We start from the raw sequence: 144179 nt of genomic DNA, 5'->3' as shown, positions 1-144179 counted from the left end.
GACAAAAACTCACACTCATTCTTATGTTTAATAAATGTATCATATAGTGTGTGTGTGGCAGGCTTACAATGATGGCAAAAAACAACATTTGAGAATGCACTGACCCTGGTGCTAGAGGAGTTACGCAGCTGGAGGTTGAATGCTTGAAGTGGTACGGGACTATAAAAAGTTTGGGAACCAACGTTCTAGGAGAAAGGGGTGTTTGATTAATCACAGGATTGGAGAAACAGTAATTTGTCAGGAACTGAACATGGAAGGGGGGCTGCATAATCAGAAACAGACCATGGTTGTATTGCTGCTATTTATGGATACACCAGATCAACAAATTGTTTCCTTTTATGGTTTTCTTAGCATTTTCACATATTCAGATTTCTGCAGAAAACATTTGGAAGTTAAAGACCCGGTGTAGCCAAAAACGTGATTTTCCTGTGTTTGAAAAGGCTGCCTGAAATTTCAGCCTGTTTTGGTGGGATGGAGTGTTGGCCTGCCTTGTGAAATAATTTGGAAGACATACCGTTGCTTCAGTTTTCCTTATGAGAACTATGAGAGGAGTGCAGCAGGTTTCCATGATTGCGTCCCAAATGGCACCCTAGTACCTATATACTGTAGCGGTAACCTATATAGAGGGCCCTATGGGCCCTGGTCAAAGTAGTGCACTATATAGGGAACAGAGGGCCATTTGGGACAGAGACAGAGAACCACTGGCTACAGATGTCAATGGGAAATGTGTTTTATTCAAGAGCCAGTCCCTTCAAATAAACATGATTGATTCTCAGTCTGCATGACACCCTAATCACTGTGATCGCAACAGGAAGTTTCCAGTTCAAAAGAGCAGTTGAGAGGCATCCTAATGAAAATGAAAACGTTAATTCCCTGGTGATAGGGCCTTGAGGATCTCATTCCAAGCTCTATGTTACACTGTGGGCTCATCTGAGACCCAACAGGACAAAATGTATGACACGATGTGAGACCCAGATGGCAATGTATTTTGCTTGTGTCACTGTTCACCATCTGATTGGCATAATGTAGTCACCAAAATGATCGAACTATATACAGTCAAAATACACACTCATTCCTAAGTCATTCAATATAAAGGTTTAGCAACTTTTTAAATATCACATAAATATCCTGGATAAGCGCTCTGTTCTGCCTCCTCTCCAATCTGAGCGACTATTCCTCATGAACCTAGAACCTATTGCTTCATTATAGCCTAAATTTGTCATTTAACTTTTTAAATGTATTACCTTTTATATGTGGCATAAACATAACCAGCCACAACGTTTTTAATCTGATTGAATCTGAATGAGTGAACAGTAGAACCTTTTTTTGTCTGTATCTCTGTAATTGTAAATGTATTTATGTAAAAAATACATACAGTGGGGAGAACAAGTATTTGATACACTGCCGATTTTGCAGGTTTTCCTACTTACAAAGCATGTAGAGGTCTGTCATTTTTATCATAGGTACACTTGAACTGTGAGAGACGGAATCTAAAACAAAAATCCAGAAAATAACATTGTATGATTTTCTAATAATTAATTAGCATTTTATTGCATGACATAAGTATTTGATCACCTACCAACCAGTAAGAATTCCGGCTCTCACAGACCTGTTAGTTTTTCTTTAAGAAGCCCTCCTGTTCTCCACTCATTACCTGTGTTAACTGCACCTGTTTGAACTCGTTACCTGTATAAAAGACACCTGTCCACACACTCAATCAAACAGACTCCAACATCTCCGCAATGGCCAAGACCAGAGAGCTGTGTAAGGACATCAGGGATAAAATTGTAGACCTGCACAAGGCTGGGATGGGCTACAGGACAATAGGCAAGCAGCTTGGTGAGAAGGCAACAACTGTTGGCGCAATTATTAGAAAATGGAAGAAGTTCAAGAGGACGGTCAATCACCCTCGGTCTGGGGCTCCATGCAAGATCTCACCTCGTGGGGCATCAATGATCATGAGGAAGGTGAGGGATCAGCCCAGAACTACACGGCAGGACCTGGTCAATGACCTGAAGAGAGCTGGGACCACAGTCTCAAAGAAAACCATTAGTAACACACTACGCCGTCATGGATTAAAATCCTGCAGTGCACGCAAGGTCCCCCTGCTCAAGCCAGCGCATGTCTAGGCCCGTCTGAAGTTTGCCAATGACCATCTGGATGATCCAAAGGAGGAATGGGAGAAGGTCATGTGGTCTGATGAGACAAAAATTGAGCTTTTTGGTCTAAACTCCACTCACCGTGTTTGGAGGAAGAAGAAGGATGAGTACAACCCCAAGAACACCATCCCAACCGTGAAGCATGGAGGTGGAAACATAATTCTTTGGGGATGCTTTTCTGCAAAGGGGACAGGACGACTGCACCGTATTGAGGGGAGGATGGATGGGGCCATGTATCGCGAGATCTTGGCCAACAACCTCCTTCCCTCAGTAAGAGCATTGAAGATGGGTCGTGGCTGGGTCTTCCAGCATGACAACGACCCAAAACACACAGCCAGGGCAACTAAGGAGTGGCTCCGTAAGAAGCATCTCAAGGTCCTGGAGTGGCCTAGCCAGTCTCCAGACCTGAACCCAATAGAAAATCTTTGGAGGGAGCTGAAAATCCGTATTGCCCAGCGACAGCCCCGAAACCTGAAGGATCTGGAGAAGGTCTGTATGGAGGAGTGGGCCAAAATCCCTGCTGCAGTGTGTGCAAACCTGGTCAAGAACTACAGGAAACGTATCATCTCTGTAATTGCAAACAAAGGTTTCTGTACCAAATATTAAGTTCTGCTTCTCTGATGTATCAAATACTTATGTCATGCAATAAAATGCAAATGAATTACTTAAAATCATACAATGTGATTTTCTGGATTTTTGTTTTAGATTCCGTCTCTCACAGTTGAAGTGTACCTATGATACAAATTACAGACCTCTACATGCTTTGTAAGTAGGAAAACCTGCAAAATCGGCAGTGTATCAAATACTTGTTCTCCCCACTGTATGTATTATTATTATTTTTACAAACAAATTAAATCAATCAATCAACCCGTGCAGCGGCCATCTGATGAATGGAAAGAGACTGTTACAAAACACAACAAAAGTTGTCAAGCCAAGCCTTCGATACTGGGTAGGCCTACGAGGTAGGGAGGGATGTATTTTCTGATTCTCGAGATTGACATAGTCTATTTATTGTGGTGTTGAAAACACAAACCATGATATTGAAGCGCCTGATGTCGGTATACTTTGTTTCTTGGTTGTGTGGTGCTTTGGCACAGAAACCTGTTGGTGGAACAGTTGTTACATATATTTTATAGAATTATAAATGTACCATCAAAATGTAGAACATCTGATTTCCCCCTAGCTGATCATTGTCTGCAGCTAACTCTGATCGCAGTGTAAATGAAACAGGCAGGGAGAAGGAGCTCGTCTGTGGTAGTTGGCGAACCCTCAACCTGCTGGCCCATTAACCACCCTGCGTGTCATCGACTGTGGCACAAAAGCATGCTGATGTCGATATCTACATTCATACACAGGTTCGTTGCAGTTATTGTTATTTGTGGTCGTAAACATTATTTTGCATTAATTTTAACAGTGTATGTGGGGGGGGACCAGCCCATGTTCGATATTTTGCTGATTTATACAACACATTTATGTGTTATCCCTTGCTATATCTAATAGCATAACCAAATGACCTGGATTACAGTGAGTTGAGATTACATTAAAAGTACATACATGGTGCAAGTGATCAATGCTGTTCGAGATTCTGCGCAGATTACAGCAATTGTAATTTTCTCCACAGACCAGCAACAACCTATGCATGCTATCTTGAACATGCACGCTTTATATGATTACGTAATAAGACTTTTATAGTTAGAGTAACCAAAAAATGTGGCCATGGATGTGTTACTCATTTTAAGGTTTTTATTGTATTTCAAAAGTGATAATGAATTGTGTTTAATTGTCAATGCAACCAAATGAATGTTCTGCTTAGATAGTTCCATCTGTGCCACGGACTTATGTCACGCCCTGACCTTAGTTATCTATGTTTTCTTTATTATTTTGGTTAGGTCAGGGTGTGACTAGGGTGGATATGCTAGTTTTGTATTGTCTAGGGGTTTTGTAAGTCTAGGGTAAGTAGGTCTAGGTGATGTGTAGGTTTATGGTGGCCTGCTATGGTTCCCAATCAGAGGCAGCTGTTTATCGTTGTCTCTGATTGGGGATCATATTTAGGTAGCCATTTTCCCTTTTGTGTTCGTGGGTTCTTGTCTATGTGTAGTTGCCTGTCAGCACTCATTTGTATAGCTTCACGGTTCGTTTTGTTATTTTGTTAGTTTTGTTCAGTGTTCATTCTTGTAATAAATTAGAATGTACGCATACCACGCTGCGCCTTGGTCTCCTCCTTTTGACGGCCGTGACAACTTAGTCTGGCTTAATTCCAGTTTGTCTACAAATTAATAATTGATATGTTGAATTCACAACTCCAGCTCAACCAAAAATCCAAGTTAAAGAATAGGACTAAATCTAGGTGTATGTATTGTCTATATATTTTTTTAATTCTGCGTTGAATTTACACAATAGCTGTTGATGACTGTCCAAATGCTATATACTGTAAGTCTAAGTAACATCATTGATGATATATGAGTGATAAAGTATGGTTACATTTAATTTGCTCTGTTAAACCCACCCTATGGAATGACTTCGATTGCAACAGTGAATCTATCTAGTTTAAGTGGAGCTCTCTCAACAATCAGTATCACGATAGCACATTGGTAATAGTCAGTGACAAATATCATAGCTAAGCAGACCTGGGCTGGGCTGGGCTTGGTTAAAACCCTTGATGGGAGACCAAAGGGTAGCTGTAGATAGATACATTCTCCAGTAGGAGGTGCTTTCCAGCTTATTTTTATATATATATATATATAGTGGATAGAACGTTAAAGATCTGACATTTGTTTTAAAGGTACAAATTCAAAATATTTTATACAAGGCTTGTATGTGTTGAAATTTGTTTACCATGATGACATAATCCTGTGTATTTTCCACATAAATTCCACTTCACAATATGTTGACAAATTACATTGAAACAACGTTGATTCAATCAGTTTGTGCGTAAAGATTGAAGTTCATTAATCAATACACAGAATCGTAAGATAAAGCCTACAGCTTAATGCCAATGCATTCAAGGAAAGTAAGACAATCAGATTGTTTACTTATTGGTCTGTGTTGACGTCTGGGATCTTCTCAGGGGCTCTGGTGCGTGTTCCAAAGTTCTTCCTACGATATAAATTCATGAAACGGTGAGGACTCGAAAGAGCTTAGCTCAAAGGTTTGTGCGCTACAGAGGTCATCCAGAAAGGAGTCCCCTTAGGGAAGTGCATAGTTTCTGAACAATTTAATAGACTAAGACTAACTGAGCCTGATTGGACAACTCAGAGCTTCTGCTCTTTTCTGTCCATATATACTCTTGGTGAGAGGAAGAGGTAAGGAAGGCAAGGATCAAGGGGGAGAACGTGGTTAAATCAAGGCACTTCTCTTGTCATTCATTCACAGTATTTTATAGTTTCAATGAGGGGTTTGACTCTCAGTCTACTTGACCTCTGATTGGCAGAGCTTCAGATCAGTCCTTCCCATTTGAGTCCAAGTGTGAAAGAAGGTGTGGCTGAGTTAGGTTCTGTTCATATCAAATTATCTCCATAAGTGGCTGTACCTTCTTGGTGCAGTCACAATACCCATTTTAATGTTTATGTCATTTCTTTGTGGTTCCGTGGATACCAAAATTGACATACAGTAGTAATAATGAAAATGAGACCCTGGTCTCAATGGGCTCTCCTGGCTAAATAAAAGTTAAATAAATACAGAAAATATATTCTGCATCACAAGCCAGCCGCCGGGGAAGTATATATTGAAAGGTCGGTTGGAGAGAGATGAAAAATAGAACAAAAACAGAATTGGACATTGTGTCTAAGTTCCCACTGAATCCATAGCCAGCCTTGTCAGAGCGTGACAACCTAGATGCTATTTCAGCAGAGAGCGAGAGAGAGAGAGAGAGAGCGAGAGAGAGAGAGAGAGAGACGTGGATAATACTCTTCACAGTCAACACAGCTGTAAAGGATGTTTTAATAGGCTAGGCCATTGGTGACAGTCTGAAATAAAAAGTATAGACCCTGATGAGCACTTGGTTTATTATTTCTCATTTGTTCGTTTACTGCTGTTTATGTTTTTATTACAGACACAGATAGAAAGTGTTGGCCTCCAGGGGTCAACTCAAACTTTGATGACACTGATTTCAAAACATGATTGACTTTGTTTAATCAAAAATGCCATAAGCGTTCTAGTTTCATGAACACTTTCATGACAGTGTTGTAGAAAGTGGAACTAGAAAAAGGCTAACCTGTCATCTGTGGTTTTTCACTGCTACTCTTTTTTGCACAAAAGCACCAATGGGGGGGAGGGGCTAAGATATTTAAACCCTCTCTACGTTCTACGCACAACTATTGGTACCTAAATTAACTACAATTTTTGTATTCTTCACCCCCCCTACAATCAACACTGAAGGACACACCTCTTCTTGGGAGAACACTCCCAGCTGAGAAGGATCCTTCTCCCACTTCTCCCCGCGCTTTCAATTTGACAGACTGCTACCAAATGGCCTCATTTATTAACAATGGAACTGGCCTCGGTGAAAATGGCCCCTATCAATGGAAATCGCTCCACTTTTGCAGGACAACAGAGATGTTGCAGAGTGTGGACCCTGAAGGACATCATGGGACCAGACTGCTACAATAATAAGACTGAACCTCACAGAAAACCTTAAATTATCTCAAATTCTCTTTCCCAAAGGACACGATGTGCCAAAGATTAATTCTGATATCCAGCCTAACAAATTAATGATTGTGTAATTATGCTATGTTTTTCACAATACTTTTTATAAATTAATTTCAGATATCTGCTTGTAATCACGAACTTGACATAATCATTTTCAGTGCCCTGAGGACAACACATTTTACAAAGAAAATGTTTTGAGAGAGTTAGAGAACAACATACATTTAGTCTTGCCAGCATTAAGTACACGTTTTAAACCAACCAGGGCTTTTTGTAAGGCAGCAAAGGCAGATTGCAGCTTTAACAATGCCTGTTCTACAGTTTTGGCAATGGCATACATAATGTCTTTCGGAGGGTCGGCATTATAATTCGTTGCAGTTAAAAAAATTCTCACTGAAAATGTCATTTCCAATTGGGTGGAGGCGGGGGGTGTTACCTGAAGGAATAAATAACCAATACAATCCTATCCTTCTCAGTCTAATAAAGTGTCTGCTTCTGTTTTACAGTACCCACTCTGGGTAATAGAAACAAGGTACATATACTGGTTATCAATATGCCCATGCACCTCAAGTGTAGCATGGTTCCCTGTATATAGACAGACTCCTCCCCCCTCGCTGGCACACCTCGTCATTTCAACTAGGATAATGGGTCATATTTGGATGATCAATGAGATTACAACCTATATTCACCCACTCAATAAGACAGCTAAAAGTTAGTTGAATTTCCCATCTGTAATCCCTATGCGTTCAACCATCTAAAAGCACAAACAAATTCCAATGGAAATTGACAATCTCCACAGAACTGTGACGACCTTGCTATCTTGAACTTCGCACTTTAGTTATATGATCACATAAGAAGAAATGTATAGTTACATTAACCTCAGAATGTGGCCAAGGATGTGTTACTCATTTTAAGGTTGAATGTTACATTAGTTAGCCTTAACTGTAAGCTATTTACTGTATTAAAAAGTAATATTGAATTGTGTTTGGTGGACAATGGAACCAAATATCAACATTTGAAGGAGATGTATCTTCTGCTTGGATAGTTCCATCTGTACCACTGACTTAGTCTGCCTTTAATTTCAGTTTGTCCTCAAATTAATAGTTGACATGTTGGATTCACATCTCCATCTCAACAAAAAAAAATAGGACAAAATCAAATCAAAACTTTATTTAAAGTGCATTTACATTTTTGGGAGATTTAGTCCTATTCTTTAACTTGGACAAATATCATAGCTAAGCAGGGCTGGGATTGGTTAAAACCCTGAATGGGACGCCAAAGTGTAGCTGTACATAGATACATTTTCCAGTAGGAGGTGCTACATAGCCTATAGTTTTTTTTCTGATTTTGGATATAACGTTGAAGATCTGACCTTGTTTTAAATGTAAAAACTCAACATATTTTAGACAAGGTTTGTCTATGTTGAAACTTGGTTAACATGATGACATAATCCTGTGGTTGATCTTTTTTCAAATCCAATGTATTTTCCATGTAGATTTCACATCACAATACGTTGACAAATTATGTTTAAACAAGGTTGATTCAACCAGTTTGTGCCCAGTGGGCCCTCTTAGATATCTGCCCTTTGAGGTCAATATCTACAGTAATTGATCATAAGACTGACAATGAGCTATCCCAAAGGCATTGTCCTTTCATCTTCTCTGGCCTATATAATCCTTAATCAATAACATTACAGTGAGGGGAAAAACATACATGTAGCAGTCTGGAAAGAAACAGATGCCTAAAGAAAAACACAGGCTAATGATACAAACTGATAATTTGACATAACATACTGTGCTGTTGAGGACTATACAATACATGGTACTTCTGAGGTGATTCATCAAAATAATTAATCCAGAAGATGTCTAGGCTGCTCTTCCTTGCCCCACTCTGCATATGTCACATAATTTACATTCAGTGTGTGCCACTGACAGGAAAACACCTAACAGATCACTCACTGGTGGGATTCAAATGAGCTAGTTTAAAGCAATATTTTAATTGGAAAAATATAGATAAGTAGCCTAATGAACAATAAGTTCAAGCAAGTTAAATTTAAAGAATATTATAGAATGTAATGTTTCATTATAACACATCAACGACATTGAAATCATGAGAAATTGACATATTGCCTTATACAAGCCTATCCGTATGTGAACCAGTTTTAGCCATAATGCACTGAACCTGTTAAAGTACCTGTATGTGCAGCTATCGTTTTGTCCAAGTGCAAAATTCGTTTATTGTGTATGCATGTTCCCTTGTTCTTACACTTGAAGGCTGCTTTGGGGTTGGCTATATAAATCTATGGAGAGCGCGTTTCGCAGCACGTGATGTGGCTTTCGAAAATGATGCTTCATAAATATGCACTCACCGAGAGAGACTTCAGACATCGCAGCAGCCGCAACTTAGGTCCACTGCGGGAGGCGCACATGAAAGAGCAGATGCCATTCTGAGCGCCCATCAATAAACCTTATAAACCAATAAATAACTAGATAGTTAGACAAATATATTTTCTATATAATTGTAAATGTTTTTACCGTTCCTTGTTTTAATGATTACATGTATAGTTCTTTTGTCAGGTATTGCGAGTCAAGGTTGGATTAATGGTTGGATACAGTTTGGGTGGAGGGACCTGTGCGAGCAATGTGAAGGTAAAGACTTTTTATTAGGTTATTATAAACTCTTTGTGTCCTAATCAGTGCCTGACTGCGGCAGGAGCCCACTGGAGCTGAGGACTGTGGCACTTCAAATGTTCTACTGCTTGAGTTCATGCACATTTTAGAATATTAGCTCAAAAGTATTTCAGAGTTCCTGCACCTACATATAAACGGTGCCGGCACTCAAAATGAGTTTTTCATTCATTTCACCGTACAAAAACGAGAGGCTATTGTAGGCTATAGCAATGGCATCGAATTGTAGATCTATAATTGAAGAAAAATAACACGTTAATTAATGTAAAAAATAAAGGCGAAACCTAATGAACACATAATACATGCTGGTCTCATAGAATAGACGTAACATAGTGAAAGTAAAACCCGAGAACCTCAAATTAGTATGATATGTTACATTTGGTATGTTTACATAAGACAGAAGGTTACTTAATTCCAAAACGAAAGGAGTGTGGTTGGTCAGGGTGGATGGGTGTCCTATAACACGAACGTCTAGTAACTTGAAGGTTGCGCGTTTGAATATCATCATGAACAACTAACATTTCAGCAACTTTTCTACTACTTACTACTTTTTAGCTACTTTGCAACTACTTAGCATGTTAGCTAACTCTTCCCATATCCTTAACCTTTTAACCTAACTCCTAACCTTAAGATAAATAAATGTTTATTCACTTTTAGATAACAGTATAACACCCCATTAGCTTCGGTATGATTGCACCTGTGCACCATCCTGTGGCTACTGCTAAACATGAGAATGACAGTAAAGGGAATGTATAACAGGAGCTGCATTTAGTGATCTCCGACAGAGTTAGCTTGGCCAAACGTGAACAAAATAGACTGTCTCTTCTTGCACATGAGTTATCTGATATGAATGGAATTGTTCTCTCTGTGTGACATGCAGGGCAACAGCTAAGTAACAGTGAACTCCCTTTGACCATTCCTAATGGTTAACCTAAAAAAAATGGAATAAAAAGCGTTGCCCCTCATGCACCCCAAAAATCTGAGGGGGACCAAGTACGTAAGGATGGCTGGAGGTGGTAGGGGAGTTGGAGAATTTCCTGAAGCAGTTTTCCTGTCATATAGAGCCATAATCATTATGCTTAATTCTATGTAAGAAATATGAACATTTGTACATTTTTTAAACAGGACAAATCTGAGGGTCCATGTGCCACTGTGCCTCTGCTGATCATCATTAGACAATTCACATTTTATAGAATTAAATATACAGGTAACTGCCAAAATAAAGGAAACACCAACATAAAGCGTCTTAATAGGGCATTGGGCTGCCACGAACCGCCAGAAGAGCTTCAATGCGCCTTGGCATAGATTCTAGTGTCTCGAACTCTATTGGAGGGATGCAACAATTCTTCCATGAGAAATTCCATCTTTTGGTGTTTTGTTCATGGTGGTGGAAAAAGCTGTCTCAAGCGTCGCCACAGAATCTCCCATAAGTGTTCATTGGGTTGAGATCTGGTAAGAGAGACACGCACACCCACACTTCTAGTCATGGTAACTAAAATAATGGGCAACTGGGCATTTTTATACATGACCCTAAGCATGATGGGATGTTAATTGCTTAATTAGCTCAGGAACTACACCTGTGTGGAAGCACCTGCTTTCAGTATACTTTGTTTCACTCATTTACTCATGTTTCCTTTATTTTGGCAGTTACCAGTTAGAAGTTTGTAATTAAAACACCTCGATGATTTTGCTCATGTGAGAAAAAGCCCAATCTAAATTATAGTTTAATTTTGGCAAAAGAATATAGGATTAAATGCCATTTTGAAACGACAGCTCTTTAACAGTTTAACTGTCATAAAAGAGCACAATTCTTGCTGTGCTTTCCAATTTCTCCTGTTCAATGTTAAGGCATAAACACAAACATTTCTCTTATCATTTCATAGGTTAATCAGAGATCATCTTAAACCCCAGTGTTCACCTCTCAGGCCCAGTCATGAAGTCTGTGCTGGATGGTGTGGCAGACACCACCTTCCGGACTATAACCTCTGGACTGCTGTACCTTGGCTCCAATGATGCCAGCTATGATGACGCCACCATCAACACTGACTTCACTAAGGGTGGATTGTCCGTCCAGAAGCCTTTACCTGCTTTCCGCAGTAACTCTTTCCCAGACAAGGTGCCTGGAGATGAAGAACTCATCCTAAAAGGCATTCCATTCTTCCCTACCAATGCCACAGACCTGTTTGGCAACAGTAGCGGCTTTGGTGATGAGGGAACCGGAATCCAGTGTGCGGAGAACTTCGTGGACATGGAATGCTTCATGATCCTGACCCCTAGCCAGCAGTTGGCTGTGACGGTGATGTCCCTCACTCTGGGAACCTTCACCGTGCTTGAGAACCTTATCGTGCTGTGTGTGATCCTCCAATCCCGCACACTGCGCTGCCGCCCCTCCTACCACTTCATAGGAAGCCTGGCTGTAGCCGACCTGCTTGGCAGCGTCATCTTCGTCTACAGCTTCCTGGACTTCCATGTGTTCCACAGAAAGGACAGCCCCAATGTGTTCCTCTTCAAGTTAGGTGGGGTCATCGCTTCGTTCACAGCCTCTGTGGGAAGCCTGTTTCTCACTGCTATAGACCGCTACATCTCCATCCACAGACCCCTGGCCTACAGGCGCATCGTCACGCGGACCAAGGCTGTCATCGCCTTCTGCGTGATGTGGACTATCTCCATTGTCTTCGCAGTGCTCCCTCTGCTGGGCTGGAACTGCAAGCAGCTCAACTCGGTCTGCTCAGACCTTTTCCCGCTAATCGATGAGAAGTATCTGATCTTCTGGATCGGGGTGACCAGCGTGCTGGTCCTCTTCATCATCTACGCTTACATGTACATCCTGTGGAAGGCCCACCACCACGCTGTGCGCATGCTGAGCCGCACCTCCCAGAAGAGCCTGGTGGTGTACTCAGCAGACGGAACGAAGGTGCAGACCATGCGCCCTGAGCAGACACGCATGGATATCCGGCTCGCCAAGACCCTGGTCCTCATCCTGGTGGTGCTGGTCATCTGCTGGGGCCCTGTGCTGGCCATCATGGTCTATGACCTGTTCTGGAAGATGGATGATGATATTAAGACAGTGTTTGCATTCGCCAGCATGCTCTGTCTGCTCAACTCAACAGTCAACCCAATCATTTACGCCCTGAGGAGCAAGGACCTGCGACACGCCTTCCTCAGCTCATGCCAGGCGTGCCGGGGCAGTACCCAGCAGCTGGACAATAGCCTGGAGTCTGACTGCCAGAGCAGGCACATCGCTGCCAACAGGGCTGCAGAGAGCTGTGTGAAGACCACTGTGAAAATAGCCAAAGTGACTATGTCTGTCTCCACTGAGACATCTGCAGAAGCTGTTTAGCTGGTCAACATCATGCCACAGCGATATTGTGCAACTCATCTGTTTCAGAGGAAACTTTCTCACAAGGTGGTGGACCTTCCACAGGATGTAATAAATTACACAAATAGCTAAACGGTTCATTACTTCATTGTTTTATGTTTATGAGGTGTGCTAGTATAATGTTCTAGTGCCTAAGTGCCAAACTGATTTTTAAAGGTGATGAAGAGAGTGGATGGACTCAAAATGTGTTTGACCTATCCAAGACTGTCGTAAGTCTACTGCTGATCATAGACTTAATGATGATCAAACTGTAGATAGTACTGATGGTGAATTCATGAAGGCTTAGTATATTTTTGTACTGTGAATTCAGGTTCTGAAACAATGATATCTTAATTCATGGGATAAGGGGCTACTGAAGTTTTAGATTAGAAGTATGTGTTATCAAGATGTCAATATGTGTACCATAAAGAAGACAAATCTTTGAGGCTTTGAGCAGCCAGAAGAGGCATTGACTTTGTCCAGGCATCATGTACAAATATACAGTATGTTTTGTGAATAGTTTACATTTATTTACATATGGGTATAACTTTAATGTGTTTATTTAAGACATGTACGATTCATAAAGCAACAGAGTTGCTCATGTATTTTCTTGTTGTACCTGTCTGAGTTTATTATTTAATACAGAAATAACCGAGGCTTAGGATAAATAAAGCCTGACCTGACTTTGTGTAGACAGCTCTATTGACTGTTGGGAGTCATCTTTCATACAGAAGCTGGATGAATCTGAAAACCACAGTGTTCAATTTAATGACATCTATTTGTCATTTGAAGCCATAATAAGCTAATCTGCAAGATGTGTTTAATAAGCCAAAAATCTACAATGGAATTCTCTGTAATGTAGGTACTGACAGACTGATACGTAACTCCTCCCAACAAAAAAAATCATATTTATTCTGCCTTTCACTTCTTCCTCTCTACTCTTGGCTATAGTAGTATTTTTTCAATAAAAATGAATGTACACCAAACAATTGTACAGTGTTACATACAATGCAGTTCCGAAAAGTGGTGGCCACACTACCATAATAATCATGCCATAGATTAAATTCAGATGACTTCTAAGTGGTTTTCATTCAATTCAGTACATTTGTGAATAACCTTACAACTTGATAAAAACAATGTCAACCTGTCAATCTTATCAAATTGTTTCAGTGTTACCGTCAAGAAATATAATTTAGCACTATTGATGCGGATTCTTTTGATATTTGAGGACACAACAGTTACCCTAGAGCAGGCCTTGAGCTCAGCTTTTGGATTAACTAAAAAATAAGATAACCTGTTAGTTTTTTGGTTTTCTGAGTACATTTTTTATCAAAAGCAAGCCTTTCATTATAACTGACAACATGTTAGAATGGAAGTTATACTGTGTATGCATTGTATGGAAATGAGCCTTTTACAAGTGTTGATGAAAATGTAATTTTCAATTAGATTATATAGGAATTTTAATATAGAACTATGACTCAGTTAGCACAATTGTTCTTTAGACATTTATCTTGGTGTTAAAATACTACTGACAGCTGTTTACCAGTGTGCTTTGCAGCCTCTTGTATTGTTGAATGTTGAAGATCAAATGTCAACTGTCAAGTGGCTTCTGTACAGTGGTGGCATCTGAGGATTGTCTGTGGAAAAAAATAATCTGCAGGATTCTTTTTCTTCCGTATTGCAATGTAATGTTTCCAAGCTTTTGAATAAAGTCACAGCTGGTTATGATGTCTGCTGACCATGTTCATTTTTATTTGATGAATAGTTGTAAGTACAGTGTGTTCAGCTTACAAAAGGCAAGAAAATCACAATAGAACAAATGTGATATACTCATAAACTGTAGTAGCGGACACCTAGGTCATGTTTGAATAACATGCTTCCTTCCTCCCTCCCTCCTTTGAAGTAATCTTTGATAACATGGTGTTAAATCTAACACAAAGAAGTGTAAGCAATACACCCATATAGCTTCTACACCAATCAAGTCAGATGTGTTATTACTCCATCTCAAAATGGCTGGAAGGAGACACCAAATCTTTTTTTTTCCAGGAATGGAAGGGAAGCAGTGATTCCTGAAGCTGATTCTCGCCCTCTTCTGGACGAAATACAACACTGCCCTCACATTCACACAGGATGGGAATTTCCCAACAATTCTTCATTGTCCACATTATAGGCCTTTTTGGAAGATGGTTTATCAGAACAATCCTGCAGGGTGAATGAATAATGATACTATGGCCAAATCCAAATACAGGGCCTGGGGTTTGTATGTATAATGCATCTCAGATTAAAAGTTCTGATCTAGGATAAGGTCCCACTGTCCATGTAATCTCATTCATTGTGATCTAAAAAGTCAAAACTGATCCTTAATCAGCACTCCTACTCTGAGACTCTTGATATATATATAGGGCCCTCTACATGGGACTTTGAACCAGTGCTATTAGCACTGCTATACCTTGTCTGTTTTTAGAACAGTTCAGACTTACAGCTGAACAGAGACATATGACAGAGGCAATGTTATGACTATGATTTAATAGGATGTCAGTTCAGTTATATCTGAACATGGACCCATGGCAAATAACATCTAAGTAGAGAAGGAAGTACACCTCAAACACAATGGGGCCAGTACTAAACTAAAAAGAAAGTATGTAGCCTACTACTGACATTCATGGGAATGTCCTACATAAGAGAGAAACATTCAAGGAATATTGAACTATTGTCCAATCATTTGAAACGGCTGTGGGATGAGCTGTTGAATGAGCTGTAATAGCCTAATATATCTCCTGGAAACTTCATGATGCTTTTTCCTGCTGGTAAATGAATCACATTGCAGGACAGGGCTTTTTCCTGCTGGTAAATGAATCACATTGCAGGACAGGGCTTTTTTTCTGCTGGTAAATGAATCACATTGCAGGACAGGGCCAGGTTTCCCAAAAGCATCTTAAGGCTGAGTTCATCGTTAGAACCTTGGTAGCAACATCGTTAAATATCTGAGCGGTTTCCAAAAACCATCGTTATTAAGGTTGCACTTGTAAACGCTCGTAATCTAACGCCTGCCTCAGACCAACAGTAGAACAGTTAAGACCGCGAATAACATCAGAACAAAAATTGACTACAAGTCAAATCAAATGTTAATAGTCACGTGCGCCGAAAACAACAGGTGTAGTAGACCTTACAGGTCCTAAACGATATCATAACCACCATCGATAAAAAACAGTACTGTGAAGCCGTCTTCATCGACCTGGCCAAAGATTGACTCTGTCAATCACTGTATTCTTATCGGCAGAGTCAACAGCCTTGGTTTCTCTAATGACTGCCTCGACTGGTTCACTAACTAATTCTCAGATAGAGTTCAGTGTGTCAAATCGGAGGGCCTGTTGTCCGGACCTCTGGCAGTTTCTATGGAGGTGCCACAGGGTTCAATTGTCGGGCCGACTCTGTTCTCTGTATATATCAATGATGTCGCTCTTGCTGCGGGTGATTCTTTGATCCACCTCTACGCAAACGACACCATTCTGTATACATCTGGCCCTTCCTTTGACACTGTGTTAACAACCCTCCAAACGAGCTTCAATGCCATACAACACTCCTTCCGTGGCCTCCAACTGGTCTTAAACACTAGTACAACTAAATGCATATTCTTCAACCGATCGGTGCACGCACCCGCCGGCCCGCCTAGCATCACTACTCTGGACGGGTCTGACTTAGAATATGTGGACAACTATAAATACCTACAGTTGAAGTCGAAAGTTTACATACACCTCAGCCAAATACATTTAAATTCAGTTTTGCACAATTCCTGACATTTAATCCTCGTAAAAATTCCCTGTTTTAGGTCAGCTGGATCACCACTTTATTTTAAGAATGTGAAATGTCAGAATAATAGTAGAGAGAATGATTATTTCAGCTTTTAATTCTTTCATCACATTCCAAGTGGGTCAGAAGTTTACATACACTCAATTAGCATTTGGTAGCATTGCCTTTAAATTGTTTAACTTGGGTCAAAGTTTCGGGTAGCCTTCCACAAGCTTCCCACAATAAGTTGGGTGGATTTTGGCCCATTCCTCCTGACAGAGCTGGTGTAACTCAGTCAGGTTTGTAGGCCTCCTTGCTCGCTCACACTTTTTTCGTTCTGCCACAAATTTTCTATGGGATTGAGGTCAGGGCTGGCCACTGTTTCATCGGACCTGTGGACATTTCTCCAAAAAGTACGATCTTTGTCCCCATGTGCAGTTGCAAACCGTAGTATGTCTTTTTTATGGCGGTTTTGGAGCAGTGGCTTCTTCCTTGCTGAGCGGCCTTTCAGGTTATGTCGATATAGGACTCCTTTTACTGTGGATATATATACTTTTGTACCTGTTTCCTCCAGCATCTTCACAAGGTTCTTTGCTGTTGTTCTGGGATTGATTTGCACTTTTCGCACCAAAGTACGTTCATCTCTAGGAGACAGAACGCGTCTCCTTCCTGAGCGGTATGACGGCTGCGCGGTCTCATGATGTTTATACTTGCGTACTATTGTTTGTACAGATGAACGTGGTACCTTCAGGCGTTTGGAAATTGCTCCCAAGGATGAACCAGACTTGTGGAGGTCTACAATTGAGTTTGAAGGTAGGCCTTGAAATACATCCACAGGTACACATCCAATTGACTCAGATGATGTCAATTAGCCTATCAGAAGCTTCTAATGCCATGACATCATTTTCTGGAATTTTCCAAGCTGTTTGAAGGCACAGTCAACTTAGTGTATGTAAACTTCTGACCCACTGGAACTGTGATACAGTAAAATATAAGTGAAATAATCTGTCTGTAAACAATTGTTGGAAAAATTACTTGTGTCATGCACAAAGTAGATGTCCTAACCGACTTGCCAAAACTATAGTTAGGTAACAAGATATTTGGGGAGTGGTTGAAAAACAAGTTTTAATGACTCCAACCTAAGTGTATGTAAACTTCCGACATCAACTGTAGGTGTCTGGCTAGACTGTAAACTCTCCATCCAGACTCATATGAAGTCTCCCCAATGCAAAATTAAATCTAGAATCGGCTTCCTATTTCGCAACAAAGCCTCATGCTGCCAAACATACCCTCGTAAAACTGACTATCCTACCGATCCTTGACTTTGGCGATGTCATTTACAAAATAATCTCCATCACCCTACTCAGCAAATTGGATGCAGTCTATCACATTGCCATCCGTTTTGTCACCAAAGCCCCATATACTACCCACCATTGCGACCTGTATGCTCTCGTTGGCTGGTCCTCGCTACATATTCGTCGCCAAACCCACTGGCTCCAGGTCATCTATAAATCTTTGCTAGGTAAAGCTCCGCCTTATCTCAGCTCACTGGTCACCATAGCAACACCCACCTGTAGCACATGCTCCAGCAGGTATATTTCACTGGTCATCCCCAAAGCCAATTCCTCTTTGGCTGCTTTTCCTTCCAGTTCTCTGCTGCCAATGACTGGAACGAATTGCAAAAATCACTGAAGTTGGAGACTTACAGTGGGGCAAAAAAGTATTTAGTCAGCCACCAATTGTGCAAGTTCTCCCACTTAAAAAGATGAGAGAGGCCTGTAATTTTCATCATAGGTACACTTCAACTATGACAGACAAAATGAGAAAATAAAATCCAGAAAATCACATTGTAGGATTTTTAATGAATTTATTTGCAAATTTTGGTGGAAAATAAGTATTTGGTCAATAACAAAAGTTTCTCAATACTTTGTTATATACCCTTTGTTGGCAATGACAGAGGTCAAACGTTTTCTGTAAGTCTTCACAAGGTTTTCACACACTGTTGCTGGTATTTTGGCCCATTCCTCCATGCAGATCTCCTCTAGAGCAGTGATGTTGTGGGGCTGTTGCTGGGCAACACGGACTTTCAACTCCCTCCAAATATTTTCTATGGGGTTGAGATCTGGAGACTGGCTAGGCCACTCCAGGACCTCTAAATGCTTCTTACGAAGCCACTCCTTCGTTGCCCGGGCGGTGTGTTTGGGATCATTGTCATGCTGAAAGACCCAGCCACGTTTCATCTTCAATGCCCTTGCTGATGGAAGGAGGTTTCCACTCAAAATCTCACGATACATGGCCCCATTCATTCTTTCCTTTACACGGATCAGTTGTCCTGGTCCCTTTGCAGAAAAACAGTCCCAAAGCATGATGTTTCCACCCCCATGCTTCACAGTAGGTATGGTGTTCTTTGGATGCAACTCAGCATTCTTTGTCCTCCAAACACGACGAGTTGAGTTTTTACCAAAAAGTTATATTTTTGGTTTCATCTAACCATATGACATTCTCCCAATCTTCTTCTGGATCATCCAAATGCTCTCTAGCAAACTTCAGACGGGCCTGGACATGTACTGGCTTAAGCAGGGGGACACGTCTGGCACTACAGGATTTGAGTCCCTGGCGGCGTAGTGTGTTACTAATGGTAGGCTTTGTTACTTTGGTCCCAGCTCTCTGCAGGTCATTCACTAGGTCTCCCCGTGTGGTTCTGGGATTTTTGCTCACCGTTCTTGTGATCATTTTGACCCCACGGGGTGAGATCTTGCGTGGAGCCCCAGATCGAGGGAGATTATCAGTGGTCTTGTATGTCTTCCATTTCCTAATAATTGCTCCCACAGTTGATTTCTTCAAACCAAGCTGCTTACCTATTGCAGATTCAGTCTTCCCAGCCTGGTGCAGGTCTACAATTTTGTTTCTGGTGTCCTTTGACAGATCTTTGGTCTTGGCCATAGTGGAGTTTGGAGTGTGACTGTTTGAGGTTGTGGACAGGTGTCTTTTATACTGATAACAAGTTCAAACAGGTGCCATTAATACAGGTAACGAGTGGAGGACAGAGCAGCCCCTTAAAGAAGAAGTTACAGGTCTGTGAGAGCCAGAAATCTTGCTTGTTTGTAGGTGACCAAATACTTATTTTCCACCATAATTTGCAAATAAATTCATTAAAAATCCTACAATGTGATTTTCTGGATTTCTTTTTCTCATTTTGTCTGTCATAGTTGAAGTGTACCTATGATGAAAATTACAGGCCTCTCTCATCTTTTTAAGTGGGAGAACTTGCACAATTGGTGGCTGACTAAATACTTTTTTGCCCCACTGTATATTATGATGACATTTTGTGATGTCTTGGTCTTCAGAAGGGAAAAAATTCGGACGTTCGTGCACACATATTTTTTTCTTGAGGCAAGCCGAAATTCGGAGCCGAAGTCCAGTCCCCTTCCTCGGTCATTGGTCAACAGTAGGGATTCTTCAACTTAGTATTTGTTGTCGTTCAAAGATAGATAAAGTAAAGAGGTCAATCGAGCCTTTATGCCCCTCAAACTCAACTCTGGACCTCGAAACCAGTTCCGCTGCATTGTTTAATTGTTCCCCTCTAATACGTGACTGATTTAGACCTGGGACACAAGGTGTATGCAATTCATTATCAGGTAAAACAGAAAACCAGCAGGCTCTGGAACTTGTAGAGTAAAGAGTTGAGTACCCCTGCTCTATGCTATGCTAAGCAGATTATACGAATGGGAGTTCTTAAAAATTAATTTGTGGAATATCTTTCCTTCTTAATGCATTTGAGCCAATCAGATGTGTTGTGACAAGGTGGGTGGGTATACAGAAGATAGCGCTATTTGGTAAAAGACCAAGTCCATATTATGGCAAGAACAGCTCAAATAAGCAAAGAGAAACGACAGTCCATCATTACTTTAAGACATGAAGGTCAGTCAAAACGGAAAATTTCAAGAACTTTTAAAGTTTCTTCAAATGCAGTTGCAAAAACCATCAAGCGCTACGATAAAACTGGCTCTCATGAGGACCGTCACAGGAATGGAAGACCCAGAGTTACCTCTGATGCAGAGGATAGGTTCATTAGAGTTACCAGCCTAAGAATTTGCAGCTCAAATAAATGCTTCACAGAGTTCAAGTAACAGACACATCTCAACATCAACTGTTGAGGAGACTGCATGAATCAAGCCTTCATGGTTGAATTGCTGCAAACAAACCACTACTAAAGGACCCAAATAAGAAAAAGAGACTTGCTTGGGCCAAGAAACACGAGCAATGGACAATAGACCGGTGGAAATTTGTCCTTTGGTCTGGAGTCCAAATTGGAGATTTTTGGTTCCAACCGCTGTGTCTTTGTGAGACGCAGGGTGGGTGAACGGATGATCTCGGGATGTGTATTTCCCACCGTAAAGCATGAGGAGGAGGTGTTACAGTGTGGGGGTGCTTTGCTGGTGACACTATCTGTGATTTATTTAGAATTCAAGGCACACTTAACCATCATGGCTACCACAGCATTCAGCAGCGATACGCCATCTGGTTTGGGCTTAGTTGGACTATCATTTGTTTTTCAATAGGACAATGACCCAACACACCTCCAGGCTGTGTAAGGGCTATTTGACCAAGAAGCCTAGTTACTTTACCCTGCCTTCATGTACATACACAATATATACTAAAGTATATGGACACCCATTCAAATTAATGGATTTGGCTATTTCAGCCACATCCATTGCCGACAGGTGTATAAAATTGAGCAGAACCATGCAATCTCCATAGACAAACATTGATAGTAGAATGGCCTGTACTGAAGAGCTCAGTGACTTTCAACGTGGCACAGTCATGGGATGCCACCCTTCCAACAAGTCAGTTTGTTAAATTTCTGCCCTGCTAGAGCTGCCCCAGTCAACTGTAAGGCCTGTAAAGTGGAAACGTCTAGGAGCAACAACGGCTGAGCCGCAAAGTGGTAGGTCACACAAGCTCACAGAACGGGACCGCTGAGTGATGAAGCACGTAATGCTTAATAATTGTCTGTACTCAGTTGCAACACTCACTACCGAGTTCCAAACTGCCTCTAGAAGCAACATCAGCACAAGAACTGTTCGTCGGGAGCTTCATGAAATAGGTTTCCATGGCCAAACAGCCGCACACAAGCCTAAGATCACCATTCGCAATGCCAAGCGTCGGCTGGAGTGGTGTAAAGGTTCTCTGGAGTGATGAATCACTCTTCACCATCTGGCAGTCCGACGTCGAATCTGGGTTTGGTGGATGCCAGGAGAACGCTACCTGCCCCAACTCATAGTGCCAAATGTAAAGTTTGGTGGAGGAGGAATAATGGTCTGGGGCTATTTTTCATGGTTTGGGCTAGGCCCCTTAGTTCCAGTGAGGATAAATCTTAACGCTACAGCATACAATGACATTCTAGATGATTCTGTGCTTCCAACTTTGTGACAAGAGTTTGGGGAAGGCCCTTTTCTGTTTCAGCATGACAATGCCCCTGTGCACAAAGTGAGATCAATACAGAAATGGTTTGTCGAGATCGGTGTGGAAGAACTTGACTGGCCTGCACAGAGTCCTGACCTCAACCCCGTCGAACACCTTTGGGATGAATTGGAACGTCGACTGCGAGCCAGGCCTAATTGCTCAACATCAGTGCCCAACCTCACTAATGTTCTTGTGGCTGAATAGAAGCATTTCCCCGCAGCAATGTTCCAAAATCTAGTGGAAAGTCTTCCCAGAAGAGTGAAGGCTGTTGTAGCTGTTTTGCTCATGAAGATGCTTTCTCAGGTGACATGCAATAGTTTCAGAAGTGAGGAGGAAGCAAGCGAGAGGGCTCACTCTCGCCAAACTGTCCAGAATAATCCCAATGCGTCTCTATGGGCATAATATGCAGACCTAAAATTGTCGCCAGCCTTCCCGCTTTTTGGACAAAGACTCCCATTATTAGGGCGGAGACATGAGTATCTCGTCATTATATACAGATCTATGGTTTCAGCCTCTTGTGAATTGGATAGGGAAGTTAGCGGGTGCACAGTGCACTGTTAGAATGCTGGACTCCCCTAAAGGAAATTGATGTTTCGCCAAAATTATATAATTACTCCTGTCTAAATAAAATCCTTCAAAATAATTCACCAGGGATCATTAGCTTTTTTTTTCATAGCTGTGGATTGTTTCAAATCCCAAGTGTGTTGGCCTATGCCTATTTGGGAGCAGTGGTGGAACTAGAGTTTTCTACATGGGGTGGCCAAGGCTACTTCAGGGGGTCCATAGACCATGACAGAAAATGAGTGTGTAACCCTAACCTGGCATCTAAGGAGCATGAATGAATCCTATGATTGCTGATTAGAGGTAGAAGTGATAATTGACTTAACCCAGAGTTCTTCAATGTGGCAGATAGTGTGGTCCAAAAAGGTTACTTCACTAGAATTCTTTAACATACTATGAATAGTCAGTGTTTGGGTCACTGTTTTCATGAATATATAATCTGGGTCTATAAGTGTTGAACATCAAAATATTTTCAGAAAATAAAGCTCAAGCACCAAGGAGATAAGATAGCATTTGTGTGTTACATAAATTCCATAGTTCATTTACAAAAAAAATGTTTAAAAAAAAACACTGCAATTTGACATACCAGGTATCCATCAGAAATGGACTTGAAAATTAAAATAATTTTGGTGCCCATCAATATTGCAAAATTACAGTATCATATTTAATGCTCATATATATTATGTTTACTAATAGCAAATAACAGTTTTGGAATTGGGCTAATCAAGACCAAATTAAATCTGTGACATGATACCCTTTGGATTTATCATTTTAGAATGTCAGTGTACTAGTTAGTACACAGTGCAGGTTTTAATCATGACCAGAGGGACAAATTATCCTAGGTAGATTTAAAACAGCATAATTCTGCGGTTCTGGTGAGAACTGGCTAAATGTTTCACAAACTTATCCATGTTGAGGGAGCATGCCCTCCTTGACTCAACACTGAGAATTCCGAGGTGACAACCTGTCATCAACCATTGTTGTCCTAAGGTAGGTTTTAATCAGTTTTAATGCTGAGAAGCTTCTCTCGCAAGAAGCACTGCTGACTGGTGTAACAACAGAAATCTTACAAAGTCGAAATAGCCCATGGAAGACCTCTTTATAAGGTTCTAGAAACACAACAAAGTCAAGGAGAGTAGACGGTCTGTCCCTTCCACTTTTCTCTCTCCTATCAAGAAGCCGCTTGGTTTGATGAACCTCATGTTTGAGGTCCTCTAAATCTGACTCAAAGGTCTGAGCAAAGGCAAACAGAAGCTCCTCATTCAAGAATGTTGTACTCTTTGGGTTGAGAGACTGGACCCCTTGCATTATCTCGCAATTATTCTTTGAAAAACATCTCTGCAGCTCAGCTGTGAGACTGTCAAGCACCTGATAAAAGAGAGCTCATTGGAAGCTCTTACCATCACTTTGGTCACTATTTTTCTGTCCTACAGTGCTCATCATCAATGAGTTGTAAAATCTTAAGCTTGTTTTAGGCTGTATTTTACACACTGCTTGTATACTTATTTTGCAGTGCTTTGCAATCTCTTCAACCTTTTTCCATAGTTCTCCAAAGTAACCCTCACTTCTGTAGTCCTGTACTGTGTCTGTAAGGGCACCTACTAGATCCACAGCCCTTGCTAGGTCAAGAGAGCTTGATTGGAGCATGTCAGAATGACATTTGGCATCATCAAGCACTTTACAAAAGGTAACCAAAAGCCCTATGAAATGTAAATCTATCTGAGAAAGAAGGCCCCTTCCCGCCACTGATCTATCACCACTATTTTCAAGTACGAGCCAGATACAAAGTTATAAAGCTTTTGCAGGAGAGCAGAAAAGTTAACTGCCTCAGACACTGATTTTACAGCATCGACAAGAACCAAAATCAAACAATGTGCATTACAGTGCACATAAAATGAAAATCTTGCACTGTTTTTAATCCGTGCAGACACACCAGAATGCTTTGCGCTCATGACGGATGCACCGTCATAGCCTTGCCCCACAAGATTATTTCTGTAGTCCAGACCATGTTTTTCAAGGCAATCAATTATCATTTTTGTGAGACCTGCTGCATCTAAGCTTTCAGCTGACTGAAAGTGAAAAAAGCTTTTGTGGATGGCCCCGTTGTAATAGTACCTCACAACTAAAGACGTTTGTTCTTTTTTCTTTAAATCTTTGGTTTCATCTGCAATTACACTAAAAACTTAACTTTCTTTTTACTTATCTTATTATTTCACTTTGTACCATCTCAGCTAAGCCCTCAAGAACTTTGTTCTGGATTTGGTGGCTTGTGTACTTAGCATTGCCACATGCATTCATCCTTTTCTCTATGAGAGGGTCATGCTTTGCTATTTCTTCTAAGATGGTCAAAAAAATGACCCTTGTTGTGAAAGTCGTCAGACTCTCGATGACCTCTCGATGACCTCTCTAGTGGCAGTTAATAGGAGCACATCTGCAATTGTTTTAATGTAAGTACAGTTTTCCTCCACTTTCTTTTTCCGGTCCTCATTTATGACATCTAACATTGATGAGTTGCTGTCAATAGCCATTTTATGCTGATTCCAAGCATACATACATAGCAACCCAGAATCTTTAAACGGCACCTTTTTCCAGTTACAAAAACCTGACTGTGAGGTGAAGGCAGATTCAGGTGTATTGGGCAGAGACAAATGCCTACAGGCAAAACAATAAGTCGAATCTTGACTTACAGAATATTCAAGCCATGAATTGTCCTTATACCAGGAGCTGTTGAAAGCCCTTTTCCTAGTACCATGCTGAGTTCTGGGAAATGTTTTCAAACACAACTGTACAGGACCCTCTTCTCTGGATCTTGAAATGTCTGAAATACACGTTAAATAATGTGTCATATCTCTATGGAAATGTATAATTAAGGGATCCACAAGATTAGATACTAACAGCTGCTAACTAAAATGTGTAGTTTAAAGTATAGGCCTGGCCTACAATTGGGTCCTTTTGGTACAGCATATCTGGTGCTTGATGCAGTTGCGAGGGGCTCGATGACATCTCCTGGCAGCTCTGGCTCACTGTCTTGCTCAGAGCCAGAGTTGTCTGTGTCATCCCTTGATACATCAATTACATTAAAATAACACAAGAACCATTAGTGTATAATAAAAATGGCACAGCCATCAAAACAAGAACACACATGAATCAACAACCATCATTTTAAAGTGAGGCTTAATCTGACAAAATCACATATTACAAACTGAAGCTAAACTTACATTCTGAACTGGGCATGTGACTGACTGTCTGGTAGATGCTCTGACCTGGTGGTGGTAGACTGGGTCCTTGTGAAGTCTGACCACACTCAGGTAGGGAGCTGCTCTGGGGTTCAGTAGTGATGCAAGGGCTGGGGTCTGTTTGCACCTGATTTGCCTGTTTGTGCTTCTTTAAAAAGAAGTCTGATATCTCTCACTTTCTTTTCATGTTTAATTGACCCTATGCAAAAATAAGACAGTCTATGGTTACATCTAAGCATCCAATTACCCACATTTTTGTCCAATCTCAATCTTAATTACAAATCACCCTTATCATAACTGGACCTTAAAATCAACTACCAGCCTAAGTTACAAGTCAGATCATAACTAACGTTAGCCCTACTCTGCAGTAAGTAACTTAGCTAGCTATAATTTCTTATACCTTTACGATAGCAAACATGCTATCTGCAAATTGTGGTAATCTTTTGAGTAACGTTAACAGATTGATAATAACAATTGTTCGTTTTGAGTTCAAGTACGAAAATCTAACTGAGTTAATGGATTTCAAATTGCTGAATGTTAACTTGCTGAACACTGACAGCTGTAGCCTAGTAGTTACCCCACATTACCTAAACATTGGTATACTGTAACTTACAACACTGCACTATATATGCGTGTATTACTAGCACAGATGTAAACATAATGTTAGGCTAAATTGGGAACCGATCTATTTTATCTGATTAACAGTCTGTTAATGGAGCCAAAGGTCTAACGTTAACTTACACATCGACTCAACTTTCGTAAAAGCTGTTCAGGAAACCCAAACCCGGTGCTAAACCTTAAAATTTACTACAAATATGATGCTTTCGCCAATCGCGAAAAAAGCTCGTGGAGCTAAGGAAATATTCTCTATTCTTCTTCTGTATGTTATTCTTATTCTTCTGTATCTCGCAACCAACTAGAGCCGGCTCTTGTAGGTGAACGTTGGGAGCCGGCTCGCATATGAGTAGAGCCAAATCTATTTATAAAAATATTTAAAAAATTATATATGAATAATCAAACGATTTAAATTAATATAATTAACTAATTCAAAGAACGAAAGAAGAAATAAAATAATATTGTAGCGACTCGCACAGACAGCTGTGTGTTATGTGTTGGGCTATTGGTTGTGTTGTACTTACCAGTACCCAGTGTTCCCGGGGTCCGACATGTCAATCAACCTGCTATCTGCCAATCACGGGAATGCCTAGAATGTTCTGATGCCGGGCATCCTGGTGGTTGGCGGAGTGGCGTGTTAGGGGGGTTGGGCAGGGGATGGAGCATTGGTTTTAAGACCAGGTTTAGCCATTGTTCTTTCTCTTACGTCTGGGCTTCACAAGAGAAGGTCACGGTTGGTTTGTGGGCTACGGCCAAACAGTAGCCTGTGTAAAGTTGGGTTAATAAACCGTCAATTCGTAAACTCAACACTCTGTCTGGACAATTGTTCCTTTATGATCTAGGCAGGTCATTACAATATAGCCCTAAATGCTCAAGCGCACACACATTCGTTCTGACTGTCTGCTCAGACTAACAGTCTCACCTGTTCCTGTCAATTAGAAACGCAATGTCAATGCGTGAGGGAGGGCCGAGCCAACTCACTCACAGTCACACACTTAGCAGCCGAGGAGAGTGAGGAAAGACAGCTGTGAAAAACAACAGCTGGAAAATTAGTCGGAAGCACAGTAGCATTTGGATGCATTTCAATAATGTAGACAATGTTAGAGCACAATGTATAATTTGCCTAAACAAAATCTCATATAAAGCCGGTTCTACGCACAACCTACACCGGCAAATGCGAACTGTGCACCCAATTTTGAAGCTAGCTGTAGCGGAGCTTCGAGAAACTAACGGGCCTGCTAGTGATAGTGGTGGAGATGTATCCACTCAGTCAAGTAGGCCTACTCCGGGACCCACAGCAACGCAGTCTTCTATGGACAAGTTTATCCCAAAGTCTATGTCTGTAGCAAACAATGCCAAATTGATATTGCATTGGCTAAAATGATTGCGTGGCAATAGGTCTAGCTGATTGAGTTGCGGCTGTCAGTGATAAGCATCTAAAATATGTGTGAAGATGTGTCAGAAGTAAAACTTAAAAGGTTGCAAAAGAAGAAGGGGAGGGATGTGTGGCGAAGTAATGGGTTTATCTCCAGAATATGTACTCAGCTCTCCAGAATGCGCTCAGATGTCTCCCGCAAATTATTGCACATTCATGGTTTCATTATGTGAATTGTTTGCCCTTTGACCGTTTCTTTTTTTAGCAATTACCCATTGCATGTCACCAGTAGGCCTAGTAAATGTACAGTTAACCCCCGTCATTTGCCAACATTCATTTCTGTTAAACGCACAGAAGTAGGCCTAACTGGCATGCTGAGTTCAAAAGTAGGAAAGTGCCAATTTGGCAATGTCTGATTTTTGATTGTCATAACTCACCACATCCATCACTAATAAGCTTAGTTTCTCAGTAGTTTATTTTTCACCTCACACAGTAAGTCAACGAAGTCTGTTTTGTTTTTACATTCATTGCGAATGATAGTTCCTCAATATTTGAAAAATCTTTCCAACACTCCCAGCCTCGATAATCACCAAACCTCTGGTGTGAAATAACAAAATATCATGATCTGATGATTCCATATATCCAGTGGAAACTTCATAAAAGCAGCAGTCTGTCCTGAGCTCACTGGTGCTGGAAACTCTGAATAGGCTAATTGATACAATGTTGCAAGTTCGCTAGGGACAGCTCAAGTCAAGACAGATAGAAAGGGGTGCAGACAGGCAGAGTAGAGATATATGGGTAGATGGTACAACGAAAGCCTCCGGGATAAAGATCAAGTGCAGCAAGTAAGACAGGACATCGCTGACGGTCTTGAGAACATCAACAAGACCCTACTGCCTGGGAAGCTCAAGCTTTGGTGCCTACAGTTTGGACTTCTCCCCCAGGTAATGTGGCCACTCACCGTCTATGAGGTCCCAATAACAACAGTGGATAAGATGGAGCGAACCATTACCTCCTACGTGAAGAAATGGCTGGGTGTCCCACGATGCCTGAGTAACATCGGCCTCTATGGCAAAGGGGTCCTTGAATTACCTCTTACAAGTCTAACGGAGGAGTACAAGTGCTCTAAAGTAAGACTTCAGATGACATTGAAGGACTCCAAACACCAGACCATTAGCAAGGCTGCACCTCCCCTACAAACTGGACGGAAATGGACATCATCCAAGGCTGTGCAGCAAGCAACATCAGCCCTGAGACACCAAGACATTGTGGGGAATATCCAGCATGGAAGAGGAGGCTTTGGCCTGGCAGCAAGCAAACCAACGTTCCATAAGGCAACAACATCTGAACGCAGGAAGCTGGTGCGCAGACAGGAGGAGACTGCAAGAAGTGCAAAGGCTGTCTCTCTTGCTAAACAAGGGCAATGGATGCGGTGGGAAGGCCTGGAGAGGAGAAAGATCAACTGGAGTGAGCTTTGGCAAATGGAGGCAAGCAACATCAGCTTCATCATAAGAGCTGTTTATGATGTGCTTCCATCACCAAAAAACCTACATCAATGGTATGGCGAGGACCCGACCTGCCCCCTCTGCCCAGCTCCAGCGACTCTCAGGCATATAGTGACAGGTTGCAAGACCAGCCTCTCACAAGGCCGCTACACCTGGAGGCACAATCAGGTCCTCTAGAGCTTGGCTGCAGCACTTGAGACCAATAGGAGTGCAACCAATTCATTACCTCCAAAAACAAGCAATCCCGTCAAAACAACAACATTCATCCGGGAGGGACAGAAAAGGCCCAAGCATCCTCCTACAAGGCCAGAAACTGGACACCTAGGCATGGCCCGGGACTGGAAGATGCTTGTCGATATTGGCCAGCAACTCATTTTTCCACCTGAGATTGCTTCTACCAACCTTAGGCCAGACATGGTACTCTGGTCCCCTTCACGAAAGGCTGTGTACATCATAAAGCTCACAGTCCCGTGGGAAAACTCTGTTGAAGAGGCCTACGAGCGTAAGAAACTGCATTACACAGAGTTGGCAGCAGACGCAACTCAGCGTGGCTGGAATGCAAAAGTCTGGCCAGTTGAAGTGGGATGCAGAGGATTTGTGGCTTCTTCCACCATCAGGTTGCTGAAAGAACTTGGAATCCATGGACAGGCTCTGCGGCAGACCGTCAGAGCAGTTTCTCAAGCAGCTGAAAGAGGCAGCCAGTGGATCTGGATCAAACGGAAGGACCCTTGCTGGGCTATAACTTCATGACCCCCCACCCTCACCTGAGAACCCAATTCAGATCCCTCCAACTTGAGGAGGGCATATGAGGTATGCGGTCAGCTGTAGGGCTGGCTCAGGGAAGAGGACGCCCCTGCCTTGCATAGTCCCGTGGGAAATCTTAATTGGGCATGGGACACAAGCTAAGGCTTGATCACCCTTTAGCTGGCCACCTTTGATGAGGGTGTTTAGTGATTAAAGGCTGAAACACCCACTGATTCGAAGGCACACTACTGAGGATGTGTCCCAAAATTGACATCTTAACCCAGTCTAAGAAATAAACCTCCCATGCCACTCTGTCAACATCACGGCAAATCTCATGTGAGTGCATACCATCTATTGGCACAATGGACAGTTTTAACATCTCGTCCTGTGTTTTATGATTCTATGTGATTGAAAGAACCATCACTTATCAGGATAAACAAAAACGTTATTATTGAAATTAAACTGTTCCACGAAAATGCGCATATAACAACAATCATAATTGACACGTAAAAATGGTAGGATAAATTGTAAGCTTCCACAAACTTGAAACTCACGAGCTGCCTATGGTCTTTAATATTAACACCCGGGGTCTCGTGAAAAAATGTGTCCACCTATGGAAATCAAAGGCCCATCCAACTGATTCGTTCTAGCGGCCCTACTTGATTGTAGTCTAATTGGGTAGCCCAGCCTAACCGAAGCCTTTAGAGACCGTTCATGGTGTTTTGGGATCTTCGGCCGTTGTAGTGAAGATGCATCTTTAAAACACTACCGTTCATGGTGTTTTGGGATCTTCGGCCGTTGTAGTGAAGATGCATCTTTAAAACACTTGTAAACCTAAACTACATCACTATCGGGAAACTGGGCCCAGAACAATCGAGAATAGGTCTACCACATAATTGTATTGTTATTGTAAATAACAGTTAAGTTGAATCCGATTTGCACATTCAGAAATGAGACCATCCTTTACAATGACCGGAGGACACCTTTTCAAACGTTCTGTTCTTGGTTAGTGATTAACTAATAGCTTTATTCAACTTCTTCAAATCGTTTGAACGTACTGGAGAATTTAAATTTGGTTGGTGCTTTTGGTATTCATGGTTTGTGGGGAATGTAGTGCAAAAGCCCAACTATTGGATATGAACGAATGAAAACTGTATGGCAAATACACTACATATACCAGCACAACAATCGTTAATTGCGCATGCCCATTGGCTCAGAATTTGACGCCATGTTGGTTGTCATCAAGGAAAGAATTTGTCAACGACACTGGCAGAAGGAAATACGTGTCCGAAATCTACTATCATCTGGTTGTATATAATAATTCACCTAAAAGGATTGACTAAATTCATTTCAACTAACACTCGGCCATTACAGGGTCTGCGATTTGGATGCTATTAAGACTCAAAGAGGCGAAACAACAACGCCATTTGTTTCTAACCTGAATTTTCCTTGAGGTAACGTTAGTCGGAGAAGAACGGCCCAGTCACTGGAACTCTGGTTGTTGTGCCCTCCGATAGCGAAAACCACAGCTTTCTCGTTTTTATAGCGAGAAGATATTGTAGACGGAATGGCTTGTGGGGCTACTTTGAAAAGGACTATGGATTTCGATCCATTGATTAACCAGGCGTCCCCCAAAAGGAGGAGATGCGCCCCAATGTCTCCAGCCGCTTACACCTCATCACCCCAGAAATATCTGCGTATGGAGCCCTCGCCATTTGGAGAAGTGTCGTCCAGACTCACAACCGGTTAGCAACATTTCATAGCTACTAGATTTGAGGCATACATGGGAATTTATTAATGAAATGTGTTAGGGTACCTTCGTGTGAAGTTAACTGACAAATCGTTAGCTGGCTTGGAAAACTCAATTGGCTTAACGTTACAACTAGTAACTTACCTACTGATAAGCTTGTAAACACTTCGTATGTGTTGTTGGCTAGCTTGTGGTAGCGACAGACATACTAACTGTCCATAACTGTTGTTTGCTAGCTAGCCACCTAGCATGGCAGCTAGGTCGGTCATAAATCTTCAACCAACAAACTAAGTTAACTACTGTAGCTAACGTTAGCCTAGTTAGATATTTTAAATGAGCATCATTTTACATTTAGCTGAAACACTTTACCAGCAACATAGGATGATGCCATGTTACCATATTTTGTCATTATAATACTTTAACATGGCTAGGATTGGCACACCCCTTGTTTCAAATGGCTGTGCACAGGAACTGCCTCGGGAGGGCTTGGGATGGGGTTCTCATTTGCTAGGGAAGTGGCTAACAAGTTTTATTGCTTCTCTTCTCAAATTAAGGTCATATTGTGGTTAGTTACTTGAAGTATAACTACACTAACAATGTATATTACTAGAGTATGTTGTGCAAATTATATTTGGAATAATTGTTTAACTTGCCCTAACCAAATCTTGCCCTTGTTCTCCAATCCAGAGCAAATCCTGCACAATATCAAACAAGAGTACAAACGGATGCAGAAGCGAAGGCACCTGGAGAACAGCATTCAGCAGACAGAGGTCTGTTGTCCCCTGGAGTCACAACCGCATAGCTCCATCCTTAGTGGATCCAGTCTGCCAGGTATGTCCAGGCTGCTTTTACTCAGGAAGGACATCAGTAAGAATGAAGACATGTCTTAGGGTCTTCATCAACTGGATACCATTGGTTGTCCCACAACAATTTCTATCCCTTTTGTTAGCTTGCAGTTGTATGCCTCTTGGCTTCATTTAATGTCAGAATTATTTTAGGGTAAGTGGTTTTGAGAACGCTCCCTGATAATATACTCTCATTCTCCATACAGGTACGTCCTCTGGTGCTGTCTCCCCACCTAGAAAAGAGCAGCCTCTGTTTACCTTGAGACAGGTTGGGATGATCTGTGAACGACTGCTTAAAGAACGAGAGGAGAAGATAAGGGAAGATTATGATGAGATATTGACAACAAAACTAGCAGGTATGTCAGAGAAACTGTTTCTGTGACTTGTTTTCTGCAGAAGAATGTATTGCACAATCCATTTGTCTGACCTTTTGCTCTTTTTGCAGAGCAATATGATGCTTTCGTTAAGTTCACTCACGATCAGCTAATGCGGCGATTTGGAGAGCAACCTGCTAGCTGTGAGTAACAAACGTATTTTATCAGCGACATGCCTCCCCCTTGATAAACACCCCTGTCAATTCTGTATCATGCTGAATGTTGACCTTTGTTTCCATTAATCTGTATTTATAGCTGCTCTCTCTCCCTCTCCAGATGTTTCCTGAGTGAAACCCCATGTTTGATGGAATACCAGTTTCCCCATTTTATTATTGCTGAAAACTCCCCAGCTGATTCTCTGCCAACTGTATTCTCAAGAGACTCAGTGGGTCTAGTTGAACTTGTAGCAGTGCCATATCTCCCCTGTGGCCACAGGCTGCCTCAAACTTCTGTCAGTGGCAACTACATTCTCTTCGTCTGGAATTTGGGATGTGTCCCAGATGGCACCCTATTTCCTGTATAGTGCACTACTTTTGATTAGTGCCCATATGGCTCTCGTCAAAATTAGTGCACTATAGAGGGAATAGGGTGCAATTTTGGATGAAGCCTTGGCCTGCTCCTGGCAACGCATATATGGACCTCTGCTACCTATTACTCTACTAGTGGCCTCTGTTGTTTTCAGTGCTGTATTGATATTTATTCAGGGTTTTTTCTGATGCCTTTGTTAGTGACCTGCCATTCCCAGCTCTGCTAGCCTTGTCAAGCACAGACAATGAATAACAAGTTGGCATTATAGCCCAAACAGACTGGCACAGGCTATGACTCTTCTGCCACAGTTTTTGTTCCATAAATATGTTTGTTGCAAAGATGCCACATTTTTTAGCAAATCAACATGCATCTTTGCAGGGGGTGGTGGTCACTACAAAATAGTGGATAAACTAAGGAAGCTTCTGGCCTAGACTCCAGAAGAGGACATCCTGGCCTTTTATCAGTTGTGGTTAGATTGTACTGGTAAATGACCTATGTACATTATGTAGTTTTGTTTGACTTTTGTTCCATTTACTTATCTTTTAATTCGCAATGTAGATTAATGGACTTGGGTTGGGAAAAGCAAAATAATAAAAGCTATACATTAAAGGGTGTTCTGGTTTGACATTGTGGTATTTTTTATAAGAAAAAATGTAGTTGACATCTGGCAATGCATAATAGTTCAGTAACATTGCCATTAACATTGAGGGTCAACAAATGTATTTTGAATGTTCATTATAGATAATGAGTTACAACAATGACTTTCAAATAACATGAGATTGTCAGCTGTCTATATACATTTAGTACTGTGACAAGTGGAATGACTGACAAAGATTCATAACTATTGTCCATGACTAACAGCAGTAACAGTCAACAAAAACAGGTATTTATTTTCTATGCCTCAGCTCCACAAAATATTGAAGTATAAGTGTATTTTTAAATCCCTTCCCTTATGCTCCAGCATTAGTGATAAATTATTAAAGTTCCTTGCCTCGGGCAGGTCCAGCTCAGTGGTCAGGCAAGGCCATAAACCTTTAAGTTCTTCCAGGCCTCAAACAGTGATCAGTTTCTGCTTGGTATCCTTGTCTGCTCTTGGAAGCTTGGTGGTGTCTTGTTTTGGGAGTCCATACAGGTATATGGAGATGCACACCAGCATTGCTCCACTGGCAAAGTTAACAGCTGAAAGAAAAGATGGTTACTGAAAACCTGCAATGGACTATAAATTCACTCACAGCCAAAATATGTTGGTCAGATTCTATTTTTATACGATATATTAACACTTGAGTGTCAAAGCCCAGTGTCTGAACAGTAACTCATGATAGTCCCTGCCCACAGAGATCTGATTGATCAACTCACTTATCTGTAGCCCAAACAGAGCGACAGATGCCACAGTAGAGAGAACGATGGCGGCTGCAGCAGAGAAGCCTTTCATGATATTGTCTGTGTACTTCACCACCACTGATGTGTACAAACCACCCACACTGGCCAGAACTGGAAGGATAAAATAACAAATGTAACTTCAATGTACAAGACAAATTCAGGTTAGGAAAATAAAAAACGATTTATAATAAACATCCCCAGGCATGGTAGAAAAGCAAGAAAACCTTAATTGCATAAAAATCTGCCTTGCTTGCTCTTTGGGGTTTTAGGATGGGTATCTATTTAGCACTTTGTGAAAACTGCTGCTGAAAAAAACAAAACATGATTGTGTTTATGTATCAAGCTTGAAATTTGACTCACAAACTACAAAGCACACCCAAGGCGTGTAACCGTAGAAGAAGCCTTTCTGTATAACCTGAGTACCCTCAGTCATGTAAACACCAGCGAGGGTGACCACGATGCCAGACAGGTACATCTGGATGTTCCGCACCCATAGAGATGTGTCTGAGCTCTTCAGGACTTTCTCAAAGTACACACCTGTTCAAACACAAAGTGACACCATTAAATATAACCTGCCATTACCGTCATAAATGATGTTATGGATTATTAAAGGTATGAAGATAAAAATGAAGATACATTACCTGCAAATCCGGAGCAGAATACAGCGACAGCAATGGCCATGAACCCCCAAAAAGGGTTCTGCTCAACCTAATAAGATTAGAACATGTGTAACATCCTTATCAAATCCTTGGATTCTAAACAAGCCATTATGAACCCTGAATGCTGATTGGCTTTTATCAAATCATATACCACAGGTATGACAAAACAAATATTTTTACTGTTCTAATTATGTTGGTAACCAGTTTATAATAGCAATAAGGCACCTCAGGGGTTTGTGGTATATGGCCAATATACTATGGCTAAGGGTTGTATCTAGGCCTTCCGCGTTGCATCGTGCATAAGAAAAGCCCTTAGCCATGGTATAACTGCCATACAGCGTATTCAGAAAGTATTCAGATCCCTTCACTCTTTCCACATTGTTAGGTTACAGCCTTATTCTAAAATATATATTTAAAACAAATTATCCACATCAATCTACACACAATACCCCATAATGACAAAGCGAAAACAGATTTTTTCAAATTCTTGCAAATGTATCTAAAATAAAAACGTATTCAGACTAGAGGTCGACCGATTAATCGGAATGGCCGATTAATCGGGGCGATTTCAAGTTTTCATAACAATCGGAAATCGGTATTTTTGGGCTCCGATTTTTTTTTACACCTTTATTTAATCTTTATTTAACTAGGCAAGTCAGTTAAGAACACATTCTTATTTTCAATGACGGCCTAGAAACGAGGCAGAACGACAGATTTTTAACCGTGTCCGCTCGGGGGATCCAATCTTGCATTGATTACATTGCACTCCGCGAGGAGCCTGCCTGTTAGCGAATGCAGTAAGCTAAGGTAAGTTGCTAGCTAGCATTAAACTTATCTTATAAAAAACAATCAATGACTGTCATTGCTCCAATGTGTACTTAACCATAAACATCAATGCCTTTCTTAAAATCAATACACAAGTATATATTTTTAAACCTGCATATTTAGCTAAAAGAAATCCAGGTTAGCAGGCAATATTAACCAGGTGAAATTGTGTCATTTCTCTTGCGTTCATTGCACGCAGAGTCAGGGTATATGCAACAGTTTGGGCTCTTTGCGAACTAATTTGCCAGAACTTTACGTAATTATGACAACATTGAAGTTTGTGCAATGTAACAGGAATATTTAGATTCATGGATGCCACCCGTTAGATAAAATACGGAACGGAATAAACGTTTTGTTTTCGAGGTGATAGTTTCCAGATTAGTCAAAGGTATATGGTTTAGAGAGAAATAGTCGACGCGTTATAATTCCTGTAATAACTTGCGGCTGAATTTGAAAGGGGTTCCTTCGTTATTTTACCGTTCATGTCTTCCATAGAGAATGTCTTGATCTACTTCAAATAAGGTCTGTTTCGTGCAGGCTTAAACCGCCTCGACGTTTTGATACCCGTGTAAATATCACTAGGATAAGGTAACGTTTGTCAACATTTTCATAAATCCACTCTACAATTTGTTTTATCTTCGTTTATATTTAGCCAATATTGATCAGAGTTACCTTGTCCTATGGATATCTACACAGTTATAAAATTGGAACGGTGATGTAAGCCTACACGAAACACAGACCTTATTTTAAGTGAATCTAAAAAATATCCTATGGAATAAATGAAGGAACCGCTTTTCAGATTTTGCTAGGTGTCATGGGAATTATGACTCGCACTTTGGTTGTCAATTCTTACCATGCCCATTATTAAAATAGGATTTCCTGCATATAGAAATTAAAGTTTGTTTTCAACATTCATCACAGGTAACTTAAACTCTATTTTTATTCAAACAGTTGAGAGTATTTGTCTCCTAAGCAGACTCTTCAGTATCATTGTCACTTCAGAGCTGTGTGTGTATTTATGTATTATATTAAGTTAAAATAAAAGTGTTCATTGTTCATTCAGTATTGTTGCAATTGTCATTATTACAAAAATGTGTGTATGATATATATATATATATACACTGCTCAAAAAAATAAAGGGAACACTTAAACAACACAATGTAACTCCAAGTCAATCACACTTCTGTGAAATCAAACTGTCCACTTAGGAAGCAACACTGATTGACAACAAATTTCACATGCTGTTGTGCAAATGGAATAGACAAAAGGTGGAAATTATAGGCAATTAGCAAGACACCCCCAATAAAGGAGTGATTCTGCAGGTGGTGACCACAGACCACTTCTCAGTTCCTATGCTTCCTGGCTGATGTTTTGGTCACTTTTGAATGCTGGCGGTGCTCTCACGCTAGTGGTAGCATGAGACGGAGTCTACAACCCACACAAGTGGCTCAGGTAGTGCAGCTCATCCAGGATGGCACATCAATGCGAGCTGTGGCAAGAAGGTTTGCTATGTCTGTCAGCGTAGTGTCCAGAGCATGGAGGCGCTACCAGGAGACAGGCCAGTACATCAGGAGACGTGGAGGAGGCCGTAGGAGGGCAACAACCCAGCAGCAGGACCGCTACCTCCGCCTTTGAGCAGGAGGAGCACTGCCAGAGCCCTGCAAAATGACCTCCAGCAGGCCACAAATGTGCATGTGTCTGCTCAAACGGTCAGAAACAGACTCCATGAGGGTGGTATGAGGGCCCGACGTCCACAGGTGGGGGTTGTGCTTACAGCCCAACACCGTCCAGGACGTTTGGCATTTGCCAGAGAACACCAAGATTGGCAAATTAGCCACTGGCGCACTGTGCTCTTCACAGATGAAAGCAGGTTCACACTGAGCACATGAGCACATGTGACAGACGTGACAGAGTCTGGAGACGCCGTGGAGAACGTTCTGCTGCCTGCAACATCCTCCAGCATGACCGGTTTGGCGGTGGGTCAGTCATGGTGTGGGGTGGCATTTCTTTGTGGGGCCGCACAGCCCTCCATGTGCTCGCAAGAGGTAGCCTGACTGCCATTAGGTACCGAGATGAGATCCTCAGAGCCCTTGTGAGACCATATGCTGACACATGCACATTTGTGGCCTGCTGGAGGTCATTTTGCAGGGCTCTGGCAGTGCTCCTCCTGCTCAAAGGCGGAGGTAGCGGTCCTGCTGCTGGGTTGTTGCCCTCCTACGGCCTCCTCCACGTCTCCTGATGTACTGGCCTGTCTCCTGGTAGCGCCTCCATGCTCTGGACACTACGCTGACAGACACAGCAAACCTTCTTGCCACAGCTCGCATTGATGTGCCATCCTGGATGAGCTGCACTACCTGAGCCACTTGTGTGGGTTGTAGACTCCGTCTCATGCTACCACTAGAGTGAGAGCACCGCCAGCATTCAAAAGTGACCAAAACATCAGCCAGGAAGCATAGGAACTGAGAAGTGGTCTGTGGTCACCACCTGCAGAATCACTCCTTTATTGGGGGTGTCTTGCTAATTGCCTATAATTTCCACCTTTTGTCTATTCCATTTGCACAACAGCATGTGAAATTTATTGTCAATCGGTGTTGCTTCCTAAGTGGACAGTTTGATTTCACAGAAGTGTGATTGACTTGGAGTTACATTGTGTTGTTTAAGTGTTCCCTTTATTTTTTTTGAGCAGTGTATATATATTTAAAAAATCTAAATAAATCGGCCGATTAATCGGCATTGAAAAATCATAATCGGTCGACCTCTAATTCAGACCCTTTGCTATACTGTTTCCATTGATCATCCTTGAGATGTTTCTACAACTTGGAGTCCACCTGTGGTAAATTCAATTGATTGGACATGATTTGGAAAGTCTATCTGTATAAGGTCCCACAGTTGACAGTGCATGTCAGAGAAAAAAACAAGCCATGAGGTCGAACGAATTGAGCTCCAAGACAGGATTGTGTTGAGGCACAGATCTGGGGAAGGGTACCACTAAATGTCTGCAGCATTGAAGGTCCCCTAAAACACAGTGGGCTCCACCATTCTTAAAATGGAAGCCGTTTGGAACCACCAAGACTCTTCCTAGAGCTGGCACCCAGCCAAACTGAGCAATCGGGGGAGAAGGGCCTTGGTCAGGGAGGTGACCAAGAACCTGATGGTCACTCTGACAAAGCTCCAGACTTCCTCTGTGGAGATGGGAGAACCTTCCAGAAGGACAACCATCTCTGCAGCACTCCACCAATCAGGCCTTTATGGTAGAGTGGCCAGACGGAAGCCACTCCTCAGTGAAAGGCACATGACAGCCCGCTTGGAGTTTACCAAAAGGCACATAAAGGACTCTTAAACAATGTGGAACAAGATTCTCTGGTCTGATGAAACCAAGATTTGAATCCAAGATGGCGTAGCAGTCGGACGTGTCTTTGTCATGTCCTGTCCCGTGTAAATAGTCTTCGTATTTTTCGTGTACATTTCGTATATATTTTAATTTCACTTTCCATCTAGGAACTGAATATACATTCCTACATTCCGCCTCACCCAATGTGGTACGGACCTGCTATTTTTTTATACTTTAGAACCGTAACCCCAATCAGAAGCTAGCCAGATAACTAGCTACTAGCTAGTAGTCAGTTAGCCACTGCTGCGGTCTTCACCCTCAACTCGGACACAGCCAGCTTCAATACCGGGCCAATACCTGCCAGTCTGCAAGCGCGATATCAACCCAGAGCATATAGGACTGCTTTTTCTCTACCACATCACCGGATTCCTGACGCAAGCTCTGGACAATTACACCGTATCATCACAGCTAGCTAGCTGCAACCGAGTGGCTACTACTGGCTAACACCTCTGTCCCGAAGCAAGCACCAGTTAGCCTTGAGCTAGCCTCGAGCTAGGCCCATCTGCCGGCTAGCTGAAGAGGTCTACCAGCGAATTCTTGGGCTACAATACCAGCTACAAGCTAATTTAGCCATTTTTTTTTGCCGCTGCTAGTAGCTTTTACCTTCTGCACAGACACCAGCCCTGTTATTAGCCTGGATATTACTCACCAATTTACCAGCATCGGACTGTCTCTCGACAACAACGCCGGATTCCTGCCGTAATCCCTGAGCCACTACTTCTGATCCTCACAGCTAGCTTGCAGCTAGCGCTGCTAGCGCCACTGCCACGAAGCTAGCACCAGTTAGCAAACACAATTCTACAATTCACAACCTCTCTTTCGCCATCGCCATCTGGCTTGGATTCTCTGTCGACACGACCACGTCTGAGCAGACCACCCCCCGGGCTACTAACTTTAAACGCCGCGTGCTAGCTTAGTGGAGGCCTCCCTGCTCCATCTACGGCTGCCCCCTGGACACTATGATCACTTGGCTACATAGCTGATGCATGCTTGACTGTCCATTAATTCACGGTACTCCATTCTGTTTATTTGTGTTTTATCTGTCGGCTCTGTGCTTTAACTCAGGATCTGTGTGTAGTTAATCCGACCCTCTCTGCCTAGTCGTCGCCATTTTTACCTGTTGTTGCTGTGTTAGACTAGCACCCTGTTATTGCTGCTGTTATCTTACCTGTTGTTTTAGCTAGCTCTCCCAATCAAGACCTGCAATCACTTTATGCCTTATTGTATGTCTCTCTCAAATATCAATATGCCTTGCATACTGTTGTTCAGGCTAGTTATCATTATCATTGTTTTGGTTTGCAATGGACCCTGTAGTTCCACTCTCCGTACCTCTGATACCTCCTTGGTCCCACCCCCCACACATGCGGTGACCTCACCCATTGAGACCAGCATGTCCAGAGATACAACCTCTCTTATCATCACCCAGTGCCTGGGCTTGCCTCCGCTGTACCCACGCCCCACCATACCCCTGTCTGCACATTATGCCCAGAATCTATTCTACCACGCCCATAAATCTGCTCCTTTTATTCTTTGTCCCCAACGCTCTAGGCGACCAGTTTTGATAGCATTTAGCCGCACCCTCATCCTACTACTCCTCTGTTCCTCGGGTGATGTGGAGGTAAACCCAGGCCCTGCATGTCCCCAGTCACCCTCATTTGTTGACTTCTGCGATCGAAAAAGCCTTGGCCTCATGCATGTCAACATCAGAAGCCTCCTCCCTAAGTTTGCCTTACTCACCGCTTTAGCACACTCTGCCAACCCTGATGTCCTTGCCGTGTCCGAATCCTGGCTTAGGAAGGCCACCAAAAATTCTGAGATTTCCATACCCAACTATAACACTTTCCGTCAAGATAGAACTGCCAAAGGGGGAGGAGTTGCAATCTACTGCAGAGATAGCCTGCAAAGTTCTGTCATACTTTCCAGGTCTATGCCCAAACAGTTCGAACTTCTAATTTTAAAAATTAATCTCTCCAGAAATAAGTCTCTCACTGTTGCCGCCTGCTACCGACCCCCCTCTGCTCCCAGCTGTGCCCTGGACACCATCTGTGAATTGATCGCTCCCCATCTAGCTTCAGAGTTTGTTCTGTTAGGTGACCTAAACTGGGATATGCTTAACACCCCGGCAGTCCTACAATCCAAGCTTGATGCCCTCAATCTCACACAAATCATCAAGGAACCCACCAGGTACAACCCTAAATCCGTAAACATGGGCACCCTAATAGACATTATCCTGACCAACCTGCCCTCCAAATACACCTCTGCTGTCTTCAATCAAGATCTCAGCGATCACTGCCTCATTGCCTGTATCCGCCACGGGTCCGCGGTCAAACGACCACCCCTCATCACTGTCAAACGCTCCCTAAAACACTTCTGCGAGCAGGCCTTTCTAATCGACCTGGCCCGGGTACCCTGGAAGGATATTGACCTCATCCCGTCAGTTGAGGATGCCTGGTCATTCTTTAAATGTTACTTCCTCACCATATTAGACAAGCATGCTCCGTTCAAAAAATGCAGAACCAAGAACAGATATAGCCCTTGGTTCACTCCAGACCTGACTGCCCTCGACCAGCACAAAAACATCCTGTGGCGAAATGCAATAGCATCGAAGAGCCCCCGCGATATGCAACTGTTCAGGGAAGTCAGGAACCAATACACGCAGTCAGTCAGGAAAGCAAAGGCCAGCTTTTTCAAGCAGAAATTTGCATCCTGTAGCTCTAACTCCAAAAAGTTCTGGGATACTGTAAAGTCCATGGAGAACAAGAGCACCTCCTCCCAGCTGCCCACTGCACTGAGGCTAGGTAACACGGTCACCACCGATAAATCCGTGATAATCGAAGACTTCAACAAGCATTTCTCAATGGCTGGCCATGCCTTCCTCCTGGCGACTCCAACCTTGGCCAACAGCCCCGCCCCCTCCGCTGCTACTCGCCCAAGCCTCCCCAGCTTCTCCTTTACCCAAATCCAGATAGCAGATGTTCTGAAAGAGCTGGAAAACCTGGACCCATACAAATCAGCTGGGCTTGACAATCTGGACCCCCTATTTCTGAAACTGTCCGCCGCCATTGTCGCACCCCCTATCACCAGCCTGTTCAACCTCTCCTTCGTATCATCTGAGATCCCCAAGGATTGGAAAGCTGCCGCGGTCATCCCCCTCTTCAAAGGGGGAGACACCCTGGACCCAAACTGTTACAGACCTATATCCATCCTGCCCTGCCTATCTAAGGTCTTCGAAAGCCAAGTCAACAAACAGATCACTGACCATCTCGAATCCCACCGTACCTTCTCCGCTGTGCAATCCGGTTTCCGAGCCGGTCATGGGTGCACCTCAGCCACGCTCAAGGTACTAAACGATATCATAACCGCCATCGATAAAAGACATTACTGTGCAGCCGTCTTCATCGACCTGGCCAAGGCTTTCGACTCTGTCAATCACCATATTCTTATCGGCAGACTCAGTAGCCTCGGTTTTTCTAATGACTGCCTTGCCTGGTTCACCAACTACTTTGCAGACAGAGTTCAGTGTGTCAAATCGGAGGGCATGTTGTCCGGTCCTCTGGCAGTCTCTATGGGGGTACCACAGGGTTCAATTCTCGGGCCGACTCTTTTCTCTGTATACATCAATGATGTTGCTCTTGCTGCGGGCGATTCCCTGATCCACCTCTACGCAGACGACACCATTCTATATACTTCCGGCCCTTCCTTGGACACTGTGCTATCTAACCTCCAAACGAGCTTCAATGCCATACAACACTCCTTCCGTGGCCTCCAACTGCTCTTAAACGCTAGTAAAACCAAATGCATGCTTTTCAACCGTTCGCTGCCTGCACCCGCACGCCCGACTAGCATCACCACCCTGGACGGTTCCGACCTAGAATATGTGGACATCTATAAGTACCTAGGTGTCTGGCTAGACTGCAAACTCTCCTTCCAGACTCATATCAAACATCTCCAATCCAAAATCAAAGCAAGAATCGGCTTTCTATTCCGCAACAAAGCCTCCTTCACTCACGCCGCCAAACTTACCCTAGTAAAACTGACTATCCTACCGATCCTCGACTTCGGCGATGCCATCTACAAAATAGCTTCCAATACTCTACTCAGCAAACTGGATGCAGTTTATCACAGTGCCATTCGTTTTGTTACTAAAGCACCTTATACGACCCACCACTGCGACCTGTATGCCCTAGTCGGCTGGCCCTCGCTACATGTTCGTCGTCAGACCCACTGGCTCCAGGTCATCTACAAGGCTATGCTAGGTAAAGTGCCGCCTTATCTCAGTTCACTGGTCACGATGGCTACACCCACCCGCAACACGCGCTCCAGCAGGTGTATCTCACTGATCATCCCTAAAGCCAAAACCTCATTTGGACGCCTTTCCTTCCAGTTCTCTGCTGCCTGCGACTGGAACGAATTGCAAAAATCTCTGAAGTTGGAGACTTTTATCTCCCTCAACGACTTTAAAAATCTGCTATCCGAGCAGCTAACCGATCGCTGCAGCTGTACATAGTCCATCTGTAAACTACCCACCCAATTTACCTACCTCACCCCCCATACTGCTTTTATTTATTTACTTTTCTGCTCTTTTGCACACCAGTATCTCTTCTTGCACATGATCATCTGATGATTTATCACACCAGTGTTAATCTGCTAAATTGTAATTATTCGATTTATTGCCTACCTCATGCCTTTTGCACACATTGTATATAGATTCTCTTTTTTTTCTACCATGTTATTGACTTGTTTATTGTTTACTCCATGTGTAACTCTGTGTTGTCTGTTCACACTGCTATGCTTTATCTTGGCTAGGTCGCAGTTGCAAATGAGAACTTGTTCTCAACTAGCCTACCTGGTTAAATAAAGGTGAAATAAAAAAAAAAAAAAAAAATTGAACTCTTTGTCCTGAATGCCAAGCGTCACATCTGGAGGAAACTTGGCACCATCCCTGCGGTGAAGCATGGTGGTGGCAGCATCATGCTGTGGGAATATTTTTCAGCGGCAGGGACTGGGAGTCTAGTCAGGATCGAGGGAAAGATGAACGGAACAAAGTTCAGAGAGATCCTTGATGAAAACCTGCTCCAGAGCGCTCAGGACCTCAGACTGGGGCGAAGGTTCACCTTCCAACAGGACAACAACCCTAAGCACACAGCCAAGACAACGCAGGAGTGTCAATGGCCCAGTCAGAGCTGGACTTGAACCCAATCTAACATCTCTGGAGAGACCTGAAAATAGCTGTGCAGCGACGCTCCCCATCCAACCTGACAGAGCTTGAGAGGATCTGCAGAGAAGAATGGGAGAAACTCCCCAAATACAGGTGTGCCAAGCTTGTAGCGTCATACCAAAGAAGACTCGAGGGTGTAATCACTGCGAAAGGCGCTTCAACAAAGTACTGAGTAAAGGGTCAGATTTTCTTTCTTTTTATCAACTTGCAAACATTTCTAAAAACCTGTTTTTACTTTGTCATTATGGGGTATTGTGTAGACTGAGAAAAAACAAACAATTTAATACATTTTTGAATAAGGCTGTAACGTAACAAAATATGGAAAAAGGGAAGGGGTCTGAATACTTTCCAAAAGCACTGTATACCACACCCCCTCGTGCCTTATTGTTTAATTAGAACATCATCAATGAACCAGTATACACTTGACATGCCCATTGGCTAGGTCTCCCTTGTACAATAAGTCTTCTGACCTCAAATGGGTGTTTTTAGATAAATGCAGGTTAAATTTAAAAAAAAGAATGCTAGACAAATACCAAGGGTACCTGGACTTTAGTGGCCTCTGCAGGTTTCCACTGGACCAAAGCAACACCCCCACACAGCATGCAGACAGACAACCACTGCAGCCTGCTGAGAGAGCGATTCAGCATTAGGACCATGCATAGGGCTGTGCACGGGATCTTCAACTGATAGGTCACCTTGGTAGGGAGATGCAGTGGAACAGTGAGCATATGTACCAGGAAGGAAGTATACAAGTCAATTATTAATGTGCAGTTTTCTGAAGAAATCATTTAATTTCAAGTTAATACCTGATACACAGCTGCATCAAGATTGCTCAGGGCAATGAAGGCCATGTTATTCTGAATCGCATAGACCACAGAGGGAACACTCAGTTTCAGCAGCTCTTTTGGACTCTGAAACACATGTTCAACTATGGATGCTTTTAACCTGCCAAAGCTGCCAGCTTCTCTGCAAGGTGAAAATTAAGACAAACATATACAAAAGTTGAGCAACTGGGGCATTAATTCTTTCAACAAAATACTCAATACAAGGCAGGGATTGACATTTAAGGTCTGAAAGGCACTCGCCTATCGGGCAAGTCAGGAGTATTCTTTGTTTGCTCGAAGATTATGATCAGTTTAATTAACGTAGCTATTTTCACCTACACACAGGAGGAACAACAAATACGACTACTGGAATTCTTTGCATGTTGGTAATCAGTGAAAAAAAAATATATATATAATCTGCCTAATGGGGCTACCAGAGGGTAGGCTCAACTTGCAACTGCTCAGGTCACTTGCCCGGGCAATATGGCAAACCATAATGTCAATCCCTTCAAGGGTATTCTATATATTTATTCAAGGCTGAGACCACTTGGATAGCAATCACTTGTTTAGTTTACACATGGATTAGGAACATTATTTGGCCTGTCATGAAAACACAGGATATAGAATAGATGGCAAAGCTGGGCCCTAGATAAAGCCTACTTACTTGGTCAACATCCCAAGGCTCAAGAACAATTTAATAACCTCTGTGACGCATACTGCTGTTGTAGAGAAGTACATAGCTGTTGATGATATTGTCCTTGTGTATCGTAACACCACAGTGTAAGTTGCTGCCACCATTGTCATGACTGACAGACAGTACACCTTGAACACCACACTCACTGGCTCTGTGGAGAGAGGACAGAGAGTCTTGACAGCATAAAGTGTAAAGTTGACAGCAAGTAGGTCAGTGAGGCAAGAAACCAGAAATCACACATACTAGGCATGTTCACACTGCACCTTAGCCCAGGGCTAAGAGCCTGCTTAGTCCTGGGCTAAGGGAGATTTTAGCCTGGGGCTAAGTGAGTGTTCACACTTGAACATTCTAAAAAATGGGCTAGCTGGCCCTGCTCAGGAGCAAGGTTAGCACTGACTTTTCGGGGCTAGCCCCAGAAACATGATGCAAAAATAGCCAGTGTGACAAGGGGTCAGAACAACTCATTTTCATTGTCCAATCAGAAAAGCTGCACTTAATTTGCATATGCTTGTGATGCGTTCTGTAGCTATTTTGATAAGTAAATGTATACCCTTTCATCCTTCCATCTGAGGACAAAAACCTGACAAAAAAAACAATACTTTCATCTGTGAAAATGCATTGGTTGCTATGGCCAACAAAAACAGGTGTTATGCAGGCTGGCTAACATCTCACATAGGCAGCTAGCCAACTGAAGCAGCAAACTCCCAAGTATGGGTAGCAGGCGAGTGGGTGTGTTGAAAGTCTCCCAACTCTACAGCTGGAAGGGCAGCAAATGCTCAATTTCACCTGTGTGAAGCTAGCCACAATAAGGAAGTCACAATAGTGGAATTTGGGTTTTGATTTCAAAATGAAAGTCCCCCATTGAAAGTGATGCACACCTTTATTTAACTAGGGAAGTCAGTTAAGAACAAATTCTTATTTACAATGACAGCCTACCCCGGCCAAACCTGGACGACGCTGGGCCAATTGTGCGCCGCCCTATGGGACTCCAATCACGGCCGGATGTGATACAGCCTGGATACGAACCAGGGACTGTAGTGACGCCTCTTGCACTGAGATGCAGTGCCTTAAACCGCTGCACCACGCAGGAGCCTTCCAAACAGTAGAATCAAGCCATATTTGGACTAGATATGGCTAAAAAATCCAAAATGAAATACAATTGTTAACAGATAAAAACTTCAAATCCTCACATCTGCATTGGGGGCATACTATACAGCTTATACTAGAGATTGTGCACCCATGAAATGGAGTATCAGCCTACTCGGTGACACCCACAGAACACAACTATGTAGAGGTTACACAAATATTAGCATCTTAGCTCTTACAGTGCAACTCTAAAACCAGTGCGAAATTAACCACATTAAGCCTATAATACGTGTCGACTGTTGAACTCATATTGGACAGTAGAGCCTAAGCTAGAGATTGTTCACCCATGAAATGGGGTATCGGTCTATATAAGTGACACCCACAGGACATAACTGTGAAGAGTTTTCACAAATATTAGCGTCAATGCACTTATTGGGGGGACTTTGAAACTGGTGTGAAACTAGCCACATTAAGTTCACCACTCAACCAACAGTGTATTGAACATTCATCTTGCAATGTACAGCCTTACCTATGGATCTTAGGTCCACGGTTATCAGCCTACTCAGTGACAGTATTTAAGATACCCAATAATAACAAATTGCAACAGAAATGTTTTATTCAGTATTTATTTAAAGAAACAACTTTCCAGAGGGAAGTCAAAAACAGTAACCAATTTGAGCCAATATAGGAGAAAATGACAAATTCTTCCCTGATCTCTTTTTAATAAGACAACCGAGCAAGCTCCTGGAAAATACACAAATCAACATACGCCCATGAAATGTAGAATAAAGTAGATTGAAGAATAACAGTTCACCCATCAAGGCTGCCCCCACCTGCTCTTTACGAGCTGCAGGCTGTTCGAGATTTTGTTCTGACCAGATTCTAATACTCTTGGTAATGTTGAGCAGTTGATTAGTAAAAAAATCAGTGTGGTAGAATGGTGACTGAACAGGACATCTACCTCCATGTCACACTGACCCTCAAGGGTGATCCTGGGGCTGCAGTTAACAGCACTGTTCACTTCACCCTGTAACCATATGGATATTTTAGGTTTCGCATTGATTACTATATACTTTAACACATGCACACTTAAACATATATTGATGACATTTCTACCAATAACAGTACATAACATACCCTGCGGGTTGCCTGAAAGTACTTATTTGCCTCCACACGGCTGAACTGATGGAGCGACAGCCACTGGGCGTCCAACCTTGCCTCTGCCCCCATGCTGAAATAATTGAGGTATTAGACACCTATAATTTGTGGTCTGGATAGTGCACATGCAGAGAAAATATGGAACAATCACATTAAAATCTAACATCTTACACTGTGGATCACAAGGCCAGCCATTGGAGGAGCAGGTGGGGCTGCAAGAGGGGGTCCTGATGGGGGTGCACTAGAAGTAGTTGTCCTGGAGATCTGGCCAATCTTGCCTCCACCCCCATCCTGAAATGAATGCATTAGACACTTCATTTGACTGGACTATGCATAAATACAGATTTTTTGTTGTTGAAAAAAGTGATGATTAAAACGAGAAGTTATCTTCTTACACTTTAAATCCCAGCAGAAGTAGGCCTAGTAGCAGCCATGCACCGCAGTCCCTCAAACGAAGTGTCTGATCAGCGTGGCCAAAATTGCAATCCCATAATCATCACTCAGGTGTACTTTATTGTGGGACCAGGGGAACCAGTGGGAAGGCACAAGTCACACCTAGCTCCCATGCTTGGTCTTCATACTCAAATGCCAGCTACTACTGGTACTTTGGTTCCTTTACGACGTCAATGCGACGTGGGAAGTAATGTACAAAGACCTGCAAATAATTACAAGTAACATTCCAGGGTTTTAGTCCTTTGCAAAACATGGTCGTGGAAATTGTGATTTTCACTTACGTCATGCCTTTATGCTACTAGTAATGGTAATTAAGGATTTACTCAGTCCACTTCAACAGAGCAGCATGGAGGAGTTCTTTAAACCTTTTCCCTGCCTGATCGATGGATGGATTGTCTGTAAAGTTGTTTACCAGGAGCTAAGAGACAGACAATGGCAGGGACAAGGCCTTGTGGTGACACAATCCCACAAACATCTACCTCCAGATGTGGAGCTCTGGCTCCAGGAGAGTGGACATGAAGCCAAAAGTCAGGTCAGCATGACCTGTGCTACCAGCTCGGTTTGACATGGGCACAATATCATCCACTAAGGCACAAAGATTAGAATTACCGACCACCAGGACAAACTAAGGAAAGAAAGTTTTTGTAACAATAAACATTTTAGAAATACATATCCTCAAACTAAATTAAGATTGTGGACTGTAGGTGTTGCTGTGAAATACAAATAATAAGGGGGGAATAAAACTCAACTATTAAACCAAGGAACATGCAATACAAAAGAGAAATCCTTATTTCTAGTATGTCCATTTTTTTAAGCATTTAAACAGTTATGCAAATTAAACCAATTCTTGCCTCTTTACCCAAGATCTCTCAGCCGCGGCAAACGGGACTTGTGGCGTGGGTTGTGTGGTGATTGGGGCCTATTGTTAGCTCTATGGCGGGAACCATATGCATACATGAAGTCTTGTATGACTGAAAAATGAAATGTCATTAAACATGATTTTGGGCCACATATCACTGACTACATGTCATATCAAGCTTTACCGCTTGCCCTATAATAAGAGCAGTATTTTGATTTCAGTAACAATTTTCTTACATGAATAAAAATAAATATTTTGAATGGGAATGTTACAATATATTGTTGAACATACTCTACAGGCATATCAAAGTTCCAGAGTTGGATCTCTGCTAGTTTTAAAGTAATGCCAATTTCTCTCTATAAAATGGACCATATTAGGCAATCACAGCCCTCCTTTTACGTGTATCATTGCACATCCTGCAAATCACCAACAGAGGGTGCCAAATACTGTAGGCCTGTACATTTTGAATGACTAATAACAAAGAAACAAACTATTGATAACTGTCTACTTGAACAGAGTAAAACTGTAAATGAAGGTGAATTGGAGAGCCTATGGAACCGTAATGCATGTAACGCAGTGAGCTCCTCATCTCATTTAAATATTGAATTTAGGGCTCAGTGTTGGGGTCAATTTGAGAAATTATATTCCAATGCAATAATTTAAGAGGTAGGCTTATCTATTTCCATTTACTTCTAAATAAGCGACAAGGAGAAGCTATTTATGTCAAGTTCTCTCCATTTTGTAAATTCAAATCACTTCCTGAATTGACTGACTTCAATTCACATTGACCCCAACTCATGTCACTGTTGGAGCTACAAACATAAGCATTTCGCTACACCCGCAATAACATCTGCTAAATGTGTATGTGACTAATAAAATTTGATGTAGGCCTATTAAATTAACAACATAGGCAAACATACAAAGAGTACTAGTAACAACAAAATTGACCAATAACAAAAGCACTGTATTGACACCCTTCATACCTGATAAAGCAATGAGGCCTCTCTCCAATAATTGAGATCAAGCTGAAAGTTGAATCGCCAAGCTGAGTCAACCAAAGTGTGTGTAAATGTTGTCCCATTTCTCTGGTTAAGGGGATATGACACCCCTCCCATTTTACAGGTAGGCCTATCAAATTAGAGATTGGAAGGGAGGTTGTGTAACTGGAGGAGCAAAAATTAAAGTCCTACTTCAGTCTCCTTTTCACTTGATTTACTTAAAAAGGCACATCTCAATCGGTGGTCCAGGTATCCTCATGACATGGCACAAATGGGGGGGGCTTCCTCTTTTGTTCCTCAAGCAAAGGGTGAGGTCGATGACATTAGCAGGCACCATCAGACCAACTCTGTGAATGCCCTGGCCAATTCTTTGAAGTCTGCCGTTGTGCCTAAAAAAAATGTAAAAACTATTTTGCTTACATGTTTTTTTTACTCTTTAGTGTGTACTTTACTGTATTTATACTTATATCAGGCCAAGCGATTGACTTTATGCATTTTTGGCACATGTCAAGGCGGGCGTTGGGCTGATTTAAATGTGTAAAGCTGCATCACCATTGGGATAATATAGGTAATGAAAAACTATGCCAGTCCATCATGGATTACATTGTCTTTGAAGCAGTTCGTCTTTCAAATAAAATTAGCTAAGACGCTAATATTTGTTAACAAACTCTACAGTTGTGTTCTGTGAGTGTCACCGAGTAGCATACCATGTCCCGGACCTGCTGTTTTTCGACGCTAACGCAAATTCCACTATTGTGGCTAATCGTTATTGTGGCTAGCTTCACACAGGTCTCAATATCCGTCGATTTTCATTAATTTATTCTGTTGACATTTATCTAGATATTACCATCCATGATAATATTGTTACATGCTTTTGCCTGGATCAGAAAAGTTGATGTCTCGTCCGTGAACAGCATTCTCTGTGCAGGGGCAAGATCACATTTCTAAAGTGAAACCTTGTTTCCGAGGTCAGAGAAAGGCAGCAATGTCCTCAAACATTCACAAAATGCTATGCTAACAGCAAGGGGACCTAATATGCTAATAAATGCCTTACATGTAACAAATGGTCGCGTGGCTGAGAGATTGTTGGTCGCATCAGCAAGTTGTGTTTGTCCGGTTGCCCAGGGCTTTGGAATACAAGTGTGAATCCAGGGATAAAGCTTAACAATGCAGTTTGAAAAGGGCTAATGTGGACGGCCACTTATTGACGTGATTCTTTATTTTCTGAATTCGTTTACAAAAACAATCTATGCAGCCGGGCGATTTTGGTTTAGCAAGAACCACCTTGCTAAATCTGCACCTGGCTAACTAGCTAGCTACATAGCATTTGCGCTTCCACGATTCAGACGATGACTCTTTTCCGTCCGCAACATAAAACACACTTTAACTTGCTAGCAAATAAATTCATACCCAATAATATTACTGATTTAAGCGCTAGCTTGCTGCGTTTAGTTTCGAAACATTAGAGACTAGCTAGCTATCTAACGTTAGCATTGCAAGTAGCTAAGAATTGCACATTTCACTTACCGTTAGCCATGGTTAGCTAACTTGATTGTTATGGTGCGTTGTAAAATGAATGGGTATTTAACGTTGAATAACAAACGAACCAGACTTCAAACCATTGTCATCTGTCTGCATCTAAGATGCATCCAGCTGCAGTCCCGGAGCGGAGCCTCCTGTCTGTAAACCAGCCTGTCACCAAACGTATCACAAATAGAACAATGAGACTGATTTTTCACCGGATGTATAAATGTCAAGCATTCGCTTGATGTTCGTCAATGATATAATGGCAGTCCGCAAACCAAAGTTACATGTGCATGCCGACAACTTTTTTTTGATTTTATCTTTATTTAACTAGGCAAGTCAGTTAAGAACGAATTCTTATTTACAATGACGGCCTAACCCCGACAACGCTGGTCCAATTGTGCACTGCCCTATGTGACTCCACATCAAATTCAGGAACTTAAACACCTGCTCCCGTGTGCCCACTAACTGGGTCCTTGGATCCATCTGTGAAATGTAGCAATGAGATGCTCAACCTCACAGCCTTTCAACCTTACCCAAAATGCTAATGACAATTTTTACGGCATATATCCAAAGGCATCTCACCTGCCTCCACTAGCAAGGCACATACAGATGTTGATTTAAACGCACCAATACATATCCTTAAAGCTATTTACTGGATTCTGTCCAGTTTCTGAAGCCAAGTCTTCGCCACTGTTCCATAAACTATACACCTGCAATCAATTGTCGTCCTGATCAGAGCTCTATAAATATCCATTAACGATTGTCTATCAGCACCCCATTCGTAACCAGAGACCAAGCGCCTTCTTACACTTTGTTTCAACATGTATGACATGACATTTCCATATATATATCACTCATTGAACCATAGACCCAACTATTTGTACTTAGAAATCCTCCCCCATAGGCTGTCCATACAGAAACACCTGTATATTATCAGCAACTTTCTTCTTCGAGAAGAACATACAATTGTCACCACTGACAATTTAAAACCCAGTCAATCGACAATCTTTCAACATCCACTGTAGCTTGTTGAATAGATTTGATCACGAGAGACATTCCTTCCCCTCTTCCAAATAGCTCCATCATCAGCATATAGGGAAGCCCCAATACCCCTACCTACATTCGAAAACACATCGTTAATCATAATGTTGAACAAAATAGGACTGATAGCACTGCCTTGAGGAATACCATTGTCAACTCCATAGGCATCAGATAAAATTGATCCTATTTTAACTTGAAGAGCAATTAAATAAGGCGGCCAAAACCCAGTTATATAATCTCCCACCAATACCAAGTCTTTCCATATTAAATCAGTAGGCCTTCTCTCCACATAGCGTCATAAGCCTTTTCAATGTCTTATGTCTTACTTCTTTCATGACCAGAGTTTTTTTAAACTTCATTTCTCACCTTTACTAATGCATTCAAAGTAGATCTACCTTTACAGAATCCAATTTGACATCGACTCAATAAACCTCTATGTTTCAGGAAATATGACAATCTATTGACTATCATCTTTTCCATCAGTTCACACAAGTTAGAGGTCAGTGCTATTGGTCTATAACTATCAGCACATGAAGGGTCCTGACCAGGCTTTACAAAAGGTAATATTACTCAATTTTTCCAACCAGAAGGTCTAAGGCCCTCACTCCAAATCTTATTAAATAAGCCCAGGAAAACCTATTTGACCTCATCAGGTAGATGCTTAATCATCACAGCACAAATGATCATGACCTGGGGCTGTATATCCACAGCCTATTAAGGCTGAACGCATCTCATGTATGGTAAAAACAGCATCCAAGGAAGAGTCAACAGTATCCCTTTTCTTATATACATTAACATGAGCATTTAAAATCTCCCACCTGCGTTGCTTATATACTTCAGCCAAATTAACCCCACTATGTACCCTAGCAAATGTCTTTGCCAACAAGTCAGCTTTTTCTTTATCAGTTACGGACAATTTTTGACCCACAATCAAAACTGGAACTCGAGTGGGCTTGCTTCTTCCAGTCATCTTCTTCAACATAGACCATACATCCCCCAGTTCAGTACCCCTGACGATTGTAGAGCAGAACTGTCTCCATGCATTTATCTTGACAGACTTAATGATCCTGCATTCTAAAGCGCTCTTCTAGATTCTCAGGAGTCATATTCCTACACAAACACTCTGTAAGCCCTATTTCTTTATTGAATAGTCGCAGTGCACTCGTTAGGAATTTTATGAATAATGACTAAACAATTTCTACATTTAGATAAAACTATAACTAATTTAAACTCTAATCCTGTATTATTATATCTGATTAATAATGTTAATTCATAAGGAAGGGATTATGTAGTATGAACAAGGAGTAATTAAAACATAATAAACACCATTCCAACTTAGTTAGAGAGGTTTGTGCTGTGGGTTATAAAGTAAACAAAAAGGATGTTTAAACTATGGTTGAACTGACCCAACTTAGCCCTGAGATGTTTAGATAAGGCAGTGAGTAACTTTTTAGGTCTTACATTATCTTGAGTTGTTTGCTAAAGTGGTAATAAATATAGTGAGCCTTCAGGAGAATAAATGATATTGTGTGTCATGTGTGTGCGCTGGTGAGTTGGAATGAACTTTCAAACCTGTTTTATCTTGGTCAAGAGGAGCTTTATTCTGTAACCAATGACGTCATATTTTGTATATAAACTGTTGTTTATGGTTAAATGGGACCGTGCTGCGAGAATAAATACTATTATCTAATTTTAATAAGACTGTACTCTGTCTATTTTATGTTAATAAGTATCTTACAAATTCTTAGAAATAGACAGATTGATTTTAATTAATGAGTACATAAAGGAATTATGAAATTATGAAATTATGAAAAAAAAAACTCTTCAGTCCACAAAGGAACCACCTTCCCTTTCTCACCCACTTCACACATTGGTACATATAAATTTGCAGCACTCAAACTCAGAGGTCACAGAGGCAGCACATACAGCAACCGGCCTCTCTAAAGACAACTGTCCAACAGACTTTAAGCAATGATCACCAAACTTGTCCCAGCCTGCTTTATGAAAGCCCCATCTTCTGAAGGGTACTCTATCTGGAATAGTACATCACAGTTCATGGTACACGAAATCAAGAAATGATCACTTCCAACAGTAGAATCATTCATTACATTCCATTCACACATAGATGTAATAGTTAGAAGCCATTGTGAGGTCCAGGCAGTATGTAACCCCTCTAACATCCCATCGTTAAGACATATTAATGCTCTTGTTTCCATCATATCTTCAACAATAGTACCATTAGCATCTACAGTGCCTTGCAAAAGTATTCATCCCCTTTCGCATTTTTCCTATTTTGTTACGTTACAACCTGTAATTTAAATGGATTTTGATTTGTATTTCATGTAATGGATATAGACAAAATAGTCCAAATTGGTGAAGTGAAAAAAATAAAATAAACTTGTTTAAAAAAAATCTGAAAAAACCCACCCAGGAAAAGTGGTGGGGGCATATGTATTCACCTCCTAAATAAAATCTGGTGCAACCAATTACCTTCAGAAGTCACATAATTAGTTAAATAAAGTCCACCTGTATGCAATCTTTTTTTAATTTGACCTTTATTTAACTAGGCAAGTCAGTTAAGAACAAATTCTTATTTTCAATGACGGCCTTGGAACAGTGCGTTAACTGCCTGTTCAGGGGCAAAATGACAGATTTGTACCTTGTCAGCTCGGGGATTTGAACTTGCAACCTTTCAGTTACTAGTCCAACGCTCTAACCACTAGGCTACCCTGCCGCCCCAATCTAAGTGTCACATGATCTCATATGAGATCTATATATATATATCTATATATTACTTTTTGGCCATCAAGGATAACGCTATGTCTGGCGCAAACCCAACACCTCATCACCCCAAGAACACCATCCCCACAGTGAAGCATGGTGGTGGTGGCAGCATCATGCTGTGGGGATGTTTTTCATCGGAAGGGACTGGAAAACTTGTCAGAATTGAAGGAATGATGGATGGCGCTAAATACAGGAAAATTCTTGAAGGAAACCCGTTTCAGTCTTCCAGAGATTTGAGACTGGGACAGTCTCCCTAAGCATACTGCTAAAGCAACACTTGAGTGGTTTAAGGGGAAACATGTAAATGTCTTGGAATGGCCTAGTCAAAGCCCAGACCTCAATCCAATTGAGAATTTGTACACCAGCAAAACCCAGTTTTGCCTTGAAGAATGGGCAAAAATCCCAGTGCCAAGATGTGCAACATTTCCTACAGTAGGTACACTTATTCCAGGACTGACCCTATCATCTCCATCATTCTGCCTGGTTTAGATCTTATCCGTCGGAAAGATATCAGTTTGTCTCTGTGAATGGTTTGTCCTCTGACAAATCAACTGTAAATTTCAGTGTTCCTCAAGGTTCCGTTTTAGGACCACTATTGTTTTCACTATATATTTTATCTCTTGGGGATGTCATTCGAAAACATAATGTTAACATTCACTGCTATGCGGATGACACACAGCTGTACATTTCAATGAAACATGGTGAAGCCCCAAAATTGCCCTCGCTGGAAGCCTGTGTTTCAGACATAAGGAAGTGGATGGCTGCAAACTTTCTACTTTTAAACTCGGACAAAACAGAGATGCTTGTTCTAGGTCCCAAGAAACAAAGAGATCTTCTGTTGAATCTGACAATTAATCTTGATGGCTGTACAGTCGTCTCAAATAAAACTGTGAAGGACCTTGGCGTTACTCTGGACACTGATCTCTCTTTTGACAAACATATCAAGACTATTTCAAGGACAGCTTTTTTCCATTTACATAACATTGCAAAAATCTGAAATGTTCTGTCCAAAAATTATGCAGAAAAATGTATCCATGCTTTTGTTACTTCTAGGTTAGATTACTGCAATGCTCTACTTTCCGGCTAAAGCACGAAATAAACTTCAGTTAGTGCTAAATACGGCTGCTAGAATCCTGACTAGAACCATAAAATTTGACCATATTACTCCAGTGCTAGCCTCTCTACACTGGATTCCTGTTAAGGCAAGGGCTGATTTCAAGGTTTTACTGCTAACCTACAAAGCATTACATGGGCTTGCTCCGATTTGGTCCTGCCGTACATACCTACACGTACGCGCTACGGTCACAAGACGCAGGCCTCCTAATTGTCCCTAGAATTTCTAAGCAAAACAGCTGGAGGCAGGGCTTTCTCCTATAGAGCTCCATTTTTATGGAATGGTCTGCCTACCCATGTGAGAGACGCAGACTCGGTCTCAACCTTTAAGTCTTTATTGAAGACTCATCTCTTCAGTAGGTCCTATGATTGAGTGTAGTCTGGCCCAGGAGTGTGAAGGTGAACTGAAAGGCACTGGAGCAACGAACCGCCCTTGCTGTCTCTGCCTGGCCGTTTCCCCTCTCTCCACTGGGATTCTCTGCCTCTAACCCTATTACAGGGGCTGAGTCACTGGCTTACTGGTGCTTTTCCATGCCGTCCCTAGGAGGGGTGCGTCACTTGAGTGGGTTGAGTCACCGACGTGGTCTTCCTGTCTGGGTTGGCGCCCCCCTTGGGTTGTGCCGTGGCGGAGATCTTTGTGGGCTATACTCAGCCTTGTCTCAGGATGGTAAATTGGTGGTTGAAGATATTCCTCTAGTGGTGTGTGGGCTGTGCTTTGGCAAAGTGGGTGGGGTTATATCCTGCCTGTTTGGCCCTGTCCGGGGGTATCATCGGACGGGGCCACAGTGTCTCCTGACCCCTCCTGTCTCAGCCTCCAGTACTTATGCTGCAGTAGTTTGTCTCGGGTGCTAAGGTTATATCTGGAGTATTTCTCCTGTCTTAGCCGGTGTCCTGTGTGAATTAAGTATGCTCTCTCTAATTCTCTCTTTTGGAGGACCTAAGCCGTAGGACCATGCCTCAGGACTACCTGGCATGACTCCTTGTTGTCCCCAGTCCACCTGGCCGTGCTGCTGCTCCAGTTTCAACTGTTCTGCCTGCGGCTATGGAACCCTGACCTGTTCACTGTGATTACTATTATTTGACCATGCTGGTCATTTATGAACATTTGAACATCTTGGCCATGTTCTGTTATAATCTCCACCCGGCACAGCCAGAAGAGGACTGGCCACCCCTCATAGCCTGGTTCTTCTAGGTTTCTTCCTAGGTTTTGGCCTTTCTAGGGAGTTTTTCCTAGCCACCGTGCTTCTACACCTGCATTGCTTGCTGTTGGGGTTTTAGGCTGGGTTTCTGTACAGCACTTTGAGATATCAGCTGATGTAAGAAGGGCTTTATAAATACATTTGATTTGAATCCAATCTGCCCTGCAGCCTCTGCATAAGATACATTATGAGTGATTTTATATCTTTGGGCCTCTCTGTACCCGGCCTCCATCCATCCACCCCCTCCCCCATAATCTTGTTCCCCTCCACACTTGGCACATATTTTCTTCCCTTTGCAGAGCCGCTACAAGTCCCATTCTTTGGCATTTAAAACACCTTAATGGAGGTCTGACAAACTCTCCAACATGCAGAAATGACTCTAGATTGTTGTTTAACTACTATACACATCATACATAATTCGTTCTAAGCATTTGTATGGTTGAAATCAAGAAGTAGGATAATGTACGTCCTAAAATTCGTATTATAATGTACGACTGCTATTCCATTGATAGGCTATCAATAGAATAAGGCTAATGTAATGCAACCTGACGTAATATATATCATACTAAAGCATTCAACCATAATATATAATACTAAACAGGTCAAATCCTACTGGTGCAAACATTATGTAAGATACTGTACGTCCTATAATTCATATTGTACGACCACTATTCCATTGGCAGGCTAATGTAATCAAACATGACATACAATACTGAAACATTCAACCGTAATATATAATACTGAACGGGTCAAAGCAAACTGATGGAATTAAGACATTCAGAGCTGCAGCTGGATACTATAGTTTTCGTCACTGTGAATGTGCTAGCTAATGACAGCTCCTGCAACATTCTCCCAGGATGTAATGAGGAGCGGGGGGTTTTGGGTGTACTTGTTTTCAAGTCGGAGTACGCCGTGCCACCGGAGGTCATACCCCTCGAACTTTGCCTATGACAGGCTGTGTGTCTTGTGCACATGCCTGCTCCTACAGTCGGTTATGTGGACAGTTTTGGCAGACACTGTTTTGACCAAGTGTAACCCTCTATGTTATCCTTCCTCAGTCCAAACAATATGACCAGTTTCTTTTACTGGCATACAACAATTTTCTGTGGGCAGTAACCCCCCCAGGCCAATGAGCCCAACAATTTTTAAAAACAAATAGACTGGCACTTCCAACTTCCAAAGTTATCTTTATTGCTTGAAGATATAACAGTTATTCACTTACTGATCTGGTCAAGTTTGTTTTTATCATATGTGTAGTCTCGGTTTTCCCTCCTCGAAGACCAGCCAGGTACACCTGAGGCTTGGGGACATTGCTATTGCCATCCCTCTTGCTCTGGCATGCAACATCTTCGAGGAGGTAGGTTTGGGTGACGTTATCCCTCCTCATGTGACTTAGATTAGTCTGCATTGAGTGGGTCATTTTACTACGAAGATTGGCCTGAAAAAACAACATGCCCATTACCAAAGGTGGAACATAAAATGTAACCTTCTTGAATAAAAAATATCCATGCAAGAAGACCATGGTAAACCTACCACTGATAAAATGAAACAGTACACTCAAGAGTCAATTAAAATCACATACCAATTTGATTGCTTTTCTCCTCAGCTCCCACTCATTCCACTCGTATGACTTCACAATGTTGGTCTCCAACAAATGAGTGTCTGTCTGAGTGCTGCTGTCACACTTTGTAATGGGTTTTACCAACAGTCTCTCCCCTGACTGCATCTACAGAGACAAAATTGAAGTGAACTGTGGGTAAAAAAATATTACTGCAAGTTCTGAAGATGCTATGGAAGAATTATGACTTAGTGAACATAGTGCCTTCGGAAAGTATTCAGACCCCTAGACTTCTTCCAGAGGAAGTCTGGAGCTCTGTCAGAGTGACCATCGGGTTCTTGGTCACCTCCCTGACCAAAGCCCTTCTCCCCCGATTGGTCAGTTTGGCTGGGCGGCCAGCTCTAGGAAGAGTCTTGGTGGTTCCAAACTTCTTCCATTTAAGAATGATGGAGGCCACTGTGTTCTTGGGGACCTTCAATGCTACAGAAATGTTTTGGTACCCCTCCCCAGATCTGTGCCTCGACACAATCCTGTCTCGGAGCTCTACGGACAATTCCTTCAACCCCATGGCTTGGTTTTTGCTCTGACATGCACTGTCAACTGTGGGGCCTTACATAGACAGGTGTGTGCCTTTCCAAATCATGTCCAATCAATTGAATTTACCACAGGTGGACTCAAATCAAGTTGTAGAAACATCTCAAGGATGACCAATGGAAACAGCATGCACCTCAGCTAAATTTTGAGTCTCAAAGCAAAGTGTCTGAATACTTACGTATAAGGTATTTCTGTTTTTTTATAGATTTGCTCACTTTTCTAAAAACCTGTTTTTGCTTTGTCAATATGTGGTAGTGTGTGTAGATTGCTAAGGGTTTTTATTTAATCCATTTTAGAATAAGGCTGTAACGTAACAAAATGTTGAAAAAGTCAGGGGGTCTGAATACTTCCCGAAGGCACTGTACCTCAGGATATGGAGTGACACAGGCAAACTGTTGGTGGAGTTGGAGGAGCTGAATAAGCTCAGGGGACTGCTTTGCTTTCTCTGCCACATGGGCAATGTACTCATCTGGCTTGGATCCAAATCTTAAAGCTGCCTCCTTGGAGCTGAAAACATAGTATTTCTCCCTATGTTTCAGGACTCCTATGCTTGGGTTGCCTGAAACAACAGTCTATTTTACATGCAGCATTGGGATGTTCAGTTAGAAAAAGACAAGTTGGCATAATACATCAGTTCTGGTGAATATTTTCAATAAGGGGGAAATGAACATTAGTTGTACAACAACATAACAACGTATACAATTGCCACGTTCAAAACTCCACATACCTGGCAGTAAAAGCCCATCCTTCTTCACAAGTGTGTAACCACAAATTCCATTGTACTGCAGTGGTAATTTGTCAAAGTTGGCGGTTGTCTCAGGCAAGAGCCACTCTTGTGTTTTGATCTCATAGGGGTCAATACGGTTTTCTGACAAGGTGAATAGCAAACAAAACAATTTATCTACTACAAATTAAACATGTAAAACCATTAGCCAATGATAGAGATGTAGGAAATGCAGTGCTTTACTGTGGCGGTATAAACACAGGCTACGTCCCAAATAGCACCCTATTCCCTAAGTAGTGCACTACTTTATACCAGGCCCCATAGGAAATAGTATACCATTTCGGATGCACCCAGAGTACTTACCTGAAGACTCCTTCATTCTCTGCTCGTACTTCTTGATCTCCGACCCCAGTATGTCCTCCAACTGACCATCAGGGAAGAGCTGGGACTGAGCAGCCAGAAAGGGCTGCAGGTTCTCCATTATGTTACTGAGGATGCTCAACAGCACCATCTCATCTTGAAGACCTGACCAGAACTTTGCCAGAGCTGTGAAATGGGGCTGGAAGGATACATAGTACATGAGTTGAGGCTTAGACATTGAAAGGCCCTTTTTCTAGACACAGGTTAAGCCTAGTCCTGGACTAAAAAGCACTTTCTAAATGGAGATTCTCCATCGAGTTAGCTTTTGAGTCTAGGACTAGGTTTAATCTGTGTCCGGGAAACCGCCCCATAACAAAACAAAACAACTCAAATACATACACATATATATATATACACAAGATACTGTACTTACAAAAACCTGTGCAGTGGGTACTGCAGTCTTTGAATGTACGGTGACCCTCAAAAGCTTCATACGTGTCGCTAGTTCAGTCTGTAGGGTTTCAACTTGCTTTGCACATAGAATGACATCTGCCTGGTGAGGATTTTAATCAGAATAATGGGTAAAATTATTATGCAACACAATACTCTTGAACTGCTCATTGCGACAATTTCATGTACTGACTTGAAGTCATGACGCCCATCACCTTCTAGCTAACTCACCAAAATAACTTTGAGAAAGGCTTCATGTTGTCGTACATTATAGAGAGCCTGTTTAAGCATATCCAGAGGAACAATACATTCTCTGGTCTCAACCTCAGGGTCCAGGAGCCTCTCCAGCCAGGATGTGTACTGCCAGGCCAAACTCTGAGAAAGCTCCAGCTCCCATTCAATGTCTTTACTGGTGGATGGAATGGCTTCATTCAGAATAGCTGGCACTAAATGGAAGTTGAGGACAAAATTGAAATACACATTTGGAGCTCTGAGAAATTGTTTCAGTTATCAAGGTCTATCAAAAAAGATAAATGTGATGTTTTGGAACTTACAGTCGTCTATGCCCTCTCCTCCTTTCCTGCTGTCTTTGTTGAAGAGACGGATGCCAGTCACAATCATGCTGAGGTCGTTGAGCTGTTGCTCCTTGTCCTTCTTGATGAGGGACATGAAGGTCCCCAGCTCTGACTGGGGAAAGACGCTCTGTAAGGCAGCTGCAAAACACCACAGTCAGTTGTGAGCAAAATAGGAACAAACTGATCAATGCTGGAAAACGTGATGATTTCCACATTTTAAAAACTCACTTCGATGGACAGTGTAATTACAATTGACCATTTCCTTTCCCATCTTTGTGAATAGTGATTCTTAACAGGTGGTACAAATTACAATAAAATAGTCCTTATGATTACCTGTAGCCTCTCGCACTGTGGTGATGTCTGTGGAAGAACCCAGGCCCGAGCGCAGCAGAACATAGCTGACAATCTTATGGTAAAGGCCCTCCAGATCCTCACGTGTTTTCACTCGGCTGTCAGTGATTTCTCGACTCACTGGGACTAGCCTTGACTGTAGTACCCGCTGGTGCTCCTCAATGAACTCACCTGGGACACAAAACAAGACCAGTATCCCATGCCCTTAGATGTTACACATGTCCCAACAGCTAGGGTTTAGTTAGTACGCCTTATACATCATAAATTGTTAATGCATTCTTTGAGCATTTTAAAGCACCCACATACGTCGAGATGTGTAATTCATGTCGAAGTAGACTTGCATCTTGATTGTGTCAAGGGCAGGGCTCCCCTGGTCCATGAGTTTATCCACACACAACTGCAAAGGAATAACACGGACGTTGAGCCCATTGCGCAAAGATCTCAGGCATGCTACCAGCCAAACCGGGGACAGGGTCTTGGTTTTAATTAAATGCACTTACTTCCACAAGTTTTCTAACATCTTGCTTGGTAAGAGTCCGATCGACGTTAAATAGATTTCGTGAGTCCAACACAACAGCTTTTACCTAATAGGAAAATCATTGATTAGACAACGTTAAACACCGACACATTACCACACACGGCTAGTTACCAAACGCTTGCCACGTTACTAATTAGTAAACCAGGTACCTACCATGAAAGCTACTAATGTTTCGGACACAGCATGCCCTTTTCCGTCACATTCTTGGGCGATTTCTCGAATTATGTTTTTTATCACACTTTCTGCTTGAGCAGGAGACATGTTTTAGCTTGAAAGTTACGGAGATCATGCAAATGCTCCACAGCGTCCTGGTTCCCCGCCGGTTGCCATGGTAACCAATGAAACACTGCCACAGGATGTAACAGTAGTATGCCTAGTTTGTAATGCACATTGACTGGTGAATCTTCATTTACTCAGTGTTATTACTTTGCAGATAATTTATGGAGGATGTAATGGAAACATGCAACAGTCAGATACATAAAAATATTTATTCTAATAAACAGACCTGACATACAACCTTGTTTAAGTAAATCATAGCAAGACTCGAGCATGGATTATACAATCAAAACCAAGAGGCTGGGACTTATTCAACCTCTGATCACCAAGACCTAACAAAATGAGCTGACTATTCATCAGTCTCCATATTTCAGCACTCATAAGGCCTTTCCATTTCCCACAGGGAACGCTTCAGACCTCCATTTAAAAAGACCTGTGATTAAGATCACATGGCAACCCCACTTCTTTAGAGTAGAAAAACATGGCAGTTCTAAAAACACATTGAGAAAAATCAAAAATCGTGCCAAAATCAAAGAGGGGCTATGTAATAAGTGAATCACACTAGATACTAGTAAGTCTACTGTAAATACAATGGGGTTGATCAAAATACTGCAAGTTATTTAAACTAATAAGGCCAATTGCTTGTCCAAAGTATCCATAGGAAGTCAAAGAAAACAATAAAATCCTAAGGGCATAGCCAACATGGCTATCAGGTAGGGTCAATGAAACAAAATTCAACATTCTCATCAAGTTCAGGTATTTGCTGTCAAAATACTTAGAAAAACCATGCATTTAAGTCAGATATGACCCATTCATAAAAGCTGAAAGATCACTTAATATTCATAAGTCAAAAAAGTCAATATATTGTGAACAAACATGGAAAGTCAAATATGAAAATAAATACAATGTGAACCAACAAATCATACCAGTCAAGAATAGAGGTTGTCAGTACATTGAATCAAGGGCCCAAACAAATGCATGTTAAGGATCAATGCACAATATAAACAGTGATTGTATACAGCTGAGTAATGACACTAAATTCAGGACTTGCGCAATATAGGCCTTATATTTGGGACATGAAACGTACCCTAATCAGCACCAAGTGCAGACTCAAGACAGAAGGAAAACTCAAATGGATAAGTAAAATGAACAGTCAGTCTACCATTCAGGCATGGTGGCATCAACAGACAGTACACACTAAACGCTTCACCTGCATTGATTTAGCTACAAGTCTTGGAGGGAAAACTACAGTATCTCACCAAGTGGACACAGAAAATATAACGGACATTTTAGGTTAAGTTATTTAAAGACAACTTTAGAAAGCCAATTTAAAACAGAAATATTTACGGGCAAATTCAATATTAACTTTAGAAAGCTCATCTTAAAATAGGAAAATGAACCGACAAACTATATTCAAATTTGGGGCACTACGTACAGTTCTGGGCATTGTCGTAGTAGCTCCTCAGAAACTGAGAAGATTACTCAAAATGGGCCCTTAAAACAGACACGTTTCCCTACCATCACCAAAATACCTGGTTCAAGTGCCTTTTGTCATATTCCTAAAAAAATACAAAATAAAAAGGGGAGAAAAACAACCTAATATTTCAAGAGGCACACCCATCCCAGTTACTTTTTTTTGTTGTCATTCAGAGGAGAATCAGTCACCTTTCTTTACATAAGGCCAGATCCTGATCAGGGGATTCATGACAAGCACTAAAGCTAGCATGTAAATTAATCTTCCTTTGACAGGATTTCTGCCACAGTAAGCATAAAACGGAACATTCCCAAGTATTGTCTGATCCAAAAACAGTAGAAACATTTTATATCACACCCAAAGTACCAGATCGTTGGAAGTGTCAGTGCTGAACATCAGTAATGAAAGACGTGGTACATGTACAACACTATTGAAAACGATAAAAAAGGTTTAAAAAGCACAGACGTAGAAACTAGGCACTATTGGAGAGCTATACTCTATTGCACATGTGTAAGAACTTGAACCCATACATTTCAGGTGAGTACAGCTCAGAAGCACTTCCTGAAAACAATCTGGGGGCCATATTCCTCATATTCCTCTTGGCTGATCCAGGCCGAGGCAAAGGAAGACAAGTTGGCCAGCACTGCACCTCCGCTCCATACAGAGAAATCTCTGTCCTTAGGGCTTGTCACCCGAACACACTCCCCCAAATCTGTAGGCACCATGGTTCTAATTTCACTCTGAAGCCGCTCAGGCAGGCCAGCCAACAGGGTATTTCCACCTTCACAGGGGAAATAAATACATTCAGACATGGGCAGATGAGTGGACAAGTATTCAGCAACTAATAAACCAAAAACTATGTACCTGATAGGACAATGTTCCCCAAAAAACTCCGCCGGAGGTCAATGTCTGAATTAAGGATAGACTTGAAAATACTCTCATGCATCCCGTAATGGTCTCGTCCAATCAGCTCTGGCTTAAACAGAATCTCAGGAGCCCTGTGGGTGGAAGACGCCACCGATTAACAGATCTTAGCCAACCCTTGATGGCTATCCAAAGGCTTACTTGGTATCACCATAATCAAAACTGAACAATAAATGGCACCGTTTGCAAAGGGAAACACTTACAGTTCTTAGTCTCAATTTCCTCAGACAAAGCAGAACACATAATTATCCATACTCATTAGGGTGAGTGTTTAGTCTTCAGAGTGAGGATACAGGGGCCCTGTTAGATGGTTACCTGAACCGCTCTGTGCCAAGGTGGACGACTTGTCCATCAGGCATGGTGTAATACATCGCACTGCTGGCCGACCCTCCACAGGTTAGCTCAGATTCATAGTCCTGGGACACCCGGCAGCATTTCTCCTTCATCTCCCTCACAATCTCCATCTCGGCAGAAGTGCGCATGCAGAACCCCTGCTCCTGCAGAAGCTGGTACACAGGACAGCGACACACAATACAGACAATGGACATTGTTTTCAAGTGATCATCATTTTGAACTAATTGTTTTAGACCAAATCCCTGTCCCTGTCATAAATACATAGAGAATTATGCGTTAATATCAAGTACCTTTTTAAGGTGCATTGTAACATCATGGCCAGCCAAGGTGCAGCGCTGCACTGCGTGTGGTAGACAGTATCCCTCAAACACTGGCACACTATGGCTCACTCCATCCCCAGAGTCAAACACTACACCTAGTAGGAGAAACAGATACTAAATGATTATCCTCCATCTTCATAATTATTCAACCAAATAGTAGATGTATAGTAAGCAGTCTTAGATTCTAGCTTTAAACAGGTCTTTGAAAGCATACTGTCCTCTTCTCTGGGACACAACTGACTTAAATATGTTAACCGACTAGACACATTTGTAGAGTATATAATCGTGCTCGTTTTACCTGTGGTTCTCCCTGCTGCGTAAAGTGCCAGCACCGCCTGCATGGCCACGTAGGTGAGTGGAACATTGAAGCGCTCAAACATGAGTTCCACCATGCGCTGACGGTTCTCCAGTGGGTTCATGGCTGCCTCGGTCAGTAGGACAGGGTGATCGTCTGGTTCCACATGCAACTGCTGGAATGTGTGGTGCCAAATCTGAAACCAGACAATTGAGCAGTGAGGTCAATGATCAAAACCACCACAGCCTGATACTATGGCTTCATCAGTACTCCCAAATGCACCACTAAAGTGCATACAGAATATTGGATAGAATTAAGTCAACAATATATCACCAACCTTTTCCATTTCATCCCAGTTGCGTATAATTCCGTTCTTCATGGGATACTTCAGTGCCAGGACTCCTCTCATATGTTGAGCCTCATGTCCAATATAGTTCTCCCGTTCCAAGTAGCCATTCATTATTTCCTGATGGCAAATTAGAAAGTCCGCACATAGGGAAAGCTATGGTTGCCAATACGACCTTAACATAATGAAAAACACAGCCCAAGAGTATAGATGCCACATACTTGGCTGTTGCCTTACCTCGTATTTTGGCAGCCCAATAATATTTGGGAATATAGTATTCGGGAGGTCCTGATCTGCAAACCCCGCTTTCATCAAACCAGACCCTGTGTCCAGCACAATAGGGGTCTTGAAATTGGTCATCTAAAAAATAAATAAAGCCTATTTTACTGAAAGAAAAATATAATAATCAAGTCTATGGTGAATAATGTGGACGTCTAACTAAAGCCTTACGTCTCTGGTGGGGATGTGGTGATTGGGTTGATTGACAGGTGATCTCCTGGCAGTACCACACCTCTGAAACCCATCAGAGACCTCTACTTCTCTCCACTCATCAGCTCCGCTTGGTTCACATGATCCAGATGTTACTTCAGCAGACATACGAGATGGCTCTTCAGAATTAGACCCCAAATGTGTTAATAACACATCCTCAGATTTCTGGGAGCAGTGGATTTCTATCTGAACACAGTCAGAGTCAACAAGTGTCAATGTTGATCCCATAGAGCAGCCACCTAGCGTTGACTGTTCATGGAACTCCAAAGGGTTATTACATAAGGATGCCTGTTGATCGGCGAAGGGGTTGTCATTGTTGTCGCTTCTGTGTTTATTCACATCTTGACTCAGAACAGGATAACTGTTTGTAGGTTTGAGGTTTCGCTCTTTAGGCTTCGGATGAGTATTGAGCGCAACTTGAGGTGTGAGCCTAGGGTTAGGGTCTGAATCACTATCAGGGCAGTGAGTTCTATACATGGGTTCAGTTGGAATTTTGAGTTCTTGACCTTCATCATTCACAGGAACGGATGCCTTTCTTGGTTTAGGCACAGGGGGGTTGTTGGCATTAGCACCTGGGTCAAATGCTCCATGTTCAGGGCACATGTCACATATAAAGGAGGTAGTCTCTGGTGTGCAACTTTGAAAAGCTTCCCCAGATCTAAAATCTTTCTCTGTACCCTCATGGCTTTGGATTCCAACCTCTTCAATAGATTCATTGGGATCAGAAGTGATTTGTGGTAGAGTTAAATCTTGTGGTGAATTTTGCTCAGTAAGATCACAGTAGCTGGGGGTGTCGACTTCTACCATTGCATCACCACAGCCGGATATATTAGCGTCACCATGTGGGGACTGACCATTTACACTTTGAACACATGTTTGTGATAGAGGGGTTTTGGCATAATCTGGACATGGGGTTGCAGTAATACTGAGGGATTCATTAGGATCCAGGTTTATGGAGTCTTGGGGTAAGGATGGCAAGTGCTTTACGTTGTGGTGTTGGCTCCTATTGTCTGATATAAGATTATCACAGAGTGCACGGTCCTCCAAGTTTTTAAGTTTAGAAGTCCTTTCCATTACTGAGCATTTCACTACTTTCCTGGTTCTGCTCATCCTCTTGAGTTGACATTCTTTGGTCATCTCTTTGTCTAGGGTATTTTCCATCCCCTCCACTTCCCTTTTCTCCCTCTCTAGTTCTAATAGAAACTCCTGCCTCTCCTTGCTCGTACTTCGGGAAACCACTGATTGAGTGGGCTTTTCATCAAGGCACTGCTTCTCAGCCCGTCGAAGCTGGTGGATCTTGAGGCTCTCCTCCATGATGAGCTCATCCAGAACGTGCAGTCCTCTCAGCTCCTTCAGCAACTCTCCCCTGCTGCTTTGAGGGCACATCAGACCAGTCAACCCAGTCTCCGTCAGCCGTCCATTGTGGCCCATGCTGTGTTCTGAGGCCACAGTTTCACTGGTTGCCTCTGGTGACCTGCATTCACTCTGGTTATCAGTGTCTGCAGAGGCAAGACTGTCATCAAGGCTCAGGACACCATGTGCCTTTAGGTCACTGGAGGACATCTGGAAAAACAAAAACATTGTTATTAATAATAACAGAAAAATAAAGTGGAGATTCCCATCAGCTGATTATCTATTACAATTTTAAAGTCCGCCAAACAAAATAAACTTAGTTTGTATTAAATTAAATATATTTTCAATCTTGTAAAAACAATACTTTCTTACAAATCTCCAGGGGGCAGGGGGGGGATATAATTTGTTGACAAGTTCATTTTGTTATAGCGAAAAAATTTAATAATCTAATTTATAGAATCCAATTTGTAATGTATGGACAGTTGTCTACTTTGTTCATAGTTCACCAGCTTAAGTGGTTCCATGATCCACATTGACCTAGAGGTACACATTTATATCATGACCTACCACACTTACCTGCGCCTCACTGCCCCATGATTCCCACGGTTTGCTCGTGCGCTCAGTCTTCAGAAGGACAGCCAACATCTGCTCCTGTACCATCACATTCTCTTCCTCCTGTAAAAAACAGTTAGAGAAGTGTTAACAAATGCAAGCTATTGGCCTACGCCATGGTTTAGGGAGGGCTGCAAAATTACAGGAACTCAAATTCCCTGGATTTCAAGAAATCCTGGTTGAGAATTCTGATTTCCTGCTTATTCCCTCCTGATTCTGGGAATCCTCCATCCGGGATTTCTGGAACACCAGGGAATTTATTGAACGTTCCCGGAATTTCACAACCCTAGGTTAAGGTCACTATTAACAATCTCAGTAATGTGCTAATCTGAGGAGCCAAACCATTTACTGCTTCAGCATGAAGACAATCCATTGAATATTTGTACCAACATGCCTCTAGTATTCCAGCTGCACGGTCCAAGATCTCCTCTACCTTCCTGAGACCCTCCTGCTCCTTCAGGTCCCAGTCATTTAACGAGACTTCAGTCATGGAGCTGGTTATCCTGCAAACACAAACAGCAACAAGATGAGTGCTTTGGCTTTCATAGTTTACTAGGCACAATGGGCACCTATGAGGACCATGTCAGGCGACAAGAGCATAATGTGTCATTACCTTTCACAGCGGTCCTGTTTGGGGTCGTGAAAGTCATACGTATCCCAGAGTAGAGTGGGGCTGCTCTCTGCAGTGTAGTTGGGCCCATCTCTTGCATCTGTGATGGTGCTGGAAAGGGGATCCCGAATGGCACTCAGTTCCGAGTCATCAAAGCTGTCCTGTGCCTGTAGGATACTGTCGCTGGGCTGTGCCCCTCTGCTCTGAGGGTTGGTTTGTACCTCCGTCTGTGTGGGCTGGTCTCTGGACCAGTTGGATAATTGGTCGCTGTGGTGGGAGCACTCTGAAGGGTTTGGGCTCTTGACGTCACGCAGCTGTGGTGACTGTGATGGGTTCTGAGTGATGGTGACCGTGTAGGAGTTCTCAAGGTCTTCCACAGGCAGACTGAGCCATGGATTATGGGGCAGGGTAGCCGAACGCTTCAGCTTGATCTCAAAATGCATCGAGTCCACAGTTATCTTTGGGATGATCTGAATGTTGGCCCTTGAGGTGCTGCCCACAGATCCAAAGTCAAACTCCTCCCTGCAGTCCTCAACGTCAGACACGCTGGAGATGTTCTCCTCGTGGATCTGGGGCTGCCTGGTGATGGGCCTGAAGGAGTCCCTGGTGCCTGGTACCCTGGACAGCCCCTCCCATCCCTCTCGCACAGCTCCAGTCTCCATGTGGCCGCTTCCTGCTCCATCAAAGCCAGAGTCAAAGGAGCTGAGGGAGGGAGGCTTCCCCACAGCAGACACCGCCCCAGAGACGGCACTGGAGGGAGACGTACCCAGAGGGGCCTGATGGTGCTTGAGGTTGGAGAGAGAGCCGTGGCTGTGCATGTTGTCCTTAGTGTGGCAGTCGGATCTGGAACAAGAGGTTCTACTGTGACTAAACGTCACATCTGGAATGTTGAGACAGGCTGTAGGCAGAGTACCTGAGGCCAGGTTAGTGTGTGGCACAGGTCCTTCCCTGTGGCTGGCTCTCAGAAACTCATACTGCCACTGCAGCGCCGACTGGAGGTCGTTGATAGGTACTACACCTGGACAGGTCAGAAGTTTACACAGATTCATGCATCTGAAAGAAAGAAAGTGCCAGGGTCAATGCAAAAACTATGATAAAAGTCACCAGATCAAATAACTATGGAAGTCTGTAGTTAATACCCTCCTAAAGCATTTCAAATCGCACTGTGATATAAAACAGTATTATGCAACAGTAGTTTCTCACCTTTGTGACAGCTGTTTGCCAGTCTGCTGTAGCTGGGCGTCAGGGATGACGTTGGCCAGGTGAGCAAGCTGGACCAGGTCCTCCATGTCCGGGGAGGGGTTGTTTCTCAGGAAGTCACAGACTGCCTGCCTCCACACAGGGACAGGGCAATGCATCTCCAGCGGGTGGAGCCGCCTGGGGAGGCGGTCATAGTTCACACCCCACAGAAGGTCTTGGAGAAAGTTCTCACACAGGACTATGTTGTACCAACTATTGGCCTGTTGAGATGAAAGAAATTGAGTACATGACATCAGATTAAATTGACAAGGTCTAACCACAACACAAACCACATGCACATCACAGGAGATAAACATGTAAAATGTAATGTCATTTCAAGAATTTCTAATTGTAGTCTATTTCAATTACATCACCACTTCAGTATAATATAAAAAGTTGGCATGCACAATCAGGAATCATAAAACATTAGTGCAAGTGGACAACTACTTTTTTGTAGTAGTGGTAGAAGTCAGAGACTGCTCGGAGGGTCTGATGAGGGAGCTCTACAGCAGCGTGGAAGTTCTCCTTCAGTCTGTCCAGATCCTGCACCCACTCTTCCCTGGTCTGGACATCACCAGGAGGCAGAATCTCAGCTAATGTGTGGATCACATCTTCAGAACAGCGAACCAGGGCCTGACAAGAGGGAGGACAAACCACCGCTGTGTCATTTAGGATCCATACAGCAGCTCGAATACGGCAATGCACCAATCTTAGGAGGAAAAAAATAAGATTAGCCTATATTTACCATGGCAGGGGTATAGATCGATGCCTCAAATTCTGACGTTAACATCTCAGCCCTTCTGGCATCTTTAGAGATCTCTATTCTGTAAGGCTGGAGCTTCTCGTTCTGAAGGCTTTTAATCTGTTCTGTTATCTGCAAGTGGAGGTAAATAAAGCAAAATAATTCAACATTTAAACAAGCCTCTGAAAATGGAAAAAGGCAAGACAACTGGGTCATGTTCATTAGGCACCAAATAGAAGAACTGACAAAAAGGAAAGGACTGGACTAACAACGACCAATTTTTGTTTTCAGTTGCAAAGCCTCTTAAAATGTTTTTTGTTTTGTGCCCAAATTAACAACATTTTAGAGTAATTGTTATGTATTATAACAAACCTGCTGTGCCTCATTACACAGCTGGAAGACCTGTAGCTGGAGGTGGGCCTTGGAAAAGGCCTGTTGCCACAGCAACTCAATTTTTTCCACAGCCACAGTTATCCTGTCAACAAAGACAACAATAAGATACCTTCAACCCGGGGAAAAGACTCAATGTAGCAGAATACTATGATGAACCTTGAAATAGAACCGTTAGATATACATTACTAACATAATATCTATCCATTGACAGCTTTGTCTATATAGAAAGTCATTGTGTCAAATATGCAAGTCTTCCCTTCAAAAACAAATAAAATGCACACCTTACTCCTAAGGAAAACGCTAAATGCCAGCTTGCCTACATTTACTTTGTCAGCAGTGTCAGTGCCTACCACACAGTACAGTACCTGCTGTAGTTCTGCAGCATGTCGAAGGCTGTGTTGGTGAAGAGGGCTGTCCCGGCCATGGCGTGATAGCACGAGTTCTTCTCAGGGTAGCGCATCTTCTCCACCACACACTCACAGTGCCTCAGCAGCTCATCCAACCCCAGCTCCCTACACACCACAAGGATAGTAGAGTTCAACATGTCCTCTGTACATAATATGTACATACGCAGTCACTCAGCCTTTGCAGGGGCACAAGAGTCCATAGATTCAAGGAAATATTCAAGGAAATCCTTCAAACGGCGTTGCAACTTGAGGCAGGTAACTTAAGCCATTATAAGCACTTGTGAGCATATGAAAAGTGAGCATATGTACAGCAGCTTTATGTGTAGATCAACTCGGCTTACACATGTACTACCCTAAGTAGGCATTTGTTATGTTCAACTGAATGAGAGCCCAATGGTGAAAACGGAGTCTCTTACCGCCGAAGCATTTGGAACTTGGACTCGTTGGTGTAACAGAAGGCCTTCAGCTCAGTGAAGGCAGAGGGGACAGGCTGTCTGGAGAGGGTCTGCAGAGTGGAGATGGAGGACGGGAGCCTCTGAACCACCGAGAGAAACTCCTGGACAAAGCCATCTATCTCCTACATAAACAGTCCAAGAAGCTAGTTAGAAGGATGATGAGGGTGAGATGAAGTAGGAAAAAAATACAATAAAGTAAATCCTGTTGCATCAAAAAAGCATTATTCACATGCTTGTCAAAGTTGTACAGCCACCAACCAATAGGCAAAAGACAACAAATGTACAACAAAGTTGGCTCACCTACTCAACCTACCAAGAATGTCCATTTAGTTACTGTAACAGCACAACATTGTAACTGAAAACATTAATTATAGCATCTCAAAACAGACTGCCCTCAGCAGTACTAATGAATAGTCAACATGGGTGAATACCCAGTCAAACATGAGTGAATATGATCAAATGGCGAGCGGAGAGGGGGCCGCCTTTCACTTGGTAATGAGGTCCACTGATTGCACTCTGCAATTGCGCAAGCTTCACCAAGGTAACAATGGGTCAGGGGCCACATCACTGAAACTCATGAATGGATTCACAAATGAAAAATCTCCCCACAAATAACAGTTGAATCACTAACTACACACTCATCTCTCCGGATAGATTCAGTTAATGAATCTACCACAGATGTTTACTAGTGGAAGAAATAAGAATAAAGCTTTGATTGGAAGCAGAGTTCTCCCGCTCTCTTAGTCATTTCATCCTCAAGACAGGCAGCAAATTAAAAGCAGAGGATAGGAGGCAGTGAGGTCGTCCTTTGACCCCTGACGGGGAAAGGAGGACAATGCTGCCGTGTGTTAAACCTATTAGTGGAGTTATGACTGATCCTAAGATAATCTACTGCCAAAGCCCACTGTGGCAAACAAGACTGTCCTTTTAAGAAGATCACATTACACGCACGACAAGACAAGTCATGTATTGCCTAAGATTTATCATGAGAAGTCCAGTGTGCTTATTTAACAGAACGAGTAGTGACGCTAGTAGTCAATGGAATTCTTTGAAAGAAAACTGTCATGAGAATTCTGTTGAGATTATATGCCAATGAATGGGCACAAGCATTTTACAACTAGCATAACTTTCCACTTGACCAATAAGCAAAATACCACAGGATGAAATGACAACAGTCCATGTAAATGATTGTAAGAGACAAACCTTGATAAAGGTAACCCAACTCCGATGACAGTAAACCAGGTAGCCTCCTAAAGATGCAGTCAACTGGCTTCTATCAATGTAGTTGGAGAGGTCAAAGACCCCTTTCAGCAGAACTCTCTGTTGGTATTAAAAGGATGTTTAGACACACCCCACACACAATATGAAAGGTGAAGACAGTGAACCCATCTTACCTTAAAGGGAGCAACATAAGACTTTGATGGTACCAGCAGTTTCAACAATAGTTTCAGAACATCTTTCTTTTTCGGTTGAATTATGTATACAGTGTGCACTGTCCTCCTATGAAGCTAGATGGGATGAGAAATTAATGTTACACTTTTATTGATATTAATGACAAGTCAAAATCACACACCTAGTAGTACAACTTGGGTGGGGCACCCAAATATCTTCCCCATTTGGGATTGTAATGAGCACCACGGTTCTGTCAATGGCCATGACAAACTGACATGAAGACTCACTGCACCATTATCAAAAATGACTAAATCAAATGTACACATTAGTATGTTTGTGGACATTAAGAGTCTACCATTTGATTGTCAAAATTATATGTAATCAGACAAAAAAAAGCCACAGACAACTGAATTGTATGGCAGATTTCCAAACACCTTAACCAATTTAGCTCAGATAATGCAATTCCTCATACAATTCCACTAGAGCTTATTAAATAACTGAAGACATATGATCCAGCATGTGATCTCCCTCCCCGCCACCACTTCAGTATTATAGCCCATAACCATCATCCAAGCAGGAAGTGACGCACTTCGCATTGTGCCCTAAAGAGCAACATCAGACAAGAACACTTAATGAACTAGGAGTACCAGAAAGGCCAATCTGAGGTGGAGCTATGAAGTGCTGAACATCATTGTGGCTGAACTGGACACAGCAATACAAAAAACTGAGACTCACTGTCAACACTTCCCAGACAAAACCAACTTATTATTATTTTTAATTGTGCAAAAGTGGATTGAGGTGTACTAAATAACATTACTTTAAGAACCAACTATGACCATTACTGTAAAGCAATGCCTACAAGCCATCTAAAACATTAAATCTTTGTACAAAATATTAAATGTTACCTCAAATTATTCAAAAGATAGTTTTTTTGCAAAATGATAGATAGAATAGATACCTCAAGGAGAAGAAGAGTTTCAGCAATGAACCTTGTTGTATTAAGAGTGGCTTGTCTCAAATCAGCCACAACTGAACCCATGCTCTCCTTCTCCTGTTTCTTACTAAAAAACAAAGCGGCATCAGTAAGGCTTAACATGACTTCCAGTTTTGAGCAATCATCTTAAATGGACATCCGTAAAAAGAATACACATTACATTGTAGGTACATACTTGTACAAACAGAGAAAGTAGTGTATGAAGTCAACCACTTCAGATTTGTTTAGATCTGAAAGACTGCCATGAGAATCCACAGGGAACATGACCAGAGGACAGCCATACTGATCAAAGGCACCTGTTGACAGAAATCCAATCACTTCATGCGCACATTGTTACAGTTCATGATTGCTATTGTTTTGTTACATTTTGCACATTGTAACATACAAATAATGAATCGAGTGTTTATTATAGCCTACCCGGGAAAACTACTGCTCCCGAGTTCAACACATGATCTGGAGGCAGCGGTAGGGAGGGGGAGGCCCCTTGGAATTCTGAAAGTATTTGTGCGAAACGAATATTTACATTAGAAACATGTCTGGGTACAATTTCGTCGGTGTTTTTCCACTAACCGTAGAAACCAGCGCGTCCAGCGCCTTCCAATCCCCCTCCACATCCAACCCAACTGCAGCCAATAAGTAACAAAACTACCCTCACTACATCAGAACAGAGCTTATTTACAGGCACATTTTACACACTTACAATTTCCCACAAACACAAAGCGCTACCGTCACACGTGATATTAGATTGCAACATCATAATAACTTCGTAAATTTGTAACAAATTCTCACGCTGCAGCGTGCACTTGACTCGATTCTTACCTGTTGCGTGGCGGCGGCTCATTGTGGGGTTCTCACAGTCCTTTACAAATGTTGAAGCTTTCGTTATTTTTCCTGCCGGAATGCCCAAAAAATATTTAGAATCGATCCTCTCATACTTCCTAACTGAGCATTCTAAAAGACAGCATTATATTTGAGTGTCGGTTGGACAAGAGACTTGGGATCTAGTCCACTTGTTTCCGCCATATTGAGTTCATTCCGAACAGGGTATCATGCGGTTGAGCAATTCCATTGAGTGGATGCTGCAAGCCCTCATTTATAACTTCAAATATCAGAGGGCGGGGAAAGATAACGAGAACGTGACTTGCATTGAGAGACGCCTAGCTGTTAACATTCTGTGAACTGATGGCAATCAATGCAATGCTGTATTTATATTTTATTATTTTGAGATTCATGATCATGCAATGCTAATAAAATAAACCATTGAACAATAAATGGCACGCACAGATTATTTCAAAGTGATGTAACACAGTTCATCCTAATGAGAACGTAAATCATTCCTGGCATTACAGATTATGAAATAAACTTTTACCTACCAAAGTTTTGTTGTTGAAATCAACATGTGACCTGCCTATATGACAGGTACTTGTGATGCCTGGCATAATCACACGATCAGATATCAAACAGACAAAATGACTGCAACTATTACATAAACAAATAGCATGTGGATAATCAGATTTATTACAGTTGACCAATTGTGATAAACCAAAGAGACGCATGCTTTTCTGGGCTTCTATTCGTTCACTTGTCATTCAACCTGTACATTTCTTTGATGGTAGGATAAAGTCAGCTTGATCAGGCTTCAATTCTTTAAACTGTTGATTGATGAAATGTTGAAATGCTGCCCTTGTTTCTTCCAGGTCATCCATATATACTTGCTTATCGGCTACGGCTGTACGGAGGTCCCTGATGGTCTTGTTCAGCAGAGTCTCCAGCGCTTGTGTTGACTCCTTCAAGGTAGTTAGTTCTGCCTTGTACCGCCCCTCCGCCTCGTCTATGTTGCGTTGGGCAATATCCATCTCCTCCCTTCGGGTTCTCTCGATATTGCCAGTGATGCTGGATATCATCACTGCCCTCACTTCCACCAGTATCTCATCTTTTTTCTTTCTGGCCACCGCCTTCGCATCCTCCGGTTGCAGCATGAAGTCCCTGTTGTAAACATATCACATAATGTGTTTGTGAACCACAATAGGAAAATCATTAGCCGGTCACATCTATTTGAGATTTTGCGTACTCCTCCGTTGTCATCATTTTCAAGCCAAGCATGTTTGCCACGACAATTCCAAGATGGCAAAAAGAGACAGGCAACCAAGCTAGAAAATTATGACTATAAAAAGCACACAAATCTCACTCATTACCCCAATTTACAGCCATGAGCTGCTTTTGAAATACTGTAGCTATCACTCTGATCACATATGTCTACCAACATCTCCAAGATAGTGGCAGCGTGTGCAGTGGTTTGTTCCTCTTCTCTTCGGGTTCTCACAACACTCTTAGCATGCCGCTGGGCTATCTTCTCTATGGCCCTTCGGATCTCCTGTGAGGCCCTCTCTTCGTTTCGTTTGCGCAGTTTCTCAATGTCGGACCTGACCTTGCGCTTTGTTTTGATATCATACTCAACCAAGGTCTCCTGAGGATGTCATGATTCAATTGATTACATAGGCGTACACATACCCTACACTCTATTAAAATATCTGAGCATCATGGCAATTGTAGGTCTACAGCTTTTTATGAAACAATTGATATAGTAGGCTACTCTATCAATTACAATTGTTTTCCTTTGATAAGTGTCCTCATACCTGCAAATAAGAGTTTGCATTTTCTACTTTCCTCCTCAAGAGCTCTCTCTCCTTTCTGGCCCACTGAAGTGTCTCTAACACTATTTTCTCAATTTCCATATCAGCCTGAAAGCAAGACTTATCATTAGCAAAACCTCTTGCAATGTATTGCAGTCCAGACCTAACGCAATGTTCAACAAAAAAAAGCAGCATATTTTTGTACCTTGCCCCACGCCTTCTCAGTAGCAGCTCTAATACACTCCTCCTTCTCTTTTTGAAACTCTGTCATGTAATACTGGTGTATGTTTTCTCCTATATCTGCAATTCAATGTGATACAGTCACTTAAACATCTGTTACAGGCTGCTACCATTGATACACGGAGTGGATGTAGTAAAGGAGGAGTGGGCATACCAATGATATTTGAGTGAGTACTCAACTGCTTCAGCTCTTTCATTGGGTCTCCATACAAAGTTGTGAGAGCACGGCTTGTGGGCTCTCGCTTTCTTGCAGTGCATCTATGACCTCCTTTAGATAGAGTGGAAGGATGCTGTGAAGCTTTGAGGGTTCCCACGTTGGGTTTCCATTGCTCTTTGAGTGTGTCCATTTTAGCTTTTACAGTGGACCTCACAAAGCACGTAATTATTGTAGCTTTGACTCACCCCATGGGGCGGGATATCTTGCTTTAATCAAATCTAGTTACAGAGATCTGTTGGAAGTACTAAAAAGGTTTCCTTGCTGAAGAAAACAACTAAGAATGTATGACTCCAAATGCATGTGCCGGGAAAAATAATAATCCATTGTGATGCTATTTAGAACGCACATGGCTCATTGAGAGACATTCCAATTACTGTCTTTTTTCTCGGGAGAGCTCTGGCGCTGTTTTCGCACTGGTCAGCTCCTAGCCCAATAATGGTGCCTAAAGTAACTCCATCTAACATAAATCGATTCTCAATTGCGGTACTCTACTTTCATATCAAAATAATTCCACAAATGCAAGATACACACTTACTGCACACTGTTTTAACCTGTTATAACACAGTTGCAGCCGATCGTATTTTTCAGTGACAACACGTTTGTGGCGTCCATCTGCATTTTACACAGTGTTAGGAGACGCATATAGATAATTAGCAAAGGTAGTCCACTCGTTTTCCGTTAAAAAAAGCCCTGTAACATGGAAATGTGGTCGTGTGGGAACCCTAACCCTACAAAGGTGTGTACTCATGTAAACTTTTGTTTATAAATGTTTTTTATGCTGCTAATATGAAATATACATTACTTGTTTCCATTACCGCACCGCAAGAGATGAGTGTTAACGTTTAAAGCGAAGTGTCTGCGGAGGCTCTTAACAACCCCCCCCCCCCTCTTCAGAAGATACTGTAATGAAACAGCAGGGAGCAGAACCTTCGACTTTCTAGCTCGAAGTCCAGTGCGCCATCGACCGTGTCGCAAAAGCATGCTCATGCGGCAGAGTCGATATCAGCGCTTATAAACCCAGGGTTGTTACAATACTATCGTCAGTTTTCAGTAGCGCGTCTATGACTTGGCTATTCAGCTCCTTGCTTGATGATGATTGCTAATTGCTCAATATGCTTTTATGAGTTTTACATTCTTACCCTTACTCTATGGTAAATTGTTATTTCAATAGTTTCAGAAATGAATCCAAGAGCTATTGCCTAATTGTAACAATATTTAATAACCATCGTCATTACATAGATCCAGTGCTTTCAGACCAAGCCATTTTTTACTACAATAATGTTCAGGATATATTGCACATCTGATTTGATCAGTCCCATTTAGACGTTTTCCTCCCCTTCAATGTCAATAACTTCATACAGCTTCTGGTCGTTCTCTTTGGTGGCATGATGGTATCCCAGGTAGCCCACACACAAGGTGATTGTCACAAGTCCAAATGCCATCACTGGCTTGTTCTGTAAAGGAAACACAATTTGCATCGACAATAGAACAGACGATACTGATGAACAAACAGACTCATTGTCCGTAAAACAATTGTGACCAGTGAGTTAGGCTTTACGGGTCTAACCGTGAGCTCAGGGTTGACAGCTCGGAAAAGCGTGGTGGTCTTCGCTCCTCTAAGGCCAGGCATCCTGAAGTCCCCTTCTTTCGGAGCCTCCTTACCGCTTCCAGATGCCATTGTGCAATTACTTGAGGAGATGGATAAGGTTTACATTTATTGTATAAAGAAGTGCAACGCGTTTGAGGAAACGCTATTAATGATTGAAAACATTTGGAACGACCAATAGCGCATCCACAACAACACGTCCACTTGTTTTGGAAGTCATGGCTAACAGTCAACGAACTCCAAGAAAAAACACATTGTTTGCATGTTATAATAGTAACGTCTTTATAATAGTAGAGCGCCACCTTGTGGATGGAGTAGGCTACACTATGGTTTCTGCAGTATTTGTTTTTATTTAGCCTTTATTTAACAAGGCAAGTCAGTAGCATTTGTGTCACAGTTAGTCAGACCCTTGGTTTGGCATTTTGCTTACAGTATACAAGACACCCATCATAAACGATTTTATATGAACGTTGTTTCCCCGAATTCAGAAAAAAATTGTAATAGCTTGTTAGCCTTGAACAGGGGGAAAGGTGAGCCTATCCATTAGGACACCTGAAATACCTATAAAAAATGCATGGCACAAGTTGTCATTCATGACCAATATAGCTACAAAGAAGTCAACATTTGCAAGGAACATTCAAATAATCATTGAACTTAGATACAATTGTATATCTTTTTATTCTTTCAGCAACGTAACATGAACTCATGGACTGATATATCCTACCGCGGGTGACAGGTTCAGTGTTTAATGTGACCATGGTGACGCTGTCTGTCCCAGAACAAACTGTAGGATTGACGACAGATGAATCAATGCACATAGTGACTCATGAATGGTAGCTACAGGCTTTAAAGCATATTGAAAATAGACATACTGTAGTGTTAAATACAGGATGCTTTCACTTTTTTTTTTTTTTTTTTTTAAACCTTTCAGAAACAGTCTTTCATCTTAAACCTACCCAACAATCTAATAAAAACAATTATAGGACATAGGCTAATATTAAAAAATACACATAGCCTACAGGGTATATTTAACTATACTTATGGTATTTGTATAGTGCTGCTCGTCCACAATAGACTATCCAAACAAGCCCTCTGGGTACAAAATAGGTGTGGCCTCTCAGACAGGTGTGTTCGACGTGCAAATCGACTGCAGTAGCCAGCATCGGAAATTTAGCCCCCAAACACATAACACAAACAGAAAAAACTGGCATAGCCTGTTTATAATCGGTGAGTTAATTATTGTATTTTCTTTCAATATTGTATTTGTCTGAACATAATAGTGTTCTTAAAATAGGTTTAGCCTATTCTATTGGAAAATGCGCACCTTCGCAGTTTTGATAGCCTAGGCTACTTGAAATAGATTAGTTAATCAATTGCATTTATTCACTGGAGAGCAATTGTAAAAATAGAAGCTTTCTTTTTTTGTAAAATACGAATGAATTTATACATGATGTGATGCTACTGTACTGCTACTCAGGAAATACAGAACCAGCAGATGTTGTCATTGTAAAAGCCTATTAAAGAAGATATTCCTTCCTCAGTAATTATAGCCTACACAGATTTGTTATCAACATGATATTTGCCCTTTACATTAATTTGCTATCAAAATAAATGTTAATTTGATAACACTGCATTACATTGTCCTTATTACACTGTCATATTTACAAGTAGCCCACAGTGTAACAAGTATAAACAATAATACCTGTTACTATTTATAGTGGAGAGAATGGTGAATATAGAAATGTAGCCTAGCCTCCTATGGGCAATGTATGATTGGAATATATTTATATTGTCAGATGATGCCCTATTCATCATAACAGGCAGAATTGAGTATTGGCCTTGTATCTACAGGGTTGTGTCCTTGTGTCCCAAATGGCACCCTATTCTTTACAACATAGTGCATTTCTTATGAACAGCCTGTTCAAAAGTAGTGCACTATGTAGGGAATAATATTGGTTCCATTTGGGACAGAGCCCCATATCTACAGTGTCTCCCTTCTCCACAGGCTCATGTAATCAGAGAGATGTCAAACTGGGGGTTTCTGGAGAACGTCCTGAGTGGGGTGAACAAGTACTCCACAGTCATCGGCCGCATCTGGCTCTCCATCGTCTTCATCTTCCGCATCCTGGTGTACGTGGCGGCTGCTGAGCAGGTCTGGAAGGATGAGCACAATGACTTTGTCTGCAACACCCAGCAGCCTGGCTGTGAGAACGTGTGCTTCGACCACTTCTTCCCCATCTCCCAGATCCGCCTGTGGGCCCTCCAGCTCATCATGGTGTCCACTCCATCCCTGTTGGTGGCTCTACACGTGGCCTACCGCGAGAACAGGGAGAGCAGGCATGGCAAGAAGCTGTATGAGGACAAAGGTAGGATTGATGGAGGTCTGCTCTGCACCTATATCCTCAGCCTCGTCTTTAAGACTACCTTCGAGGTGGGCTCCCTCCTGGCCTTCTACTTTCTCTACAGTGGCTTTGACGTTCCCAGACTGCTTCGCTGCAGCCTGGACCCTTGCCCTAACACCGTAGACTGCTACATCTCCAAAGCCACTGAGAAGATGGTCTTCCTCTACATCATGGGCTGCACGTCCATATTGTGTATTGTACTGAATGTCTCGGAGATGGTATACATCCTATCTAAACAGTGCTGGAAGTGTTTTAGCAAGCGGTATATCCCCATTGAAGAGAGAGCTCACTGGCATTGTAATCACACTGTCCCAATCAGCAACAGTACCTCAACCCTTCATCCCACACCTAACAAAGATACAATGGGCTCACAAGATCCAGCTACAAAGGGAAACCAACCCTTTCCCTCTTAAATTGCATTCAATTACCTAATAATTTATTGCGATCAGAATTCAGGACTTCTTTTAACTTAAATGATTTCAGAAACTATGTAGAACTTGTAGTTATTCACCTTTAACTTTTTTGTTGTTGTACTTTATTCATAGATTTTCAGATATGAGAACAGAAAAACAGTACAACCCCATCCCCTCATCCATCCGCCCCTCCACCCACCCACAAAGCACCTTTAACCTTTTAACAGATACTGTTACTTTTAGCATTAGGGTCGTATTTAAGGCCTTTATGTCTCAAAATGGTCTGCTAATTGAATCTAGTATAATTTATATAATCACCTTTGGTATTATGATTCATTACCCAACAATCTAATAAAAATGGTTGGCCCTATATGCTTATAGAAAATAAACATGTAGGCTATTCTTAACTTTATTTAGGCTATTTGTATAGTGCTGCTCGTCGGCAATCTACTCTCCAAATAATCCATCGGGATAGGCTACATAATAGGTGGCCTCTGACAGGTGTTTGACATGCAAATCGACTGCAGTAGGATCATTTCATAAAATGACTTCCTTTTGCATCCCTTTGATGTTTTTAGTAGAAATTGTGCACACATATTGACATTTAAAAGCCTATTATATCAAATGAAGTCCTCTTTAATATAGACATTATGGAAAATACAATCAATTGGATTTTTAATATGAAAAACACTTTTGTCATGTCCCTCTGTGCACCCTCTGCAACTTCTAGGAAAATTAACCCACTTAGCCAACATTTCTCAAATATCTCACCATTATTGTAAAGCCCTAGTCATTGCATTACTTTGACAGTCATTTCAGACTTTGGTATTATGATTAACAAAGAATTAAAAAAAATTCAAGCTTAACATTTCTACTTTCAGTGCTGGACTGCATTCATACATAGACCATGCCTTTTTCCTTACTGACATCACAGCATTCATTTTGTGTTCATGTCATGGTCCCCAGTGGAGCCCATTTATGTAAATATGACCGTCAGTGTAATTCTAATCTATAAATTGGCAGATTCATTCCATTGCTTTCATCTTTCATGGGAGAGATAATATAAAATGTTGAATTTCAGGTAATGCAGAACTCTGATCTTTCTAGATTAATGATGAAGAGAAATCCTTACTTGTTTTCAACAATTGAGAGTTGTTTAGTGATCATGTTATATCACAAATCTGTTAAAAGGCATCTCTTTTTTACAACAAGCACTTAACTGACCCTTTTCTGATTGTAGGAGCTCCAGCATTCTTCCATGTGTAATGTATCTCTTGTACTTAAAAATGTTATATGGACGATTCTACCAATTTCTCTCAACCATTTTTCCTCTGGGGGAATATAAATTGGGGCAGCAGGTAGCCTAGTGGTTAGAGCATTGGGCCAGTAACCGAAAGGTTGCTAGATCGAATCCCAGAGCTGACAAGGTCTGTTGTTCTGCCCCTGAACAAGGCAGTTAACCCATGCCGTCATTGTAAATATGAATTTGTTCTTAACTGACTTGCCTAGTTAAATAAAAATAAGCTCTCTACTAGCCTTGTAATATAAACAAAATGACAAATCTGAACACATGTGAAAGAAACACCAGTGAGAAATGCAATCTGTAACAAAACTGTTTATCTCAATTAAGTTAGACTGCTGGTGGCAGTAGTTCATTGAAAAAAACAAAAACAATATTTACACACAACATTGTCTACGTACAAATGAACATTTACAAGGCATAATGAAACAACAACATTCACAAACTATACACATCACATTCCGTTTGTTTAAAAGGACCATTTCATTGTCTCATGGGGATGTTAATCGCCTTCCATTTTAAATTTAGTTTGCAAAGGCAATGTGCTGGGAAGATAAATACAAACATGCTTAAATTTATCCTACCAATAATACATAATATAAAATGACCTCAATATATAATAGAGACAAAAGATTTTTACAGACTCAAGGTTACAGTAAATAATGTATCATTTTAAAACAACTTCCACATAGTCAACTGAAAAACCGTGGATTTATATTTTGCGGTGAAAAAACAAAATCAAAAGTATTATTGTTTTGGGCAACATTCTGCAGCAGGTTGAAAACCGTTCTAATCCTGAGTTACGGTGTTTTGACAAGAAAAACATTTAGCCAGTCACTTAAATACTACATAGGAATCTATTTTTCTAATATTACTGTGGGTCGCATTTCCTGGAGCTGCTTCAGCAGAGTATCAGCTACGTCCGAAAAGGCTTTGTCCACTACAATTTTTATATTTTTAAGTGACGTCAGCTTCTGAGGGTTCCTGAACTCAAGGGTATCAAAGCCTTTTGGGTAGTGCAAGTATGTGTCTGACCTTTTGCACAACACTGTAGCGTTTCTCAGTCGAATCCTCTTCTTCAGAGCGTTTTTAGATGGGCTTGATTGCTCCAAGAACTTTAAGAAAGATACCTCGAATCCCATTGGCTTAAAGGAGGTCAACGTTTCACTTTGATCGTTCATTTCATCCTGGGTAAGGGCAGTGCTAGAGGAGTCGTAGTCCGATCCATTTTCTCCACAGTAAACCGCATTACTCCTTGTCAGCCTCTTGCGTTTTACAATTTTTTCAAAAACACTTTTCCGTGGACTTCCTCGCTTGCGTTTCACCACCACAGAACCATCAGATGCAGTTTCTGAACTTTCATCGTACGAAGGTTTGGCATCACACAGTTCGCCCTTCCCCTTTCTCCGTAACACAGGTTTTGAATACTCGTCAAACTCACTTCCTTCTAGGCCCGTGTCTGCTGTGTCCTCGCTGTCGGATATCTCTGAGGAGGTCTCAGACTTAGAGTCATCGCTCCTGGCAGCGCGGAGGTTTCTACGTCTTGGGTATTTCTTGCAGAATATGAAGTGGCTTCTCTGCTCTTCTAAGTATCGCTCGGACAGTCCGTGCCCCATGTAGTGCTTCATGATACTCCGTTCAGACTTCAACACTGAATCACAGCCCTTTATCATGCAGGGGTATTGCAACTTGCATTTCTTAATGCACATTGCAGACGCTTCATCCTTAGTTTTCAATGAGGGTTTTCCATATTTCGTCCAACTATTTTTTTCTGTCTTGTCAGTTTTCTTTTTGTCACCTCCCTTCTGTGTAATCTTTTTGTTGCCCTCTATGTTTTCTTTCCCATCGCTTGATTTAGTTATTTGGTAATGTGAATTCTTGGAGTCAGATTTCTCACAATCTTCACTTTTCCGTTGGTTCATCAGTTGGAGTTTGTAAAGGTCATGATGCTTTTTCATGGTGTGCCTCAGCAGGTTTGACTTTGTAGCGTAAGCACGGTCACAGCCTTCGACATCACATTGGAACATCCCATCCACAGGTTCCATTTTGGCAAGTTTTGCCTTGTCATGTTCTTTTTCAATATGTCCGATGTACTTCCAGAAAGCAATGAAGGATGCTGTGCACCCTTGCTGATCACATCGGAATCTGCCTAGGTTGATGTTTGACATTAGAGATCCTGCTTTATCCAGGCTGAACTTGTGAAGCTGGAGGTAATGCTGCAACATGTTCGGAACGTCTTGGAATATTCTCGAGCAGTCGCTCACTTGACATCTGAGTTCTGTTACCTGGGTTACTTCAACCTCTGGTTCCTCCTCCATAACCCCCTCCTGCTTGATGCCTTTTTTCTCATCATGTTCCTCATTTTGATCATTTTCATTGTTCATTTCACATGTAGATAGAGCAGACTGATGGACAGCCCTGTAATGGAGGATTAAATTATGCTGAATTGTAAAGGCTGCTGCACATCCTTGATGAACACAGCGATATGGCCTGTATGGACTGAAAGAATCATTTGCCTCAGACTTCTTCTCTTTCGTCTTCTTGGGAATTTCTACTTTAGGCTTTTCTACTTTAGGCTTTGGACCTCTCTGCAGCTTGATTTTGGATGTATTTTCTAGCAAGGGAGCACAAACCTGAAGGGGATCTGATGGAGCAGGTGTCATTGAGCCAGCTCTTTCTGCCAGGTAGCCTCCAGATTGTTGACTGTAATGAGTAGGCATAGGCCTAGATGGAGCTGGTATGTGTTGTCCATTTGACCATTGATCTGCATCAGGAGGGGTCATTAAAGGCTGTTGGGGTATTGTTGAGTAGTGTGCGTTAATTTGATATTCAGACATTAGCATTAATGGTGTCTGATCATGCATGGGCATCCTTTGCATTGGCTGCATTCCCATGGAGAGGCTATTATCATGATATCTCGGGTCAGCTATGCCTTGAGAAGTCTGCTGTTTGAAAGGATGTGGGTGGTAGTCTTGTTTTATACTTTCTCCTGAAGCAAACACGTTTTTTACAGTCACATCTTGATTTTGGCTCACATCCGGGAGTGAATGTTGACGTCTAATATTCTCCATTATTGAGTGGGGCGCTGTGGCAATCCGACCAGACAAAGGAGGCTCTGAATGCACAAGTGGTTTGTCTTCGTTATTAGCAAATCCAACCGTGTTGCTTGACTTGCGCTTCATGATTAGTTCTGCAATCTCCTGCTGTGTCAATCTGTGAGCTGTCTGACAGTGTGCCTTAAGGTTTGAATTTCGAGTAAAAGTCTTGTCACACATTTGACAAGAAAATGGGGCAAATTTCCCATGTTTTTTCTTAATCGAATTGATCATCTCATTGGTGTAATTGTGAGTCTTGATGAGGTGTTTTAAAATGGCATCTTTTGTCATGGCCCTGTATGTGCAGTTGTCACTCTCACAGGCAAACCGCTTTCTACAGCCATCAGGAATCTGTGTATCCTTCTCTGTTGAGACATTAGGCTGGAATGATTTAGTATCATTGCAAATATCAGTGCAGCTAGGTTTTGTGGAGGAATATGTTGGAGTAGAATCACACACCTGTTGTTTGTCTAAGTCTAGCCTCTCTAATGCAGTCTGAATGTCCATTATCCAATGCTGTTGGTTTGCAGGTGTTAGATTAGGACCAAGATCAACGTCATTCGCAACAATGCAGGTTGGTGCAGGTACCTCGTGGTGTTGAGAGGAAGCCTCTCTGAAATTAGTAAAGCTCTTCATGGGTGCTGCTCCGTTCATTTGGGCAGATGATACAGAGGGGATTTCGTGATCAATCATCTTGGAAGGCTGAGGACTTTGACGTACTCCAAAATGTTGTACATCATTGGTTGTTGGATTGGATGACACCAGATTCAAACTGGCATGTGTGTCAGTGCTGCTTGTCCGAGATAAAATGCTTCTTCTTTGGAAGTCTCCAGCTAAAATCTGTTCACGCAATCTTTTCTTGACATTATGTTCCGCACTCTTCCTCCGTGTCTCCACCGGTTTGCTACTTGTTGCTGCTGGACTGTGTTGAGGCTGAGGGTCTGGTGAGGTGATCTGCAACATGGGGTTTGTCATAAGGTTTTCCGCCAAACTAGCCATTGCAGCCAGAAGTCCATCATTAGACAGCCCTCCTGAATTGGAGGCAGAATCAGAATTCCCCTTCACTTCTTTCATCTTCATCAGTGTTTCTGCCCTCAGTAAATTATCAATATGGTCTGTGGGAAGTCTGTGAAGTGAGACGGTGGGGTTGTTTTCTGCAAGCACCTGAGTGAGAAGTGGCTCATAGAATGCACTACTGCCAAACCCAGGGTCACATGACTGCTGAAGATAACCATCTGTATACGATTCATTTTCTGTCTTCACTTGGACATTTCCTGTGTGCTGTATGACTGTGCTTTCTGGCAAGCGTCCAGCAGGTCCGTAGGGGCCATAAGGATTTTGGAACGTTGGCTGTGGAATCGCTGAGGGCTCAAACATATTGGGAATATTTGGAGTAACCATAATTTGTTTAAGAATCTCATCGGGTTGTTCGCCATCATTTGCATACGGTGCAGCAGGGTTATACTGTGAAGATGGTGGGGGCTGAGTATTGAGAAGTTGCTCTGAATTGAGAAGATCAAGAAATGATTTAGGCAAGTCTGCTGTCAGGAGCTCAGTGTCATAGGCTTTGCAGTGTAAACGTTTGGACAAATGGCCTCCAAGTGATTTGGGATTTGTAAATTCTCTACCACACCTAGAGCAAATGAACTTTCCATCTTTAACAATGGCAGGCCACTTTGTTCTTTTGTTGCGCTTGACTTTTTTGCCCATCTGATTTTTTTCAGCAGCATTTTTGGTGCCGTCTTGAGATGCACTGTTGTTTCTTGCTAGCAATTGGTTTCCTGCAAGGACATGTGATTCCATGTTGGTTTTCTGCATTCTTCGACTCCTTTCAGGGGGATTGAAATTAGAACGCAAATTACTTTGAGTCTGCGGTGTGTAGGGAAGTGCAGCATTTCCCAGCTGATTTGAGAGACTTGAGTCTTTCAGAATGTCCACATAAGAGGGGAAAACAGGCTGAAGAACATTATCCATAGTTGTTGGTAGCAGTGACTCTGCTGGTCTTTCCACATTAGGTCGCATCATATGACTGGATGGAATAACATGAACATCCATTCCTCCACCATCCATTTGTGGCATCCCTTGCAGGTTTGAGGAGGGATATACTTGTGAATGATAATTCTGGATTTGGTTGTTTCCTGGTGTTTGTTGCCATGGCATACTAGGTGGGGCATATTGATTGGGGTTGTTTCCTAGCTGGGAGAGTACAATGGGATCTAAGATATTGTCCATTTGGTTGGGGAAAGCCTGGCTTTGGACAGCAGCTGAATGGGAAGCGTAAGAGTGGTTTGAGTTTGAGTACAGGGGCGGGGTTGGCTGAATGACGTTGTGGCTGTGAACTGGGACACCATTAGCCTGTTGATGTTGTTTTGGAGCAACAGAGTTATGGTTCCCGATCAGAGGCAGACTCGACGGGGCAGCTTTTCTTGCTTTTTCATGTTCCCTTGTTTTTCTCTTAACAAGTTTCCATTCTGTATAAAACTCTGGGTGAGCTGCTTTCATATGCTTGGTAACACTTCTGTAGGAGCTGTAGTTGCGATCGCATGTCTCCAAAGCACAGTGGTGTCTCTCTCCTTGGGGTGGGGCAGGAGTAGTTGGTAATGGGTGTTGCTGTGGAGCAGGAGTAGCTGGTAATGGGTGTTGCTGTGGGGCAGGAGTAGCTGGTAATGGGTGTTGCTGTGGGGCAGGAGTAGCTGGTAATGGGTGTTGCTGTGGGGCAGGAGTAGTTGGTAATGGGTGTTGCTGTGGGGCAGGAGTAGTTGGTAATGGGTGTTGCTGTGGGGCAGGAGTAGTTGGTAATGGGTGGTGCTGTGGGGCAGGAGTAGTTGGTAATTGGTGGTGCTGTGGGGCAGGAGTGCTTGCTAACGGGCACTGTGTATTCTCTGTTCTGCAACCAGTGGCTGGCAAACGAGTTACTAGTGGAAGAAGTGTGTGAGAGACCGATGGAAGAATTTGAGGCATTGGAGTTGACATGTAATGGGAGGTTTGGCTTGATGCTGACATGTTAACAGACATGTGTGGATGTTGTTGTTCTTGAACTGGTACTCGGTAGTCAGAATTGTAGTTCCTGGATTCATAATTTCCACCTTTGCGAAAACTCTGGACCTGACCTTGAAACACACTTGGTTGTTGGGCATGATGCAAATCCCCAGGATATTGGTATGAAGCTAATGGAGGATTATGTGGTTTGGGTCTCATATAGTCATATGCAGCAGTCTCTGAGGGGTCTTGGTGTCTATGTCTCAGCTGATTTGGGTCATGTGTTTGTGCATTTGTGGTAGACCGAATAACAGATCTTTCTGAATATGGGTACAGTTCTTTTACTGGTGGCTCACTTTGAATCATGTATCGTCGATCATTCTCAACAGGACCTTGAGAAGCATTCAGCAGGTTGTCAATCGAGTGCTTCACCTCAACAGATGCTGATGGATGAGAAGCCTCAACAACATCCTCTGAGAAGGAAGCCTGATCAGAAAGCATCCTCTGGTCCAGAAAATGAGAAAGGTCAGTGTCTGTAGCTGGGTATTCCACCTCTTTTGTGACATGTTCCTCCTGGTGCAAATCCAACTGTGACTGAGAATGGAACACTTTTCCACAGTTAGGGACTTTGCAGGTGAAAGTTTTGTAATGCTGTGACTCATGGTCGTAAAGCTTATACGCTTCATTGAAAATCTTCCCACATCTAGGAAACATGCATCTGGCTTTAAATACGACATGTTCTTTTCTGTGTACAAGCAGCTCTGTGTTGGAGAGAAAGCTGGCCTTGCAGTTCAACTGTATGCAAATGTAGGGTCGGACACCACAGTGCACTTGCAAATGATCGTTAAGGTGGGTGACATTAACAAATTGGCGACGACAATACTGACAAATCACCTTTTTGTTCTGCATTTCAAGGAAGCGCTTTGCTTCATCGTTATCTCTATGTGCTTTCACATGAACAAGAAGATTTCGGAAATACTTGAATCCCTTTTTGCAGTTTGCAACAGGGCATGTGTTTTCCTCAGTGCTGCTTTCGGTCTTAAGTCCATAGACTTTGGTCTGAACTGATTCTGTCTGAAGCGACTCCCCATTGTGTTCTTGGGAATCGCTGTTTGCATCTTTTTTCCGAAGTAGATTTTCAGTCTTAGCTTTCAGAGCCGCAATAACAGGAGCAGCCGTTTTGGGATTAGCTAATTTTTTATTTGTTTTAATTGCAGCTAGTCTTTCCTTGCATGATAGCTTTACGTGTGATGCCACGTGTGGTTCCAATATGTCTTTTGAGGTAAAGGTCTCCGCGCATATCGGGCAGCTATAAAGTCCATCTTTGTAGTGAGTCTGTGCATGACGTACAATCCTGTGCCCCAGAAACTCCTTGTCACACAGAACACAGTACTGCATGTATGCCTGCCAGTTTCGAAACCTGGCCGAGATGAACCCTTTCTCTCTCAGTTTCTTTGTCTCTCGGATTTTCTGTCTTTTATCGGTTATTTCATTCAGTTCATGTGTGGTGTCCACGAAGTAGTCCGTGACGTCTCTGAACACTTCCTCACCCTGGGTTGTGTCCTCCTCCTCCTCCTCAGGGGCCTCTGGGATCTCATTGTCATTCAGCAAGTCAATGGAGGACACAATGGAGGCCTCCTCACCCATAAGGGTCAGGCAGTGACGCTTCAGTGTCTTCCAGTCCCAGAACTCAGGGTCAAAAGGCCACTGGGTCTTGAACACCAGCAGGAGCTCACAGCGGAGCGAGTTGGGCACAGGAAGATTCTCCTCCTCCAGCTTCTGGTCTGGCTCGTTGTACAGAGTCTCCACGGCGTAGTAGGAGTCCACTGTGGGTTCCAGGAGGAACTCTGTCAGCTGGCAGGCCCGCTTTACCTCCAGATCAGTGGGCAGCAAACATGAGATGGTTTTGCAAATGGTGGCCTTGTTGTTTGCGTCACTTGATTCCAACTGTAGAGCCTGTATGCACATGTCAACACACACTGGCAGTCCAACCTTACCCACCTGTTAAAAAAAAAAAAAAAGGGTTTTAGAGTGAAACGCACTAAATATTAATTGACTATCAATGAAACAAGAGCGCACATAGAACAAAAGGGGTGGAGTGCTGACTATACAATGCAAAAATTACAGTGTGCCATGTTCAGTCTATATACACCCAGAAAAAAATGAATATATCAGGGCAGAAGCTTACCTCTGATTGAATGACTTTGATGAAGAAGAGGATGTGGAAGACCGTTGTGGACAGCAAAGACATCTGACGGCATCTGTCCAGGAACGTCTCTTCAGATGACTCCATCCGCTTCAGCAGTTTGCTCCAAAACAGTGTCAGCTCCCTGGAGAGAAAATAAATAAACCAAATAGCTTAATAATTAATAGTCATAATATATTCTATAATACCTGAATTATCTGAAGAACTAAACAAGATTGCACAGCGCATTTTATTTTGTTTTACAACTACTGTAAGTTGAAACAGGTAATAACACAATAGAAATACATTTTATATGTCAAACAGATAGGAGGGGTGGGATTTAATGCAAGAAACGTAGCGCCATGATCTTACCAGGCACAATAAGTGTCTCCTTGGAGAAGCTGACGTGTTAGAAAGGCTGAGCATAAGCTGAAGGCTCCCCTCTCATCCCCTTCCGACTCCAGGTTACAGATCATTTCTAGTGCATCACGGCAATCAACCTCGGAGAGCTGTCGATAAAAATGAAGAGCTGCATTGCATTCAAATGATATTTCAATGTGGTATGCAACAGGTCTGCCTCAAGCCGCAATTACACCTTTTCCATTGAACGGCCTGCCCTTTTGTTGATGAAAGTCTCAATTTCATACACTAGAAAACAATAGCGAGGACAGAGCCATTCTGATTGGTGCAATGAATCCACGGAGGCCTGACAGTTAAATAATTAAAGTATATGCCTTAGACGATAGAAAGCACTGTGCTGCGTTGTTTGTAGATTTGTCAAAAGCTTTTGACACTGTAGACCATGCTATCCTTTTGAGTAAGCTGTCATCTATAGGACTGGGCACTGATGCCTGCCGATGGTTTTATGACTATCTTAAAGATAGAACTCAAGCCGTCATGGTCGATGGGGTCAAGTCTGACCCCTTACAGTTACTTAAAGGGGTCCCTCAGGGTTCAATAATTGGCCCACTATTGTTCTCACTTTATATAAACAACATTGGTGATGATGTCAGATATTGTAAATTCCATTTATATGCAGATGACACAGTGATGTACTCTATTGCTCCAACAGCAGACCAAGCTTTAATGCAGTTGGAGTCTGATTTTAGGATACTACAGGGGTCTCTTTTACAGCTTAAACTTGTTTTAAACGCTAAGAAAACAAATGTCATGTTTTTTTCTAGGTCTAAACTCTCAGTTAGAAACACGTTTGTAATCACTAGCTTGGATGGTACTCAAATCAATAAGGTCTCTGCATATAAATACTTAGGGGTATGGTTAGATGATAGGCTTTCTTTTAAAAAACATGTTACTGAATTGGGAAAAAAGCTCAAATTCAAGATAGGATTCCTTTACAGAAACAGGGCTTGTCTGTCCTCTGTAAATAGGAAAAAAATTGTGCAGGCTACTTTTATGTCCGTTTTAGATTATGGTGATATTATCTATATGCATGCATCGGCAAACACATTAAAACCACTGGATGCTATTTACCATTGTGCACTCAGGTTTATCACGGGTGATAGTTACAGAACTCATCACTGTATCCTATATCAACATGTGGGTTGGGTCTCTCTATCTGTGAGGCGAGAGCAACATGCTCTCTTGTTTATTTATAAAGCACTTCTTTTAAAACTACCTCCATATATATCATCATTAATTTCCACAAGATGTACTAATTTTAAAACCAGATCACAGATGTGGATTACATTAGAGACTCCTGCGGTCTCCACAGAGTTGGGTAGGACTGCCTTCAGTTCCTTTGCACCTTATTCATGGAACAAACTGCAGATCCAACTTAAGTTAGACACTCTGGTGTCCCTTGCCCATTTTAAAATGCTTATGGAGGATCAATATGATGTTGTCTGTGATTGTTTCTGTTGAATTGTGTATGTTTTGAAATGTTCTTGTCTGTATGTCTAAAACTGTACATGTCAACATGTTTACACAGGGCACAGCCGTAAAAGAGATCCAGGTCTCAGTCTGTTTTCCCTGTTAAAATAAAGATTTAAAAAAAAATATATGGGCCCTGTTCAAAAGTAGCAGACTATATAGGGAATAGGTTGCCATTTGGGACTCAACCTGTTTCTAGCAGACTGTCCCAACCTACCTCCTCCATTAGTGGTTCCTGTGCTGAGGCAGAGCACAGGCAGACCAGGTACATCTGCTTAAAGTGCCCTTTTCCTTCAAACTCGGGACACTCTGCACAAACCCTTGCCAGCAGTGCAGCCCTCTCCATGTGGTTCTCCTTGATAAGGTGCTTTACTCTCATCTCCAGCAGAATGGGTCCCTCAAGTTGAAGGAACTTGTGAACTAAAGAGGATATTGAGATTCATACAGAGACAATACAAATAGAGTACTGATATAAAATGCTGGTTCAAATGTACAAGACTTGAATAACAACTAGTATCAAAAGTTGTTCCTGGATCTAGACGCACTGTTGTGCACAGGGTTTTCTTCCTTTATTGTAGTAAAAGAACACTCACCCTCCTCTGTTTGTGGAGACTCATTAGAGAGGAGACTATGCAGGGTGCTGTTTGTCCACACACCAGTCTCCTGAGCCACAGCAGACAGGAGGGCCAGCTGTGTGATGCCATTCTCCTGCAGCTGGGAGTGTGCTGACTGCAACACACACAATTCACTCAGTGACAGTATTCTTAAAGCCGTAGGTACTTTTAGAAGCAATTACGCATTAAAATAAATGGTGCATCCTTGCAACATATATAGTATTATGTAGTACATTTCAGAAACAGACTAAATGGAATCTTATCTTAAAATACTATCCTGAACAGATAAAGAAACTCAAATCAGGAATACAGTAACCTACAAGGGTAGTTTACAAGACCTCATTGAATATAAAAAGGACATGCGTGACATGACTAAGCATTTTACCTGAACAGATGACTTGAACTCTTCCCACAAGGCATCTGGGAAGTGTTCTGGCAGGGAGAGCAGCAGCTCTACACAGCTCCTGCACAACCAATAGGAAATCAAATGAGCTACCCAAACATGATGACTAAAGCCTTTGTATTTTGTGCAGTGATTTAAACATGATCATCTGAAGAATAAAGGCAAGTCTGGTAATGATCAATAATGTTAACAAAGCACTGTAAAACAAATAGCTGGAGATGGTGTTAGGTAACTTCATCCAATGTTTTATTCTACATGTAGGGTGTATCATACAATTCTACATCTGAGATAATGTATAGTACAGTAATTCATCTGATGTGCATTTCAAATTATGTTCTTCTAAAATCTCATGGGTACTAATCTTGCAGGCACATGGAGAATTACAAGCAGGCTAAACCCCTCCACCAATTATACAGGCGTACTCACAGTGAGAGACGTTCAAGTACGAGGGGGACGTTTTCACACTGAGAGGAGAGGCAGGAGGAGGCCTGGGCATAGCTCAGCAGGGCCACTGTATACACCTCCACCAGGGGCAGGGGCTCCTCCTCCATCCTCCATCGACCAGCATACTCCACCAGAGTCTAGAGAGAGAGAAAGAGGGGGGAAGTTACTCACTTTTCTCTTATGCACCAATGAAGTCATCCACAGAGAGCTACAAAGGCAGATGTTTGATATCTTTAGATGCAATATAGTGCCTACCACTACTACGGCTGAAATTAATTTGCAACAGGAGGGGGGGGCGAAATGTCTATAATTAGCCTAAATGTTTATATGTGAAATGACAAGCAGTTGTAATGCATCCCGTTTAGACCAGTAGAATAAAATAAAAAAAGCTACCAACCACTTCATTCATGTTGGATATGGTTTAACAAAACTTGAGCCTACAGAATAGATGTGTAGCCCCTTTCCATCAAAGCAGAGGGGGCTGGGCAGATGCCCACACACAGAGAGCAGTGAGACTCTGGAGAGTGCAGACAGATGAGCCTGGAGGAGAAGCCCGGTTCTGAGCAGCATCAAAAGACAAGTATTTCTGACAGCTTCTCTCAGTCAGGCAACTCCTCAGAGAGAATTAAGTTATAAAAAAGTTCATGAGAACTGTGCAATGACGAATAAATCTGATTTAAGTGAGAAACCATACAACTTTATTCTGCTCATGATGGTGAGAGAACATTTCATGGCCTATGCTACATGTGTGTTATTAGCTACCTCAGTATTGTTGAATTATTCACAATCTCAGTGTACCTTGGCATAGAAACAACAGTCTACATTACTGTTAACGTCACTGCATGGATGGTTGGCTGCACTTTGTCTCAGACGGCTCAGTAACAAAAGCCTACTAGTGGAAAAAGCCTTTGCAGGTTGGTGAGGTTATGGAGACTTATCTCCAGTAACAGCTTCCTCTTCTGCTCTTCAGGAAATAAATGCTAGCTGGAGACAGGGCTGAGGCTAGTTGGATGCTAGAACATTGGGCTGGGCGACATGGCCTAAAAATTATATCTAGATCGCTTTCAAATTTATGGGTGATTCACAATATATAGAGATTATTTAAACGTAAAAAGTCAACACACTGCATTTCAAACAGTCAGGAATAATGTAAAGAATTAAGGGCTTGTAAAATGATTAATAGGCTAAATATACAATGCTTCAGAAAGTATTCACACACCTTGACTTTGTTACAGCCTGAATTTCAAATGGATTTAATTGAGATTGTGTCAACGGCCTACACAAAATATCCCATAATGTGAAAGTGGAATTATGTTTAGATATTTTTACAAATTCAATGAAATGTCTGAAATGCCTTGAGTAAGTATTCAACCCCTTTGTTATGGCAAGCCTAAATAAGTTCAGGAGTAAAAATGTGCTTATGTCATATAAGTTGCATGGACTCACTCTGTGTGCAATAGTGTGTAACATTTTTAATGACTACCTCATCTCTTCACCCCACACATTCAATTATCGGCAAGGTCCCTCAGTCGAGCAGTGAATTTCAAACAGACTCAACCAAAGACATGGGAGGTTTTCCAATGACTCACAATTGGTTGACGGGTAAAAATTAAAAAAGCAGACAGTGAATATCCCTTTGAGCATGGTGAAGTTATTTATTACACTTTGGATGGTGCATTAAAACGGCTAAAGAGTTTAATGACTGTGATAGGAGAAAACTGAGGATGGATCAACAACATTGTAGTTACTCCACAAAACTAACCTACATCACCGGGGCCAAGCTTCCTGCCATCCAGGACCTCTACACCAGGTGGTGTCAGAGGAAGGCCCTAAAAATTGTCAAAAACTCCAGCCACCCTAGTCATAGACTGTTCTCTCTGCTACTGCACGGCAAGCGGTACCGGAGCGCCAAGTCTAGATCCAAGAGACTTCTAAACAGCTTCTATCCGCAAGCCATATTACTCCTGAACAGCTAATCAAATGGCCCCCCCCACCCCCACGCTGCTGCTACTCTGTTATTATCTAATTATAGATACTTTAATAAATCTAACTACATGTACATAATTACCTCAATACCGGTGTCCCCCGAACATTGACACATTGACTCTGTGGCGGTACCCCCTGTATATAGCCCCGCTATTGTTATTTACTGCTGCTCTTTAATTATTTGTTATTCTTATCTCTTACTTTTTTTTAAAGGGATTTTCTTAAAACTGCATTGTTGGTTAAGGGCTTGTAAGTAAGCATTTCACTGTATTCGGCGCATGTGACAAATACAATTTGATTTAATTGACAGAGTGAAAAGAAAGAAGCCTGTACAGAATACAAATATTCCAAAACATGCTTCCTGTTTGGAATAAGCCACTAAAGTAAAACTGCGAAAAGAAAATTGGCAAAGAAACGTACTTTATGTCCTGAATACAAAGCGTTATGGATTTGCCCCAAACAACAACATATCACTAAGTACCACTTCATATTTTCAAGCATGGTGGTGGCTGCTTCATGTTATATTTATGCTAGTCATCGGCAAGGACTAGGGAGTTTACTTTTATTAATACAAATAAACGGAATAGAGCTCAGCACAGGCAAAATCCTAGAGTAAAACCTGGTTCAGTCTGCTTTCCAACAGGGAGACATATTCACCTTTCAGTAGGTCAATAACTTAAAATACAAGGCCAAATATACACTGGAGTTGCTTACCAAGACAACATTGAATGTTCCTGAGTGGCCTGGTTACAGTCTTGACTTAAATCAGCTTGAAAATCTATGGCAAAACTTGAAAATCGCTGCCTAGCAATGATCAATAACCAACTTGACTAAGCTTGAAGTTTAAAAAAAAGAAAAAAGTGCATATAATTGTACAATCCAGGTGTGCACAGCTCTTCGAGACTTACCCAGAAAGACTCAGTTGTAATCGCTGCCAAAAGTGATGCAAACATGCATTGACTCAGAGGTGTGAACACTTATGTAAATAAGATATATTTCTGCATTTAATTTCAATAAATTCTGCATTCAATAAATGTGCAACCTTTTCTAAAAACTTTGGTGTGTCACTATGGGGTAGTGTGTGTATATGGTTGAAAACACATTTATTACATTTTTAATTCAGGCTGTAACGTAACAAAATGCGGAATAACTTTTTCCACATTTTGTTACGTTACAGCCTTATTCTAACATGTCCTTAAATCTACACACAATACCTCATAATGAGAAGCAAAAAAGGTTGACATTTTTGCAAATGTATCTATATATATATATTTTTTTTTAAACTGCAATTTCACATTTACATAAGTATTCAGACCCTTTTCTCAGTACTTTGTTGAAGTAGCTTTGGCAGCGAATACAGCCGCAAGTCTTCTTGGGTATGACGTTACGAGCTTGGCACACCTATATTTGGGGAGTTTCTCTCATTCTTCTCTGCAGATTCTCTCAAGCTCTGTCAGGTTGGATGGGGAGCGTCGCTGCACAGCTATTTTCAGGTCTCTCCAGAGATGTTCGATCAGGTTCAGGTCCGGGCTCTGGCTGGGCCACTCAAGGACATTTGTTGTCCTATTGGAAGGTGAACCCCCCCAGTCAGGTCCTGAGCGCTCTGGAGCAGGTTTTCATCAAGGATCGCTGTACTTTCCTCCGTTCAGCGGTCCCTCGATCCTGACCAGTCTCTGCCGCTGAAAATCCCCACAGTATGATGCTGCCACCATCATGCTTCACCGTAAGGATTGGTGCCAGGTTTCCTCCAGACGTGACGCTTGGCATTCAGGCCAAAGAGTTCAATCAGAGCGTTTCATCAGACCAGGCAATCTTTCTTCTCATGGTCTGAGTCCTTAAGGTGCCTTTTGGCAAACTCCAAGCGGGCTGTCATGTGCTTTTTACTGATGAGTGGATTCCATCTCACCACTAGCATAAAGGCATGATTGATAGAGGGCTGCAAAGATGGGAGAACCTTCCAGAAGGACAACCATCTCCCTCAGAGGAACTCTGGAGCTCTGTCAGAGCGACCATTGGGTTCTTGGTCACCTCCCTGACCAAGGACCTTATCCCCGATTCCTAAAGCTGGCCGCAGTTTAGCTATGCGGCCAGCTTTAGGAAGAGTCTTGGTGGTTCTAAACTTCTTCCATTTAAGAATGATGGAGATCACTGTGTTCTTTGTGACTTTCAATGCTGCAGAAATGTTTTGGACCCTTCCCCAGATCTGTGCCTCAACACAATCCTGTCTCAGAGCTCTACAGACAATTCCTTCGACCCCATGGCCTGGTTTTTTGCTCTGACATGCACAGGCAACTGTGGGACCGTATATAGACGGGTGTGTGCCTTTCCAAATCATGTCCAATCAATTGAATTTACCCCAGTTGGAATCCAATCAAGTTGTAGAAATCTCTCAAGGATGATCAATGGAAACAGGATGCACCTGAGCTCAATTTCGAGTCTCATAGAAAAGGGTCTGAATACTTGTAAAAAATGTTTGTGTATTTGTAATACATTTGTCATTATGGAGTATTGTGTGTAGATTGATGAAAATTGTTTCTCAGAGGTTTGAATACTTTCTGAATGCACTGTACTTTCTGAAGGCACTGTAAAAGCCTTCCACAACCATAAGACCCACTAATAATTGCATTTATCAAAATAGTTTAACTTGCCAAAGGCAGTAAGGATTGTGCCTTACTGCCTTTCAACAGTAGAAGAACAAATGTTGGTTTCAATGGCATATCAGGAAATCTTAAAGAATTCGCATTTTTCCTATGGTCGGATTTCGGCTGTAGGCGGTTAAAAGCAAGGTAAGATATGCGAATGTAAAATGTCCAGGTTCCAAACAATAATATGGCTGGCTAGGCATCGCATATGTAATTATTTAGGTTTTGGAAATGTATAGTATTAGAAAATCATTCCATTGTTGGGCAAATAGGCCTATTAGAATGCACGTCTGTAGGCTATGGCTAGCTACTATGGTAATCTAGAGAATACGGTTGTATCTCCCTGGCCTGAACCGATTGTACACTAAGATACAGTCCCTATACAAATCTAAGGTTTCTACCCAAGCCAGCTGGTCGTTCGTGCTATCGGTTGGGTTGCCAGAGACGCAAACCCAGTCGTTAAGTCTTTTTGTTCTGTATCTATGGACGCGACCCTGGAATAGAAAATGTGCTCTCATCAGGACACTGTTGTTCAGAGGAACTAGCCAACACAGTTAACACTTCAAACTGAAGCTGGAAAGACTGCAAACTAGCTGCATCTCATTTCGTTTTCTGCTGACATTTCTTTGTACAGTATATATCCATTAAAATGATGCCAGTTGATTCATGATTTTGACCTGCCGATGAAAGCCGTCTGCCTCATCCCGACAAGCAGGAGATTGTTTCAATATTGAAATTCATTGTTGCAAATGTCAGCGAAAGAGACTGCAAGGTTTATACAAAGCTCTGCTGCTGAAAATCAAATGCTAGTTCAAAAGAAAAATGGGAGGTAATGTCTCGATTTTTATAATGGAGATCAAGTTAATAAATTGCCTTGCTGGGATGGTGAGACAGTGGATTGCACAGTGAGATGGAACAGTAAATAGGCATTTCAACATCATAGCTTAAGCCGGTGGCAACTTGTGGAATAGACACCGGCTGGAATGCCTTTTTAACCAATCAGCCTCCAGGATTAGACTCAGCCGTTGTATAAGGCTTGTTACTACAGGGTGAATGTGTTACCTTGTCGGGCAATGATGAATGCCCCAAAATGTCAAGCCCCAACTTGGGCATCATCTTGACGTGTCTCTGAGATCAGAGATCCCCAGGACCAAGAATCCAACAGTTCCTGGAAGATGTTGGACCAGAGAAGACGGCCTTCAGAAATGTGCCACTGCAGAAAAGAAAATGACGACACTGCCTTCTGGGAAGTGAGAGAAGCTTGTGGATGACTGTCATTTTGTGTCTAAGCATTTTGGAAACCTGGAAATGGGAATCTTGAAAGCAGTCTCCACTCTTTGACCACTCCAGCCAGCCAGATTACCTCAATGTACTCGCTACTTTTGGCCTGGAGGAGCTGAAGTTGTTCACAGACCGCTTTAGCCACATCCTGGAGGAATGTCAGGACTTCAAGTCCTCCACACATGCAACGCATGAGCGGCTGGAGCTCAAGGTAAATGTCCACCACTTCAGACACCTTCAGCCACAGGTGCTGTGGCAGCGCCTGCTGCAAGCTACTGTTGGGAGGCCAGACCAGTTCTCCCACATCAGGGTAACGGTAAAGAAAATGCTGGTCTTTCCCATGAGCTCATACAGCTGTGAGAGAGGGTTCTCAGCCATGAAGTGCATCAAGTCAGACTGGAGGTCCAGCCTGTCTACCAGCATGATGAACAGTCTGCTGCTGATCTCTGTCCATGGCCCGGAGACTGAGACTACATGGCAGAGAGGGCCGGTAGCAAGTGGTGAAACTCAAAAAGGTCATGACTAATAAATTGCCTATTTGATCAAATCTGGCAACCTCTTAATCTTATTTTGACCATTCGGCTCTCTGAATTTGTACATTTCAATGCACTCTCACTTGTGATCTTTTAATCTACCCTTGGGTGGCATGTGCTTGCCCCATCACCCGTGCTTTCCCCTGTCTGCTCTTATGTTTATATAAGAATTGCATACCGGTCTTTTCTACAAAGTACCTATACACCATTCTTGTGTGTGTTCAGAAAAACTAAGGTCAAGATGACCATTCAGTGACTGAAGAGGGAGGGTGAAGCAAAGTAAGTGAAGGCTGGGAAAGAAACACGTATTTTATTGTATATTGTTGTGTTATGTTTTTTAATGGGGCAGCTGGTAGTGGAACGTAATCTCTAACTTAAGTTGATTCAGTAACCAGTTCTCAATAACATTGTTCTGTCTCAGATATATTGTATACATGTGGTTAACATGTTCAATTAATACATAATGTAATGATGTTTGTCTGTTTTCATTAAGATGCATAAAGTTTTTTTATCTTAAATCAAGTTCATGTAATATAGATTTGTGTATTTCTGAGACTGATACAGACAATTACTTTAAAAACACTGCAAATTACCAAGACCCAGGTTGGCATATGAAAACATAAAAAAACAAGTATTTCATTTTGGGAGGGTTCAAGTTGACTGGCCATGCCTGGCAGGCCAGTCAACTGCAGGAGAAAAGTGCCTCCCCGCCTCCCCGACAGAGCTATGGATGCAAGGACTGACCATCCACGATATCAAAACTATAGCTGTAACCATGTTGAGGCTATATTGTGTTTCTATACATTTAATTTGTTTACAAACTTTGGCTTAAAAAAAGCTTATGGTATAGAACAGTTGAACTAAGCTCATGAGGCATTTATAAATTATATTTTTCAAGAATCAACGGGTTCGTACCATTCATTTAAAAGTAAAAAATACATACAATTGTTGCAACTACAGATTGCCCCTTTACAGAGCACTCTCTCCTCCAACAGCAAATTGGCAACACTGAGGCAGATTGACTGATCCCAACTCATGCTTCTAGTCATTACCTTCATCAACACGCTGACAAAAGACAACACCCTGCTTGATGCCACCTGTAAAACTAATAGGATTCAAACATGTATGCAGTGTACTCTACACAGCCTACAGTAACTGCCTAAAAAGCCATCTGTCTGACTTTCTCCATAGTCTCCCTCTCTCTACAGGTGTTTATGACAGTTGCTTTTTAATTCAACTGGGCTCTCCTTGGCTCTGAAGTGGATCACAAACAATAACAACAATAAGCAGCATTCATAATCATACAGCAGGTCCTCATCTGAACCAGAATCTAGGATTACAGTAGATGTTGAATATGGCTATTCTCCTTTATGACCAGGAAGCAAACATTTAACTTCCCATGATTAATAATTTCTAACATTCTTTCGGTACATACCAAAGAATGGAGTTTGCTACCGTTACGACCAGTATGTACTTCCAGAAAAGGTCTATTGCAACTGAAAAAATGCCTGGAAGAATGTAAGTATTGTTTTTGACTAAGTGCGCATGTGCCAAATCCACCTCTTCTACACCTCCTGTAACATTAGTAACGAAATTAAAATACGGTAAAAAAAGCCTATCCAGAATTATAAGCTGGTTGGTTCAAGCCCTGAATGCTAATTGGCTGACAGCCGTGATATATCAGACCCTATACCATGGTTATGACAAAACATTTATTTATACTGCTCTAATTACGTTGGTAAACAGTTTATAATAGCAATAAGGCACGTCATGGGGTTTGTGGTATATTCTATTCGCTAATGATGCTAGTGAAGAATATCCTAGCCTATACATTGATGATCGGCCCTGCTTTATTGAAGTTGCGAAACTTTGCAAGCCAAGAAATTGCAAAATGTCATTGCGGGAAATTTAGAAATGGGGTGAGCAAAATGATTAGATGCAAAAAGGTCACAGTCCTATTAAACCCAACAATCCAAAGAAACGTTGGCACTCTCAAACTGCAAGGCTAGAGCATAAGGCTCAAAACCAAAGCAAGTAACGTCAGTCTGAGCAAAAATCTGGAGATTTCTCTGACAGGACATGAAATATTCTAAAGCAACTGGTCTGGACAATATGCCTGCTAGGTTTGTAAAAGACACTGAACATATTTCACCCTGCTTCACCTATATATCTCAATAGAACAAGGGAGGGTTCCAAATTACCTGAAACTTGCTAGGGTTATCCCACTACACAAGGTAGAAAGGTAGAAACCAAAGTAACTACAGGTCTCTATTCTGGGAGTCCTGGAGAAGATGATCTATGAGTAAATTGGCATGTACATATCCAAGAATGCACTGATGTATGATTTGCAGTCCGGCTTTACAAAGTCACATTAAACTAATTATTGTTTACTGTATTTAACCGACCGTATCAGGAAAGAGATGGATGGAACATTTTGTGGGATGGTTTTACTGGACCTTCAGAAAGCCTTTGATACAGTAGCCCACCAGATACTACTCCACAAGTTAAGGGCCCTAGTTGGGTTGTAAAATTCCTGGAACTTTCAATACATTTTCCAGAAATCTCATTTGAATGTTTCCCGGAATCAGGAGGGAATAAAGCAGGTAATCCGGAATGCTCCAAACAGGATTTCGGGAAAACCAGGTAATTGATGAAAAGTTCCTGGAATTTTGTAACTCTAGGCCCTAGGTTTTAGCAGCATGGTATCAGATGGTTGATATCAATGGCACCTTATCAGATGTAAGATTAATCAGCTGTGGAGTGCCACAAGGAAGTGTTTTAGGGACACTACTCTTCCTTTTTATATAGTGCATTCGGACAGTATTCAGACCCCTTCCCTTTTTCATTTTGTTACATTTCAGCCTTAATCTGAAATGGATTAAATAAAAATCCTCAATCTACACACAATACCCCATAATAACAAAGCAAAAACATGTACTTTAGTATTGACCCTTTGCTATGAGACTCAAAATTGAGCTCAGGTGCATCCTGTTTCCATTGATCATGCTTCAGATGTTTCTACAACTTGGAGTCCACCTGTGGTAAATTGAATTGATTGAACATGAAAAGCACACACCTGTGAAAGATGGAAGGTGTTTGTGTTCTCGGAAGTACGGCAACTAATCAGTCTCCTCCATTCCAAAAATACTGAATCTTAGGAGTCGATCCCTAGCCGGAGATGTTTTTTCCCCGTCTAGAGGTCTTGGTAAGTCACAGTACTTAATGAACTTTAAACTACTATTTTTTATGAGAGTGGTCTGCCCGCAGGCAGCTTCAGAAGCAGCATTCCTTTACAGACAAATAAAATGCCTGTTCAGTGGCGAGTCGAAAGAGTCAGAAAGAAACATGCCGTAGCCAAGGTGCTTTCACGGATATATGACCGCGGTATCATTTCATCTCTGAACAAAACCCTTATTTTTTCCCCCTCCGTTCCACTATTCTGACCAGCAAAATACAATTTCTGAACTGATTCAAACCCCCAAAAAGTAACGGTATATATCGTTCCTTTCGGTTCCTTTTTAAACCTCTGAAAAGTACATTATTTTCTTTACATTTAGCTCAACATTAAATGACTTGCTATGGAGCAGGTAAGCTATTTACATGCATTGGACAGACAAGTGTAGGGCTTCAGAGCGTTGGCTTAACATTGGACTTGAGCTATCTAGCTAACAAGCTTGTGTGTGCACCAGAATTGAAATAAAAACACGTTTTACCTTTTTGTAGTTAATAAATCCAATGCATGGCTCTACAGTAGAGGTCAACCGATTAATCGTAATGGCCGCTTTCAAGTTTTCATAACAATCGGAAATCGGTATTTTGGGGCGCCGATTTGCAGTCTAGTTTTTTTTTATACCTTTATTTAACTAGGCAAGTAAGTTAAATAAGAATGTGTTCTTTCAAGGACGGCCTAGGAACGGTGGGTTAACTGCCTCGTTCAGGGGCAGAACGACAGATTTTCACCTTGTCAGATCGGGGGATTCAATCTTGCAACCTTACAGTTAACTAGTCCAACGCAATAACGACCTGCCTCCCTCTCGTTGCACTCCACAAGGAGACTGCCTGTTACGCGAATGCAGTAAGCCAAGGTAAGTTGCTAGCTAGCATTAAACTTATCTTATAAAAAACAATCAATCATAATCACTAGTTAACTACACATGGTTGATGATATTACTAGATATTATCTAGCGTGTCCTGTGTTGCATATAATCTGACTGAGCATACAAGCATATACTGAGCGATGGTAGGCAGAAGCAGGCACGTAAACATTTATTCAAACAGCACTTTCGTGCGTTTTGCCAGCAGCTCTTCATTGTGCGTCAAGCATTGCGCTGTTTATGACTTCAAGCCTATCAACTCTCGAGATGAGGCTGGTGTAACCGAAGTGAAATGGCTAGCTAGTTAGCGCGCGCTAATAGCGTTTCAAACGTCACTCGCTCTGAGCCTTCTAGTAGTTGTTCCCCTTGCTCTGCATGGGTAACGCTGCTTCGATGGTGGCTGTTGTCGTTGTGTTCCTGGTTCGAGCCCAGGGAGGAGCGAGGAGAGGGACGGAAGCTTTACTGCTACACTGGCAATACTAAAGTGCCTATAAGAACATCTAATAGTCAAAGGTTAATGAAATACAAATGGTATAGAGGGAAATAGTCCTATAATTCCTATAATAACTACAACCTAAAACTTCTTACCTGGGAATATTGAAGACTCATGTTAAAAGGAACCACCAGCTTTCATATGTTCTCATGTTCTGAGCAAGGAACTGAAACGTTAGCACATATTGCACTTTTACTTTCTTCTCCAACACAGTTTTTGCATTATTTAAACCAAATTGAACATGTTTCATTATTTACTTGAGGCTAAATTGATTTTATTGACGTATTATATTAAGTTAAAATAAGTGTTCATTCAGTATTGTTGCAATTGTCATTATTACAAATAAATTAAAACATTGTCAGATTATTCGGTATCGGCTTTTTTGGTCCTCCAATAATCGGTATCGGCGTTAAAATCACAATCGGTCGACCTCTACTCTACCGTGCAAACTTTTTATTCGCATATACAACTAAACATTTTGCTGTGAGACTGGAATTGTCTATTTAGGCGCATCAGTACGTCTAGAAAAATTATTACCTGAAATATTTTTTCATAGTCCTTGTAAAAAAGGTCAGCGTAGAGCCCTGCAATGTGAAACGTGATAAGGATACTATAGTTAACTATCAGTGAAAAAGTTAATTCATTCTTCTGTAATAAAAAAATCTCACTCCCTAATTTCTGAATAACACTAACGTCAGTAGGCAACAGTAGACTATGCTTCGGAGGGGGAGGTAGCCTGCACACACACACACAGGCAAAGATTTTCAGCTGGCAGGCTGACACTGAAAAAAGTTGTGACACAGTGAGGGCTTTATAGGCACTTTTTTTTTGTGGGACTAGGAGAAAGAAAAGAAAATGCCCGGAGTGTAAAATAACAGTATTAACCGGTTCACATGCTGTTAATGGTTATGTTCCTGAAACAGTATAGATTACTTTCGTTCCCAGTTCTGATTCTGTTCCTCAAAAAACAAAAACGATTCCAACCCCTGGCGGTAGCCATAACTTCATTGACCGGCCCTAGAATTTATACATACGCAACAGGACCATTGTTCTTCAATGTGAATAGACTGGGAATTTTATGTCATCTTATCATTTTAATGGAAAACTACCCCCCCCCCCAAAAAAAAGTGCTTAAACATTAAGCAAAATTGTCCATTTGTCACATCCCTAACATATCCTATATTGTTTACTTAATCTACTTACATTAAATATTAATGTATTCCGTGTTGCGCTGGTGAAAGAGATATGATATTCAAATCAAAATCAATGACCTGTGCCCGGCAGTAATAATGGATTTTATTGGAAGTGCATGAGAGGTGAATTTGGCAAATGCACTCTTGGTCAAAAACAATACGTAAGATTCTTTCCAGACAAGGCATTTTTTCAGTTGCATGTAACTTTTTACTTAGACTTTTTTTGGAAGTACATACCGGATGTAACGACAGTAATGACGATAGTTACTCAGCAAAACTCTATTCTTTAATAAGTACCGTACGCATTTTGAAATTATTAAGCTTAAAAAGCTGATGAATGGCTTCTTCCTGGACATAAAGGAGAAACGCAATATTCAATGTCTCTTGTAAATCTAGATTCTGGTTCAGTCCTCATCCTGTCAGCTTAGAGTAGCCATATTACTTGATAACAAAAACAAGGTTCCACATCGAAGATCAGATCCACAGATAAGTTGTAAACACAACACACACATGCTGATAAAATGTTATATTTTCAGTGTGTCAGCACAGGGATATAATCCATCAACATCCATCAAACCCTCAGAGCGAAAGACATAGCACAGCTGTCAGACACGGAAGGAATCCCAAATGGAACCCTATTCCCTATATAGCACACTACTTTTGACATGAGCCCTATGGGCCTTGGTCAGAAGCAGTGCAATATAAAGGGAATATGGTGCCATTTGGGGTGCACACACATACAGCTGAGGTCAGAGGTCATGTGTAGTATTTGATTTCATTGTAAGCTGCGACTGGGATGTGTAGGAGGATCTGCTGTTCTACCGGCTCTCTCCACAACCTCTACACCTTGGTAGATATCACAGTAGGCCTTTAACAAATGCACTGGCCAACATAATCCAAACAACCAGTTATCATTTATCACAACTATCTTTAAACTGGAATCTAAAGAAAAAGTAGCCTTAGAATTGCAAATAAATTAAACCATCAAGTGTTTTTCTTAGCTAAGCTAAATAACCCATCTAGAGTATATAATGTAATACAGTCTAATAATGTATTGTGATTGTATTTATGTAACAATGCCTCAAGAGACTTTCCTCATGAGAGGCGCTAACTAAATACATAGAATCCCATTCACCCCTCCATTTTGATCTGGTCCTAATTAGAGAGAAGGGAGGCGGACCTGGGCTGCCTGGTAGACATCTGGTAGAAAGCACACTGCCAGTCCAGCCAGACTAACACCAACAGTAGAGTAGGATCATCCATATTCATCACCATCCATGCTGTGACCAGGGGCAGTGGCTTGTCTCACATGTCTTCAATCTCCAGACAACACATGGCATCCTAAGACCGAGCCGGGGTCGGGTGGGAGGAGGCGATTTACAACACTCGGCAGCGCGGCTGGTAGTCTAATAACACCACCATACACTCACTCTGCTAGATGAGCAGAGTAGAGGCTGGGGAGCCATGCATATCTAGGAACCCAGCTGTGCACCTGGGGATAGTGCTCTTTCAAGCATCATGCAGCTGAGTGTGGAGGGCAGAAAACAAGCAGTTCTTCCACACAGACAGACAGAAAAGGAAAATGTAAAACAATGTATGCTGTTTGAAAAAGAACGCTGGATTGTCATGAATAGCCAACAGATACTTTTTTAAAAGGGTGTTATTTTGTAAACACGCTGTGCTGAATTCGAATGTACATGTTGCAAGATGAATGACAATTTAAGTGTGAAGATGAAGAACCGTGCCTACTGCAGTGGCACTCATCCGTTCTCTGTGTCCTTCCATCCTCCCACACAGCGCAAGGACAGTCGTTGCCTCTAGCCACAGATATTCACACATGCTTGATATTCTACTGCAACAATGGCTGCCAGTCCAAAAACTCTTTATGCAACAAGATTCAAAAGAATGATTAACAGCATGCTAATGAGGCCTGCTACTGTTCATTTAGACCTCTGTTCATGTGTTACAATGCAAATCATTATTGTTACAGCAATTCAAGCTGGTTTAGCCAAGGCTGGCTCCAGGCATAAGCAGTCACTTAGGGCCCCAGGCCGCCAGGGGCCCCCAAACCCCAAAAAATAGACGCGTTTTGAGGAGGGAACTCAAGGGTCTCAACTTACTGTTGAGAGTTATAATGGCATAACACACAAGGTGCAAGTTAGAAATTTGGTTGTGCATGAGCAATTTTTGTCTTATGTCAGTCACTCAATTAGCCATGTCAGCTAACAATTTTTTGATTGGCAAGTCTGTCTAACCAGCTATCGAAAGTTGTGGTAATCATGGACGAATACCCAGGGGCCCTGTACTACAGGGGGCCCCTATTGATTTTGTTAGTCACTCTCACTCAGATATCCGTAACATAGGGCAACATACACATATGGCATAAGTCATGGCAAAAGTATTTTCACCACATGGCAAAATTAGTAGAATTGCATGAAGTGAGCTGTAAAACAGATTTGCTCCATGGCAAAATTAGTAGAATTTCATTTAATGTGTTGCAAAATTGCCAAATTCTCTCCACCTCTTGGCAAAATGTGTACTATCCCAGAACCTGCTTTAAAATGGCAACATTTTCTCCACACCCCATAACCAAATGTGTAGGATTGCAGGAAATTTACTTAAACGTATGTTTCTCTCTGCCGTCAAGAGGGGGGCCATGTTTTGTCCTCGAGGACTCTGGAGGACTTATAAAGTAATTTTACTATCACCGCCTCAGTCATGAATGGAACAAGCCCTTGACTATGAGCAAAACAATTTTTTTAACATGAAAACCAGGTGTATGGTGAAGTAACAGTTCATTGTTCTTCTTCATCTGACACTACCCAGTCGACTGAAAATTTGGCCAGATTAAATATGGGTCAGTAAACCAATAGCTACGTGAAAGGCACAAGAAAGTAAAAGTGGAGCAGCCTCAGTAGTGCATCAAACTTGATGGGAAAACGTGTTCAGCGATTTCAAAAGGAGTTCACACTGTGACAGAATAGCCTAACTCAGATGTTTCAAACCTTTCCTCTGGGACCCCCAACAGTCCATGTAGTTTACCTAGCCTATACCACAGCTATGACACACCTGATTCAAACTTGTCAACTAATTTTAGTCTGAGGGCCACAAAAACAATTGTGAAATGTCTGGGGGTCCACGAGAAGAGGTTTGAAAACTACTGTCCTAGTTAACTCAATAATTTGTTTTATAACCCACATTTAGGAACAATGGCTAAATGGGTACAGTTTCAGTTTAACAATCCGAGACCATGCATGGACACAAACACCCCACATTTATTTGAGACCTGTCAGCAAAAGATGCAGTGTAGTGTGTGCGAGGCCTGTCCCATTGCAGTGAAGGCAGAACAAAGCCATTTGTTCGCTAGTTAGCTACTAGCTAACTAGCTACTTCATTATCGTTAACATAGTAAATTAGTTGCTAGCCAACTACAACGCTGAGACAGTCAACGCTGAGACAGTTAACGTTAACTTTATCAACGGCCGTAAAGTCAGCGTCTCAGCGTAAACTAGACATGACAAAGCAAGGCTGATGATGGACCTCCTCATTGCGCCTATGATAATTCAATAAGCTAGCTATGTCAGCACACAGTATCAAAAGGGTAGCTAAGCTACAGACAGTGTCAACATCAAATCAGTTAGCTATCTAACGTTACCGCAACGTGCGAAAGTCAGTCACATAACACAATAGCACCAGCTAGTGTTACAACAAGTATACGTATGCTTATTTTACATAAATAATTAAACCATTTCCACATTGACAATGGCAACATTATCCAGGATTGTAAACTAGCTTTAGCTAGCTATGCTAATGCAAGGCTCGAGGGTTATTTTGGAATCGCCAGCGCGCACAGCGAAAGAAAGAACTAACCTGGCAAAAGTGTTGACAATACTGAGTAGACGACTGAGTCGGCGAGTCCGTACTGTTCTTCAGTGCAATTGATAATTTTAGCAATTTCTCTCGGAGTGCCACAATCGTTGCACTGGTATCGGTCTGTGCGCTGAGGTTTTGTTCGGCCTCTTCGTCCGCCATCTTCACACCCAACTCGGTCGCGTACCACTGCCGCGTACGCAGACAGCATGTGACCAGAATAATTAACGCACGCAGAATCAAATGCCACTGTACTCCACCGAGGGGCGTAGCAGTTTTGAACTCTGTGGAAGGTAGCAGGCTGCGCGTATGTTTTTTGTTGTTGCGTGCAGGCACTTAACTATTATAAATCAACTACACTTGAAGACATCAAGAGGCCAATAAATAATGAACATTAGGTTATCAGTTCAAAACGCCATTTTAGTGATTGTATTCGTCATCACAATCAGGTAAGGTAATCATCTATCAGTCTCACCAGGCCCTTTAAAAAATGTATGGGTGCAGAAGTCAGTTTCTCATCCAGGTCTTTGGTTACTCACATACCGTGTATTTCAGCCTAGTATGGAGGGATAGATACCTACAGTGAAATCAGTGAGGGGGAGGACGCCTCATAATAATGTCTGTAACGGAGCAAATGGAATGTGATTTAGAACTCTATTTTGCAGGTGTGCCTGGTGTAGTAAAACCAATTGAGACAAAAACATTGAATATTTACTTAAACCCCACATTGGTAAAAATGTATTTAATTCACAAAGCCATAAAAAAAATGTGTCTTTGTGTATGCATGTGCATTTATAAGCCATGATTATTCATGGTCAAAGTTTGTGTTTACGCAAAGAGCAAGAAGCATTACTTAAAAAAAAAAAAAATGTTTATTTTGAAAAGCATAACATCACATAGCCAATGGACACACTGCATGTAACTTTCCTTCATACTTTCCCTGATGGGACTATTCTGTACGTTCAACCTGGGCCTGCAAATCTATGCATGCTCCTTTCGTCTGAGCAGTTTCTTAAAGGCCAACTTAAAATCCTCATTGAAGCTGGTGTAAAGTAGAGGATTAATAAGTGAGTTGATGTAGCCCAGCCAGGTTAGGAAGTCTGACACCTGGGGTGAGGCAGTTATGACCTGTAGGCCCACAAGGAGCTCCTTCAGAAAGAAAGGCAGCCAGCAGAGGATAAAAGCCCCGAGGATGAGGCCCAGGATACGTGCTGCCTTCCTCTCCCTGGAGGTACAGATCTGGCTCCTCTCATCTGACCCGTCCATATCTGTCTCAAATGAGGGGATACGGATGGTGGCATTGAGCCTGTCAAACTCTAGAGTGGGGTCTGAGGTGGATAGGTCCGATACGCAGAAGGTGTGTGCCATACGGCAGTGGTTCAGAGAGTTCTGGCTATCAGTCTTCGTCTGGCTTCGGCTGCTCAAGTGCCGCGATGAGCCCCGTTTCTGATAGAGCGTCTTAGCAGCATTGTAAATCCTATAGTACAAGATGAGAATAAGGGTCATGGGGATGTAAAAGGCCCCGAAGGTGGAGTAAATAGTGTAGCCCACGTGGTCATGCTCTATGATGCACTGTTTTGGGCCGTGGCTACCGGGCCTGTGTCTCCAGAAGAGGGGTGGAATGGATATGAAGACTGAGATGACCCAGATGATGCCCACCATGACAGCTGCCCGGCGGGCCGACCTCTTACGGGCGTACTCGATGGCCTTGGTGATAGCCCAGTAGCGGTCCAGCGCTATGACACACAGGTGCAGGATTGAGCATGTGCAGCAGGTCATGTCCACACTCAGCCAGGCCTCACACACCACCTGGCCCAACGACCAGTACTCTGTGGCAATGTATAGGATGCTGATTGGCATGACCAGGATAGCTACCAGGAAGTCGGTGAACGCCAGGGAGCAGATGAGGTAGTTAGCGGGAAGGTGGAGCTTCTTGGTGGTGCAGATGGCTGTGATGACAGCACTGTTGGCGAGCACAGTGAGGAGGGTGAGTAGCGCCAGGATAACCACCAGCACCACCATCCTGTCTGTGAACACCACCACAGGGAGAGCGCTGTCTGGAGCTCCTGTGCTGTTGGTGATATTGGGCCCTGTGGAGCTGTCCACAAGGTCCCTCTCCATCTTCCCCAGACAGGGCCAGTTCTCCCCCACTGATGGGCACACTCTGTCCCAGTAATAGGATCCACACTATAGGTCAGTGGTCACACTGTAACACACAAAACAGACATATACGGTACATTAGAAGGTGCATAAAGATTAATATTTCATAATAGAACATTTACACACGACTGTCACAGTGACCTTGGTGAAAACTTGTTTTCAGTAGGATACTTTCATTAGAATTCAAACAAGTACACTAGATGTAATTTTATGTCATATCTCTTGTGTAATAAGCACTTAACACTGGAGGGCACAGTGTTTCTTTGCTCTAGCAAACTTTAAATTAGTCTTTGTATTTTTCACCTGCCTTTTAATCAACAGAGCTACCCTTGACAATTGGAGGTTGTTATACAATAGAAGAAAGATAGACAATAAAGCTAAAATAGTGCAGCCCATGGCAGTAATTGAGCTTCTGAAAGGTGAGGGATTTGGATTTATAGTGGAGACTTTATAATCCAATGTTATTTGGGAGATGAAAAGCTACTTAACACAGGGGTCCTAAAGTCCTAAAGTGGAGGACACACTGATAATTGTCACTGATATATTTTTAGTTTTGTCTACAATTAAACACATATAAAGATATATTACTGTACCAATAAGGGGGAAACTGTTAAAACACTCTGGAAGAGAATACCGAGGAAAATATACAGAACAGTGAGTGAATATAATAAAAATAACAACTCCAGCATACTGGTGATCTTGATGCTCCCAACAATTTAATAGATCATTTTGACCAAGGATTCAGTCTAAATCAAACTTCATCAGGGTGAGTGAACGTAGCATGCGGCAAGTGTAAATGAGGCCTAATGATGTAAAAAGGTTTATTTATCTCATACAATGTCTCTCGTCCACTCTGAAAGGCAGAAATATAAGCCTTTATATCTGCATGCAGGCTTGAGAGACTGCTGAAGGACACTGCTTGAGGAGGCAAATTCATTTAGCTAGACTCGGTAGATAGAACATTTCAATGTCAGCTGTCAGCATTGAGATGGTTCACTACTGTCCCTAGTGCACCTCTTAGCACAGGCCTCGCTTGAGTCAATAAAATTACTGACAGATGGTCCATGCCAGGGTGCCCAGGCTGGTAATGATTTGCATTAGTCAATAAAGCAGAATGAAATTACTAAAACCATCTACTTGGTGAGAGTACAGGAAAACACAGCAAGGATAGCTGAGAAAAAAAGTGTTGGAATTTATAATACAACTCATTCAAGATTATCAAATTTTAGAGGTCAATCTAAATGTCACACAAAAACATTCCTGGTAAATGAGAAAGATTCATTTTTCTCCATAGTTGTATTTCAGTGGAGTTTTTTAAAGCTACCAAAATGTAATGATAAAGAGATAAACATTTTATTTTATTTGTCACATGCGCCGAATACAACAGGTGTAGACCTTACTTACAAACCCTTATTACTTACAAACCCTTAACCAACAATGCCGTTTTAATAAAATAAAAAAAATAAAAAAAGAATTAAAGATCAGCAGTAAAATACCAGCGGGGGCACAGGTTAGTCAAGGTAATTGAGGTAATATGTACATGTAGGTAGAGTTAAACTGACTATGCATAGATACTAAACAGAGACTAGCAGCAGGGTAAAGGGGGGGGGGGGGAGCAGCCAGGGTAGCCATTTGACTAGCTGTTCAGGAGTCTTATGGCTTGGGGGTAGAAGCTGTTAAGAATTAATGGACTACACCTATTTCAAAAATGTAATCTAAATTACCAGTAAGATATGTCTACCTCTGTATTACTCAGCCTGAAGCAATGGTTTCAGACAATTTAGTCAACACTGGAGGTGTCCAGAGGCTTGAAACCAGTTTCTTTTCAAAGAATTCTCCCCTCGACCACGCCCACAAATTGGGGAAAACAAATATTTTTCCCATTGACCACCATTGTAAAAGAGACAACTTCGTCGTCGTTGTTTACTTATACAGAAATAAACAAAACATGCCAAAAAGCTGCTGTGTTGTTTAATTTACATGTAACCTGGTCATAAATCCCAACCTACAGTTTGCAATGCTCCCACGTAGGGAAAGAGCCCTATGGGAGAAGAGCCCCTGCGAGAAGAGCCCTATGGCTCCAGGTTACTCGGCGTGGTAAATGTGGGGACCCTGGTGTCCAAGTAGGTGTCACGACTCCCACCGAAGGTGGCTCCCCTGCCTGTTCGCTCGGCGGTCGTCGTCGCCGGTCTACTAGCTGCCACCGATCCCCTTTTCCTTTTCTGTTTGTTATGTCTTATTGGTTGCACCAGTCTCTTGTTTAGTTTTGATTCAGGACTATTTAAGCCTGTTAGGCCCGCCTGTTTTTGTGCGAGCTTGTTTTCTGTTAGTCGAGGTTGTTGCATGTGGTGTTCCTGTCTGTTTGTGCCCTGTGTTGGGTTGGACATTTTTTGATATTCGCCTGTTGTTTTGGGCGTTAGTGTTGGATGCCGCAATAAAGTCCGGTTTCCCCCATTATCCTCTGCTCTCTGCGCTTGACTCCGCACCCACCACTCCAGGCTCTGTGACAGAAGCCCGCACCCATCACTATGGAGTCAGCAGGCGCAGCTGCACCCCCTCTCCCATCCATGGAGGAGCGAGTCCTCCATCATACGGCCATTCTCCACCGAATCGGGTCAGCAATGGACCAAATGATGGAGAGAATGGACCGATGGGAGAGGAGTGGCCTCCCTACCTCACCCCCAGCTCCTCCTCCGCCAGCACCACCTACCCCTCCTACGGCATCCGGATCCAGTGCTCCGCGTCTGGTGCTCCCCAGGGAGTACGATGGAACGGCGGCTGGGTGCCAGGGGTTCTTACTACAGCTTGAGCTGTACCTGGCTACCGTTCGTCCGACTCCCTCAGGGGAGGAGAGCGTGAGCATCCTCGTCTCCTGTCTGACGGGTCGAGCACTGGAGTGGGCCAACGCAGTGTGGAATGGCCCAGACTCGGCGAGGGACTACTACCCCGAGTTTACGGCTGTGAACGGCTGCGACAGGTGACGAGGAGTGCGCAGGATTTGCGCTGGAGTTCCGGACCTTGGCCGCTGGAGCGGGGTGGAATGACAGGGCCCTGATGGACCACTATCGTTGTAGCCTCCGGGAGGACGTCCGCAGTGAGCTAGCTTGTCGGGACCCCACCCTCTCCCTCGACGAACTCATTGACATGTCGATCCGACTGGACAACCTGCTGGCTGCCTGCGGGCGTCCAGAACGGGCCCTGTTAGTTCCACCTCCTGGCCCTCCCGCTCCAATCCCTATGGAGTTAGGGGGGGGGGGCGCATCGAGGGGGACCGGAGGAGGAGGCTCCTCCTGCACCAGGTGTGGTCGGAGAGGACACACTGCCGATCGGTGCTGGGGGAGCTTGTCTGGGAGTCGTGAGGGCAGGCAGAGCACTCCTCGTTCACCCCAGGTGAGTCTGCACCAGACTCACCCAGAGCTCCCTGTTGGTCACATGTTCTTACTCATTTCTTTCTCTGAGTTTTCTCCCTCTCTCCAGCGTAAGGCGCTAGTCGATTCAGGCGCAGCTGGGAACTTTATGGATCGTGGACTCGCGTTAAGGCTAGGGATTCCACTGGTGCCGCTAGACCAACCCTTCCCCGTGCACTCCTTAGATAGCCAACCATTAGTGTCAGGGCTGGTCAGGGAGGCCACGGTTCCACTGGACATGGTAACGCAGGGGGATCATGAGGAGCGGATTAGTCTCTTTTAATTGATTCACCTGCGTTTCCAGTGGTGCTGGGGATTCCCTGGCTGGCTAATCACAATCCTGAGCTTTCATGGAAACAGGGAGCTCTCCGAGGGTGGTCAGAGGAGTGTTCAGGTAGGTGCAGAGGAGTTTCCATCGGTGCGACGACGGTGGAGAGTCCAGACCAGGTTTCCACTGTGTGCATTTCCTCTGAATATGCCGATTTGGCTATCGCTTTCTGTAAAAAGAAGGCGACCCAATTACCACCTCATCAACGAGGGGATTGCGCGATAAACCTCCTGGTAAACGCTGCACTTCCCAGGAGTCACGTGTTCCCTTTGTCCCAGGAGGAGACAGTGGCTATGGAGACATATGTCACTGAATCTCTGGGACAGGGGTACATTCGGCCCTCCACGTCACCCGTCTCCTCAAGTTTCTTTTTTGTGAAGAAAAAGGAGGGAGGTCTGCGTCCATGCATTGATTATAGAGGTCTAAATTCCATCACAGTGGGGTTTAGTTACCCGCTACCTCTCATCGCCACGGCGGTGGAATCATTTCACGGGGCGCGTTTTTTCACAAAACTGGACCTTAGGAGTGCGTATAATTTGGTGCGTATCCGGGAGGGAGATGAGTGGAAGACCGAGTTTAGTACCACATCTGGCCATTATGAGTACCTCGTCATGCCGTATGGGTTGAAGAATGCTCCAGCCGTTTTTCAATCTTTCTTGGACGAGATTCTCAGAGACCTGCACGGGCAGGGTGTGGTGGTGTATATCGATGTTATACTGATCTATTCTGCCACACGTGCCGCGCATGTGTCTCTGGTGCGTAAGGTACTTGGGCGACTGCTGGAGCATGACCTGTACGTCAAGGCTGAGAAATGTGTGTTCTCCAAACAAGCCATTTCCTTCCTGGTCGTCGTCGCCGGTCTACTAACTGCCACTGATCCCCTTTTCCTTTTCTGTTTGTTATGTCTTATTGGTTGCACCTGTCTCTTGTTTAGTTTTGATTCAGGACTATTTAAGCCTGTTAGGCCCGTCTGTTTTTGTGCGGGCGTGTTGTCTGTTAGTCGAGGTTGTTGCATGTGGTGTTCCTCTCTGTTTGTGCCCTGTGTTGGGTTGGACATTTTTTGAAATTCGCCTGTTGTTTTGGGCGATAGTGTTGGATGCCGCAATAAAGTCCGGTTTCCCCCATTATCCTCTGCTCTCTGCGCTTGACTCCGCACCCACCACTCCAGGCTCTGTGACAGTAGGCTACACGTAGCTATGTGTGTGGGAAAACATTTAATCACAGGTAATATATTTAACTTGTTTAGTATACTGTAGTCTGTTTGTAACTCCACTGACTACTTGTAGCTGTATAGTTTGATTGTGTTGTTGGTCTTGGCTAGCTGGTCGGTAGCTAGCTAGCTAGCACTCACGTGGCTGCTTGCACCGTCATCAAAAGGGGCACGAGGGAAGCCGTACAATGTTACTTCTTTCTAAGTAATGAGAACTCGGTTGCAGGCAATGTTGAAAAGTAATCTTTAGACATGTTGTACTTTTCCTAAATGTTGTTTTGTATTTGAATAAAACAAGCAGACAAAAAATTTGACACACAAATCAACTGTAAAAGTTGTTCAGGCTCTGGTTTGTCCCATTTTGATTACTGTCCGGTAGTATGGTCATGTGCAGCAAAGAAATACCTAGCAAAACTGCAGCTAGCTCAAAACAGAGCAGCACGCCTTGTCCTTAACTGCACATAAAGAACTAACATCAACAACATGCATGCCAGTCTTTCCTGGTTGCGGGTTGACAAGAGATTAACTGCTTCTCTTCTAGTTTTTACGAGAAGTATTACTGTAATGAAATTTACAGATTGTCTGCATAATAAAATAACATTCAGCTCAGACACCCATACCCCACGAGAAATGTCACCAGAGGTTTCTTCACAGTTCACGGCAGCACACAGTATTATATAGAGCCATGATCACACGGAACTCCCTTCCATCGCCAATTACTCAAGCAAACAGCAAAATTACCTTCAAAAAAGATTAAACATCATCTCATTGAACAGCGGGGACTATGAGGACACACACACACACACACACACACACACACACACACACACACACACACACACACACACACACACACACACACACACACACACACACACATCATTTGTTTCAGTTGTATATCGTTGTATTAACATTTTTTGTGACTGTGCTTGTCTATCAGTGTACCAGTGTTTTGTTACTTGTCATGTTTTGTGTTTTTTGTGGACCCCAAAAATAGTAGCTACTGCCTCTGCAAAAGCTAATGGGGATCCAAATAAACAAAGACAACAAGAAAATGTAGGTTTGAAAAAAGGTCAGGTTTTTGCTGTGAGCCAATGGGGTAACCTAGGTAACCACATGTTGTTTTCCCCAAAGGCGGGCGGGGCCGCGACTTTCTATCTAATACCGACTGGGACTATGCCTTTCAAAGAAGCTTTCCCCTCATCACTGGCTTCACCTCTCCAGCACTCTCTGAGAGAATACAGAGCTGTGTGTGCAATGCATCCTAGTGCCTACCCCTCAGAGCCGACGAGAGCTCCCTTCATGTAACCACTCAGTCTGGCATCTGAAAGGCAATTTTCACTGAGGAATAGGGTCAGCACACCACTGTCACAGCATTTATGGTAGAGGAGAGCCAAGAGCTAGCGCATTTAGATTTTATCCATGGCTCTGATGACATTCCTTTGTTGCTGATATTTTGTTAAAGTATTTTAGATAGAACTTGGTTCAGTGCTACTGTTTGTTACTTAGTTCAACTGTCATAACCCATCAGAACCTAAAAATATATGCTTGTTTAACTCCAATGTTTGTAAACAAAGTAAATGTAAACAAACACTATATACTATGGTTAAAACTATAATGTTGATATCATGAATGCTCAATCCTTGTATCCATAGCTCTATCTATGAATTTGAAAGTGGTTACATTTCTCCAGCTCCATTCCTCAGCTTTTTACAGAAACAGGGGCAGGGAAAACCCTTTGTTATTGTTTAAACTGCTGATTTCTGCTTTCAATGAGAAATAGAAGGTGTTCATGTTCTCCACGGCAGTTGGCATTATAAAGTGTTGTTGTGAATGTTACCATGGTCATGTGTGATACAATACAGTGTCCTGTTGAATTATTAATTTAGCTCACAGGCTTTTCAAGACTTGGCTGTATTACAGCAATTACTTTTGCACAGCTCTCGTGAAAAATAGCAATCTTTATTAGGCTGATTAGTTGCTCTCAAAAGGTGCTTTAAATGATTTATGTGGTCCAATTTATACGCTACTGTCAGTATTATTACACTACAGTAATGTATCAGTTTGTGATTAAAATGTGATGACAAATAGATGACAACGATGGCATATTTATTCCCTATGATTCTTGACTCTGACTACATAAAAAAGTAATAGCAAATTAGGAATATGCCCCAATGCATCATAGGCCTACTCTGTCTGTCACTTCATCTGAAACTGCCAAATTGCGGGATTTGTGCCCATTTCTTGAAAGATCAACAACAGCATTACATCGGGTATGTGATGCTGAAGCTGACCTCAGTAATGGGTTGGCCCAGATTCTGTTTTAGGCTAGTAGGCAGGTCATGGACATGGGTTAGCATATGGCATGCGGAAGAGATTTGTGGCTTTGGAGTTTTTTTTTTTTTACTTCCTTCCCAGTGGAAACTAATGGGGCATCCGAGTCCAAGGCAGAGTTATTTCAGTCTCTAAAACAGAGTTTGTGCATTACATTTGAGAGGGACTTGTTATTCTTCAGAAGGACGACTAAATGCTTCTTTAATTCCCATTCTAATTCTAATTTAATGACAGCCTTGTGGGTTTTGTTATATTTCAGTCTTCTGTGATGTATATAAAGTGTAATATTGGGATGCAAACTCAAAATGGAATACATTTCAAGTCTGTATCTGGCATGGTACAAGTGCCTCCTTTTTTAAGCCCATAACCATGTGTGTGAGGTGTATACTTTCAAAGTACAGTTGTTTAAGAGTACCAAGCAACACTCTGTGTGACCCTGATTTAGCCCACTGCAGTAAAAGGTTATTAATGACAGCCTTGCAGCATCGTTGCTCGAATCAGAGAGGGCAATACTCCAAAAGGAAAAAAATATTATTTAGTGTGTGACAATCTCAAAGCCACTGACTGATTCTATGTAATACAATGTGATGGGAGTGTTTGAGATGTGTTCATTTCCCAGTGAGGTAGAGTATAGTTAAGCAACAGGTGTTCAAATGGCATTATATCATAACTGTCTCAATGACTATTCCCTGCCTAAAGAATGATTAATACACACTACACACAACTACACACAGAGTAAAGGAGTGTAATGTTCAATGAGTCTGAGTGATATCTTTATTGAGCCAATATGCAATTATTCATTCTCAAGAAACATGAAAAGTATTTTGAGGAAGTGGTTGCTGGTTGTTGTCTACATACTAAGATTAAAGATGAATATTCATATGAATTGAGTCAAGGCTTATTGATTAAGGATCGGATCCTATTTTTTTTAAAGGACCTAAAATGACCCAAATCTAACTGCCTGTAGCTCAGGACCTGAAGCAAGGAAATGCATATTCTTGATACCATTTGAAAGGAAACACCTTGAAGTTTGTAGAAATGTTAAATTAGTGTAGAAGAATATAACACATTAGATCTGGTAAAAGATAATACAAAGAAAAAAACATGTGTCTTTGTAATACAAGAGAAAGGCCATAATGTACTATTCCAGGTTAGCGCAATTTAGATTTTGGCCACTAGATGGCAGCAGTGTATGTGCAAAGTTTTATACTGATTCAATGAACTATTTAATTTCTGTTCAAAATGTTGTATCAAGACTGCCCAAATGTGCCTAATTGGTTTATTAATACATTTTCAAGTTCATAACTGTGCACTCTCCTCAAACAATGGCATGGTATTATTTCACTGTAATAGCTACTGTAAATTGGACAGTGCAGTTAGATTAACAATAATTTAAGCTTTCTGCCCATATCAAATATGTCTCTGTCCTGGGAAATGTTCATGTTACTTACAACCTCATGCTCATCACATTAGCCTGCGTTAGCTTAACCGTCCCATGGGGGGGACACCGATCCCATAGAGGTTTTAACCTCTTGAGGCATTTATAAATTATATTCTTCAAGCATCAATGTTCTCTACAGAACTTGGCATTATAAAGGGTTGTTGTGAATGTTACCCTGGTAATGTGTGATACAAAACAGTAGACTGATGAATAATTAATTAAGTGGTAAGCAAGTAAGGTCTAAAAAAACAGATTTTCATCAAGTCAAATTCATTTTTTGTGTTAGAGGATTCATGATGCTTGTATCTAAACCAAGGCAATTCATTTTAAGATTGTTCTATACATCAGTTGGGGTCTCTGTAAGTTTCAGGTCCTTGATCTGGCATGAAAGTGCATCCTTGTAGCTGTGTGTGTTAATATAGTCAAAATGCTTGCCTTGGGGTAAGTTGAGCCAATGGCCTTGGGGTAAGTTGAGCCAATGGTTGAGCCAATGGCAAGTTGAGCAAATTTAAGTGTTTTCTTTCTAGGCATAATGCAAGGCATTATAGCTGGGATATGAGGTAACAAGGGCCTATTTTAAAAGTGTGTGTTTGTTAGGTGTTAAGCCTGTGTTAATTAAAAGATGCTTAAAATTATTAAAAGACAAAAAGTGATTGTGTTGAATTGTGTTTGGGAAATAAAGATAGACATGGTTTTAAAAAGGTAGTGGTAATATTTCATTCAGTACAGAAATGTGTAGGCCGGCTTAACTTACCCTGTCCCGTGGCTCAACTTACCCAATACCTGGGGTAAACTGTCAAGAGACCACTTTGTTTGGACAAGATATGTTTTTAAAACAAATGTTTACATTAATTCAGATTTTTTTCAGGGATACACAACATCCTGAAAATATGTAGATATCTTTGATAGAAAGAATACTATACTTCCTCTTGACAGAGTGATGCTGAATGTAAAAAATCCCTCAACGTACCCCACTCTCCCCTACATATTATTAATTTATAAGTACAAAAAATGGTTAGAGCAACTGTAGATTTCCCCTTTAATACTGTTCTACAAACACAGAGTCAGAACTCAGAACTGTGCTGTGTAACATACAATAATTTATAGTAGGGAAATTCAGAGCCATGATAAAACACACTTCTGTGACCCAATGGCACCCTATTCCCGATTTAGTGCACTACATGGGCCCTGGTCAAAAGTAGTGCACATTATAAGGTATAGGGTGCCATTTGGGACATAACCAACTGGCTTTTACAGCTTTGGTACATTTCAGGTAGAAGACTGAAAGATGACATCTAAATCATTCACTGACTATGCTGACTGGGCTTGATTTTGTAGGGAGCCAGGCAAGTCACACTCAGGAAGTCGGCAAACGATGCTGTTACTCAGCCATCATCTCACCAGAGAAATGGATGGCTTTTCAGGAGTGGAGATTGCAATGGTGATCTTGCATTATCATAAAACTGCCTGTATCACAAGTTGTGGGGGAACAATCCATCATCAACACACACTGGAAACCCATCATAGCCAAAAATGGTCTGATTATATTATTCAAACCTGTTAATGACCTCTTTGATAAGCCCATTGCTAGAGATAGGGGGAAATGAATGCAAAATTGATGGCGTATGTGTTATCTGAAGAAAAGAGCCTGGAGTAAAGAGACGAGGGGAAATATAAATGGAAAGATAACTATGATAGGTCAGGGGAAAGGTCAATGCATCTCCATTTCCAATTCATATCCAATTAGATATGTTATGACATCCAGGCATATTATTGGCACCTCCACTAGCATCCTGCTCTGGAATGCATTCTTCCTATTAGTGAGCTTAGACACATTGTGCATCCCAAATGGTACCCTAATCCCTATGCAGTGCACACCTTTGACCAGAGCACTACATAGGGATTAGGGTGACATTTCAGACACAGGAAGAGGATCTGAGTATGATGGATCATAAAGAGGGAACAACTGTTCATGACAGGTAGAGGGCTTTATTTTCGGCTGGCGCTAAGGAGGCGCAAGTGTCAAACGCATGTTCGTTTGCAATTTTGTCATGTACAAACTGGGTCAATGGCATTTTCAAGCCCTAACGCCAGATTCGGAAATATACCTGTCTAATATCAGCTAGCTTGCACTGAGGTAGGAGGAAAGGCACTATCTGAGGTGTGTCCTTAAACAGGAGTGCAAAAGTGACAATTTCATGCAGTGCTAATGGGAAGTTTTAAGAATCACAAAAAGCAAGTCTTAACGGTAACACAGTTGATAATGCCATGGATTGTGAGAGCGGAAGCGCAGCCTATCCAGCCATGACGCACAGTGCCCATGGAATGAGGGATGTGCCTTTTGTGCCGATGAATCTCGTATTGAGAAACATACGATTGGTTTCACCCCATTTAGTTTAATTTGATTAAAAACAAAGTATAGCCTACCCTCTTAATCCAGGCCGGTTTAGCAGCTTCGCATATGCACATATGTTTTAAATGGTCTACTGAGAGTACTCTGAAATATTCTGGAGGTTTTTGCCCTCATGCTTTTTCATTCACATAGCTGCATTTTGCTTGTTCAAGTAGGGTATCCATCCCCATTTTCAAAAGAGCGCCCCTCGTCCGATTACCAAAGACAGGCTCCTCCAAACTATTCAGTCCTCCTATAATACCACATCAATCTGCCTTGTACATAGGCAACGATACAATAGACAGGAGCCTAGTATTTTGTATAGACCTGCAAATGTTTTGCATGAAGACATTTAGGTCTACGTGTTCTGTGCACACACTGCCATGGAATGAGAGAAGCGATTCATGATATCATGCTTCTGACCTGATCCTATTTAGAAATATTGTTGTTGGTTTGAAAATCAGATTGATTGTCTTTCGTTTAATTTGATTAAAAAACAAACTTATTAGAATGATTCACCTTCCATGGGTTTATGGTGAGAACGTACATGGCTCGAATGCAATGCAATTTCATCTGCTATTTCAGGAGAAGTGCAAATAGGATCTGTAAGATGGTTCCATGATGTTAACAATACAAATAAATGTACATATTGAAGCAATGCAATTAGAACAATGTGGACTGCAAACATGTTCAACATATTTAGTAAATATGGGGCAGGCTATTTAACTAACTAAGCTAGAACAGACTAACATTCGAATTGGATTTGATGACAACGCAATGCATAAAAGCAACCACATACTGTATTTAGCCATAGAGCACATTTTGATTGAAAACCTGGCTCATTCGCGCCACCGCCAGCTACTGCACCCATAATTCCCGTTGTGAAAATAGAAAAAATATTTCTGACAAACTCATGAACCTATAACACTACCGCCAGCGCTAAGATTGCACATTGTTGCATTGTGTGTGTTAAAATAGAGCCCAGAGAGATGCTGTATGCAGGAGAGCTCATACATTATGGGCCAAACTGGTGGAGGTAGAATAGGGTATATTCCCTTTGGGACCCTTCATGTTTCTGCAAGACAGGCTGTGTAAGGAGGGTTGACACCTCTATTGGTCAAGAACACAATTCCTGTCCAGTATAAAAGCAACTTATGTACCCATCCAGAGAAGCAATAAATCAAATGTGACCGCCTTGAGCACCATTTTTCACCTTGTCTGACATAAACACTTGGCCTATTACTCACCCCTGAACCATGAGACGGTGAACTGAAACATAATGTTCTCAATGTAGTAAGAACAGCTAGGTAGAATAACAACCAGCTGTGACCCTTCACGATGGAACATCAGCAACAATATATTACTGTGTAGGAAGGAGAAGGACATTGAAGGATGTTCCAAGGCAGGGGCCTCTGCCCCCACAATCACCCAATCTGTCACATAGACATTGACTGACAGCTGCTTTCAGGATGCAATTCTTGGTGTGATTGAGACGACAGACAACTGTTCACCAGGAAGGGTATATGGGGTTCTGTCAAAGGTCCTGAAACCACTATGATGCCAATGCCATTTTTCTACTTTAAACATATCCAAGATCACAATCTTCAAATGCTTTGGTTTTAACTTCTGTTTTTGATCATAACGGTTTCGCTTGTCATCAGAACATCAGGTAGTAATGTCACCATATGAACGCACTGTCAAAGATGTGGCAAACAGTATCACATGCTGTCCTCCTAAAAGTCCACAGTGCCATGTCTCTGCTCAGCTTTAAACACACCTCTGCCAGATTACAATCCTCAGAATGGTTTGATTTAAACGTTTATGTTTAAAACATTGTTAATGTCACCATCTAACTGCACTGTGAAAGTTGTGATGTAAATCTTGCTGTGATGGAGGAGTGGACAGACAACCGTCTACCACGAAAGGGTGCTGTGCAAGGTCCTCAAATCCCATCTGGCACTGCCATGACTCTGATTAGCTTTAAACCCAGCCAGATAACAATCTTTTGAATGCTTTGGTATAAACTCCTGTTTCGCTTGTCTTCCAAACGCCAGGCAGTAATGTCACCATATAAATCCACTGCCAAAGTTGTGATGAACAATGTTTGTGAGATTATACTTTTTATTAATTGCCTCCAATGTCTGTTAAAGGAATAATGTCCCTCCCGGGGAGAGAATGAATATTTCTCGAAATAACTTTCTGGCTGCATCCCAAATGGCACACTATTCCTTACTGTAGTGCACTACTTTTGACCACGGACCATAGGGTTCCGGTCAAAAGCAGTGCACTATGTAGGTAATAGGGTGCCTTTTGGGATGCACATCATATCTCTTCATTTAAATGCACTGAGAATGTCCAATTCAAACAAGGTGCTAGATAATACATGGTCTATCTCCCTTCAAAATAGTCTGTCTATGAAAACAGTATAACTGTTTAATTTGATAAATGTTTTTATAATATCATTTCGTGTTAAGATGTCATGTTCTCATAATTTATTACGCCTGCAACATTTGCCAACTCCATAGCCTTTGCTGTGAATCATAACAGAGATACAATTTAGTCATTAAGGATTGGAATGGCTTAGGGCCCAAGTCATATTTAATCTTTCTGCTAGTGCAGTGATTAGACCTTTTAATATTTGAGATTCTGCCAGACAGCTGAAGATAAATAGCCTCAATCATCAACTGTTATGAGTGTGGATAGAGGTGAAAGTAGTGCGATATTTAACGCTGAATCTGAGAGGATCCTAATTGATTCCACTTGTCTCACTTCTCTTTTTCAAATTCTGAGCCATTTAGTACACTCTTAGAACACTCTAGATCCTAAAAGGGTTCTTCGGTTGTCCCCATAGGAGAACCCTTTGAAGAACCCTTTTTGCTTCAAGGTAGAACCTTTTTGGTTCCATGTAGAACCCTTTCCTGAGAGGTTTCTACCTGGATCCCAAAAGGGTTTTTACCTGGAACCAAAAAGGGTTCTCCTATTGTGACAGCTGAAGAACACTTTTGGAAGCCTTTTTTCTAGGACAGCGTGTTGGACATTGTTTGACTCAACAGTAAACTTGTTGTTGAAAAAAGGTATATGTTAATTTTTGTTAAAATATCTGTTGCCTGAGACCAAAGTTTGTTTGAAAGTCGAGGCTTTGTCTGTCACTGTGTGCCCACACTTTGTTCAATCTAAATAAGTTACTGATGTTGTGCCTCATTCCTAGTACTACCTGAGGAAGACCACTATAGCAGCTCGGTTGAGCCCTCAGGCGAAAATCAATAGTCTCCTACTTTTATCCCTCCCAAGGCACCCTTTATTACAGCAGTCCAGACAAACGACTCATGGCCTTGCATTCTGTCGGTCGTCATTCTCAACCACCACATAAACTCAAGCTCTGTGTTTACTCACTAAAACCTCACTCTGCCACTCTCCTTTATCGTCTCTGACGACCACAGGCCAGGGTGATCTCAAGGGTGGTCTCTATTGTTTGGGATTCTTCAGGTGTAGTCTTGAGAGAAAGTAACAGTAATTAATTGAAGCCAGAGTGGAAAGGGTAACTTGCAAAGGAAACAATTCAAGTGCTGTCAAGAGCTGGAGAAACACAAAGGGCGTACACAGCAAGGTTCCTGTATCACAGCAAATCCAATTAAACTATTGACATCCACACAAAGAAACAGAGCTTGATTATGTATTCAAGTCTGTAATTCTTATCCTGTGCATTTTTTAGGTCGACAGAGAACGAGACAATAACAAGGACAGATCAGGGGTAATGTCTTAGTGCTGCTGTGTGGCTGACTTCCCATTATGATCAAATGTTATTATATTTTAGGAGCGTGAAGTCTCACCACCAGCCAGATGTATAGAACAACAGATAAGCAAGGGTTTAGGACAGCAGGAAAGAGAGGCTGTTTACCAAATGGTACCCTATTCCCTACACTGTGCACTACGTTTGACCAGACCCCTAGAGCCCTGGTCAAACGCACTGCACTATACAGGGGATAGAGTGCCAATTGTCACACAGCTATAATAACAAACATCTGCCTCCATTCTTTAATGTCATTAGCTGGGCCTTGTGAGCTGTTTCATTACTCCTGGAGAGGGATAAGTACACATTACAGGTGTGCTAGCTGGTAGGTGCTAACACACACACACACACACACACACACACACACACACACACACACACACACACACACACACACACACACACACACACACACACACACACACACACACACACACACACACACACACACACACACACACACACACACACTCAGATAGGCTGGGGATATAATCTGTGTCCCAAATGGCACCCTATTAACTATATAGTGCACTACATTTGACCTGAACCAAATGGGCCCTGGTCAAAAGTAGTGCACTATGTAAGGTATAGGGTGCCATTTTGGATGAATTCATACTGTACAGTAGCTCAACAGAGTACAGCTGTCGGACATTGCAAAGAGGCATGTGAGACCTAGGTGCGACTAATGCTGATCCCGATCATCCGGACATTAAATACAACATTATGTGATTTGTGTGAGAAGCTTCCCTATCATTCATGTGAGGCTAAGAACAAGGTAGGATGATTTATGGAAAGAGATTATGCTGTTCCAGTGCCAGGATGCACTCATCTCAGAGTTCATCTGTGTTAATCTAGTAAACATTGGTGGTTTGTGAGGGGGGTTTGACTAGGCTGAAGCCCCCTCAAGAATAGGTCTAGCACCCCCAACAAAATATTTTATTAGTACCACAATTTTATTAGCTATCCCAGTGGAAATTTCCTGGTCCCGCTAGTGTTAGCAAAGTTGAATTCTTGGGGCCAGAGCCATATGCCTATTCTAAGATCTTCACACTTGTGTTCTCTTTCCTGTCACATGCAGCCTTTGTTTAGATCATTAACAGAACAGGAGTGCAAACACACTTGATGGTGACTGATCTCCAAAGAAGGAGAGAAGAGGTTATAGGCTACCAGCCCCACCCCAACCTCACTCCTAGCTTTGGGTTCACAGATACTAGTAGACTACAGTCGTGGCCAAATGTTTTGAGAATGACACAAATATACATTTTCACAAAGTCTGCTGCCTCAGTTTGTATGATGGCAATTTGCATATACTCCAGAATGTTATGAAGAGTGATCAGATGAATTGCAATTAATTGCAAAGTCTCTCTTTGCCATGCAAATCAACTGAATCCCACAAAAAACATTTCCACTGCATTTCAGCCCTGCCACAAAAGGACCAGCTGACATCATGTAAGTGATTCTCTCGTTAACCAAGGTGTGAGTGTTGACGAGGACAAGGCTGGAGATCACTCTGTCATGCTGATTGAGTTTGAATAACAGACTGGAAGCTTCAAAAGGAGGGTGGTGCTTGGAATCATTGTTCTTCCTCTGTCAACCATGGTTACCTGCAAGGAAACACGTGCCGTCATCATTGCTTTGCACAAAAAGGGGTTCACAGGCAAGGATATTGCTGCCAGTAAGATTGCACCTAAATCAACCATTTATCGGATCATCAAGAACTTCAAGGAGAGCGGTTCAATTGTTGTGAAGAAGGCTTCAGGGCGCCCAAGAAAGTCCAGCAAGCGCCAGGACCGTCTCCTAAAGTTGATTAAGCTGCGGGATCGGGGCACCACCAGTACAGAGCTTGCTCAGGAATGGCAGCAGGCAGGTGTGAGTGCATCTGCACGCACAGTGAGGCGAAGACTATTGGAGGATGGCCTGCTGTCAAGAAGGGCAGCAAAGAAGCCACTTCTCTCCAGGAAAAACATCAGGGACAGACTGATATTCTGCAAAAGGTACAGGTATTGGACTGCTGAGGACTGGGGTAAAGTCATTTTCTCTGATGAACCCCCTTTCCGATTGTTTGGGGCATCCGGAAAAAAGCTTGTCCGGAGAAGACAAGGTGAGCGCTACCATCAGTCCTGTGTCATGCCAACAGTAAAGTATCCTGAGACCATTCATGTGTGGGGTTGCTTCTCAGCCAAGGGAGTGGGCTCACTCACAATTTTGCCTAAGAACACAGCCATGAATAAAGAATGGTACCAACACTTCCTCTGAGAGCAACTTCTCCCAACCATCCAGGAACAGTTTGGTGATGAACAATGCCTTTTCCAGCATGATGGAGCACCTTGCCATAAGGCAAAAGTGATAACTAAGTGGCTCGGGGAACAAAATATAGATATTTTGGGTCCATGGCCAGGAAACTCCCCAGACCTTAATCCCATTGAGAACTTGTGGTCAATCCTCAAGAGGCGGGTGAAAAAACAAAAACCCACAAATTCTGACAAACTCCAAGCATTGATTATGCAAGAATGGGCTGCCATCAGTCAGGATGTGGCCCAGAAGTTAATTGACAGCATGCCAGGGCGGATTGCAGAGGTCTTGAAAAATAAGGGTCAACACTGCAAATATTGACTCTTTGCATCAACTTCATGTAATTGTCAATAAAACCCTTTGACACTTATGAAATGCTTGTAATTATACTTCAGTATTCCATAGTAACATCTGACAAAAATATCTAAAGACACTGAGGCAGCAGACTTTGTGAAAATTAATATTTGTGTCATTCTCAAAACTTTTGGCCACGACTGTATGTGCACATACTCCATAATCTCCATTATGCACTCCGAACTTCAGAAAACTATGCAGCAGTCCATTGGTGGCACGGTCTCTGTACAACTCCCCACTGTGTAAGTCCCAAATACACCACATTGCAATTCCATTTACTTTCCACACTCACTTTTCCAGATTGGAGGTCCAATTGCAGGAAGCTCTTAATGTTCAAAATTGACATTTTATTCATGAACTCTCATTGACAAAGTATGTGATGGAGATTTTATGTTAAACATATGGTTGAATCAGTTGATTTCTATTGAATTATCAGAATATATCATAAGGTCACATAAGATTCAATAAGGAAGCTCTGTTTTGCTAGCACGGACTGGAATATGCTCCATGAATATGCTCCATGATTCTTCTGATGGCATTGAAGAGTACTACACATCAGTCACTGGCTTCATCAATAAGTGCATCGGTGACGTCATCCCCACAGTGACTGTACGTACATACCCCAACCAGAAGCCATGGATTACAGGCAACATCCGCACTGAGTTAAAGGGTAGAGCTGCCTCGTTCAAGGAGCGGGACTCAAACCAGGAAGCTTATAAGAAATCCCGCTATGCCCTCTGACGAACCATCAAACAGGCAAAGTGTCAATACAGGACTAAGATTGAATCGTACTACACCAGCTCCGACGCTCGTCGGATGTGGCAGGGCTTGCAAACAATTACAGACTACCAAGGGTAGCACAGCCGAGAGCTGCCCAGTGACACGAGCCTACCAGACGAGCTAACTAACTTCTATGCTTGCTTCGAGGCAAGTAACACTGAAACATGCATGAGAGCATCAGCTGTACCGGACGACTGTGTGATCACGCTCTCCGCAGCCGATGTGAGTAGGACCTTTAAACAGGTCAACATTCACAAGGCCGCAGGGCCAGATGAATTACCAGGACGTGTATTCCGAGCATGCAATGACCAACTGGCAAATGTCTTCACTGACATTTTCAACCTCTCCCTGTCTGAGTCTGTAATACCAGCATGTTTCAAGCAGACCACCATAATCCCTGTGCCCAAGAACACTAAGGTAACCTGCCTAAATAACTACCGACCCGTAGCACTCACGTCTGTAGTCATGAAGTGCTTTGAAAGGCTGGTCATGGCTCACATCAACTCCACTATCCCAGAAATCCTAGACCCACTCCAATTTGCAAACCGCCCTAACATCCACAGAGGATGCAATCTCTATTGCACTCCACACTGCCCATTCCCACCTGGACAACAGGAACACGTATGTGAGAATGCTATTCATTGACTACAGCTTAGCATTCAACACCATAGTGCGCTCAAAGTTCATCACTAAGCTTAGGACCCTAAGACTAAACACCTCCCTTCGCAACTGGATCCTGGATTTACTGACTGGCCTCCCCCAGGTGGTAAGGGTAGGCAACAACACATCCGCCACGCTGATCCTCAACACAGGGGCCCCTCAGGGGTGCGTGCTCAATCCCCTCCTGTACTCCCTGTTCACTCACAACTGTACGGCCAGGCACGACTCCAACACCATCATTAAGTTTGCCGATGACAAAATCGAATCGTACTACACTGGCTCCGACGCTCAGACTCCGACGTGGTAGGCCTGATCACCGACAACAACAAGGCAGCCAATAGGGAGGAGGTCAGATACCTGGCAGTGTGGTGCCAGGACAACAACCTCTCCCTCAACGTGATCAAGACAAAGGAGATGATTGTGGACTACAGGAAAAGGAGCACCGAGGACGCCCCCATTCTCATCAACGGGGCTGTAGTGGAGCAGGTTGAGAGCTTCAAGTTCCTTGGTGTCCACATCACCAAGAAACGAATATGGTCCAAGCACACCAAGACAGTCGTGAAGAGGGCACAACAAAACCTACTCCCTCTCAGAGACTGAAAAGATTTGTCATGGGTCTTCAGATCCTCAAAAGGTTCTACAGCTGCACCATCGAGAGCATCCTGACTGGTTGCATCACTGCCTGGTATGGCAACTGCTCGGCCTCCAACCACAAGGCACTGCAGAGGGTAGTCTGTACGGCTCAGTACATCACAGGGGCCAAGCTTCCTGCCATCCAGGACCTCTATACCAGGCGGTGTCAGAGAAAGGCCCTAAAAATTGTCAAAGACACCAGCCACCCTAGTCATAGACTGTTCTCTCTGCTATCGCACGGCAAGCGGTACCAGAGCACCAAATCTAGGTCCAAAAGGCTTCTTAACAGCTTCTACTCCCAAGCCATAAGACTCCTGAACAGCTAATGAAATGGCTACCCAGACCCCTCTTTTACGCTGCTGCTACTCTCTGTTTATTATCTATGCATTGTCACTTTAACTCTACCTACATGTACATATTACCTCAATTACCTCATATCGGTACCCTCTGTGTATAGCCTCTCTATTGTAATTTTACTACTGCCGTTTAATTATTTGTTACTTTAATTTAAAAATGTTTACTTATCTATTTTTTACTCAAAACGTATTTTTCTTATAACTTCTTAAAGGATTGTTGGTTAAGGGCTTATAAGTAAGCATTTCACTGTAAGATCTACATCTGTTGTATTCCGGCATGTGACAAATAACATTTGATTTGATTTGAATAGGAAAGTATTTATTTTTTAATTGCAGGCAGCCTATAGACTACCATTTCAAAGGGATTGGCAATAGGCCTATGCATCAATGAAAGGGAATCATGCATTATTCAATTTAAACACATTTACCTTAGATGCTTGCTTTTCTGGAAAAATACACCCTTGATCCCTTTTATTATATATAAGATATGGTAATGAGCGACATATTCATATATCTGTTCAATAACATCTCATTCTAAAACAGTGAGCCATATCATATCTTAAGAATGAATAAAATATAGCTTGGCTTATTTGTGAAAATTGTTATTTGGATCATAGACAAGTCATTTCCACTGATAATTTCAATACAATTTAAAGAAATCAAGACGCAGCTATTCTAAATGTAATCGAGCAGTGGATAAGCAAAAAGGCAATATTTACCTGCAGAAAACCGTGACTGATCAGAAGACAGCCTAATACAAAGGCATCCCTCATTAAGAAGTGCTTGTACGTTTTGTGCGCAGCGCATCACTTACCGTGGATTGTTTTTCCAAAGTCTTTTGGACTGTCATCATTTCCAATTTTTCACGGAAATGGATAAAGCGAAAACATCTATATTTTTTATTCTCTGTGGTTGTCCTCAGGCGGTGGAATGTAGAGCGCAATTTCCCGCAGCTAAGGTGCACGCGCTGAACCGTTCATCAGGTGTCCTCACATTGCCCACCGAAGACTTTCCACTGAGGCTCGGTAGAACCTTGGATTAATCCGCGCCATTAGCCCTGGACATAGAAGTGCACTGATGTCATTGTTCTAAAATTGTCAAGTTTATCGGGATAACCCATTAAAGTAATTCTGACGGTTTCTACAGACACTTGGTTGCCTTTGGTTTTTGTCTCCCTCCAAATATCAAGGTTGTCAGTGAGTCGCACTGAAATAAAACCACTGTAACACTAGGGGGCACATTTTGCTGGAAGCAGTTGCACATCACCAGGCAACATAACAATAATATGATAAAAAAGGCTACTTACTGCATGATGTCCATCTACTTTACTAATGTTTCCAACTCAATAGGTTTTCACTGATCAAATGAATAAGCCTATGGAAAGTACTGTAGGGGTTGAGGTCTGGTGATAAGGACCAAAGGCCCCTTTAAAGGTCACCAGAACATCAGTAAGCCTATTGGTGAGGATTGGAACATCTGACATAGCAGTATCAGTAAGATCTATGTAAATCATAGGCCTACTACTAATCAGATGGACTATAGGCCAAGTTGCTCTGTGTGACTGATTCTGTTTCTGTGTGTAGGCCTATGAGTATCAAATTGTTGCATATAAATTAATTATGATATCTGATAAGGGCACACAATCAATATAGAAGTCTGGGGGGGACTGATGTAAATAATTTGTTACTTACACACAAATGCACACAGTCATTTTTTACAACCAAAAATATATATTTCACAGGCATGACAGGGTAAGCGATAAAGCAATTAATAATAATAATAATAAAAACTAATTGCTACTTTGGAGCCACACACCCTCCCCTGAAGCACCTCATTAGAATATGAATAATGATATAAACTAACAGCTGTTCAGTGTGTGGACTCAGAAAGGCTGAGATGGGGGGACCTGCTCTTACCATAGGGTTTATGGCATATCCTTTATCGGGAACCTTTTCACAGTCAGAGATACTTGCTCAATCGATTCAAAATTCTAAATGAATACTTCCTCCTTAATTCCCTTAATTCCTCTACCACACAATAATAAATACACAATGAGTAATGATAACTTGGCTACATACATGGTGTACCAGTACTGAGTCAATGTGCAGGGGTACAAGGTAATTGAGGTAGATGTGTACATATGACTAGGAATAAAGTGACAGCTAATAAACAGTAGCAGCAGCATATGTGATGAGTCAAAAAAGTTAAATGAAGATAGTAGCTTTTTGGTTAACTATTTTACTAACTATTTAGCAGTCTTATGGCTTGGGGGTAGAAGCTGTTCAGGGTCCTGTTGGTTCCAGACTGCATCAGTACCGTTTGCCATGAGATAGCAGAGAGAACAGTCTATGGCTGGAGTCTTTGACAATTTTAGGTTGGCAGCAACCACAGCAACCACAGGAGGTCGGTGGCACCTTAATTGGGGAGGATGGGCTCCTGGTAATGACTGGAGCGGTATCAGTGGAATGGTATCAAATACATGAAATACATGGAAACCATGTGTTTGATGCCATTCCATTCGCTCTGTTCGACATTATTATGAGCTGTCCTCCCCTCAGCAGCCACCACTGGCAGCAACACATGACAACACAGTATGGTAGGAACACAACAAATCAAATCAAATCAAATCACATTTTATTTGTCACATACACATGGTTAGCAGATGTTAATGCGAGTGTAGCGAAATGCTTGTGCTTCTAGTTCCGACAATGCAGTAATAACCAACAAGTAATCTAACCTAACAATTCCACAACTACTACCTTATACACACAAGTGTAAAGGGATAAAGAATATGTACATAAAGAAATATGAATGAGTGATGGTACAGAACGGCATAGGCAAGATGCAGTAGATGGTATAGAGTACAGTATATACATATGAGATGAGTAATGTAGCGTATATAAACATAAAGTGGCATAGTTTAAAGTGGCTAGTGATACATGTATTACATAAAGATGGCAAGATGCAGTAAATGATATAGAGTACAGTATATACATATACATATGAGATGAGTAATGTAGGGTATGTAAACATTATATTAAGTGGCATTGTTTAAAGTGGCTAGTGATACATTTTTACATAATTTCCATCAATTCCCATTATTAAAGTGGAGTTGAGTCAGTATGTTGGCAGCGGCCACTAAATGTTAGTGGTGGCTGTTTAACAGTCTGATGGCCTTGAGATAGAAGCTGTTTTTCAGTCTCTCGGTCCCTGCTTTGATGCACTTGTACTGACCTCGCCTTCTGGATGATAGCAGGCAGTGGCTCGGGTGGTTGTTGTCCTTGATGATCTTTATGGCCTTCCTGTGACATCGGGTGGTGTAGGTGTCCTGGAGGGCAGGTAGTTTGCCCCCGGTGATGAGTTGTGCAGACCTCACTACCCTCTGGAGAGCCTTACGGTTGTGGGCGGAGCAGTTGTCGTACCAGGCGGTGATACAGCCCGACAGGATGCTCTCGATTGTGCATCTGTAGAAGTTTGTGAGTGCTTTTGGTGACAAGCCGAATTTCTTCAGCCTCCTGAGGTTGATGAGGCGCTTCTGCGCCTTCTTTACAACGCTGTCTGTGTGGGTGGACCAATTCAGTTTGTCCGTGATGTGTACACCGAGGAACTTAAAACTTTCCACCTTCTCCACTACTGTCCCGTCGATGTGGATAGGGGGGTGCTCCCTCTGCTGTTTCCTGAAGTCCACAATCATCTCCTTTGTTTTGTTGACGTTGAGTGTGAGGTTATTTTCCTGACACCACACTCCGAGGGCCCTCACCTCCTCCCTGTAGGCCGTCTCGTCGTTGTTGGTAATCAAGCCTACCACTGTAGTGTCGTCCGCAAACTTGATGATTGAGTTGGAGGCGTGCATGGCCACGCAGTCGTGGGTGAACAGGGAGTACAGGAGAGGGCTCAGAACGCACCCTTGTGGGGCCCCAGTGTTGAGGATCAGCGGGGTGGAGATGTTGTTACCTACCCTCACCACCTGGGGGTGGCCCGTCAGGAAGACCAGGACCCAGTTGCACAGGGCGGGGTCGAGACCCAGGGTCTCGAGCTTGATGACGAGTTTGGAGGGTACTATGGTGTTAAATGCTGAGCTGTAGTCGATGAACAGCATTCTCACATAGGTATTCCTCTTGTCCAGATGGGTTAGGGCAGTGTGCAGTGTGGTTGCGATTGCGTCGTCTGTGGACCTATTGGGTCGGTAAGCAAATTGGAGTGGGTCTAGGGTGTCAGGTAGGGTGGAGGTGATATGGTCCTTGACTAGTTTCTCAAAGCACTTCATGATGACGGAAGTGAGTGCTACGGGGCGGTAGTCATTTAGCTCAGTTACCTTAGCTTTCTTGGGAACAGGAACAATGGTGGCCCTCTTGAAGCATGTGGGAACAGCAGACTGGGATGAGGATTGATTGAATATGTCCTTAAACACACCAGCCAGCTGGTCTGCGCATGCTCTGAGGACGCGGCTGGGAATGCCGTCTGGGCCTGCAGCCTTGCGAGGGTTAACACGTTTAAATGTTTTACTCACCTCGGCTGCAGTGAAGGAGAGCCCGCAGGTTTTGGTAGCGGGCCGTGTCAGTGGCACTGTATTGTCCTCAAAGCGAGCAAAAAAGTTATTTAGTCTGTCTGGGAGCAAGACATCCTGGTCCGCGACGGGGCTGGTTTCCTTTTTGTAATCCAACATGACAACAACACAGTAGCAACACAACATGGCAGCAGAACAACATGTTAGCAGCATGGTACAATCATGGTACAATCATTGTCAGGCACAGACAACAGCACAAAGGGCAAAAAGGTAGAGACAACAATACATCACGAAAAGCAGCTACAAGTGTCGTCGGCAAACTTAATGATGGTGTTGAAGTCGTGTGCGACCACGCTGTCGTGCGTGAACAAGGAGTACTGGAGGGGACTAAGCATGCACCCGTGAGGGGCCTTCGTGTTGAGGATCAGCATGGCGGATGTGTATTGGCTTACCCTCACCACGTGTGGGCGGCCCATCAGGAAGTCCAGGATACAGTTTCAGAGGGAGGTGTTCTGTCTCACGGTCCTTAGCTTAGTGATGAACTTGGAGGGCACTATGGTGTTGAAAGCTGAGCTGTAGTCAATGAACAACATTCTCCCATCCACTATATATACAAAAGTGTGTGGACACCCCTTCAAATTAGTGGGTTTAGCGATTTCAACCACACTCGTTGCTGACAATTCTATAAAACCGAGCACACAGCAATGCAATCTCCATAGACAAACATTGGCAGTAGAATGGCCTTACTTAAGAGCTCAGTGACTTTCAACATGGCACCGTCATAGGCTGCCACCTTTCCAATAAGTCAGTTCGTGAAATTTCTGCCATGCTAGAGCTTCCCCGGTCAACTGTAAGTACTGTTATTGTGAAGTGAAAACATCTAGGAGCAACAGCGGCCCAGAGTGAAGTGGTAGGCTACACAAGCTGACCAGACGGGACCGTGGAGTGCTGAAGCGCATAGCGCGTAGAACTCGTCTGTCCTCGGTTGCATCACTCACTACCGGGTTCCAAACTGCCCCTGGAAGCAACGTCAGCACAAGAACTGTACATCAAGAGCTTCATGTAATGGGTTCTCATGGCCGCAGAGCCGCAAACAAGCCTAATATCACCATGCGTACTGCCAAGCGCCGGCTGGAGTGGTGTAAAGCGCGCCGCCATTAACCTCTGCAGTGATGAATCACGCTTCACCATCTGGCAGTCCAACGGCCGAATCTGGGTTTGGCGGGTGCCAGGAGAACGCTACCTGCCCCAAAGTTTGGTGGAGGAGGAATAATGGTCTGGGGCTGTTTTTCATGGTTTGGGCTAGGCCCCTTTGTTCCAGTGAAGGGAAATCTTAACGCTACAGCATACAATGACATTCTAGACGATTCTGTGCTTCCAACTTTGTGGCAACAGTTTGGGGAAGGCCCTTTCCTGTTTCAGGGGGAATGCCCCCATGCACAAAGTGAGGTCTAACTCATCAAACACCTTTGGGATGAATTGGAATGCCGACTGCGAGCCAGGCCTAATCGCCCAATATCACTGCCCAACCTCTCTTGTGGCTGAATGGAAGCATGTCCCCACAGCAATGTTCCAACATCTAGTGGAAAGCCTTCCCAGAAGAGTGGAGGCTGTTATAGCAGCAAAGGGGGGACCAACTCCACATTAATGCCCATCATTTTGGAATGAGATGTTCGACGAGCAGGTGTCCACATACTTTTGGTCATGTAGTGTAGGTGTTCCTCTTGTCTAGGTGGGAAAGGGCAGTGTGGAGTGCAATCGAGATTGCGTCATCTGTGGATCCACTCAGGTTTCCCCTTTAATTTGTTGAAGTACTTTATAAACACTGTACATGTACAGTGACACACATTGAAAAACTGATAGAATGATGACTCACTTGCATACTTTAAATTCGCAGAAGTTCTTTATCACAGTGGTGTAGGCATTGTGGAGTGAAGGTGGAAAAACATTACTGATGTTCAATGGACTAGACTGAGTAGATTCTGTCTACACAACATTTTCTATCAAGCAACGATTCTCCGGCTGTAGAGATTTCAATCTAACACAATCACTCTACCTACTATGCCATCCCTTCCTCCGGAACACCCTTGCCATTATACTTCCTGCTCCAGGTGGTATTTGCACTGCGTAAGTTATTGGTGCTCGAAACTGACATTGTACTACTACATGACTTTGATGAATGCTGTTACAGCGATGACGTCACATAAAGATGGAGGTCTGAAAGGGAGATGTACCTTGAGGTCTGAAAGGGAGGGAGCTGAGGGCGACAAGTTGTGAGTGCGTTCCAGCAGGTCGTTAAAAGCACAGGCTTGCGTCCCAAATGGCACTCTATTCCCCCTGGGCCCTGTTCAAAAGTAGTACACTATGTAGGGAATAGGGTGCCATTTGGGACGTAGACCAGGGCCATGGATCAGATCAGAACCCATTAATCCTACCTTGGTGACCCAACCCGGTGGCATAGCGGCTGTGTGCTGAGTGCTCCAAACAGGAAACATCCCCTTGGGAGTGCCAGGGGAGTAGGGGACTTGTCAGCATTAATTGATGTTGTGTGACATTGGATTATATGATGCTATCCAGGGCAGTGTGTTTGGTGTAGTAGGATATTCATTTCAGGCTGCTACAGGTTGGAATGTGGACTGAGATATTGTAACTCTTCACAGATTATGAAATAAGGTTAGAAGGACCCAAACGATTTGACACTGCACTAGATACAACTCAGAATAGAATAACTTTCCTCCAGTATCTGTATTTTTCAGTTCCAATTCAGAGAGGAGATAGAAGATTACTTTATTGTCCGTTGTCCAGGAAAAGTAAATGTTCCTCTCTGCAGTATACCATCTCCACCGAGACACACACACACATACACCAGCCCCACAAATAGGTTGGAGCACAAGGTCAACCACAGTGCAGCACCCCTGTAGCAGCTTACTGAATACCAAACGATTCTTGGAAGCAAACATGTCACCATTGAAGGGTAACATATCTGATGTGAGGAGACTCCATTTAATAGGTTACCCAAGGTCAAAGACACACAGCAGCAAGAGAGAGAGATGCTACAACCAAACCACTGTGGGAATGTAGAGATGAGACAGAGCTGCTGTGCAGTGCGAAGAGGAACAATTTCTAACACAATGCCTGGAGGGTGTTCAGTCATCAGAACCTCTACTCAGCACTGTTAGCAGACTACCGAGTCATCTTTAGGTGTCTGGCAGTGAGCCATCCCCCATCCAACTTAATGAAGCCATCTGGCATGTCGCCGGAGTGTGAAACAGTGAAACGGCACCCTGCACAGAGGGATAATTGGACAAAGAAAGATCTGTCATCTGCCAGCCTTTTGCCCATCAGTCCTGGGTAGACTCTATGCCAGGCTAGCTGAGAAGATGTGTACTGTATGTCACATCACGGCCCTGTACATACCACAACAACAACACTAAAACAGTTTCAATCATTAGCAGAGCAGTAAAGCTGTGTACCGGAGACATGGATTTTGGCATTAAATAATCTGGTTTTCTTAGAGACCGTTAGTTGGCTGTAGCTTCTGTAGTGCACCCCACTCCTGTACTAAGACAAAGCTCGCTAGGTTACTTGAGGCTGTGGAGTTGTTTCAGCAAATTGGTGTCTGTGAAGCAATTTAGCTTCCCCTGAAAAAACCTGAGTGAGGAATCTGTCATTACAGAGAGCCCTCTCTCTTCTCCCTGTTTCAGGATAAGGGCTTTTATGCTGATTGCTCTACCCTCACTGCAGACAGATGGTCAAATTGGCTATGAGAAGATGAGACCCCCGTCAGTCTCATGGTAACAAATACTTTTGCACACATCTTCAGTGACTGGGCTGGGTCACACAGTGTTGGAGACAGGGGCATGTCAGCTTGATTGGATCAGTTGTGACTGGTATAAGGGGGATATTTCCGCTGGGTGGTGTATGTGTGTGTGTGTGTGTGTGGCTCTCTCTGCCTCATACTGAGTAAAGATTCCTCCAGCTGGTAGAGTAGTAATCTGTTATGTCTCTCTTTGCTCTGCAATAAAAATGTATGTCTAAAGCTTAGCAAACAGCCATGAGGCAGGTTCAGAGTCAGATGTTCAGAATGAGACTAATGTATACTACAAGAACGTATCTCAATTCATACACTGCCTGCTACTGTGATTCAGCACTCTATAAATATAGGACTTTTGGTATGAATTCAGATTTTCACAATGTCCTTTTATATGACCATTGCCTTTAGTCTAGTGCTGCAGGCTGGGCGTTAACAACCAATCCCCATTCACTAGCTGATAATGTGATGAAGTGTGACACTTTCGAGGTGGTCCATTCATAGGCATTCAATATTGCCCTGTCACTGGAGGACCTTTGAT

General features: G+C 42.4%; 9 protein-coding genes across 17 annotated transcripts; 3 read left to right on the top strand and 6 right to left on the bottom strand.

Annotated features, from left to right (window-relative positions):
- Positions 1-9169: 9169 nt before the first annotated feature.
- LOC139556181 (cannabinoid receptor type 1A-like) lies at positions 9170-14576 on the top strand. Of its 2 annotated transcripts, none has more exons than XM_071369784.1 (2): positions 9170-9451; positions 11416-14576. In XM_071369784.1, the coding sequence occupies exons 1-2, from the start codon at positions 9328-9330 to the stop codon at positions 12828-12830; spliced, it is 1539 nt and encodes a 512-aa protein (XP_071225885.1). In that variant the 5' UTR covers positions 9170-9327; the 3' UTR covers positions 12831-14576. The 2 variants fall into 2 exon arrangements, with proteins under 2 accessions (XP_071225885.1, XP_071225887.1); XM_071369786.1 differs by having other exon boundaries at positions 11374-14576.
- A 16270-nt stretch (positions 14577-30846) lies between these two features.
- On the top strand, positions 30847-34250 carry LOC139556180 (akirin-2-like). Its single transcript, XM_071369783.1, has 5 exons — positions 30847-31884; positions 32577-32720; positions 32941-33090; positions 33180-33251; positions 33385-34250. Exons 1-5 carry the CDS (start codon positions 31707-31709, stop codon positions 33393-33395), a joined length of 555 nt encoding a protein of 184 aa, XP_071225884.1. The 5' UTR covers positions 30847-31706; the 3' UTR covers positions 33396-34250.
- Positions 34251-53077, bottom strand: LOC139556179 (CMP-sialic acid transporter-like). 7 transcript variants are annotated; one of them, XM_071369777.1, is made up of 13 exons: positions 52709-53077; positions 51167-51570; positions 49267-50295; positions 49043-49162; positions 48851-48944; positions 48692-48740; positions 46598-46778; positions 45916-46075; positions 45652-45804; positions 35658-35724; positions 35377-35553; positions 34993-35127; positions 34251-34815 (listed from the first exon to the last, which is right to left on the bottom strand). In XM_071369777.1, exons 5-13 carry the CDS (start codon positions 48941-48943, stop codon positions 34688-34690), a joined length of 1143 nt encoding a protein of 380 aa, XP_071225878.1. In that variant the 5' UTR covers position 48944; positions 49043-49162; positions 49267-50295; positions 51167-51570; positions 52709-53077; the 3' UTR covers positions 34251-34687. The 7 variants fall into 7 exon arrangements, with proteins under 7 accessions (XP_071225878.1, XP_071225880.1, XP_071225877.1 ...); XM_071369779.1 differs by having other exon boundaries at positions 49267-49526; XM_071369776.1 differs by having other exon boundaries at positions 49267-51570.
- Positions 53078-60012: 6935 nt separating this feature from the next.
- On the bottom strand, positions 60013-64315 carry LOC139556176 (cilia- and flagella-associated protein 206-like). The gene is made up of 12 exons (XM_071369766.1): positions 64149-64315; positions 63958-64041; positions 63764-63854; positions 63440-63628; positions 63086-63244; positions 62763-62977; positions 62515-62634; positions 62085-62280; positions 61725-61865; positions 61363-61556; positions 60428-60571; positions 60013-60283 (listed from the first exon to the last, which is right to left on the bottom strand). The coding sequence occupies exons 1-12, from the start codon at positions 64254-64256 to the stop codon at positions 60056-60058; spliced, it is 1869 nt and encodes a 622-aa protein (XP_071225867.1). The 5' UTR covers positions 64257-64315; the 3' UTR covers positions 60013-60055.
- A 154-nt stretch (positions 64316-64469) lies between these two features.
- LOC139556175 (uncharacterized) lies at positions 64470-77737 on the bottom strand. 2 transcript variants are annotated; one of them, XM_071369764.1, is made up of 23 exons: positions 77490-77737; positions 77088-77162; positions 76846-76966; positions 76635-76737; positions 75679-75792; positions 75488-75604; positions 74246-74406; positions 73788-73934; positions 73402-73504; positions 73033-73161; positions 72735-72920; positions 72252-72508; positions 71052-72101; positions 70833-70941; positions 70394-70501; positions 68435-70036; positions 68222-68344; positions 67976-68104; positions 67642-67834; positions 67314-67438; positions 66985-67175; positions 66610-66743; positions 64470-66526 (listed from the first exon to the last, which is right to left on the bottom strand). In XM_071369764.1, the coding sequence occupies exons 1-23, from the start codon at positions 77509-77511 to the stop codon at positions 66294-66296; spliced, it is 5532 nt and encodes a 1843-aa protein (XP_071225865.1). In that variant the 5' UTR covers positions 77512-77737; the 3' UTR covers positions 64470-66293. The 2 variants fall into 2 exon arrangements, with proteins under 2 accessions (XP_071225865.1, XP_071225866.1); XM_071369765.1 differs by having other exon boundaries at positions 70403-70501.
- Positions 77738-80960: 3223 nt separating this feature from the next.
- On the bottom strand, positions 80961-81587 carry LOC139556174 (small integral membrane protein 8-like). The gene is made up of 2 exons (XM_071369763.1): positions 81328-81587; positions 80961-81214 (listed from the first exon to the last, which is right to left on the bottom strand). The coding sequence occupies exons 1-2, from the start codon at positions 81436-81438 to the stop codon at positions 81080-81082; spliced, it is 246 nt and encodes an 81-aa protein (XP_071225864.1). The 5' UTR covers positions 81439-81587; the 3' UTR covers positions 80961-81079.
- An 895-nt stretch (positions 81588-82482) lies between these two features.
- LOC139556173 (gap junction beta-7 protein-like) lies at positions 82483-84570 on the top strand. The gene is made up of 2 exons (XM_071369762.1): positions 82483-82593; positions 83372-84570. Exon 2 carries the CDS (start codon positions 83390-83392, stop codon positions 84179-84181), a length of 792 nt encoding a protein of 263 aa, XP_071225863.1. The 5' UTR covers positions 82483-82593; positions 83372-83389; the 3' UTR covers positions 84182-84570.
- Positions 84571-85781: 1211 nt separating this feature from the next.
- LOC139556172 (zinc finger protein 292-like) lies at positions 85782-113431 on the bottom strand. Its single transcript, XM_071369760.1, has 8 exons — positions 113184-113431; positions 97074-97228; positions 96630-96708; positions 96224-96359; positions 95848-96050; positions 94113-94249; positions 93744-93885; positions 85782-93556 (listed from the first exon to the last, which is right to left on the bottom strand). The coding sequence occupies exons 1-8, from the start codon at positions 113343-113345 to the stop codon at positions 86339-86341; spliced, it is 8232 nt and encodes a 2743-aa protein (XP_071225861.1). The 5' UTR covers positions 113346-113431; the 3' UTR covers positions 85782-86338.
- Positions 113432-114041: 610 nt separating this feature from the next.
- On the bottom strand, positions 114042-136494 carry LOC139555815 (5-hydroxytryptamine receptor 1E-like). The gene is made up of 2 exons (XM_071369211.1): positions 136135-136494; positions 114042-115389 (listed from the first exon to the last, which is right to left on the bottom strand). The coding sequence occupies exon 2, from the start codon at positions 115302-115304 to the stop codon at positions 114165-114167; it is 1140 nt and encodes a 379-aa protein (XP_071225312.1). The 5' UTR covers positions 115305-115389; positions 136135-136494; the 3' UTR covers positions 114042-114164.
- Between the last annotated feature and the right edge of the window lie 7685 nt (positions 136495-144179).

This window comes from Salvelinus alpinus, chromosome 27 (assembly GCF_045679555.1).
Source record: "Salvelinus alpinus chromosome 27, SLU_Salpinus.1, whole genome shotgun sequence".
NCBI classification, from domain to species: Eukaryota; Metazoa; Chordata; class Actinopteri; order Salmoniformes; family Salmonidae; genus Salvelinus; species Salvelinus alpinus.
Note: the sequence above shows the minus strand (reverse complement) of the source record. Positions and strands in the feature narration are given on the sequence as shown.

Coding starts and splice junctions, on each gene's coding strand:
- LOC139555815 (XM_071369211.1), bottom strand. CDS start 115,304: ATGGAGAGGGACCTTGTGGACAGCTCCACAGGGCCCAATATCACCAAC.
- LOC139556180 (XM_071369783.1), top strand. CDS start 31,707: ATGGCTTGTGGGGCTACTTTGAAAAGGACTATGGATTTCGATCCATTG. Junction 31,885..32,576: donor GTCGTCCAGACTCACAACCG/GTTAGCAACATT, acceptor TCTCCAATCCAG/AGCAAATCCTGCACAATATC. Junction 32,721..32,940: donor TAGTGGATCCAGTCTGCCAG/GTATGTCCAGGC, acceptor TTCTCCATACAG/GTACGTCCTCTGGTGCTGTC.
- LOC139556175 (XM_071369764.1), bottom strand. CDS start 77,511: ATGAGCCGCCGCCACGCAACAG. Junction 76,967..77,087: donor GGGAGCAGTAGTTTTCCCGG/GTAGGCTATAAT, acceptor TTCTGTCAACAG/GTGCCTTTGATCAGTATGGC. Junction 70,942..71,051: donor AAACAGGACCGCTGTGAAAG/GTAATGACACAT, acceptor TTGTGTTTGCAG/GATAACCAGCTCCATGACTG.
- LOC139556173 (XM_071369762.1), top strand. CDS start 83,390: ATGTCAAACTGGGGGTTTCTGGAGAACGTCCTGAGTGGGGTGAACAAG.
- LOC139556179 (XM_071369775.1), bottom strand. CDS start 48,848: ATGTTATGTACTGTTATTGGTAGAAATGTCATCAATATATGTTTAAGT. Junction 46,076..46,597: donor AGCCTTGGGATGTTGACCAA/GTAAGTAGGCTT, acceptor TTCACCTTGCAG/AGAAGCTGGCAGCTTTGGCA. Junction 35,554..35,657: donor ATTCTGCTCCGGATTTGCAG/GTAATGTATCTT, acceptor GTGTTTGAACAG/GTGTGTACTTTGAGAAAGTC.
- LOC139556181 (XM_071369784.1), top strand. CDS start 9,328: ATGTTTTTACCGTTCCTTGTTTTAATGATTACATGTATAGTTCTTTTG. Junction 9,452..11,415: donor CCTGTGCGAGCAATGTGAAG/GTAAAGACTTTT, acceptor TTCACCTCTCAG/GCCCAGTCATGAAGTCTGTG.
- LOC139556176 (XM_071369766.1), bottom strand. CDS start 64,256: ATGTCTCCTGCTCAAGCAGAAAGTGTGATAAAAAACATAATTCGAGAA. Junction 62,635..62,762: donor CCTTTCTCAAAGTTATTTTG/GTGAGTTAGCTA, acceptor AATCCTCACCAG/GCAGATGTCATTCTATGTGC. Junction 61,866..62,084: donor GAGAATGAAGGAGTCTTCAG/GTAAGTACTCTG, acceptor TCACCTTGTCAG/AAAACCGTATTGACCCCTAT.
- LOC139556172 (XM_071369760.1), bottom strand. CDS start 113,345: ATGGCGGACGAAGAGGCCGAACAAAACCTCAGCGCACAGACCGATACC. Junction 96,051..96,223: donor GTCTCCACAAACAGAGGAGG/GTGAGTGTTCTT, acceptor TATCCTCTTTAG/TTCACAAGTTCCTTCAACTT. Junction 94,250..95,847: donor AGGAACCACTAATGGAGGAG/GTAGGTTGGGAC, acceptor TTTTATCGACAG/CTCTCCGAGGTTGATTGCCG.
- LOC139556174 (XM_071369763.1), bottom strand. CDS start 81,438: ATGGCATCTGGAAGCGGTAAGGAGGCTCCGAAAGAAGGGGACTTCAGG. Junction 81,215..81,327: donor CTGTCAACCCTGAGCTCACG/GTTAGACCCGTA, acceptor TTTCCTTTACAG/AACAAGCCAGTGATGGCATT.